At 51.1% G+C, this 115,901-nt stretch overlaps 11 protein-coding genes across 13 annotated transcripts; 3 read left to right on the top strand and 8 right to left on the bottom strand.

Moving 5' to 3' along the window:
* Window positions 1–1,510: 1,510 nt before the first annotated feature.
* Window positions 1,511–9,726, bottom strand: ARCN1 (archain 1 coat protein complex I subunit delta). Its single transcript, XM_021530059.2, has 10 exons — window positions 9,622–9,726; window positions 8,340–8,603; window positions 7,563–7,742; window positions 7,147–7,349; window positions 6,575–6,736; window positions 5,770–5,935; window positions 4,370–4,517; window positions 3,965–4,073; window positions 3,609–3,813; window positions 1,511–3,063 (listed from the first exon to the last, which is right to left on the bottom strand). The coding sequence occupies exons 1-10, from the start codon at window positions 9,622–9,624 to the stop codon at window positions 2,974–2,976; spliced, it is 1,530 nt and encodes a 509-aa protein (XP_021385734.1). The 5' UTR covers window positions 9,625–9,726; the 3' UTR covers window positions 1,511–2,973.
* A 69-nt stretch (window positions 9,727–9,795) lies between these two features.
* IFT46 (intraflagellar transport 46) lies at window positions 9,796–14,778 on the top strand. Its single transcript, XM_021530102.2, has 11 exons — window positions 9,796–9,854; window positions 10,399–10,536; window positions 11,192–11,328; window positions 11,970–12,044; window positions 12,143–12,236; window positions 12,549–12,677; window positions 13,057–13,178; window positions 13,249–13,315; window positions 13,564–13,624; window positions 13,902–13,987; window positions 14,343–14,778. Exons 1-11 carry the CDS (start codon window positions 9,810–9,812, stop codon window positions 14,436–14,438), a joined length of 1,050 nt encoding a protein of 349 aa, XP_021385777.2. The 5' UTR covers window positions 9,796–9,809; the 3' UTR covers window positions 14,439–14,778.
* Window positions 14,779–14,916: 138 nt separating this feature from the next.
* TMEM25 (transmembrane protein 25) lies at window positions 14,917–17,134 on the bottom strand. Its single transcript, XM_021530054.3, has 7 exons — window positions 17,034–17,134; window positions 16,821–16,927; window positions 16,459–16,737; window positions 15,955–16,224; window positions 15,597–15,881; window positions 15,409–15,495; window positions 14,917–15,311 (listed from the first exon to the last, which is right to left on the bottom strand). The coding sequence occupies exons 2-7, from the start codon at window positions 16,903–16,905 to the stop codon at window positions 15,238–15,240; spliced, it is 1,080 nt and encodes a 359-aa protein (XP_021385729.1). The 5' UTR covers window positions 16,906–16,927; window positions 17,034–17,134; the 3' UTR covers window positions 14,917–15,237.
* A 373-nt stretch (window positions 17,135–17,507) lies between these two features.
* TTC36 (tetratricopeptide repeat domain 36) lies at window positions 17,508–18,653 on the bottom strand. The gene is made up of 3 exons (XM_021530057.3): window positions 18,474–18,653; window positions 18,051–18,239; window positions 17,508–17,982 (listed from the first exon to the last, which is right to left on the bottom strand). Exons 1-3 carry the CDS (start codon window positions 18,580–18,582, stop codon window positions 17,714–17,716), a joined length of 567 nt encoding a protein of 188 aa, XP_021385732.1. The 5' UTR covers window positions 18,583–18,653; the 3' UTR covers window positions 17,508–17,713.
* Window positions 18,654–18,865: 212 nt separating this feature from the next.
* Window positions 18,866–60,528, bottom strand: KMT2A (lysine methyltransferase 2A). Its single transcript, XM_021530101.3, has 36 exons — window positions 60,190–60,528; window positions 52,271–52,340; window positions 48,573–51,238; window positions 47,130–47,307; window positions 46,535–46,769; window positions 45,439–45,503; window positions 44,548–44,919; window positions 43,872–43,945; window positions 43,130–43,258; window positions 42,161–42,274; window positions 40,880–41,026; window positions 40,532–40,627; window positions 39,624–39,744; window positions 38,651–38,764; window positions 38,130–38,314; window positions 37,380–37,553; window positions 36,464–36,574; window positions 36,154–36,227; window positions 35,481–35,674; window positions 35,070–35,176; window positions 34,789–34,926; window positions 34,130–34,288; window positions 33,734–33,851; window positions 33,576–33,654; window positions 33,167–33,327; window positions 32,332–32,517; window positions 27,433–31,729; window positions 27,041–27,121; window positions 26,468–26,532; window positions 25,932–26,102; window positions 25,344–25,418; window positions 24,898–25,072; window positions 24,402–24,509; window positions 23,894–23,977; window positions 23,386–23,515; window positions 18,866–23,031 (listed from the first exon to the last, which is right to left on the bottom strand). Exons 1-36 carry the CDS (start codon window positions 60,526–60,528, stop codon window positions 22,756–22,758), a joined length of 11,868 nt encoding a protein of 3,955 aa, XP_021385776.3. The 3' UTR covers window positions 18,866–22,755.
* Window positions 60,529–62,822: 2,294 nt separating this feature from the next.
* On the bottom strand, window positions 62,823–64,085 carry ATP5MG (ATP synthase membrane subunit g). Its single transcript, XM_021530131.3, has 3 exons — window positions 63,960–64,085; window positions 63,519–63,679; window positions 62,823–62,990 (listed from the first exon to the last, which is right to left on the bottom strand). The coding sequence occupies exons 1-3, from the start codon at window positions 64,021–64,023 to the stop codon at window positions 62,892–62,894; spliced, it is 324 nt and encodes a 107-aa protein (XP_021385806.2). The 5' UTR covers window positions 64,024–64,085; the 3' UTR covers window positions 62,823–62,891.
* Window positions 64,086–64,412: 327 nt separating this feature from the next.
* Window positions 64,413–74,331, bottom strand: UBE4A (ubiquitination factor E4A). Its single transcript, XM_021530052.3, has 19 exons — window positions 73,958–74,331; window positions 73,693–73,869; window positions 73,414–73,526; window positions 72,718–72,870; window positions 72,466–72,625; window positions 72,099–72,301; window positions 71,692–71,883; window positions 70,524–70,857; window positions 70,136–70,262; window positions 69,095–69,402; window positions 68,440–68,572; window positions 67,311–67,498; window positions 67,125–67,225; window positions 66,912–67,025; window positions 66,053–66,227; window positions 65,755–65,935; window positions 65,411–65,558; window positions 65,019–65,176; window positions 64,413–64,872 (listed from the first exon to the last, which is right to left on the bottom strand). Exons 1-19 carry the CDS (start codon window positions 74,079–74,081, stop codon window positions 64,731–64,733), a joined length of 3,231 nt encoding a protein of 1,076 aa, XP_021385727.2. The 5' UTR covers window positions 74,082–74,331; the 3' UTR covers window positions 64,413–64,730.
* Window positions 74,332–76,163: 1,832 nt separating this feature from the next.
* LOC110470457 (G protein-activated inward rectifier potassium channel 4) lies at window positions 76,164–78,951 on the bottom strand. The gene is made up of 4 exons (XM_021530100.3): window positions 78,841–78,951; window positions 77,980–78,188; window positions 76,718–77,885; window positions 76,164–76,507 (listed from the first exon to the last, which is right to left on the bottom strand). Exons 2-4 carry the CDS (start codon window positions 78,154–78,156, stop codon window positions 76,164–76,166), a joined length of 1,689 nt encoding a protein of 562 aa, XP_021385775.3. The 5' UTR covers window positions 78,157–78,188; window positions 78,841–78,951.
* Window positions 78,952–80,188: 1,237 nt separating this feature from the next.
* On the top strand, window positions 80,189–81,422 carry CLDN25 (claudin 25). The gene has a single exon (XM_021530130.3). The coding sequence runs from the start codon at window positions 80,351–80,353 to the stop codon at window positions 81,023–81,025; it is 675 nt and encodes a 224-aa protein (XP_021385805.1). The 5' UTR covers window positions 80,189–80,350; the 3' UTR covers window positions 81,026–81,422.
* Window positions 81,423–82,872: 1,450 nt separating this feature from the next.
* Window positions 82,873–104,800, bottom strand: USP28 (ubiquitin specific peptidase 28). Of its 3 annotated transcripts, none has more exons than XM_077788051.1 (26): window positions 104,735–104,800; window positions 101,444–101,521; window positions 101,049–101,181; window positions 100,436–100,547; window positions 100,078–100,240; window positions 99,056–99,142; window positions 98,520–98,657; window positions 98,023–98,096; window positions 97,460–97,536; window positions 97,194–97,342; window positions 95,056–95,183; window positions 94,792–94,887; window positions 94,246–94,425; window positions 93,333–93,547; window positions 93,026–93,096; window positions 92,493–92,721; window positions 90,920–91,123; window positions 90,247–90,386; window positions 89,871–90,056; window positions 88,853–88,948; window positions 87,826–88,004; window positions 87,655–87,733; window positions 87,252–87,331; window positions 86,154–86,277; window positions 85,452–85,650; window positions 82,873–84,149 (listed from the first exon to the last, which is right to left on the bottom strand). In XM_077788051.1, exons 1-26 carry the CDS (start codon window positions 104,774–104,776, stop codon window positions 83,974–83,976), a joined length of 3,435 nt encoding a protein of 1,144 aa, XP_077644177.1. In that variant the 5' UTR covers window positions 104,777–104,800; the 3' UTR covers window positions 82,873–83,973. The 3 variants fall into 3 exon arrangements, with proteins under 3 accessions (XP_077644177.1, XP_077644178.1, XP_021385721.2); XM_077788052.1 differs by having other exon boundaries at window positions 101,444–101,523; window positions 104,740–104,797; XM_021530046.3 differs by lacking the exon at window positions 104,735–104,800 and adding an exon at window positions 104,143–104,493.
* A 4,842-nt stretch (window positions 104,801–109,642) lies between these two features.
* On the top strand, window positions 109,643–114,801 carry LOC110470479 (5-hydroxytryptamine receptor 3A). The gene is made up of 9 exons (XM_077788053.1): window positions 109,643–109,809; window positions 111,655–111,818; window positions 111,954–111,998; window positions 112,334–112,443; window positions 112,994–113,163; window positions 113,359–113,519; window positions 113,753–113,963; window positions 114,096–114,329; window positions 114,503–114,801. The coding sequence occupies exons 1-9, from the start codon at window positions 109,743–109,745 to the stop codon at window positions 114,799–114,801; spliced, it is 1,461 nt and encodes a 486-aa protein (XP_077644179.1). The 5' UTR covers window positions 109,643–109,742.
* The last annotated feature ends 1,100 nt before the right edge of the window (window positions 114,802–115,901 follow it).

The raw sequence follows: 115,901 nt of genomic DNA, 5'->3' as shown, positions 1-115,901 counted from the left end.
GCCCTGCCTGCTGCGCCAGCACTCCCCCAGGTGAGCCAGCTCCAAGGGCCGGCGAAGCATACACAGACCCAAGCACTGCTGCGGCCCAAGCACTGACCCCCGCATCAGCACGTGCCTCCAGACACCACAGCACAGACACAAGCTCCAGACCCCTCACAAGACTGCACAATGGAGAATTGCTCCTCCAAATGCTCTCGTATCAAAATGACAATTTCTCACCTGCAGGCCAGAGGTTCAGCTCAGCAAGGAGCATTTGAAACTTCCACTGACGACATCTGGTGGACCATGACACAGGATGGGTTTGGTGGGTCTTGAATTCAACCCCGGCATGAACCCACCACCCAGCCCTTTATTAGCTGGGAAAGGGGTGGGGTGAACCTCACCTTTCCAAACCAGGCATTGATCACTCTCCTCTTTCTGGTTGCCACCAAGGATCCCTTGCCATGCAATACTGTGGTTCCCATTCCCCTGCATGGTGCCCTGCCCCTGCTGCCCCATGCATACCAACATATGCCACCCCACACCAAACACAGATGTATGAGGAATTATCAAAAAGTACCCAGCCATGCTGCCTTGCTGCTGCCTGTGGTGCTCAGCCAGGGGACCTGTGCCCTCTGCCTAATGCTCAGAGAGGGCTCGGGGCTGGCAGGGCAGCTAGAGGAATGGGAGAGACAGTGACCCTTCAGCACAACAGCTGGACCTTCTGGGATTGCCAGATTCCTCTGGCTTTCTGACAGCAGCTGAAGGGGCTGTGGCAAGAGTGTGGCAGGAAGCTGGAGTAAACAAGGTCCAGCCATGGACAGGAAGGATCCAGCAGGACCAGTACCGTTCCCAGGCTCCCCAAGAGGTGTCAGAGACAGCAGTGGTGGCCATGGGCCAAGCACTGTCTCCTCCTGTGACTGCCCATGAGCTGCATAAGGATCTGGGGACAGGAGAACCTTGTCTGGCTGCTTTCAGGGCTTCCCACACCAGCAAACCCACCACTGACGTGGACCACTGGATCCGGAACCAGCTCCCAGACCACCCACACACCACCAAAACATTGTGCAGTGATTGGTTTTATGGCTGACCATGTTTTTCCTACTTCCCTATCCCCTGCTCCTTCCTTGCACCCCCTCCTAAGGCACCCCAGGGAACCCAAAGATGTCCCACCCAGCCCCAACACGGGCCAAAGCAGCCGAGCTTTCTCTTGCCCCCACCTCCCAGAGCTGCCTCTGAAGCAGCAGGGAATCCTTGCATTACAGGACACGCTGACCCAGCCCCACAGGCTCCCCAAGGCAGCGGTCGCCTGGGGCACAAGCTGGGGGAGTGTCGCACCCCATGCCAGCGGTTGCTCACCTTCGCTCCCCCGGTCCGGCAGCCCTTCCCGTGCTCCGCCGCCGCTCCGCCGCCCAGCACCGCTGCCGGCCCCGCCGTGTCCCCGCCCCAGCCGGTGCCGGCACGTCCCGCCCCCGCCTGGCCGGGGCTGACCGGTCCCGGCTCCGGAAGGACCTCACGACCCCCAGCCAGCTCCTTTAACAGTACTTTATTTGATTAAAGACTCAGAATTCTGTGTACACTGGAATGTGCTCTATTCCCTAGGCCAGGATCATACAGGGTTACAAAAAGTGGGGACCTCGGCTCTGCTTAAATATCACCCTCCAATGAATGTAAGGAAAAAAAAAAAGCTCCTTGGATGCCTGAACTAACTTTGACTCGATTTTAAAAATCATACAGACAAGCAGCTCTGGAACAGGACTGCGTTAATGGGATTCATTGCCTACTTTGCTAGGGGAGAGAGCTTGCCCTCTCAGGACAGGACCAGAGTTGATTTCCTCTCAGGTGCTGCCAGCAGAGGAGAGACCACAAACTTCTTTGGCAGAGGACCCCAGGGGCCCATGACAGGCTGGCTGTCTCTCACAGAAAGTACACACACTTCTGGCCGTTGCCTTCCACCTGCACTCAGGCCCTCTGGCTGCAGAGGTGAGGTGTGCCCAGGGGAAGGTGACACTCATTACAGGCCCCAGCCATGCAGGTGAGATGAGTGTGAGGGGAGAACAGGTCTCTGAGATGAAGCAAATAAAACTAGTGAGGCAGCAGTAGGAGAAATGGCTCGGATCAGTCCCCACATTACCTGGAAACCAGCATTTCCTTCTCCCACACCTGCCAGTGCTGAACCAACACTGGTCTGAGACAGGCCAAGTAAGTCAACCAGGCTCCACAGCTACTTTCACCCAGGCAGACAAAGCCCTCAGCCACCCCAGACACCAAAACGGCCTTGCAAAGGATATACAGCTGGTTCTAACCAACCTAAACTTCTTCCAAAGCCTGGCCTGAAAACAGCTCTAGAAGACAGTGAGGACACAGTCCCCTTTGGATGCTCTCCCCGCTGCAGCAGGAACCAGACCACCTGGAGCTGGGCTGTTGCCACACAGCAGAGCTGGAGGAACAGCAGTAACTGTGTGGGGCAAAAGGACTGAACCCCTGGATTCCTCTCCCCCACTCTGTGCCCCTGCCATGATCCCCCCCACCTCTGAGGCAAACGTCAACTTGCTCAGCTTCCACCAGATGGAAGGGTCAGGACCTGCAGGTGGCCCCACACATGAGAACCAGAGGCCAAGGAGAAATTAAAATGGCAGCACCAACAACGGAACAGCACGTGATGCTTCAGGAAAGAATGATGTCTGGTCGGCTCTGGGCTGAGCTCCAAGCATCTCGGGGTGGGCGGGGGAAGCATGTCAAAGTCAGGCTCTTTGCGGAGATCTTGCTTTTCTGCCAGTCGGTAAAAATCTGCCAAAGAAATTTGTGGCCTTTCCCCCCATGAGCACGTCACTTCTCTGCAAAAAATGTCTGTGACCCCGCAACACTGTAGATGGCAGACAGAGCCACGCATCTTAGCAGAGGGGGCTGTGGCGTTCCCAACATTCAGAATAAACGTCAGCCTCGTTTTTTTAATTTAAAAATTTCTTCCATTGTGCGTCACCATGTCTGGCATTACAGGATTTCGTACTTGTCCACCAGGAAGGTGGTTTCAGTGGAAAACCTTACAGGGCTGTTCCCGTCTACCTGGGTCACTTTGGTAACCTGTGGAGACAACAGGCAACATTAGCTCAGAATTGAACATCACTCCCTTACTGCAGCGATGCCATGCTTCCCAACGCCATGAGAGCACAACCGACCTGCTACCCTTAAACCACAGCTCAGCCCCGAAACAAAGATCTTTGTTCCTAAGAAGCCTGAAAGAGTGTAGTGATTTTCTGTGGTAACTGTGTCTCCACTGAGGAGTGAAGCAGCAGCCACTAGCTACATTTCAGTGGAAACAGAGACCTGTATGCCAAGCAGTGTTTTGGCTACAAGGCTATGGATTTTCCAACAAAGTCTGAGGGGAATTAACGACTACTCAGAGACTTTAAGACACAACTGAAACTTCAGGCAAACTCCACAGTGTCAGCTGCCAGCGCTGTCTGCTGGTGCTCCTGAATCCAGCTGTCTCAGAGGCAGGTTAATGCCAACCCTTTAGCCATGGCCAGTGGGACAGCATGGTGCCCCTGCCACACGGCCAGTGTCAGCCAGCTGGGGACCGAGGCAAGGGTGACATCCCATCTGTGGAACACAAGCAGTGACCGTACCTGTATGTTGCAATAGTTCTTTTTGGAGACGAAGGAGACCTGCACCGGGAAGAAGTCGTTTGGCTGCCCTGCTATGCTGAACTCCAGGCTACCGCTCTTGTTTTTGGCATCTATCACTGGCAGGCACCACTCAAGGAGGTTTCTCCGGCTGTCGTGGCGATACTCACCATCAATCTCCCCAATCACTGGGGCACCAACACCAGACCTAGAGCAGGCAATGAGAAGTGACAGTAACTTCCCTGCACAGAGCTAAGGAAATGCTTCCAACACCCATTGGCTTGGCCAGATCCACAAAACAGGGAGGGGAAAGAGGTGATGGGACTCATTAGTGCTGCATGATAAGGAGCATGACTTACGGCAGGGGTATGGTGATGATCACATCATTCAGCTCTAGGCTCTCCTCTTGCAACTCATATTCAATGTTAACATCACAACTGTTCCCACTCTCTGATGGCCAGCAGTTAACTGAAGAAACAGAGACAGTATGTGAACTGTGGAACAGGCTTTCACAAGATGATGCACTTCAAAATGCCAGTGAAGTCACCCTCAAGCTGACTTTAAGAAAAGCTGTGTATTTTCCTTGAGGTGTTACAGAAAACACACACTGCCAAGGACAGGCACTATCCAACAGATAACACCTAGTATCTCCAAGGCCTCTCAACATGCCAGGCTCCAGGCAGCCCAACTGCTGCAAGGTGGCTACCAGGACCTCATGGACAATCACCAGCTTCTTCTGCCCAAGCCCCAAGACTTGCACTCACTTGTCAATGGAATGAAGGACTCTTCTGTGGTCTGCAACCTCCACTTCAACACACCCACATCACTATTAATAGGGAATGACTTCTCTGGGTTCTTCAAACCGATCTGTGACTCTGTAGTGAAGAGCTTCTTGTCCACATTTGGGTGAGTCTGAAAGAGGAACACATGCCCAGACTGTAGGTCTAAGGCCAGGGACAGAACTATACATAGTGCGGGTTCTACCAGGACAGGCCTACACACTCCAGTGTTTGCTTTGTCAAAACACACATCAGGTTATGTCTCCTCCTGGCTCAGAAGCCCATCTGAAGCACAACTGCTTATCAACCTGGGATTCCTTCCAGAAAATGCTAATCTGACAAGAAGGATCCCCACCACTTGTCTTTCTTACAAGCACCTGCATCAGATACTTAAGCAATGCAGGCTGGTATCTACAGAACAACGACAAGTCAAAGACCATCCTGAATGTTTACAGCAGACATTTCAAGAAAAATCAATCTAATGCTGTTGGGAAAAACAGCCTGACACCATAACACTACTGTCTCCCCTCAGCAACCTTAATGCACGTATATGTCAGTGGCCAAACTCCATTTAAACACTCTCTTCACAACCTCAGTGTGAGCAGCTTTTTAGAAGCAGAGGATTTTTGCAAGTCCCTGTTCAAGTTGCACTATAAAGACAGGAGTCAGCAAAGGGTTTGGTCTCATCTTCCACCTGAAGCACCACTGCCTGTGGTTGTGCTGTTAGTAACCCACTCATGGAATGCACTGGAAGGAAGCAGACTTGCAGACAGCGATGATCTACAGATGAGTCCCTAACAAGGAGCGAGCTAGAGCGTGCCAAAGCAGCACCACCTCCAGGGATCCATAAGGCCACATGAGGAGGGAGAAAGGGAAGGACCAACCTCCCAAGAACCTTCTGAGCTGCAAATGCTGACTGCCAACAAGTGCTTCAGCAAGCATCCCAGGTACAGCAGTGACAGGACAAGCAATCTCCCAGCTTCCAAGAGAATAAACTAATTCCCCTTTGGCACAGGAAATTTGTTAACCCATTTCTACTCCACAGCTGCAGCTGACATCACACAACAGGCACCGAGCAACACACCAGGCTGCTGCAAAGTCCACGTAAGGTCACCTGGCATGCCAAGGTGCACTGCTGGGCAGATAAGGCTCCAAGGGCAGGATGGGGACCAAGATTGCATTTCTCCTGTGAACTTCAATCCCTTGAACATGACTGGCCCTGCACTTCTGCTAATACCTGCACTGACTACTCCCATTTCCAATGATTTGCTGAGAAGGCTTAGATGAGAACACAGAAAAGCAACATACTTGAGTATTTCCATTCTTTTTCCCCTGGAAAGCAGCAGAAACATGTTCAACAGCACAGGACTCCAAACAGGCTTTACCTGTAGCTGCACTCCCCTCTTGTCTTCATTTTCTACATGCAGGCGAATCCGTGCAAACTTTTCATCAGAGATGTGCAGCATGATCATGCCATGAAGCTCCATGTTCTGCAACCCTCCGTCACGGCCACAAGTCAAGGAGATTTTCTCCTCTATTTTCATGTGCACGCTAGACAGACAGAGGAAAAAGCTCAAGTCCTACACTCTTGGTATCTCCCAGACAACAGAGAGATCTGTGAGGACAGGCTCTGTAAGGACAGGCTGTGTGTACTGAGCAGGGGCTCCCAAACAACAGCACAGCTGGTACAGCAGGGGCTAATACTGCTCTGACAGTGAACTCAGGGCCAGGAAGATCCCTGCATATGGATCTGCAAAGGATGCGAGTCCAGTTAAGTGGCAGTGATGCAGCATCTTGACAAGCTGGTCACTCAAATCCCCTCTGAATGCTGCAGCGCACAGCTCAGGGCATTAAGAGTTTCTCGATGGCTGTGTACAAAATGAACTGTGAAGGCCTCCATTCTGACCAGCAACAAGGCTCAGAAACTGAAAATGGCACAGAGAAAAAAGCACAGGAAAATTCCCAACCTCAGCTCAACAATGGATGGACAGCCCATTTTAGTTAAGAGGATGCCTAACCAAACTAGCTATCTGCTGTTTTGCTGACATGCTTTCCCAGATTTTGCCCAACTGTTATAATTAAAAGGTAAGAAAATACAGGAAAAAGCTGAAGAGCAGGGCAGCTCTCTCCCAAGGCCACACACAGGGAGAGCTGTGAGGAAACTGCTTCCGAAGCAAGGGCAGCACTCACCTCTCCATGTTAACGGGAGGAGCGAGAACTTTGGCTGCTTCTGCAGAACGCTTGCCTACAGAAGTCATGATATTTTCTCCTTCTGATTTCAGCTTGTCCACGAAGTTGTCCACCTCCTTCCCTTTAGCGCCGAGTTTCAAGGCTTTACTGGGACCTGAAGGCCTAAATAAAATGTGTAATAATCTCCAAGTCAGCTGACAGCAATGGGCTCCCCCTTTCCAGTTATCTTCAAATGCTGTAACTTGACCATCCCAACACCACAGCGCTCAAATCAGCAGCCTTTTTCGGGGAGAACATGCATGGAACTGATCGTTTTATGTGTAGGGTGCCAAGTTATAATTTAGATTCAGATATAGCTCCATGTATTACCGGGAGCTGGGACCTCTTTTTCTCACACAAAGTGAAAGCCCATTGTTCACCAAAGAATCCAAAGAGACTATGAGGTACTACTGTGGTATGCGGCACAAATGCTCCTCAATACTTACACAGATGAGGAACTCACGTTAGACCCTCCAGGCACATGGTTTGAGCCAACACTGACTCCAACATCTGCCACCTGCTGTCCCCCCTACCTGGCTGGAGCTGGTGCCACTTTGGGCTTCTCGGTCTCAATGATGGTCTCTGTGATCATTGCTGTCATGCCCCCCGACACGGCCGAGCTGCCAAAGCCCCCGAACCCTGGTGCCTTCTTGCCGTGTCTCTCTGCATCCCTCCTGGCCTGCTGCAGCTCCTTTGCTTTACGGCGCATCTCAGCTTTTGCTTCACGTTCCTGTGTCTGAAGGAAAAGAGAAGAGGCTGATGGAGCTTTGCAACCTGAGCAGGAACTAAGTGCAGTTGCCCAAAACCCCGGTCAAGAAAAAAGCATTTAGCCCTCACAAAAGCTAAATGATTGCACAACCCCACCAAGTGGAAGAACACCTCTGTACAGCAAAAGTGGTGTTTCTCAGACAGGGCACCTTATGTCAGGACTGTAGGTGTCCCTGCTCACCTCTCTGACTGCCCGAAACACCTTTTCCTCGTGTGAGTCCATCTCAGTGAAGGTCCGAATTTGTGCCAGATTTACATTCTCACGGTAGCCCAGGGCAACAATTTCATCAAAGGCAAAGATTAGGTCAAAGCAGTGTTCTGAGATCTCATTTTCTTCCAGAGCTCGACAATATTCAGGGATCTAGAAGGAGAGAACATTTTAAAGGAGTACCCACAAACAGTACTGTGTAGACACTTTTCTTTCTACCATCCCAGGGTCACAGCTGTGCCAGACCCAAGCCCAGCACAACTTTATACTGCTCATTGTACCATTACATTGTCAACAAACAAGACGAAGTTGTGCCACTGTTAGTTTTTCTAAATCAAAATCCACATATAACCGCTCAGCTTCCTCATAACACTAACTCAAAAGAACCCAACTGCATGCTGGGGCCAGTGAATTCCCTGAAAATCCTTTGGCTATGTGAAGACACAAACTTGCTGCTTCAGGATCCCTGCACAGCAGCGCTGCACTTGTAACACTGTACAAAGAACATTTAATGCTAAATTACAGTCAGCCCTTTGGTCTCATCAAGTGAGGTACAACTGATGATTATTTTTTTTAATGTGGAGTTCAAAAGTACCACCAAAATTTCAGAGCTTTCTGTCCAGTCAGGAAGGGAAGCTCTGGAGCACAGACCTACCAAGTGGAGGCACACAGTGGTCCTGCACCAGTTCAGAAATAGATCCCTCACAACAGAATTGCTCTGGGCTACCTCATGGAGTGACGAGTCCTTACCACTCTAGAAAAGAGTCTGAGTGTTTCCAGGTCTTCCAGGATGTTGCTGTTTTTGGTGGTAATCAGCACCATGTAGAGCTTCTCCATGGGCTGGTACACATATCGCACACTTTCTGTCTCCACAAATGTGTGCTGCTTCCCTGTGTTCATCAGCTTTGGGAATGCCGCCAGCAGCCCCTCGATGCGGGTGCGAGTCATCTCCACGAACTGCCGGGACACGATGGCCTTCCCTGCCTTCGTGCACACAGCGGCTGCCAACAGCACCTGGGGGAGACAGCGTGTCAGCACGGAAAGCATCTCCTCCCACCACACTCCACCTGCACACCCCTCCTTAAACAAGACCCTAACTCTTTCTCTGTGACCAGGGAATGAACTATGGCAAGAGCAGAGACATCTCTGCTTTTGCTTTCTCTCTCCATTTCACGTTCTGTCCCAACACAATCCTGACAGCTCTCCCTGCTTCTGTCAGGTCTGATCGTTCCCAATTTCACACGAACAGAGGTGTACAACCCCTGGGAGCGTTATGGGAGGCTCTGGGTTATCCATGAGTTTCCCACCAGGCTGTCCCAGCTTACAGCTCGGCACAGGAGCGCTGTGAAATGTAACATCTCTCTCCAGCGCCGCACGCTCAGCACCAGGCGAGCGAAGCCTTGCCACGACTCCCGGGCATCTCGCAGGCGTTATCACACCCACAGGGCAGCAAGGCACTCACCAGCGCACTTTCTCTAGCTCCCAGTCTGCCCAAACTTCCTCCCTGTATTTCTCTCTCACAGATGTTAATTCCTTTTGTCAGGATAATTCTGTTCGGCGCTTCGAACCTTTTAAATCCGCAACTGCTGTTCCTGACAGAAAGTATCCGAAACCCTCAAACGGGGCAGCGCTGACCCCTGCCGCACCTCGGGCACAGTTTAGCTCTGACGGAGCTGTGTGCGGTCGGTGAAACCCAAACACCGCCGCGATGGACAGACGGAGCCGGACCGGCCCCGAGACACGGGGTCCCACCAGCCCGCTTACACCCGAACGCAACTAGAGCGGGCAGGAAGCCGTGCTAAGGAGGCACCGTGGCTCCGGGTCACCAGAGAAAAAGCGCCGCGTCCGCGCCGCGTCCCCGCCGCCCCCGGGGCCCGGCCCGACGCGGGGCGGCGGCGCCGCGCTCCGTCCCAGCAGGCCGCGGGTCCAGCGCCGGCCCGCACACAGGCCAGGCGGCCGGGGCGAGCCCGAGGGCTGCCCCGGGGGCTGTGCCGAGTCCTGCGCTGCTCGCGGCGGACAGTCCTGCCCTTACCATAGCAGCGGCGGCGGCGGCGGGATCGGCGCTGGGCGCTCCGCTCCCTCCGGCTCCCGGGCGGCCCCGCAAGATGGCGGCGCCGCGCCACGTCCGCACCCGGAAGTGCCGTCACGGCGGGCGGGGCGGCCCCTCCCCGCCGCCAGGGGGCGCGCCCGGGCCGGGCCGCGCGGCGGGGCGGGGTCGCCATGGCGACGGCGGCGGCGGCGCGGCGGGACGCGCGGCGGGCCGAGGTGGGACAGGGGTGCGGGGGGACACACCGGGACACGGCGGGACACGGCGGGACACACCGGGACACGGGGTGCGGGGGGACACACCGGGACACGGCGGGACACGGCGGGACACACCGGGACACGGCGGGACACGGCGGGACACACCGGGACACGGGGTGCGGGAGGACACACCGGGACACGGGGATACGGAGGGACACGGCGGGACACGGGGTGCGGGGGGACACACCGGGACACAGCGGGACACACCGGGACACGGCGGGACACACCGGGACACGGGGTGCGGGGGGACACACCGGGACACGGGGTGCGGGGGGACACACCGGGACACGGGGATACGGAGGGACACACCGGGACACGGGGTGCGGGGGACACACCGGGACACGGGGTGCGGAGGGACACACCGAGACACACCGGGACACGGCGGGACACGGGGTGCGGTGGGAATCAACGGGACACGGCGTGCGGCGGGACACACCGGGACACACGCGTGGCCGGGCGCGGCCGCCCCGCCGCTCCCCGCCGCTGACTGTGCCTCCCGGCGCAGCCTCGCCCGGTGGAGAACCAGCCGTACGACGAGAGCCTGGAGCTGCCCGAGGCCGAGCCCGGGGCCCGCTCGCCGCGGGACTCCCGCGGGCCCGCGGGGTCCGGCGGAGCGGCCGAGCGCAGGAGCGGCGGGGGCAAGGTACGAGCGCAGCGGGCGGGGGCGGCCCGGTGAGATCCCGGTGAGATCCCGGTGAGAGCCCGGTGAGATCCCGGTGAGAGCCCAGTGAGATCCCGGTGAGATCCCGGTGAGATCCCGGTGAGGTCCTGGTGAGAGCCCGGTAAGATCCCAGTGAGATCCCGGTGAGATCCCGGTGAGGTCCCGGTGAGATCCCGGTGAGATCCCGGTGAGAGCCCGGTGAGAGCCCGGTGAGGTCCCGGTGAGAGCCCGGTGAGATCCCGGTGAGAGCCCGGTGAGGTCCCGGTGAGAGCCCGGTGAGAGCCCGGTGAGGTCCCGGTGAGAGCCCGGTGAGATCCCGGTGAGAGCCCGGTGAGGTCCCGGTGAGATCCCGGTGAGATCCCGGTGAGAGCCCGGTGAGATCCCGGTGAGAGCCCGGTGAGATCCCGGTGAGAGCCCGGTGAGAGCCCGGTGAGGTCCCGGTGAGAGCCCGGTGAGATCCCGGTGAGAGCCCGGTGAGGTCCCGGTGAGAGCCCGGTGAGATCCCGGTGAGATCCCGGTGAGGTCCCGGTGAGAGCCCGGTGAGATCCCGGTGAGGTCCCGGTGAGATCCCAGTGAGATCCCGGTGAGGTCCTGGTAAGAGCCCGGTGAGATCCCCTGAGACCCGGCTGTCGCCCAGGAGGACGCAGCGGCGCACCTTCCCGGCCCAGCCGCCTCCAGCGAGGATGAGGACGAGGACGATGAGGACTCGGAGGAAGATTCCTCGGAGAGCGACTCGGAGGAGGACTCGGAGGAGCACGGGGCCGCGCTGGAGGGGTGAGCGCTGCTCCTGACCAGAGGCTGCCGGGTGCCTCTCGGGCCCTGACAGCTCCGCCGGTTTTCCCGAGTCCCGCGAGGGTGAGCAGAGTCGTGGGCACTGGGACAGGCAGCTCCTGCCTCCTCGTCCCCCGTGCTGCAGGGTGGTGGTTCCTCCAGCTGGTGAACCAGTCCCGGGCTTGTTTGCTGTGCCCAGGAGAGGCACAGCTGGAGTGATCCAAGGTGTAAGCCAGGCTGGGCTGGCAGGAGAAGTCCAGAAAAGGGAAGGACCATCTCCAACATGTCACTCAGATCCTCATAATTCTTCTCCTTTTCCACTGTTTTCAGCTTCAAAGCTATTGCTGACCCCCTAATTGCTGTCCTATTGCTGCCCTTGTGCAGAGCACTTAGCCCCCTTTTGACAGCCCTCTGTGGGACTGTGATCTCAGACGTCCATTGCTCAGGTGCTTTTCTTGGCCAGCAGATCCAAAGCAAAATGGAGCCCAATAATGCTTTCCCTGTGCAAGAAGTGTTTTCCAGAGATGACTTACTGCCTGGTGCTTCAGCTTCCCACATGTATCTGCCCCAGCTGGGTCCTGATTTCTGTTGTACAGAACTTGCCACATGCTCATCTTCTCCCTCTACTCTCTTCCTTCTTTTAGTGACTTCAATCCAGCAGATTTTGACTACCTGCAAGTGTCTTCTGAAATCAAAGATCTCTTTGAATACATCAAGAGGTGAGAGGAAGGGTTTTAGCCTGCTCTTGGCTCTTCTTTGTGTCAATGATTGCAGTACAGTTTCTAGTCACCTATGCTGTGATGGTGTTTTCTTCCAGGTACACTCCCAAAACAATAGAGATTGAGCACAAGCTGCAGCCTTTTATTCCAGACTTTATTCCTGCTGTTGGAGACATTGATGCATTCTTAAAGGTATGGTTTCTTCAGGTTCCTCTCTCCATCCTGCCCCACAAACCAAAACAGAACTCAGGCTCAGAACAAGTAGGCAGCCAGGCCATGTAGCCTGGGGTCTGGTCTGTCGATGGGCAGAGACCTGATAAACTGCACTGGTGGTTTGGTCACCTCTCAAACAGCACTTGGGTAACTTGGGGGAAAGCCTGGCTTCTCCTCCTTTAGCACCGTGTGCTTTTCAGGCAGCACTGTACTTAGAATGCACATCTGAGAGAAGGCTCTGTACAAACCTGCCCTGGACTCCACAGAGAACAGGGCTCTGCTTTCCTGCAGGTTCCTCGTCCTGATGGCAAACCTGACAACCTTGGCCTGCTGGTCCTGGATGAGCCCTCAACCAAGCAGTCAGATCCCACTGTGCTCTCCCTTTGGCTGACAGAGAACTCCAAGCAGCACAACATCACAGTGAGTCAGGAGGGGGAGGTCACACTTGCTGCACATTTCCTGGAGTAAAACCGTGGCATTTTACTCTTACAACTGAGAAGTTGACTTTAAAGGCAGCAACCAGACCTTTTGCTGTAATCCATAGTTTTAAACTGCAGTGGATCTGAGCCTTGATCAAGTCAAGTCTTGATATGAACTCTGGGTCTGTTCACTTCAGGTGATGCTTTATTTCCTTTTGGCTGTTCATACCCAGTTTTAGTTGGCATTTTGGCTGCAGAAATTCATTGGTAAAGTGCAGCTGGGAAAGAGAGTAGGCCTGGTTCACCAGAAGTGAATGCAGCTTTTCCGAAAAGCCCCAAAACACCATGAAACACTTCCAGGTTTATATTTGTGTTTTTAGCAGCAAATAAAAGTGAAGAGTTTGGAGAATGCAGAAAAGAACCCTAAAGCCATTGAGAGCTGGATTGAAAGTATTAGTGAACTGCGTCGCTGCAAACCTCCTGCCACAGTCCATTACTCCAGGTGAGCCCTGATGTTGGCAGTGGAAGGTTGTGTTTGATCCTGAAGTTGATGTTCTTCTCTTCCCTGGCAGGCCAATGCCTGACATCGAGACCCTGATGCAGGAATGGTCACCAGAATTCGAGGAGCTCCTGGGAAAGGTAGATTGTCTGGGTGACCAGTAGTTAGCTCAGTGCTTGGTCTTAGAAACCCATCCCCCATGAAAGCTGGATGCCTGCCCCATCCCACAGCCCAGTCCTCTTGGGCTTGTTCCTCCTCACAACTGCGCCCTAGGCAGAAGTTGGGGGGCAGCCCAACGCTGGAGTTCCCAGCTGCTGCCCCAGTGGTCTCTGCATGCTCCCAGGCTCCTGCAGTCCGGGAGCAGATCTGACAGATCCGTCTGTTGCAGGTGGGTCTTCCGAGCGCAGAGATGAGCTGTGACCTTGCTGAGTACATCGACATGATCTGCGGTGAGCTGGGGAGGCTGTGCTGCTCACACCGTGTGATGCTGGCCTGGCACTCTCCCTGAAAGCCAGAGAGTTTTAGCTGCAGGCTCAGCCCCAAGCAGTCAGGATTATTCCTGCTGCTGCAGTGGGAGGTGGGCTCTTGTGCTACAGGGGTCTGCAGTCTTTGGTGCGTGGAGCCCCAGGTGATGGTGGGCAGTGGAGAATTCAGCCCCTCCTGACAATGCTCTGTGTGGGGCAGTGCAGACCAGGTGCCCTCACACGCTTCTGATCTCACCTGCAGCCATTCTGGACATCCCCGTGTACAAGAGCCGGATCCACCCTCTGCATGTCCTCTTCTCCCTCTTCTTGGAGTTCAAGAACTCGCAGGTATGCAGCTCCACCCAGGTGCTGCTCACCCAGCTAGCAGCACTGTGCAGCTGGTCCCTTCACATTTGGCTTTGTGCCGGCAATGGGAGTGTGCACAGGACTGGTGGGCCCCAGAGGACATGTTCTCAGCTGCTCCTCTCCCTGATGCCTCTGCCTGACACAGGGAGCTGGGCTGTGCTCTGGGCTGAGGTGCCGTGTTGTTCAACAGGCCAACACAAGCCAGAATGCATCTCCCTGGGCTGGCTGCTGGGCATACAACTCATGCAGAGCCCATGTGGCCGTCCCATTCAGATGTATGTGTGTGCTCTGAGCAGTGGGAGTCAAATCTTGCATGAGCATGTTCTTTTCCCTGCAGCACTTCAAGCCCCTGGCTGATGGGCAGAAGGGCAGGAGCCCACCATCCAACCCACCCTCACAAGCAACGGAGGCAGAGGTGTTGAGCTTTAATTGATCCTTCACGTTAAAGCCTCATCTCCTGGATCACTGTCTGACTGGACACTGAGGTGTACCCAGAGCAGCTGGGGAGATATCACACAGCAAATCAGAAGCCTCTCTGGTCTTAGAGAAATTGCTGGGCTGTTCTGTGTTAGGGAGTAGGGCTTGACTCACCATATTTGTTGCAGAAGCTGCCTAATGGCTCCATTTTTGACTTGTTCCCAAGGAGTTGAGCATTAAACCAGCCTTTCCAAGTGCCAGGCTTTCTGTGCCACAGGTGCTGCAGAGCAGAGGCTCCCTGAGCACACACTATAAGGGTTGGAGCAAACAGGAATAAATTCTACATTCAGACAAAACACTCAGATCTGCTCAGGGTGTTGCAAGCTCTGATCTGGAGATCTTGAATCTCTGCTCCTTATTATTGAACCCCCTTTCCTGATGAGACCTGTCCCTTAGCTCCTGTCAAGCAGAAATAACCTGTGCAGCACCACAGATGCTTAAATTCAGTTTATTGCTGTTGGGATGGCTCTTCTTAGCCCCTGCTCCACTGACCTCCCACCTGTCTGCCACAGCAGCAGGGACAGGGGCAAAGAGGATCATGCAGCAAGTCACAAACCTGCTAAAGCAAAGCTGGTGCTTGGCTTTACCAGAGGAGTCACAGTGCTAGAGCCTGGCTATAAACAGTTTTGATGCATTTTGATGCACAGAGCTGAGGCGGGTCAGCTGCTGCTTCCCATCACGGCCTTCCTGGCCCCCGCAGCCGCTTGGCTCCGGGGCTGTGCCGGGCAGCCCTGGCTCGCCAGCACCACTGCAGCTCACAGCCAGATCTCATCACTGCTCATGCTGGGCACTTTGTAGATGCGCCCAGATACTGGGAGCTGGACAAAACCTGCAAGACAAAGAACTCATTGCCTGTTGGGGCAGCCATGGAGCTCCATGTCCCACAACCCATCTTTTAGGGCTGCTTGCCCGCCTGTTCCCCTTACCAAGCTTGCTGAGGACCAGGGAGTTTTCCAGTCCCAGCAGGGCACTTTCTTCTCCCCTAGCACCAGCTCCTACATCCTTGGGGGAAGCTGCAGGGAGGCAAAGGAATAAGAGCCAGGACATCTATCCCGTGCCCAAGCAGGACCTGGGGCCCCACATGTCTCAGTGCACTGGCACATCGGGGTTTTACCTCCATCTTCCTGTGCAAGGTCACCGAGGCACAGGTTGGGTGGCAGGGACTGGGTCTGGCGGGGCAGACGTGTGCCCCGAGGCTGCGGGGGCTCAGAGCTGCTGCAATGGGAGCATCGGCTGGGTGGGCTGTTCCCTCCTGCTTGCCCTGGACCTTGCACAAGCTGGGGCAAGCGGCATGCCAGGCAGGCAGCACAGGAGCCCAGGCTGAGCAGGGCAGCTAGGGCCAGGGCTGCTCCAATGGCAACACCCAGGACAGGCAGCTCCACACGGGCATCCAGCAGACCTGCACCAGCAGTGCAGACCCCTCAGCACCCTTCCATGGGGCCATTGCACCATGCCCACCCCTCAACAGTTACCTGTGGGCAGGAGGGAGGCAGTGGTGATGCCCACACTGTTGGCTGCACTGATGGAGAGGTTTCCAGCGGTGCAGCTGAGATGGATGTGGAGTGAGTGGTTGGCACCCAGGAGGAGAAACTTGGAGGTGTTGGCCATCACATGCCCATCCTGGTCCACCCAGGTGATGCTGGCAGGTGGGTTGGCTTGCACCAGCACAAAGAGCACCAGGAGAAGGCCAGTGCTCTCAACCTGCTGGTAGTGGACATCTTCCTGCAGGATCTCTGGCTTATCTGTGTAAAAAACAGGCAGTGAGATGGGGAGGAGGGATGGGGACAACACAGCTAGGAGCAGGATTTGTCTCGCCTGGGTCCGGGAGCACTTGTTGACGTCTGCACAGGACTGACAAGATGCTGCCCAGCTATGGCTGTGATGGATGCAGGTTATGGTCCTGCCCGAGCTGGATGGGAGCCCCACACGTCCTCCCCACATCCCAGTCTGGAGCAGGCCAGCACCGAGGACCTTACACTGCACATTGAGAAGGATGGAGGTGTTGTAGGTCTCACTGGAGGTCGGGATGGTCAGGGAGCAGTTGAGCTCATGGTCAGAGCGCTGGCTGGTGAGGATGCTGGCAGTGTCTGTAGCTGAGAGGTTGACTTCCTGTTTCTGACCGTTGAGGTACCAGGCCAGTGTGGCACCGGGGACTGGCCGGGGAACCCAGCAGGTGAAGATACGACTCTCCCCCTCCTGCAGGGTGCACGCTGTGCGCGGCTGCCTGTCAGTGGTGGGGCCCAGCTCCTCCAGTGCTGCCAGAGAGCCCACCACACATCAGAGCTGTGGCAGGGGTCCTGCTCTGGGAGTCATGCACCGGACCCCACCACAGCCTCACCTGCTAAGCAGAGCGCCAGGAGGCTGAGCAGCAGTAGCAGCAGGAGGGCAAAGGCAGCCCCCGGCCAGCCGCTGGGACACCCCATGTTATATCAGCCGTGCTCAGCGCTAGGAGAGAGGCAGCTAGAGCAGGGACGTTAGCGCATCCACCACGCTGGGCCCCGGTGTTCCAGCACACAGCCGGGTCGGAGGATGTGGCCCAGCTGCACCTTACCTGCAGCATTGCTGCTTCTGTGTCCAGCCCGGTCTGCAGTGCGGCTCTGCGCCCGGGCCCCGGCACGCAGGGCAGTGCATGCGGCGCAGGGGCGGGCCCCGGCGCGGCTGCGAGCATCGATCATCCCTCCCTCCCGGCGGGGCTGCGAGCATCCCTCCCTCCCGGCGCGGCTGCGAGCATCGATCATCCCTCCCTCCCGGCGGGGCTGCGAGCATCCCTCCCTCCCGGCGCGGCTGCGAGCATCCCTCCCTCCCGGCGCCGCCTTCCCCGAGCGGCATCGCTGCGCGCAGCCGCGGGGCCAGGGCTGGCCAGAGACTGCCCGGCCGGGACAGGGGGTGCGCGGCCCTGTCCCTCCGAGCTCCCCTCTTCAAGGAAGAGGACCCTAACTTGCACCCACCGGGCCACCCATCTCAGCAGGGCTGCGCACGCTTGGGAATCACCACAATGCCTGCAATGTCGCAAGCAGAGCCCAGGTGCTGGGAACAGAGGGAGGTTTATTCGGGGTGGAGCAGAGCGAGACAAACACAGCAAGGTGCTTTGATGCTTTCCCGTCCCTGGCTGATAGCCGGGAGGAGGAACAAGAGCTCTGGCACCCGAGGTGGACCTTTTCTGACCACCAGGACAGGTCTGCCTGGGCCAGCTCAGGAGCACGGTTCTACCCAACCCTCTCGCTGCCCGTCTCAGTCGCTTCCAGCTCCATCAGGGTTGCGCAGCCGACCGAGCATCTCGCAGAGCATCTGGTTGCAGAGCGCGGAGTAGGGGTTGAGCAGCACGAGCTGCTGCCGGGCGAAGGCGCTGCCCAGGCGCGCTGCGCGCTCCAGGTCCCGCCGGGCATCCTCGTCCCGCGCCTGCAGCCGGCGGATGAGGCCGCGCTGCACGAAGCTCTGGCAGGCGGCACGCCCGCGGCCGCGGCTCAGGCGGATGGCAGCGTCCAGGTCCTGCAGGGCACCTGCCAAAGAGGGGAGGCATTGCTAGGGGCCGGGGTGCCGGGAGACCACCCGCACCTGCGCTGCTCACCTGCCACGTCTCCGCGCAAGCGGAGGGCTTGGGCTCGGTTGTTGTAGCCCGAGGCACGCTCAGGCAGCAGGCGAATGGCCTCACTGAACCGCTCCAGGGCCGTGCTTAGGTCTCCTGACTCAGCCGCAGAAACCCCCTGCAGCTCCAGCTCCCGGACTTGATCCAACAGCTCCGACGGAAAAGCTTCCACTATTGCAGTGAAAACGGGAATGGCTGGGAGGTGGAGGCACCAGGACGACCCACGGGGCCCAGTCCCACTGCCACTGTACACTGCCGTTCCGGAAGGGAACAGGGCAGGGTGCTGGTGTCCATCCTCAAGCAGGCACTGTTCCCAGCCTGCAGAGCCTCCTTCCCTGCCCACCTGCTCGCCCTATGCAGACCCTGATGGCAATTCCAGCAAGAACCTGGCACACCGTCACTTACCTTCGTCCTGGACATCCTCCTCCTCCTGATCCAACCCTGGGATATCCCCAAAAGGGGTGCTGGGGTTAAAGATGGTCTGCAGGACAGCCCTGTCGTTCGCTGTGGCCATGCTGCTGTGTCACTGCGGCCTGTGACAAGGCTGCAGGCACGAGCAGGCTGCCACAGCCCAGTTAATGTTCACCCTGCCTCGTCCTATGGCAGCCTGGGCTGAGGCCCCACCACCTGGCCGGTGCCCCCAGCAGCGACCCAAGGGGATCTGCACACGCGAGCCGAGGGCTCTTCACTGAACACCCTGTGCAGCCCTTGCTGCTGGCCAGGGGCTCCCACGCCTTGCAAGTATCCTGGAGAAGTAGCAGCTTCTCAGTTCTCAAGAAGAAATGGAGAGAGCCCTCTGCAGCAATAAACTTGACATGTTTATTAATTAAACTATCACTTAAATAAAAAAAAGTGCATAGAAAATAAACATGTTTAAAAACTCCTTTTTTTTTTTTTTACAACTATGTACACTTTTTATTTTTACATTCAGTCTTTTGCAGAGCTTTCAGCATTTTTTTAAACTATTAAAGTATTTCCTTCTTCCCTGTGGCAGGGAGTTAACACTGATGTACTTTAGACACATTTCCTCTTTTTTTTAAAAAACCCAAAAAACCAAAGCCAAAAATAACTAAAAAAACAAACAACCAGTAGATTGGAAGAACACAAGAAAAAAAAAAAGTTTTGTTATACATGATAAGTTGTCAAGAAATGTATTTCTAGAACATAACCTTGCCTTTGCAGAGCTTTTTTTTTTTCTTTTTTTTTTTTTTTTTTTTTGAAACAATTATTCACCTACCTGTAGTTACTAAAGAGACTGTAAGTTCAATAAAAGAAACACCACAAGTATAGTTCTCGGCTGATAGACGAAGCTACTGTACCTTGTTAAAAAGATACCAGGAAAGCACAGAGCACATTTTTCCCTATATGCAGGTGGTACCCCAACATTCATAACCAAAACGAGAGGAAGGAAAGGAAGAAACCAAGTTGTACAAGTACTGACTGTAACAAGAAGGGCCAAGAAAGGCCAAACCACCCGCTCCCTGCTTCTGGCCCTGGCTGCCAGTGGGGAATGAGCAGCAAGGCTTTCCTGGAGCTGTGAGCAACTGTAACACAATCCTTATCTATAGTGTTAAAGAGAATTAAAAGCCATGAACCGATACTGAACTAGGCTTCATTACACGGTGCATTACTATATTAGTTCCTATATATATTGTATTTATAGTTATAAAAAAATTTGCAAGTGTTGAGAGTGGACCAGTGTATGGGTGAATGGCATGATTCTGCACAGACCGTCCTGCTGAAGAACTTGGTATTGCTTTGAAATGAAAGAAAACCAGAAAAAAAAAAAAGATACCCAGCCCTTTGCAATGACCCGCTTCTCCTTTAAAAAAAAACATGTTGGCTTGTACAAAAAAAACCCAAAAACGCCCTAAGGTTCCTTTTTTAGTATTTTCAGATACTATGATCTGCGTCAGTCCTTATAAAATATACATTCATACATGGGGAGCCGGGTGCTCCTGGCCGCCCAGGCTGAGGGTGCCCCAGCCCTGCTGCCACTTGCCCCTCGAGCCCGGGCTGGCCGCGGCGGGTGCAGCTCCCTGGGGTACAGACAGTTTCACTGGCCACAACGGGAATAGCAGCAAAGCGGGCAGCCCGCTGGCTCGGCTGGTCCCGGCAGGAGGAGGTCACCTGGCACCTGGACCTTGGGGGACTCCTGAGGCACAGCGCTCCCCTCGACCCTCCTTCCCACTTCTGCCCATGGGGGGTGGCTCTGGGCAGAGCTTCCCAGTGGAACCTCCTCCCGCAGCCAGGAAATCGGGTAGCGCGGGGTGAGAAAGCTGAGCTCTGGGATAAATTCAGGGGCTTTGCCATGGCGAGGGCCATGCCCCCGCCCCGCCTCAGAAACGGAAGGAAAAGGGCCAAGAGCAGCTGTGCTCCGGGCCATGGGGCCCAGATCCCCTGGGTGGGCACTCTCTGGGCTCCTCAAAGTATGTGCGTTCCCAAACTGTCAGTGCATCAAATCATCTCAGTAACAAATGCAGCCTCAATGTGACTTTGCTTTCAACAGTTACCAACAAATTATCCTCACACAGTGCAATAACAAAAGGAAATCGGCAGGTTCTGAACCTCCGAGCGCTGCTTTTCCTTCCCAGGGCAGAAGAAGAAGTCTCAAGACCAGAGAGGTGAGGATGGGGGATGCCCCTCGGGGAGACCTGGGGAGTCAGCAGGCACTCCCGGTCCCTTCCCCAACTGCCAGCACTGGTTCAGAGCAGCCCTCGGATACCTCAGCTCTGGGAAGAGTGGCTCCTGTAACAACTGCAACCTCACCACCAGGAAAGCTTGGGAAAGCAAGGGCACTTTCTGCTTTCCCTTCTGCGCAGAAAAACCCACCTGCCTTTGAAGGACAGACTGTGCCAGGAGGTGTGTGTCTCAGACTGGCCTCCCAGCAAAGAGGTATGGAGGGTCAGCTCTCATCCTATCTTGCTTTTCCTTTTTAAACCCTTGCAGGATACCAGCACGGGCGAGGCAGAATCAGACTATCTGCCCGAGTCACACACTGTCCTCCCACAGAGCGAAACTCATACTGTGCTGGGCAGTTCTCCCTCCTGCCCCTGTCCTTATGGGCAAATACAGTTTGAGGTCCAGTCAACCCTCCCAGAGACAGTTACTGAAGTCAAAAAGGCAGAACAAGAGCAGAAAACAAAACTAAAGCAACCCCCCCACTGGAGAAAGGCTCAGACTGTGTCCAGCCAGGTATTTCCTAGAACCGTCCTATGAAAATAAAAAAATCATTAAAAAGAGATTCTCTTAAATTAGGATAATACCACTGTAAAAAGCCTCGTCATAAGTGCTTTCCCCTATGAAGTGCTTCTCATAGAAAAATATACAAAATATATTTACATTTATAAAACCTTAAATACTAAACTGTAAACAGAACAGAGCAGAATCCAATGTTGTCACTGTCAGGCTTGGGTCTCTCATTTGTCTCTCTCTGGTTTTGCTCTGGGGCAGACCCCACAGGGAGGAGGACTCACACTGCTCCAACCAGGACAGTGGTTTTCCCTCAACTTGCTCAGACCTGGCCTGGTTCCTCATCCACTGTGCCAATGCCTCATGCGTTTCCTATGCGTTTCGGGATGCTGGCGCTTGGCCTTGCCTCTGCAGAGAACTTTGGCTCCATTTTGGGGTCCTTCTGTGTCTTCTGGGGAACACAGCATGACTACACCCAGACGACCGACCATGACAGGCACCTGGCTGCAGGGCCACTCTCCTGCCTGTCCCCCACAGGCCTGGGACACTGCGGCACGGCAGAGCAGAGTGGGTGCCTCCACACCAGTCCTTCCCAGTCCTTCTGCTCTACAGCGGTGTGCGGCCAAGGCCGGGGCTGGCTCGCACTCCCCTTCTCTCTCTAGAGTCCAGTCCCTTGAGACACCGCCTGGAGCTCACTGGACAGAGGAGGAAGCCAGCTGCTGGAGACAGGACCCAGAGGACTACTTCCCTACCACATGGCCATGGAAGGAGTGTTGGTGAATGGGAGCCTTTGCTGGCAAAGATTTACAGTGCCCCAACTTTTGGCACAAGCCCAGTTTGCCAAAGAATGCCAGGAGTTCCCCTGCTCTCAAGCAGGGATTTCAGAGCAATGCGTCAGCCAAACTCTTCTTGTGTCTAGTTGTGGGCTGCTCCTTTCTGCTCTCCTCATGAGCAGCCAAGCCAGCCCCTCGCATACCTACTCCCACTCACACACAGTGTTTCGCAGACATGCAGTCCCAGGGGGCCGCTAGCGAGGCACAGACCTTCTCTCCAGGAGGCAAGCTCAAACACTGCGCAACCCAACCACTGACTCAGCCCTCGGAAGGAGAGCTCTGGTCAGGAGACAGTGAGGGACACGACCCACGACTGCTGCCCTGTGCCTGGGCCTGGCGCAACCTCCCCTCTCCTCTCCCACTCATTAGCCCCATGCTGAGAAACAAATATGGGGGCGGGGGGAGATGAGAATAGCAAAAACATAACCATGCTGAGGATCTTCTCCAGCCGCCCATGTCTCTCACAAGGGTGAGTGTGCACATGCGAGACATGAATATGTGGACTCGGACAAACACAGCTGCCAGTCTCAGGACCCTGAGCCCAGTCCATCTTCACTCCTGCTTCTGGCCTCTCTGTCCCGTCCTAGTGGCCGGGGAGGGGCTCACTCGAAGCTTTGGTTCACCCCAGGCCCTGCAGGGCTCGCTTGCAGCTGATGGAAGTTCTAGTTTAAAAACTTCCTGCACTTCTTGGCACCGCAGTTACAGGGCAGTTTGTTGCTGGCATCTTCAATGGGGAACTTATAGTCGTAAGTGAGCTCTTCCCCTCGGTAGATTTTGCGCATGGCAAAGATGACAATGTGTTTCTGGCCATCGATGTTGATGACCCGGGAGTAGCAGTTGGGCTCACAGGAGTGGTTGATGAAGCGGGCCGCGTTCCCATGCATGGTGGCATCCACCACCTCGGAGTCGTCAATGCGGAACATGTAGCACCCGATGCCCTGTGCAGGGAGGACAGAGGAGGGTTAGTGCAGGCAGGGCAGCACAGCCACCCCAGCAGACAGCCCAGCTCCGAGGGAGTGTCTGCAGCCTCTCTCCACTGGGCCTCACACACTCCTGCCTGAATCGTTTCATCCCCATGCTCACTGAGACTCATCTGAGACCCTGCCCAGACCACAAAACGGAAAGAGAAGTGCCTCTAAAGCTTCAGCTAGAATGAAAATAACCCAAGAAGTCAGTAAACACAATTTGAGATGTCCCCAACAGAATTTTCATGAAGGCCTGTCCTACCTTCACAGCCACTTTTCTAGCTCTCCCAAACTCTTTAAGAACATCTACAAAAGCCCAAAACTCACCTTACTGTCGTAGTATTTCTCTCGTTTGTCAGTGAGGATGGAGCGAATGACATTGCCTGAATATTCGATCACCATCTCACCTGCATCGATGTTCCTTTTGCAGAACAGACCCCGGCCATGGATAGGAGACCTAAAATGCAACAAGAAAAGAGAGTTATTTCAAACGAGACAAGCAAAGCTCAAGAACATCAGATTGCAAAGGTTGCAGAAAACAGGCTGTGACAAGGACCACTGTGGCACTGTTAACCCTTCTCTAAGGGAACATTAACAAGAACACCACCAGGTCACTCTGCCTACATCTAAGCTATTGCCAAGGTAAAGCCAGCAAGGAGCAAGTGGTCTGTGCTGAGGATTACTTTTCAAATACATAACTTGGGCAGAGAGAAGGAAGAGGGAAAAAAATCCGAAGCCTGCTTCTCCCCTCAGTTTTGCAGTCTGGCTTCACAGAAGGTTTCCAGATTTCACCTTCCTCTGTCCTATAGGCAATGGTAGCAGAGCAAAACTGTACCTGTAGACACCAACTGCCTCCTTGGAGGTCTTCTTCAAGTGCCGGAAGCGCATGGGCATTGGCAAATCCATGCTGGTTGCCCTCCTAGAACAAAGAGGCACTGCTAAGTGATGACCTGTATTTGAGACTCTGTGCCATGTATTATCTGGGGCACTTTTCAAGATGGAGTAATTTATACATTGTGACACTGCAGCCTACAAATAACACAATCAAAATAAATGCAGTGTTTTAATATATATATGTAAGAGAAAATTTCCTCCCTTCCCGCCTCAAATTCTCATCAGATTGTTTTCATCAGCAAGGAAAAGAAGCATTTGAAGGCAGATGAGTCACCTTTAGCTGTCACTTCTCTTGTTATTGCAGAAGTCACCTCTATGTCTGGCAGTGCTTGGCAGCTTTCAATGTTTAAATTCCCCACAAAGCTTGCAACCCTCAACTAAGCACGACCTGCTCATTTTAACACCCCAACACTATTCTCCCCTTTGAACCTTTAAGCCCTGCTGCATACCGGGCTGATTTCAGCTGCACTTCTTCTTCTTCCTCGTCATTTGGATTGTATTCTGGTGGCTGTCGGTGTTTAGACGCCAAGAAATTAAACATATCAAATGCAGATTTCCTGCAATTTAAAGAGACCAAAGGGAGTTTGTTTTACTAGCTGAAAATAAACGTGGTTGCCACAACAGTCTGACATGCTTACTGTCTCACACCTCCCCTACTCTGCCCTCCCTTAAAGCCCTGTGCATCAGGGCAGACAGAGCAGGTTCTGAGAACTTCCAGTAGCAGCCCCAGCAAGTAAAGCTTTGTTAAACCAAGCAAAGGGCCACAAAAGGGCACAGGAAAATGTTCAGATTTCAAAGATGCTGAATGGTTGATTTTCATGTGCCAGTTTTTAACATTTAACTGAGAGCTTTAGTGCTGCAGAGATTTGTTGTTCCTGCCCTGCCACAGCATTAGTTATAGAGCCAAAGGGCCGTTACCCCAACACTGACAAGGCTCACACTTGCCTCAGATGGACTTCGGCCCGAGCAGAGCCGTGTGGATTCAAAGGAGGTTCATTGGCCTCCTCTGGCTTGTGAAATCTGAACTTGTAGTTGTGGCAGTGCTTTGCTCCATACAGCTGCTCTATCAGGAACACAACAGTATCATGGATAATGCCCAACATCCTCAAACCGTTCACACCTGGAACAAGAAATAGAGCACAACAAACACTAATTATCAGTGCAAACGTGGAACAAGAAGATACAGCAGCTTGTCCCAAAGAGCTTGGACACCACACAGCTGTCATAGCAGCACTGTATTAGCTATTGTGTTCTATGTGAGAGTTTCTAATCCTCCCATTGGGAAGAAATGACCCTCCATAAAGCCTGCAGCAGGTTAACTGAACTATTAAGAGTCTAAGACCCTCACAGAAAGATCTGTCTGCTCTCCTGTGTTCAGCACAGGCTGTTACCTGCAAAGGACAGCTGCTTCAGGCGGGCGTTCGAACGGGCCTCTTGCACCTTGTCAGTCAGCGACTTCCAAGCATCTGCAGCACACATATGACAAATGGTGACAGGGTATCCAGGTGCTGGGATACTCATATTCAAATAAACTAATTGGAGAATATGATGTTTCCAACTTTCCACAGGCCATAAATTAAGGTCCTTGGATCCAATTGCTTTCGTCCTCTTGAAAATTCACATTTGCATAAGGCAGGGTGTTCAGCAATTGGTCTGGAGGAAAAGTCTGGACACCCAATACTCCAATGTGTTATCCACACTGCCTGTTTCTTGACAAACTATGGTCCAACATCATTGGTCAATTGATAAAACAAAATGGATCAGTGATATATATGTATATAATGGGTCACTGAATATATTATGTTGCAAAATAAAATAGTAATAGAATCCAGATATTATCAGGAACTAGGATTGTTCTAGAGCTGTAATCCATGAGATTTCTATTTTTTTATCTATAAATAAAGCAAATAAGAGGTCCTCAGAAGTATTAATTTTACTTCTAGTAAGGACAGCTAAAACCAACACTGCACGGTTCTCACCTTCAATGCTTTCTGCGCAGATCTGAAAACCATCATCACTAGAGATCTCAAAAACCAAACCTTTTTTTGGTTTCTTCTCACCAAGACACTCTTTCCTCTTTTGTTCTTGCTGAAGCCAAAACATAAGAGGGGAGCTGAAAGTGCTCTCTTCTTCCTCGAGAGCTTTTGAGCCTAGAAAAAGACAGAAGCCAGCTTGAAGATGACTTTACACCTGGTGCTCCACGACTGAAAGTAACTTATTGACTTGCTTTTTCACCAGCAAATCCAGCCAAGAAAAGAAATTCTACAGTGTTGCAGTAAGAGTGTGAAATCTCAAGTGCTGAAATTCTCACAAACTAAAGACAGAGACAAAACTATTTGTCCAAAATCTACAAATAGCAAACAAACTTTTCCTCCCCTTACAGCAAGGGTAACACAAGCTAACGGCTCTGATCCTTTACCAGACAGAATGACAAACACAAAAATCAGATCTGCAAATATCACTTTCCCAGTCCTGGAGAATTCTGAGACTAGGTGTTTTTGAAGAAGTGACATACCTGCATTTTCTTGCTCATTTATTGAGTTCTGTGTTGATTGAGGTTCTGGGACCACAGCTGGTTGCCTTGGGAGGGAAGGAGAAGAACATGGAGAAAAAATAGCTAACAACCTGCCTCATTTCCTCATCAACCCTGAGCAGTAGTCTTAGACAGATACAAGAATCTTTTTCCAGATCAAATGTTCTGAGATCAATTCAGTTGGAAATGAACAAACAAAAATATTCTGCTCAGTAGCATTTCAGTTTGCAGCCTCTATCCATCTGTGGGTAGCAGCCTAATTCCACACAGCCTGTGACCTGCTCTCTGTGTCAGCTCCACTCAGGAATAAGGTGCAGGCCAACACACCATCAGACACTGCTGAATGAACATCTCCTCAGCAGGCACTGAGCTTCCCAGAACTACATGCAGCTTAATGCAAAATGATTCCATATTGCATCAAATTGTGACTGTACATTCCCCACCAAATGCTCCCCAGGGATTTTAACTAGGAATGCCAGACTTCTTGCATTCTCTAAACAATGTCCTTTAGCTCAAGCGAGCAGAGCCACATAGAAAGGTCTGTTCAACCCTTACCCTGCAGACTGCCCATGTGGCTTCTGCAATGGCTGATCTATGCTGGCTGCATCCTGCACATCTGCCTTCACAGCAGGAGTCCTGGAAGAAAAAGATTTGGGAACATTCAAAGTATCTGCCAACCCATGTGTGCCATAAATGAGACTGGAAAGCAGGAATGGATCCATTGGGAGTTGCCAACACGGATTCAGCAGTTCTGCAGAATTACACAAGTAGCAACAACAGCTTGTAAGATACACAGAACCAGATCACGCTTCCAGCTCCGCATCAGAATCAAAAGTTGCACTTCACAATTTGCCTTGACTTGCACAACTTGCTGGAGAAACTAGTGCAAGATTCTCTCATACTGTTACAAAACCTCAGAGATGAGCAAAACCAAACTCTCCTCTTACCCTGTAACTGAGACCTGGGGTACAGCAACAGCCCCTTTTTCAGGAACGTGAGCTTCAGAAGAACCAGCCCATGCATGAGAAGTTTTGTGCTTCTTTCCATTCCCTTTGTCTAATAATGGCTGGATCCGTTTGACTTTTGGCTTAATTTTTGTGGCACCCAGTGCAGAGCTACTTGCAGACTGCTGACCAGGTGATGGGGAGCCTCCTGGAGATGCTGAGCTGGCATGCATCACTGATGAGGAAGCCTTGCTTTGTTCGAGTCCGGCATTGTTTGGAACATCGACCAGTTGTGGAAAGCTTGACAACTGCGTTGTTGCCGAAACTGTGCTAAGGTCCAGCTGGGAGGATGCAACCCCGGTTTTGTTGGCTAAAAGCTGTGTCATGTGCTGAAGCTGGTACGAGCCTTCTGGGTCAGCAGATGATGGAGCAACTGTCATGCCCATTGTCTGTGCTGAGGGTAGAACACATATGCTTGATGCAGCTGTCATGGCTGCCGTAGACGGAGTTTGAGATGCTCCCAGTTGTGAAAACATCCCAGAACTTGGTGGTAAAGTCATATGCTGCTCCTGAAGACCAAGGCTTTGCTGACTTGCTTTGATCAGAAGATTGCTTATTGAACCAAGGTCCCCCAATAATCCAGGGCTCGTTAATGTTACTGAACTTTGTCCCAAAACGTGACCAGGAACTGACCCACCAGTACTAGGGGCTGCTGTGGCCTGCATGGATACGACGTTCAGCACTGAGGAACTCGATGTTAGGCCTGATACAGGCCCTGCTGGGAGGTGACTGGCATCTGCACCAATAATGCTGGGAGATGTGCTGACTGCAGTAGTGGTCCCACCTTGTGGGAGCAAAGATGTTTGCTCAAAATACATGACCCCAGACTTTGACCTTTTGATAATATTGGGAACGGTTCTATGGGATGTTGAATTTGCAATGGTTCCCAAGTCCAGTGGGTGGTTAGAAATCTGGGAAGGAGCAAAATTTATTAAGGTCATGTTGGAGACCATATCAGAAGGAGCTATAGCAGAAGGGGTTCCAGAAGGAGCCAACTTCTTGTTCTTCCGTGACTGCAGACGAGATATGGGCCGTTTCTTGCCCAGGGCAGCAGCTGGTGTAGAAGCAGCAGTACCAAGGTCTGTCCTCTGACTAGCTTCAGACACTAAGAGCTGAGGATCAGGGGGTGGCTGCACTCCGATTAGAAGACCCGGTGAAGGACTGCTGATGTTTGGTGGGAAGCCTGTCTGAGCAGGTGTGGAGAAGGGATGTATATGCTGGTGATGGGACATGGGCAGTAGACCCTTACTTGTGGGAGGGAATAATGACTGAGACGGAGGCAAGCTTGGATTCAGTCCTGTGGTCAGCGTGAGCCCACTCCCCATGGGCCCCAGCACGGAAGTGTTGGTTTCCATCACACTCTGTGCAGAACTAACAGAAGGTGTTAACTGTATCTTTTGGGTGACACCGTTGGGAAGAGTTTGGAGGACGTACAGGGGCTGCATGTTTTGATTAACTACCAGAAGTTTTTCTGCGGCTGGCTTGAGGTGGGGTGGTGTTGTCTGCACCGCAGCGTTGGAGATTTGCGAGGGGCCAGGACTGTCAGTGGAGTTTGGCACATACTTCTGGCTCTGGAGGGGAACCGTGGGTGATACCGGCACCTGGATACCCGGAGTCCCACTGTTTCTTGTTAAATCTTGGTTGCTGCCATGCCCTTGCTCAACAGGCCCGCAGGCTGGGCTGGCTATATGCTCTGCATCTATGTGACCCTGGATGAAGTGATCAGGAGTCATGTGTCCTTCGGGGCTTGGGTCCACCCCTGGACTCAGGAGAGCTGCGTCACCTTCTCCTGAGGCAGATTTTTCTGTGACTGTCACTCTCTTCTCCCCAGACTCTGTGGAAGGCAAGGCAAGCATCGACCTCTCTCCTGAGGAGGAAAGTGAAGACTCCGAAATGACGGCAAGCCTGTTGTGATTTTGGCTGGGCACCGTAGGGCTGCGAGTGGTCAGAACAGAGAGATCAGAAGGAAGCTCCAGTGGCAATTCAAATTGCTCCTCTGCAGATATGGAGGAAGAGACACTGCTGTCCACTGGTTCGGCGGTGGGCAGCTGCTGGGAGAACACCTCAAACAAACCCATATCCTTGCCACGGTTGCTGTCAAGACCTAAACCTTCTCCAAGCGTTAGGAGTTCAGATGACGAGGACTCTGGACTTTCTCCCAAAGCCTGCATAGATGGTGTGTTCTTCAGCACAAAGTCCATGATGTCGGAAGGGAGTATGTTCCCACAGTCATCACTGTTGTTATTGTCAGAGTCAGATTTCAGAAGTTCTGTGTTGAAAGTGTCCAGTAAGTTCTTGTCAGCAGGTGTGCTTGCATGAGCCCTGCGGCCTGTTTCCAATGAGCTCAGCTGCACTTCCAGAGAGTCCTGACCCTGAGCTTTAACCCTGCTCACAGGGTGGCAGTTATCAATCTTGGGGTCAGTCTTGTGGATGGTGGAGCTCTTGGTGACTTGCACTTTCTCACCTGCTTCTTCAGTTCTATCCAGCTTTAAGTTCTCTGTCCCATTCTCTTTGCCACTCCTTTTAGTTACCTGGCTGACTTTTCTGGTAGTTGCTGTAACACTTGTATCACTTTCAGTTCCATCATCCACACCATCTAGCTGTGAGATTTTTGGAAGATCACACTGCTCCTCCTCTCTGAATAAGCTATGGGACGTGAGCCTCTCCTCTGCGTTTGAGGAAACCACCGTCCTTGTGAAATTGTAGTAGTATAAGTCATCCTCATCTGATGTGCTCAAGTCATCTGCTCCATCCACTTGTCCTTCTGCAGATCGCTTCCCTCGCTTCTTGCCAGTTGAGTTACTGTAGAAGGGAATGTCTTCTTCTCCATAGGACCTGACACCATACAGAGGAGTCAACCCAAAGAACATATTGGATCTGGCCCGAGCACTTCTCCTTGGATACCTCCGCTTGTATGAGCCTTCTTCTTGAGCTTTAGCACCATCCTGGAGCATCAAGCTGTTATCTTGAATGGCCAAATTTTCGTATGTGTTATTCTGAGATTCCTGTGTTGGTGGTTCATTTGGGCTTCCTTGAATTACAGGGTTCTCTTCTGGGCTTTCTGAAGCTGAGGAAGGCTCTGCCAAAGCAGCCAGGTCTGCCCCTGCAGACTGAGTTTCAGCATCACTTTCCTGCTGCACATTTTTAGACTCGTTTTCGCTTTCCATTTTGAGAGGAGTCAGAGTAACTTTAACGGTGCGTTTCCTGGGTGCCTGTGATTCCTTAGGGGCTGCTTCAACCTGCACTGCAGACCCTTTAGATGGTCCTTGTGAAGATGGAGACTTCTCACTAGCTTTTTCAGCAGGAATGTTATTACATATCCTCTGACTAATTTGTTCAGTTGCCAAACCCTGATTGCCAAAGTCTGGTTTCAGGTCATCACTGCCTACTGCTTGACTTGTCTCTGTAAGAGATTTCAGGGAATGCTTCTCTTTAAAACTGTCTTTCATTAACTTTTTGCCTTTATGACGTTTATCCCTGGGGGCAGTAACTACCTGCTCACTTGCTGCAGGAGATCTATTGTTTACTCCAGCAGCCTTCAAAGTTTTTGCATCCATCTCATCAACCACAGTTGTTTTCTCTGGCTGTAAAGGTTCCATGTGCTGATCTCTGTCTTTCCTTGGGCCTCTCTGATGCAAAGGTGGAAAGGGTATTGCTTCTTTGGAAGAAAATGATCCTGAACACTCCTGAAAGGCTCCTATTTTATTTATTTCTGTGCCTGATGAACTGGTTGGCTGAGTGGACACTTTGGAACTTCCTCCAGAAACAAAAGTATGAGACAAATAATCTGGGTCCTTTGAGGTTTTCATTTTCTCTCCCTTAGAAGGTGCACCTTTGGCTATTAAATCTGAACTGCTGGAATGTTTCCCTTCTGTAGACTGAGATGCATCCAGATGGTAAGTTTTATTTCCAGCTGTAGCCACTGTTTTCTGGGATCCTGAACTGGTAGAGCAACTTTGAACTGGAGCACTTGGAGGACCTGTGCTTACTGACCCCACAAAGCGGTCAGTACTTTTGACAGTAGGTTCATACTCTGAAGAGGCCCCCATGCTGGAAACTGAAGACACACTGTGCCTGGAGTAACTGCTCCCAGCTCGTGTAGGGGAAATCATCCGGAGTTTTGATTGCTGCTGTGACAAAGAAGAGGTGCTGTGTCTCCGAGAGCCAATGCTCTTAAGTCCCGAGGATAGCAAAGGATCTCCTACTGTCACTATTTCATGGGTCACTGGGGTAGGACTTCCTGAGAAACAAAGGCAAGAAAGACTGTCAGGTGATCTTAACCTTCACAAGGAATGCACATCCAATTCCTTCATATAAAACACAAGAAATTAAAACCCTGCAAAACTTTTCAGCCAAACAACACCAATACACAGTGTTTATACTTTAGATAAACGTTAAAAACCTGATACAAACTCGCTGAATTCTTGTTGAAGGTATCTTAGGATTTGGTATCTCAACTTTAGATCTGAATTTTCAACATCAGTTTGAAAGAAAACAACAGTCAAAAACAGCTGCTGAATTACAATATTAGATTTCTGATTCTCTCTGGAAAAATACTGAGATACTAAGTCCCTGACTGATATCACAGTATTTTTGTCTCACAACTACTATATCGTGCAAATCCTGCCTCTTCTTCATCCCAAGGGAATGTTTGTCTTAGCTGTACATTTCTCTGCAGGCCATCTCTACTGTGTATTGTTACAACTTTCTCTCCTCAACCTATTGCCATTTCACTGCTTTCTCTGTAACAGTAAACTAAACACCTCATTCTGAAAGAAGCCAAGAAAGACAGGAACTAAACAAAAAATATTACTACAATAAAATCAGCAGCATCAGAAATACCTGCAGAGGGTAATGGCCGCGAGCCAGGAGACCTCTGTGCGGATGGGTAACTTGGCACCCTGATCCTGGGACCCTTTGAGACCACTGGATAGCAACAGGAACTGGAGGTCTGAGAATGCAAGGGACGATCTGGTGATGGTGGGCTTACAATTTCAGGTGTATTTCGGATGTCTTTTGGTAGAATTTCTGTTGTTGTATAAAAGAGAAACAACAGTATAAGCCATCACTGAGCCCTAAAAGCTACAATCTGATAAAGTACATGTTACTATCACGTTCCACTTGGAGAATCAGGGTACTTGTTATATAAACACAAAGTCAAAGATCTGACATCACATAATGTCTGGTTTCTTCTCTTAAGAATATTTTCAAATACTTGTAGCAATTACTCATCTTACACATGGAATTTCACTATATATTTATAGAGTTTAAGATCCTACGTTAACAATGACATCAACTACAAACATTTTAAAAATCTTTCACAGCTGTACCCTTGGGTACAAGAAAGTAATTTGGAAATACAGAACCACGATATAACTATTCAACATTGTACTGAACAATACCCCATATCACAGACCAATACCAACACTCCAAACAAAGTCTGGAGTTCTATATCACTAGAAAATTCACTGAGCTGTAGACTAGAAACCATCCCTGCAGCAGTGTTTGTTTGGCTCAAGTTTTCAAAGCAGTACAACCAGGAGCTTAAAGTCTTGAGATGTTGTAATATGGAAGCCTGAATTGGATTCTAGTCCAAATTTAAGAGATTTGGTTTAATAGATGCACTATGACAAAACCATACAGAGAATAGACTTCTGTGAAGTCCTTAAAAGATTACCTGTAAGGGGAACTGGGCTATGGGCAATTGTTCTATTATCATCATGCTCTACAGTGCTGTTGATGTCAGGTTCTACCACTGGAGGTCGGCACTCCATGATCTTGCAGGTATACACACAGCGCTTCCGGGCATCTGTTGTGCTCCAGTACACCCTGGAGCACCTGGAAGATAATTCAAACAAACCAAATTTAATCAACAGTTGAGTAAACCTCATTTCTGTTTTAAATTTTCCCTTTCTCAAACCTACATTGGCCAAAGCCCTGCTGGCAGAACACACTACACACCCTTAATCAGAGATTCCTCAACAGTGTAGGAAAAACTACAGTCAATTTTCCCGTAAGTTACTTCAGTGTTTGTTTGACATGAAATATACTGAAAGATATCAAGTCTTGAAACAGCTTATACTCACTGATAGCCGATGGGAAACAACTTATCTTCACAGTCTGAGAGGTCATTCAGAATTCCTAAGCAGTCTATTGTCATTGAACCTGAGCAGAGAGAGGAACAGTTCTGTGAACCAGATTCCAGCACCAATGGTGGATCAAGTATCCAGAGACTACATCATACCTATCATCATGTGGATGTTCTCTGGTTCCAAGCCACTAAGAAATTTTCTTCTCAAACTGATCCCTTCAAAGTCCACAAAAACTCTCCTAAGAACTTCAAACCCATTCTCAGGAACCACCTGGAACAAGAACCAACAAAACTACTTGTTAATTAAAGGAACCACCACACGTACGCTACACAGTTTGTCCTATTTTGGTCCTTTGGTTTTTGAACTACCACACTGCACCACTTGCCAAACTTCCCCAGGCCACTTGTATTACTGACTTCTTTTTAAGAGCAATGTGGTCCAGTCCTTGTTAGCAAGAAACATATTCAACATAAACTTCTAAAAAGTGCACATAGTTACAGGCTCCCCCACCTTGAAAGAATGAGGCAGAGAGTGAAAAAGAATCTTACCTCTCCTTTGATCAAGTCACGATGCCTCTGGCAATAAACTTTCTTATCATCCAGAAAGACACAGTTCTTGACTCGTGAGCACATGAAATGATAGTTACTGGTGCAGGAAGTGAGGCAGCAGCCTACTGTGGCGCCTGACTTCTGGCAAAACTCACATCTCTGCAACAGCAAATAAGAAAAAATAATAATTTAATCTCTTCTAAAACCAGACCACCATTCCTGCTGTCAGCTGGGGTTTTTTGGCACAGACAGTTTAGAGTAATGCTTGATCTCCCACTTCATGGCTGCTCCATTTCACTACAATGACTCACACACACAAGCAAGAGACATGGAGGAGGAGGTGAGAGGAAGAATTCCTCACATGGAACAACTTTTTCATTTGTGGACTGGTTTTTCCAGGCCTTTCCTAGACGTTCTTGCTTGTGCTTCATATCCAATCCTCACATTTCCAAGCTTCACTTGGTCTCCACAATTAACTGAGCAAGGATAAAATAACTTTCCAAATATCTTCAGTCAGTTTATTATATATAGTGTTAAAAAATATTGCAAGGAAAGGACAGAGAAGAACAAATGCACACAAGCCATCTTTTAGCTGGGCTCCCATCTCGTGATTCTAAATCAGCATTAAATTTAACAAAGTGTTTTTTGCTTGCACCCACCAGCTGCTTTCCCCGGATAACAGCCATGTGCACATTTTTCAGAGAACCATCATCATCTTCAAACACTTCTGCTGACCACAAAGCACAGTTCACATGTGTCCATTCATTTTGGCCAATATAGAGAAGACGTCCAGCATCCTGAAGAACAGAAGGAAATGTTCTCTTCAGATATTCCAGAGGACAGAAAAATGCACAAAACCCATCGAGCATATCCACACTACCAAATCCACAGCACTGCTTAAATGGGCTCCTACAGAAAGGGGAATAGGGCAGATACTCACGTTAGCACTGTCATCACCGTATTTCAGGCACAACGCACACTGTCTGTTGTCTTCCACATCTGGAGGTGGGTTCAGTTCAGGACTATCCTCTCTGCTTCTGTCAGAGCCTTAAAAGAGAGAACAATATTTATTCTTGAAATTCAGGGTGGCAAAAATTCATCTGGGACAAATTATCAGTAAGTGAACACGGTAGAAGAGTTTTCAATAGCCAGCTTGGAAAGCAAAGCACATGTCAGCCTCTGCACTACCTTCATTCTAGGGGGAAAAGAGGTGGGTGCAAAAGCATTCTTGGGTCTAAGCTTGGCTCAGAAACATAACTTACTGCCTCTGAATGATTTCAGGTCACAGAAGTCTACAAGACAGCTTAATTTCTGGGTTTGGGACTGGCAGTCCTGACATCAGTTCTCTTACCGGAGATGGGAGGTGTAGGAGGATGTAGAGGAGTTGGTGAATCTGGCTCTCCAGGCCCTCTGAGTTTTGGAGCTGGAATGATTTTCTTCATCAGAGGGGGCTGTTCAGTGCGGTTGTTCTCTTCACGCTCCTGCCACTGAGCATAATTATGGTCGAGCGATGGGGGCAGCACCGCATTCGGCAACATACCACTGCTGAGATGCAGCAAGGAGTCAGTGTCACACCTGGCTGCACCAGAGGTTCTCATGCCCTGCCTATCTGAAATCCACCCCCCTGCAACAACTCCATTAATTACCTAAGCCCACACATACTCCCCACCGGTCACATTTTAAGGTTTGCCACGTGGCCGCCTGCTTCTCTGAAGGGAAACAGATGCAGGAGGGCTACCCCAAATGGAGTGTGGGAAGGAGAGGGAAGGAAGGTCAGGATTGACAAGCCAACACACAGTACACCTAGTTCTAATTAAGAAGTTTGGTTACTCTGCTTAAAACAAAGAAGTGTGTACAAAACATGAGAACGGGATTACTGCGTAACTTCTTAGGGAAAAAAAAAAAGGAAAAGAAAAAAGGAAAACCAGAAATCCCAACCCTGCACACAGGCTCTTTCAATACGTTTTGCTTGGCCAGCTGGCAAACGGCAGGGTGTCGCAGTTGGACAGAGAACAATTACTTACTTGCTTGTTACTTTATTTGGCTCCCAAAATCTGGACTTTTTTACACTGAACCATGGAAAAACACGCTCCATTTGCTAGAGGAAAATAACATCCCATTAGAAAAGTTAGACAACATACCAAAAAATTCAAAGATGTTCAGCCAAGATGCAGAACTAGTAACATTTCATTAACATTAACAACTCTGACAATGTATTATTTTATTCCTGGAAACACCCAAGCAAGGCTAAATGTGGTGGCCCTTTAGACTCCACCATCAACAAGCAGGGGGAGGATACCAAGCAGATTTCAAAGTAACTGTAGGCCAGCTCACCCGAATAAAGAAGGACTTGACCATGCTGTTTGCTTTCTTAATCTCTGGCTGCCCGCCATCGGCATTAATGGCTGCTTGAATTATCTTCACAATGTCATCACTAAAATCCAACTGTAAGAAATCCACAAAACTTCACATTAACAGGATTGTCTTTTGCACAGCTATACCACCCACTAATTTTTTAAGACAATGTTCAAGTGAACATTAAGATGACTGTAAGATTGAACCAGAGCATCAACTTAAAAGCAGAAAGGGAATTTGGCTGTGAAGAAGCAAGAAGACCACTAAATTTGTAAATTGGCTGGCACAGCTGCTACACCCACAACTGTTCACTTCAGTTGACTGCTGACTGGTTTTAAATCTGCTAAACTAGCTGTCTCACGAGGATTTGGTCAAAATTTGGCACCACAACATTTGCCAAGCACTTTGCAATATACAGTGCTCCTCAAGATTACAAATTCTCTAGGAAAAAAAAGGAAAAAAGGCTGCTCTATACAAAGAGAATTGATTTGGTCAACATTAGCATTTTTTGTAAATGACCCCTGAAGAGATCACCCCACCACCCATGAATCCTTAGCTTCCAGCTAACCAACTGCATCAGGGCTATTTGGCCAGGCCTTCAGCCAGAATTTTCATGTTCAGGATGACCTGAACTTAGCTACATAAATGTCTGACTATGAACAAACTGGGGTGTTACCAAGCATCACTGCTGGCTACAGAGAGCCCCACAAAAGCGTCAATTACTTGTGTCTGGACCAATATTAATCAGAGCCAGCCAGAACTATTTTTAACAGCATGATAACCTGCTTTCTTGTTCCTAAAGTAAAGGCTTAAGGTGCTCAGTTATGAACACCATATGTGATAAAGCAATTCACAGTGTCTAGTAATAGAGCAGAATATGACAACTTTGACATACCACAGAAGTGTAACTTCCTTGATCCATTTTTCTTTTCACTCCTTCCAGATCCAGAGGCTGCTGCTCCTCCTGTTTACTGACTTCTGTTAGGACAGGAGGATCGGGACCCTCAGGAGAGCTTCTGGATGGGATACTCTCTTCTGTCTCGGGATTTAAATCAGGTGGTTTTGCTGCCTGTGAACACCAGCAAGGAGACAGAGGGATGTTAACTACTGAAATGCAGCTGCTCCTGATGATACTCTCCCAAGACCATTTATTGGTCCAAAGACTCTCGCTAATGTGAAGGAAAGGAGACTTGAGTTCTGAATTTCTGTCCAAAACATAGAGGCAACAAAGAAAAGCTCTTAACCAGCTTTCTGCTGTAAGGTGCACAGCAGGATAGAACTATCAGGCATAAGGATCAAACTCATTGCTCAGAAATCTTATTTCTGAGTGCATATTTCAAGACAAAGATCCTGTTCTTCTGTCATAAAAGCATCTTCATCATCACAGAGCTAAATCCTCCAATTCCTTGAAGAATTTTGCCCTATTTTTCTTTCAGCTTCCAAGTTGTATCACAGATACCCACTTCTCTGCTTGCAAAGGAATCAACAAAAGAACAAAAATATAACTAAATCACAGCACATGTTACTCCAAGTATAATGCAGACGCTTCTGCAGTATGAGGCACAGCAACACCTCAAGAACTCAACTGAATGCCACGTATACTTTAAGCCAGAGTAACACCAACAGGGCACAGGCTCCAGCTTACCTGTCGATACCGCAGTAAGTGGCTGGTGGTTCTGGAATTCAACAGGGCTGTTAAAACCTGCTTCAAGGAAATCTGCAGCTCCTTTTCCAGTGCCAGGCGCCATTCTGCAGGATGCTGCTCTGTACAGTTAATGCAGGTGTATGCAACGCTCTCGGGCAAGTTGGACAGTATCTCATACATTTCATCTGGAGACAAAAGAAGACAAGATAACCATCTGAATTGCTTTACTGAAGGATACAGGAAAAATCCCTGCCCTGCACCTACTGCCTGAGACTTTTCATATAACAAAAGCCCCTTGTACAGCTAATTGAGGGACACTGCCCTTGAGGATCCTGTGCTTTCAGGATGTAATTGGTATTAGCACAGGTTTACCTGTTGTTACTTCACAGGCATTTTTCAGGTAGGTCACAACAGGCAAGTGTGTTAAAGTAACATTCTAGTAGAAAGGTCCAATACTTGATTGCTTTGGTCTAGTCACTGCCTCATGTTCTTCAGTACTGAGGGGATGAGGATTTCCTTACCAGAAAGGTTTTCACATTTGGAGTGGACCCAGCGGTCGCATTTCCCACACTGCATCATCTTGCTCTCATAGTCGTCATCATCGTAGCATTTGTCACAGAGAGGACAAAAATTTCCTGCAAACAAAATGGGATCTTATCAGAAGTCTGGGTGCCAAACACACCTTAAAGGCTGTGTGGTTACTTACTGAGGTGCTAAGAAAGCAGCTGCAAACACCCCTCCCAGTAAACTGCCAGCACAGTTCCCTCTACTGTTACAAGGCTACAAGAAATAACTTTGGAAGACCACCAAATACTTTAGAATTCCACGGCTGGACAGTCGTTGTTTGGGCACGGCGAGACTAACAAAATACTATATGCAAGAGCAAAATGAAAGGACAAAGATGACTAACAGGCAAGAAATTAGGTGGAACATTCAAGACTTTCTATCCTAAGGTTCTTCCTCAGAATACTCTCTGAGGTTCAAAGGCATCATGTACAGCAACTGACACAAGGAACAACCACTTTACCATAGAAATTTTGCTTTTAAATGGCTTTTACATCAGAAGTCTTTTAAAATGTCTTTTCTTCATCTGCTATTTGGAACCCTGGGCCAACAGATGTGTAATACTTCCTTTAGATGGCAGTGTTTACATGCTGAAAGCTCCAAACTCTGACAATAAAGTAGTGGTGACTTTGGTGAGCCACTGCACAATGTAAGATCCTGGCTCTGAACTGTTATGTGCACTTTCAGGCTCGACTACAACCAGCCTGCATTGCTACCCAGACCATGGCAGCTCCGGTGCTGTTATGGTTTGAAGCTGGCACAATGCCAGTGCTTTTATGAAAATGTAACTTTTTTATTGAATGTTGTGAATTCTTTTTCCGTGTCAGACCACAACAGGTGCCATCCTAGCCCTCTGCCCACTCACACTGGCTGGTTCAAACCCAAGCAGCTGAGGAAGCTCCTGCTGTAAAAAATCACAACTATATGTACCTTTAGCAAAGAGTTTGGCACAATCATGACACAGGGAGAAGTCATGAGACCACTGTGCATCCCATCCTTTGCCCGGTGTTGTTGATCCACAGCTCTTGCAGCGAACACATTTGGTACATATCTGGAAAAAGAATTCATTTGGCAAGAATTACTTGCTTTTATCTAGCAGTTTTTGTGCTTTCAACACATTTCATAATTTTTATTATTTCATAAGTGCAGAGTTTTAAATGCTGAAACTTTCACTGAAAAGAACCGAGCTCACCTCCTCCATAGTAAGATGGTGAGAATATAACAATAAAAAATACTAAACCAAATCACAGTATAGTTTTTTGTCCTTCATACTTGCACTGAAAAAAATATCACCTTTCCCTCACCTAAAACAGATGTAGTTGTGACATTTATTCTGATCTAAAATACATAGTCCTACTTTAACAGTTTTTAAACTCTGTACATTGTAGAAGGAAACACATACACAAGGTCTTAGTAAGAAATACACTACAGGCACTTGTTAGAACAAAACCTTGAAAGACACAAATTAGCAAATTAATCCAAATTGTTTCTCAATAAATTGTCTCTCAATAGTGGTATCAATGGGTTTGTTAACAAAGTAAATACTTCCATTTTAAAGACCTTCTTCCATGTTATAGGACTATGTCCAAAAAACTTACTGTGATCTTACGACTTACTACAACTAAAAAAAGGGGTAATCTCTCTAACAATTCTGCTTTCTCAGAGCATCTTATCTACCAGCCACCTCACTATTTCCAAATGTACCTTCTGATGCAATAGGCACCTTGCCTTGAAGAGATGAGGAAGCACATCAGACCAAGTCACCTGCAGAGCTCTGCTCCATGGCATTACCATTAGGTAATAAATGAATTATCCAAAAATAAATAAAAATCACTCACCCAAACTTTCTTCTTCTTGGTGGGTTTTGTTGGGTAGTTTGGGCCCAGGCACTCAGGGTGATAGCTGTTTCGGCACTTGTTACACTCCAGCAACTGCTACAGGAATAAGGGAAAAAACATTGGTACAGACACCCTGCAAAGGGATGCAGAATTCTGGACTTTGTCATTTTTTATTGGATCCCCCTTTCAGGTCACGAGAAAGGAGCTGCAATGGAGCAACTCAAGAGGCCTCCTCCCCAGCACACAGAGACTCTGCTCCTGGCACATGCTTGCTGGCCGACCTCTGGATCCAGAGGAGCCCTGGGAGCAGTGGGGGTGTTGCTGGGTCTCCCAGTGGTTTTGGGGTACCTTGGTGGCCTGGTGCTGTCTCCCACAGACATGGCAGAACTTGCAGCGACGGCAGCACCAGTTCTCCAGCTGATCTTCCTGGGGCCGCTCGCTCTCCTCCAGGCAGAACTTGTGGAAGGGCTCACAGCAGACCTGGCAATATACAAACTGCAAGGGGGGAGAGGCAGGTTTTAGCAAAGCAGAAACTGCTCCAAGTTCCCAAACCAGCCCGTTTGTGCTCCGAACTATTTTGAATTCTGCTTTACAACTGACAGAACAAGATTTTAGGAGGGAAACTCTGTATTTCAGGTAACCCAAACACCAACTGGACAACTCACAGCCTGTTGGGAGTCTGGTACCTGTTAACTAAGTGCTTTGAGCATTTATAAAGGCCTATAGGGCTCTTAGAACCTCTCCCCCTCACTTCCTCTCTGTACTACAAGCCAATTACACCAGAAGACACACTTGGTGCATGAAGTGGGGACATGCAGAGCAAAGAGAGTCTCTCTCCCTCCGTTCAGCCCACTTCGCCATACAAAGCTCTTCTAGTTTCTCTGTATCCTGTACAAGGTTGGTCATAGGAGAAAAACAATCACCCTCAGAGCACAGAAACAGCAAGCTCACAGGAGACATGGGAATAATTTGTCCCCTGGGGGCCCCTGACTAGGAACGGGATGTCTCCATGCCCCACAAGGCCTTGGTGGACCTCAAGTGCACTGATGTCCACATCCAGAACTTAACCCCCTTTTCCCCTGTCCACTCATCAGAACCCAGACCCTCCTAGAGCAATAGCACCCATGTCAGCTGGTCTGAAGATGCTGAGAAGGCACCTATCTAAACCAGGAAATGCACTTAACACATCTCAATCCAGCTCTTTAGGCAGCACCAGAACCTTTCCAGTTTCGAGAGCTGTAACAGTTTACAGCTCTTGGCAGGTATGGACACACCTGGAAAAGTCAAGGCTGACTAAAATCTGTTAGCACCATTGGGCAGTCTTTCTTATTTCAGGTTAAAAGAGAGCAAAATCATGCTTTACATCAGATGCTGAGTTCCCAAATTTAGAGATATGGGTGCTTTCAAATATGTTCAACTCATACAACTCCAAAAAAAGCACCACTGAGGTTTCCAAACTGATTTTAAATACCTTGCACTTTAGTATCTGGGACAAATTCTAGCAAGGACAGATTTACAGGTATTATTTTAATTTCTTCTGGATTAAAGTCATTATAATTTTTATTTATTTAGTTTTGTAACAATACAGTGCTGTAATTAAGTCATCAACAGCAGAACACAATGCTTTACCTCCACATGTCCACTGCTGGCACAGAGAAAACACACCACCCTGGGAGTAATAGGTACCGAGGTGACGATGCCTAACCCACCCATCTCCCAAACATTCTCCACTTCACAGTCCTCCTGAAAGTACAAAAGGACACATCACCATGCAGAACAAGGCAATACAACATCACTACAAAATGCTCAAGCCACTGTTCAGTTCTGGGCCTGTGATTAAGATGCCTCAAACTGAAATAATTTCAACATCTACCTCAGTCTACTTTACAGTGTATTCTGGGAGAGTCACACCTCGGCGCTGTTCCTGCCGAGAGCACTCAGTGGCATGCTAGAGCCTTCCTTCTAGGGAAAGCAAACCTAAGGAACAGGACAAGGCTTTTCACAATTGCACAAGTATTACTAGAAGTGAAATTTCAGAAGAATTATACTTTATTAAAGCTCCATATTTGTATAAAACACTTATGAGATCTCACTATGATCTCCAGTATCAACACTTATAGATGAACTGAAAAATTATTAGAAAAATATTTTATTATTATTTCAACACTGTTGTTCAGAAATGTACATGAATTATCATTTTAAAACCCCAGATATACCCCAGACGTTGTGAATTACAAGTTACTAACATTTTCCCCAAATCTTGTTGGCTCAAGTTGTGGTAAGCTTTTAAAGTTCCATCTTAATGGAATAATTCTTCATAAACCTCAAATTCTTCCTCATCCTCACACATTGACAGTTAAGGTTTTAAAGCTTTAAGTGTCTCTTCATCCAGTACTCTAATTATAAGGAAAAAAAAGGCATAACAAGCTTTTAAAAATCAACCAAGTGATTTGTCATGAAGCTCCTATTTTGGCAGTTCCCTTCGAAACGTACCGGACACACAAACTCAGCAGTTATTGCCAGCACTTTCAGGGGACTCTAGTTCCAGTGTCTGAAAGCCAGTGGACATTCAAATACTTAAAACATTTTGTCCTCTACCTTGAAATCCACTCGGATTCTGTGGACTCCATCTGTAGGTGGCTTTTGCTTGGAACTGCTGCCGTTAGTCAGAGTGCTGAGTAAGTTCAGTGTGCTGCTCTCTGGCTTGCTTAGAGGAGGGGGCTTTTCCTGGTCAAGCAAAGGAGCCTGCATTAATCCCAACTCTGGACATCAGAACTTAATCAGCAGTTACATCCAATACCACAAATAATTTACAGACAAACCCCCGAACCAGCACAAAATTAACAAGTATTACAAAGCTGCAAGGAAGTGACCATTCTACAAACCATTCCCTAAGAGCATTCCATACATAAGTACAGTCCTAATTCCATGTGCTTTACCATCACATTGTTCTTTCATCAAGGCATGGGTTGGTTGTGGATGCAGTGGGGCAACTCTGGGTATAAACAGGCTCTACTCACTTCTCCCTCAGGTTTACTTAAGACAGTTCTTTTTTTTTCCATGATTGAGCTATTTCTGAGACAAAAGTAGTTGTATTTTTTACAGAAAAGCTAGCCTCCACCCTCCAATACACAAATCTTAGATACCAAAGAAATATCTGAACTGAATCTTAGGCATAGGCTACGGTTTTTGCTATCCATATACTGCCACAAGGGAAAACCTAACATCCTTAAGAACCAAATAAAAAAATCTGCAAAGGCTTAAGCAATATGGTTCTAATTTCTAGACAGAAGTTTCAGGTGCTTGAGATTTTACTGACTGTATAAAAAACAGTATTCACCTTTTCTTTTGGTTTCTGTTTCACAGGGAAAGTTGGACGGGGAGCAATTTTTTTCTGTTTGCTTTGTTCTGTGCCTAGGAAGGGGGGGAAAAATTATGAGTATTTCAAGTAACTAACAGCCACCTGTAGAGAAGAAAAGGGAAAAAAATCAGCTGGGTAATGTGTGATGAGTTTTAAACTAGAACTTTTCCACCCTCTTCTGTGGCTGCACCTCCCCAGCTATGAGCAGTTTCTTTGAGGCACGACTAGAAGAAAAGCTTGCATTGCATACAATCTGGAGTATTGTGGCTGCAAAGCCACAGAAATCCCAGAGCTGCCTAGCTGGTGACTGTTCACACTGCTCTGCACTACATACAACAGTGGACTATACTTTTGTAGTAAAAGATTAGATCCTCCTGGTTTCACATTCAGAATGGGAAGTTGATAGACACAACAATTCTGAAAATACACCTCAAGACTGCCATGACTGTACAACTCAAGAGTCCCAACCAGGATAGCCATCTTTCTCCCTGCCCTAACATACACCGTGGCTCAACAAGGAAGCAAAATTTCCAAAATAATCTGCTGAGATTTCAACACACCATATAGCATTCATTTGGTTTAAAATGCACCAGCTATTAGCAGTATTGTTACTTAACATGACTCAAATGTATTGAGGATAAATAGTCCCATTTACCTATTTCTGGCTGGGGAGTCTGCTTTTTCTTGGGCTCAGAAGTGCTAAGTTTAGGTGCTTCTTTTTTCAAAGGTCCTGAGCTTGGTGGCTGAGGAGGAGGGAGCTGGACTGGCTGGGACATCTGCTTGCCAGTCTTTCTGGTACCAGATGCAGGGACCTGTTTAGGCTCTGACACAGGAGCGGAGGAATTTCCATCCTCATGCTTTTCCTCCACAGGCTTACGGGCAGGCTCATTGCTCTTCTTCCCAGAATTGTCTTCTCTTGGTACAACAGCCTGAGGAGCTTGTTTTTGTCCAGAGTCCAATTGGTTTTTTCCAGAATGGCTTTCTTTCTTCTCATTTGTCTTGGATTTCTTCTCCTTCTTTTTTGCAGCTAAGAAAAAGAAGCACAGATAAAGCAACACAAACAAAATAGTGTGACTTCAAATAATTTGCTGCTCTCTTAAAACAAGGATACAGACACTCTGATTCAGAACTTTATCATTCTGTCATACCAAAGAAAAATCTACTCAAAAAATAAATTTAGCTTGTACTTCAATCCATGTTCTCTCACACCCAGGGCCCCTATTTTGCAACAGCAATAAGCAACACTCTCCTGCAATAACACAGATTCAGAGCTGAGAGCAGACTTTGTGAGGAAGAAAAAGGAAGTAAAAGGAAGGAAACATACCAGTCCACTTAGCATGAGTCCAGTGCTGAAAGACACTGGCATGTACAATGTCTGTCAGTACTCACATCTCTCCTGCCCCCCGCACCTGCCACCAACAGTGCAGGCAGGTTGGCTCCCAGCTTTATAAGCTCAGTGTAGCTAAAACACCACCAGAGAGAGCAAAACCTGTGAAAAGAAAAACTTCTGTCTTGTCCTATACTCAAGGCAAGTCTTTTAGCCTACCTTTAGCTTGCTTCTGGAGATAAGCTTTTGAAGGCATCCACTGTAGATTCTGACATTTCCTCATTCTAAAAAGAAAGAACATGTCATGAAATCAGAACAAAGAGGAACATTAAGAGGACAGTCTGTAAATACTCAACATCAAAAACTGAAAATAACATTATCAATACATACACTACGTTTGTTCAGACAAAGTCAAGTACTCTTGGCATGGGACTGGATTAGGGGACCAAGACTTTTGCTAACTTTATTCAACTTTATTCCCTATTTATGTTATTCTTGGCATAAAATGTCTTCTGTAGGCTCGGCCAGGCTTTGTTTCTGCCTCCATTCCTGTAGCAGGCTCATGGCTCTGAAACCCAACTCAAAGCCTGGGCAAAGCTGCTGAGAGCAAGACTCCTTCCAGTCTGCAGAGTGTTCTCACACAGCAATTCTCAGAGCAAGGCTTATATATAGCTCTTATACCACAACAATCTACTGGTGCAACTTTAGCTGGTGCCCTTTCAGACAGTTTATCTAGTTCTGATAAAACAAATTTAATACCGCAATTAAAAAAAGAAAAATTTCAGTCTAAGTGATATGTATAAAAAATGACAGAAGAAATCATGGAAGAGTGGTATTTCTTAATGATATCCAGAGACACCTTTGATCCAGGCTTAGATCAACCCTAACCCTAACCCATAGATATACAAAGTGTGTAGATAAGCTAAGTAAACACCAGCTTGAAAACAAATGCAGTCCAGGAGAATAAGAGATAAATATTTATGTGCATATTGCCTTCCTTGCAAAATTCTGTACTGCCTAACAAAAGCCATAGCTCTTACACCAAACAATCCCAAATACTCTGGCACTTCCATCAAACTGAGCAGAATAAACTAGAAGAGAACTCCAGAGAAAGAATTCATAACTACTGCACCTTGAATTGTGGTCTTGACTCTCCAACTGTTTATAGCCCCTTGCTTTGATCAAGCTTCAGACCAGGTCAAGCTCAGTCCAAGCCCATGACACACAGCAAATCTGCTGCTCCTGGCCCAGAGCATGGGTACACTTATCCCGCTCAGAGCAGGGATTAGCTCAACAGTTTCTCAGACACACTTACTTGCAGCACTGCTTCTTTATATTGCGCCCACCAAACTTGGGTTTGTCTAGGCAGTTAGTGCAGACCCCACAGTCCTCTGGAACCTGGCAGCCTGAACACTGCCCGCAGCGCCTGGAGCGCCGGCCCTTCTTCACCGGAGGCTCTTGCTGTGCCTTGTTTCTGGTGACCGGCTTAATGGGCTTGATAGGTGGAGCAACAGGTTCAGCCTCTTCTGAGCCAGCTATCGATGACTTATCTACCAAAAGAACATTTCTAATGTGAATTTTCTGATGTCAAAGAATGATTCGGGAGTGTATAATTTAGCCCATGAAGGCTAAGTTCATCTGCAGAGCCACACAGATGCATGAGATTGTGTGCATACACATGTGTATGCACACACGCCCCTCGGCAGAACACAGGTTTGGTGCAAAACACACATATTTAACACAATTCCTAATAGCTTAAAGGATTAACCCTGCTTGAGTGGCACTGTAATAGAGCCCAGAGCTCTTTAACATACTTTCCCTTGTTAATCACTTTTAGTCCTCATTTAAAGCAGTCAACAGAAGCTGACTTTGTATGGACCCACCGATGAAAACTAGAAATCCTAACTCACCATCATTCCCCATGGAAGACAGTATCTTCTCCCGCTCTTCCCATGGTAAGGCACTCAGAGTGGGCATGTCATCAGGAAACACTGCTCGCTTGCGGCCCAGTGCAACAGCTGCTCTCCTGCAAACATGTTTTATTCGTGGTCCTCGCACTGATGTTTCTGATGAATCACTCTCTTGCCCCTAGATTTCAAAACATGAGAGCAGACAGTATTCCTAAGAAAGTTACCAAAATGAGACTGCGAAACATGTGATAGAGACTTCTAAGCAAATTGTATCCTAGCTTGCAGATTGTAAGAATCAGGATAAAAACAGACTTGGCCTTCTAAGCCTCAGTTATCCAAGGAAGAATAAATGCAAGAGAACAAGAGTTTTGACTCAACTGGAATTACAAGGTAAGTCTCCATCCACTACTGGAAAGCCAGTTTGCTCATGAAGCCACATTATCAAGACACTGACATTAAAAAAAATCAGAGTCCACTGGAATTGGAGAGCACTTGGTGCTGACTGATCCAGCAGAAGCCAGTAACAGATGAGGCTGTTTGAGAGCTTTGCAGTTGCTGATGCTTCAGATGAGGGACTTGGGTTCACTGAGATGCTAAACAAATTGAGCATTTTAGTGCAATTTTCCATGTTTTGGTAAGATTCTGGAATATCTCCCACTGAACAAACTATCCCAAATACGCAACTGTAGAATCTGGGCTTCTGCTACACCAGGCTGAGTTGTACAAGTGCATGGGCATCTTCAGTTCAGAAACAAACAGCTGCAGGCTTCTTGATTTGAAATACGTACTGGTGATTTTCAACACTAGTGCTGTTATAAAAAGTAGAAGTTTAAATAAGAAGTGTTCCCTGAAAACATATATCACCTCCCTTTCTGGCAGGTAAAGAGGACTGCAGAAAAGGGTGGTTTTGGGTGGGGAAGAGGGAAAAGAGCAAAGTGGTAGGAAGCAGTTCCCCAAATCAGATAGAAAATTCCAATAGATCTTCCTCCCTCCTATAAGTGAGAGATCACTGCATAAAGTTAAAAATAGAAAGATCAAGAAACAACTTTCCTTCAGAAGCCAACTTTATGCTCGATGTGGGCCCCCAAGAAACCTCGAGGCCAAGACAGACACTGCATTTTGCTGGAACTGCACTTTTTAGAGTGAGTATTACTCTAGATAATTGCTTTGCTCAGAGAAACCCAATAAGCAGCTATGCTGTATTGGTCTCCAAAATGCATGCAGCTCCCCTCTGAGCTGACTACACAGCAGCTCCCTCTTCCCCTCAGCATCTGCCCAGGGCTTCTTGTTTTTGGGTTGTTTGCCATCTGTTGCACTAACAGCTGCCTAACTTGGCACATTAATTCTCCAGGCTCAGTATACAAAAGCTCTTAAGTGACTTTCAGGACAAGTTCAAAGTAAGATGCGCTCTAGCAAAAAAAAACAACTTGAAAGAACAAGTACCTGTGCTTTTGGCTGATCTGTTTGTTTGAGGGACTTGCTCTTCTCAATCTTGTACAGCTGGGCTTTTGCCTTTTTCAGAAGACTGGCTACCCTCTTGTCAGTCATTGGCAGTTTGTCTGCTTGAGCCAACATAGAACTGATGGAGGAAGCAGAATGTTTAACAGTGCTTGATGAAGGAGCAGAAAGACGCAGAGCTTTTTCCTTCTCCAAAGATGGCACAGTGGGGCTGAGGTCCAGGTCTGATTTGTCCAGCCCCCCTCTACCTTTCTTGGATGTTTTGGTTTTGACAGCTGTCATATCTGCCAGAGCAGCAGTGGAAACATCTGCTGTGGTATCTACTGCTGTAGACTTCTTCCGCCCGGCAGTTTTTTTGGCAGATGATGTTGCTGCAGCATCTTCACTGACTTTTTCTTTGGGCATTTTACCTACAGGAAACAAGGCAGCGCTACTCTGTATTTCTGACCCTTTTCTCCTTTTCTCTTTCTTTGACTCCCGTTTGTTCTCCTTTTCTCTCTCTCTGTCTTTCTCTCTGCTCTTGTCCTTTTCCAGGCCTTTGTCAGCATCTTTATCTTTGGAGAGTTCTTCTACTGCCCTGTCCTTGTTTTTGCCTCTCTCTGTCTGGGGACTTGATGTGAACCAGGGGAAGAGAGGAGTTGGGCTACCAGATGAGAAAGGCTCTGCTGGAGCACTTGTCTGCTTCCTTGGTCTCTGGCTTCTTTCTGCTGATTCCCCAGCCTGCGATAGGGAATGGGAGGGAAAAGTAAAAGTTGAATTTAAGGCACTAGTGGCAAGAGAACTAACTGAAATACTAGTTAATGAGGAAGAGACAGAAGACTGAGGGGTGAGAGTTGTCAGGTCAGAGGTACTAAGCCTTCCGCTCCTCGTCCTCATGGAGTGCGAAGGAGATCTGGGCTCTGATCGGATGGGGCTGAACGCTTTCCTCTTCCGTCGCCGAGAGGACGTGCCTGTGGCAGAGGTCCCTGTGGTGGTGCGGCCGACTGACGAGGGCAAGGTTACAGACTCGAAGATCCGGGAGTGGGCCTCACTTGGCGTGAATCGTGGCGCTCGCAGCAGAGGACTTCTCTTGTGCATATCAAACCTGGCTCCAGAGTGAAGTGAAAAGAGGCGTGTGGGAGCTGTTGCACCTGGTGTTGAGAAGCCAGATGCAAAGCCAACATCCTCCGGTGTTAGCGGCGGGGGTCTGAAGTTATCAAATATCGGTTTCCGAATTAGACCCTCTTTGGCATATTTTGCTGATGAGAAGTACTGTGGCTCTGACCTGGAATGTTTCAGGGAGGTCCACCTAAATGTTGGCTCTCGCAGAATTGACTTTCGTTTCTCTTGCATCGGCGCAGCAGAAGCAGGAAGAAAGGGTGAGGCTAACGGTATGGTTGGAGGCATAAGCCAGGGGGTATGGTCTGAGATGCTCGAAGCAGGCTGCAGTGGTGGGGGGGGAGTGAGCAAAGGGGGAGGAGGAGAGGAGGAGGACTGCTGCTGAGGCATGCTTGGTAAGGCTGACAGCTTTTTTGCAGTCCTCTGGCCAAAACTTCTTTCTGTTATCGAAAACCTTCTATTTCTCCTATCACTGTTATCGTTTTCAGGGGATTGAGAAACAGGCAGGGGAGTGTGAACTTCTGGAGTATTGCTTCGCTCCTCAGAAAGCATCTGCATCTCCTCAGAAGCCTGGGAGTCTGTAGATGTATCCACGCTGGGGCTGCTGGACCGTGAGGAATCTGAAGACATCTGAGATGAATGTTGAGAAGCGGCGCTGGACTTTTCACTGGAGCCACAAGATGTAGTGCTGAACCTGCTGTTTGGTGTGGATTCTAGTCTGGATATTTTAATAGGAGGATCGTAGTCTTCATCCTCAATAAACCGTTTGGGTGTTTTGATAATCCGTGATGAGATTGCACTCACAACTGGCATGATGAACTGTCGAATATTTTTGAGCTGGGTTCTCCCCTTCCTGCCCTGCAGTTTGGCTGCTTCCTTCTCAATCTTTTTTTGTGCTCCCTTTTTAGCCCTCTGTAAGAGTTGCTTAGCAATTGCAGCATCCGTCCTTTTGGTGGAAGGTATAATCCTAACAGGCTTAATCCTGCGTGGACTCTGTCTGACAGCAGCCTTCTCTTCCTTCGTGAGAGGCGGTGTGCCATCCTTTTCTTTGCGAATCCTCTGGGGCTTCTCCAGCTGTGAGTTTATGACTAAAGTTGAGGAAGTCTTTAAACGTTCAGAGGACGGTGGCCTGCCTCTCCTGCGCACAATCTGAACGCTCTTCCTCCCAATCTGAAGTTTTGCCCCAGGCTTAAATTTAGATTTCAGTGGGGAAAGCTTACTAGTTCTTAATTTCTTGATTTTAGTTGCTTGCTGAAATGTAGTGGATGGTGATCTTTTGATTTTTTTCAGACTCTCTTTTTCTTCTTTGCTACCCTTCTGAATGTCTGATGTGTCCTTCTCCTGTGACAATTTGAACTTCACACTTGTAAGTGCTGGAGGTCTTCCTCGTCTTTTTTCCCCACTCTTTGACTCCTTCTTTTTTACTTTCTCCACGGATGTGGTTTCAGACTTGCTTGAAGGGGAACACACTGATGAAGAGTCTGACAGTACAGCTGAACTTCGGTCAGAACTGCTCCGGGGCCTCCCGCGAGGTTTCCGTGGACTAGATTTAACTGAGAGGGAAACAGAGAATGCAGGGAACATATTAAATTTCTCCAAGTGTGGGATGAGCATTACCCAGGTCACACAAGTATTTACTCAGTATTATTCATGCTGCCCATGCATTGCCAAAACATTTCAGATAATCAACAAATAAAAATAGTTTTAGCACTACACGTAGAGAATACCTTCCCAATAAACGTCTCTTCCAACATAAAATACCATGCAGATAACTTGTTTAAAAATGCAAGCTAGTCTTTTCCCAACAGTTAAATATGCAATTGCACAAACCCAGCACCAACCTCATGCTGGGAGGGAGCAATAATTCTCAAGGGCATATGCTACCTTTTAAAGACATTAATTTTTACATATTTTTTTAAGCAGCTCACAGCCAGTTAAAAGAAAAAGAAATCCTTCCTTCTGCACTGCTAAGGGAGAGGTCAAGAGAGCAAGAAGAACCTACGCAAGGCTGATACAAGACAATTTACTAAAAAACTGTTTTTAGCTTTGAAACACAGTTAATACTCAGCACTGACTTGGAGCCATCAAGCACAAGACTTGATCACCACCTTGACCAATGCATTTCACTGCACTCTCACCAAGTCCGACTATTTCAGTTCTGGACCTTCCCTTGCACTAGCAAGGTGCTCCACCACAGTTTGCTGCTGAAGCCAAGCTGAGCAGATGATTAGGGTGGAAGAGCAGAGTGCTCTGGTGACAACACAGGCAGTAATGACTGTACTGAAAAATACTAAAATAGTCAAACCAGTTTCAAACCCTTACTCTTTAAATAGCTGCCTGTCCAGAACACTGACATGAGGTTTCAAATAATTTTTTATCAGTATAACTATTTTACTCAAACTTTCCCTGCTCCTTTACAGATCAGACATAGAAAATCCAAAACTAACTGCACTGAATCTAAAGACTGCTGTGGCTTTTATGGTGGATGAGATTTGATGGAGCAAACAGGAGAGGCACAGCAAAATCATCATGAAAGAAAACAGCAATCACAAAAGTCAACACCCAATCCTGCACCTTCAACTTACCTGTGGGGGACCTGGTGGGACTTCGTACTTTGACTTCTTCATCTGAACCAAAACCTAAAAACTGTTCATCCTGCAATGAGAAAGCAGATGGAAGTTTGAGGGCATGGTTATTAATGCTGAAATGAACTCCACTGTGAATGAAGCACAAAAGGATTCTAGAGGATTTTCCTTCCCCAAAAAAGATACTGGCATTTGTTCTTCTAACAAAGAATTGCTAAAAAGGAAATACAATTTTTATATACACATACACAGCAACTACAGTTTACAACTACGGAGCAATCAAAAAGAGTTACAGGAAAACAAACTACAAATATATACAGAAACAAACCTTTAATGCTTAAAATCTGCTGCTCATATCAAACAACAACGCTTTCCTCATGTAAGTTATTATTCAAACCACCCTAAAAAAACACTCCAGCAAATGAAGTGTTTCTGCATATATGATTTTAGTACAAACATAGCCCAACTTCCTGCAAACTTACGTAAATCCTCTCTTTTTAATTCCCTTCAGACTTGGTCTTAAGGAGAGATGAAAACCTGATTTTTGCTGTGAAGCTCTTTCCTCTGAAAGAGGCAATGAGGTTAAAGGCTTGCTGTCCACAGTGAGGCAGGTGTAGCAGGAGTCTGTAGGTGTCAATCCAGTTCATCTGCCACTCAAATGTGTGGCATCTTTTGAACATATTTTTGTTTATATGTCATTCCACCTTTCCTAATCCATTTTCACCTCAAGTATTTAGTTGGCCAGTCTTAATTTTCCCATGAACTTTGGAAACAGAGATGCCACTTGTTGTTTATCCTATCAAAGCACTTCGCAATGTGGCTGCTAAACTTTAAGAAGGGCAGGCACTGCAAGAACAGTATCCTGCAAGTGAAAAGGGACAAGACTGAAAGAATAAGGCAAGCTGCACAAAGAAGTAACATAATTTCTTTGTGTTCTGCCTCATCCTTTTTACATGGAATTCCTACTTCATCTACTTACAGGGAAGATCAGGAAGAGCATCTCAGCTAGTGACACCACAGTCCAATAGACGAAAAGGAGCAAGGCTTTAGACCAAAGCATTTCTCAACATTTTCTGCTGGAGCAGGGGGTGGCCCTGCCCCTCCTCACATCCCTGCTGCCTATCTGCTCTTCGCACTTGCAGCAGAGATGACAAGAACACCAGAAAAAGCAATGATAAAGCAACATAAAAGAAATACAATGATGCCAGAAGACACTGCTTCTGCCTGAGACAACTTGCATCACACAGAACCTCTGAAGGCCATTCCCAGAAAGGGAGAAGCTACTGCTTCCAAACTTCAGTCCTGCAGCACTGCAACTGAGCAAGAGCAGCTGCGGGACTGCCCAGCTGCCCACTTGCAGCACTGCAGATGCAGGGGCAGAGCAGACACGCCTGCCTGCCGCTCCAGAGCACGTGGGCTACAGCAGGATGTAAACACACCGCCTTCATGGGTGTGGGCAGGGAACCAGGGAACGGGTCCCCAGCCCCGACAGAGGGAGAAGCTGCCAGTGGAGACAGAGGTGGGCTGAAACCCAGAGAAGGCACAGAGAAATAACAGATACCCAAGAACAGTCAGGTTTAGAAACGATGAGGGATCAGCTGCTCACCCTGAGCGATTTCCTGACTTACACTGGCCTCCAAGTTCCTGTGGCTACTACAGATGTTTTCTTCATTTTGTTATTCTGGGTCCTAAAGTCATTATTATTTTATCTCTGACTACTAAATCAGTACTTGCAATATTTTTGACAATCACCTGTCAATCCATTATAACTTTATTATTCTCAAACTGGTATCTGTTATCTTACTTTTACAATGTAAGATAAAGTAATGTTTGCAATATTAATAGTGACTAAATAAAATGTAATGTTTCCAACATTAATACTGGCTTTGGCCAATAGCCTGGGAATGATAATTTCTTCCATTTCTTACCAACCAGTCACCAGAAGCATCTACAGCAAAAAGGCTCCTTCCACAAAACAATCACTTTTGCTTCATTTACAACCACAAGTAGTCTGACCAATGTTACTTGTGCTTGTGTGTTTGGTGACATTCCTGAGTGTATTGGTGACCTCAGAATGGTCTCTATCACTGCCTGAGAAGGCAACCTGTGACCTGTCAGAGAAGATGAAGAAAACCACTAAGTATCACTCAGCATTTGCCAGGCTAAACGATACAGTTGGCCATCACATGCCAAAATGCAGCTTTGAGGCAAAATAGGCAGGAACAGCCTCCCTCCAGTTTTCCAGAAATGTCATGACAGATGGAGAGTGATTAAAAACCATGAAGATTTTGAACATGCCCTCATTTACCTGAAAAAGAATAATGCAATGCAAAAATGGCCACTCAGGATTATAAATTAAAGGATGAGGGAAGGCTTGCCTTGTGTCAGACATGAAGACTAACCAAGCAGGCATGGGATGATCTCTCTGTGGGCAGCACGTACATTTCCCATTCGAACATTACAGTATCCCAACTGGGTGCAACTTCAGAGTTGTGTGTAGATAAAGAAGGGCTTTTCCTTAAGTAACCCAACTACTAAAGAACAGAGAAGTTGCAAGCAAATCTTTATCACAACACTCTTGAACGATATTACTTTTCAAATAATTTCCAGTTAAAGATCTCACAGGAAAATCTACCTTCAAGGGAGAAACTATCCTGCAGGCACTAACTGATGTTCTGATATCTGTCTGAGGAATAACAGTATAAACCATACCACTATGGATCTGTGAAGTTGCATGGGCCTCTAAACCAGCAATTCAGCCACTCCAATCATCACCTGAAAAAGTTTATTTTACAACAGAGTCAACTGACCAATGCTCTCCTTCCCATTCCCCATCCTGGGTTTGGCCCAAGTTAGACAGCACCTCACTTTCTTGGAAAGGGATAAGCTATTTTTAGAAGCTCATTCAGATGCCTGCTTAGTGACTGCAGCACAACATCTACCAGACTCCTCTGCTTTCAGCAGAGTAAACACCCTTGGAGGCTGGCAGGTAGCAACCTTGAGACAAACACCGGGTGTTGGGAGCAGAGCAGATTCCACTGAGAGTTCAGCAAGATGCTTCCCAAGTCATTACTTGAGATGCAACTGCAACAACAAACAGCTGAGCATTTGGGGTGATCTTAGGCACCAACTCAGAGGAGGGGACATTCATGCTTCCACTGTTTAAATCAACTAAAGCTTTGACCAGGAGTGATGCACAGACTTTGCTGGGGCTTCACCTCGGAGCAGCACCGACCTACAGAGAATGTCTTGATAGCACAGAACAGCTCTTGGCCTGGTCACCTCCACAAGAGAACCCCCAAACTACACCTCAGGCATCGCCCATGGCAGTACAATGGTGATTAGGGCTGCAGCTTCCAGAGTCCACTTTAGTTTAGAATTAGAAAGAATATATTTCTCTTGATGGGGCTGAAGCTCAGGGTGGGTCTATCACAAGTGTGTTACTAAGAATACAGAACTGCTTTGCCAGAGTCCTGTTCCAACCTGGATGAGAAATTCTCATTTATGCTTTCCAATCTGAATATAGAGAAATGCTTGTTGGACCACCTGAAACACTGTCATTCTGGTCAGAATGAGCTTTCAATAATACCACTTCCAAGGAAGAGGGTCAGTCAAACCACTGCCTAGAAAGATGAAACTTGCAGATGGTGAGAGAAAAGCCCCACAGTTGCTATATGGATGCAAAAAAAAATCTTTTGTGGTGGTAAACTCATCTTTCGCTCTTAAACATATATTCCTAAAGAAACACTACTAAAGCCAAACTATGCTTTGTAGCTCAGCTTGGGGTGAACAGCTAACCCTGCTCTGGGAATTCTGTGGTATCCCCGAGAAGTGATGAACCACTGACTCGAGGAGTTACCCATTTCCTCCAGCACAGTGCTGTGAAATGTGAAGCTCAGCACTCAGGTGCCAATACAGAAGTGCAGGTCAAGCACTGCTGCAAGTCTGTCCCAGGAGCTTTCCAGCTGAAGGAAGTGCAATGTCCAAGAGCTCCTAGAACAAACTCACCAGTGCATGGCTGCTGCTCTGAAATTGCCTTACCTGCCCACTGCTGGTGCCAGTGGGATGAGCCACATCATCTTTCATTTGAAAAGTTTCCCAAATTCCTAACAAACTTCTCAAAAACTGCTCCTCTGCAGGTTTGGAGCACTGAACAAACTGACCAAACCACAAAAACAGAAACATTCTTTTATTTTCACACATCAGACAAAGCAGCACTCGAATGTTCAGGAAGGGAAAGTCCATGAAGGGGCCTCCACCTCTTGGGTCATGAGCTGCATCATCCTCACTCCCACATGTCTCATCAGACATCAATACCTACAGCAGTCCCCTCCCCATGCACATGCAGTGGGCACCTTACCTGTGACAAGAAAGGCTCTACACCTCCAACTCACACATTAAACACTCAAGCAGTCTGACAGCCTCCATTCAACCTAACACTACGTGAGGAAATTTTAAGGCAAATAGAAGAAATTAATCTGTACTTCCAGCTCAGGAATTACCCTGGTGGCAGTATGGAAGCTAATACTTACTCCCAGGACATGGATCTAGTACCATTTCCAAACATTCCTGGCACTAGTGAACATCCACAACTCCAACATTCACCTCATAAAACATTATGCCCCATGTATAATCACAGAAGTGCTACCAGGAACACCACCATCACCACCTCACCCAACTGCTCAACTTGAGCTTCTGCAACTTTCAGCCAATACAGATTTATGGAGGTAACTGCCACCATGTATCCAGCACACTCTCAACTTTTATGCCCCAAAGCTTCAATCCCCCTTCACAGATGGACAGGAAGCTCTAAACTGACAGGCAGAGCAGATATTTAACAACTATGTTTATGCTTCTTTTACACCAAATATTGACATAATGAACCAAGAAAATGCAACCATACTTTTCTTGTTCCTACAGTGCTACTCACACCAGCTGAAAGGTTAGTACACAATACAAATGCTACTGTTCAACCAGTTACAGCTCCACTGTGCAAAAAGTCCCCCAGCAATTCTTTTGGTGTTAAAATTGAGTATCAGAATGTGGCTCCTTTAATGTGAGCTGGTTTCGAGATAACTCAGTGCAACACTGAGCTGCAGCAGAAGACAGGTTTTGTACAAAGTGACCTGAATCTGAGGAGAATGCCCTGACACCCCAGAATTCAGGTATCTTTTAAATGAGAAGTACAGTTTGCTATGTACTATGAAACTGTCAAGGAGACAAGGGAAAGGCTGCATCTAATATTTGTTCTGAACATTACTCCTGCATCTAACTTGGTGGTAATACCCAATTTCAACAGGTACCTACACAAGTGCAGACAAGAATGAGGTAAAAAAAAAGTAAGCATGCAGAGCAGAAGTTGTAAATAAAAAGGTAACACATCTTCTTCCTCTGACTGCCACTGGCTCCTGACCTCCAAACAACTGCTCAGAGTTTATTCCTGATGAGGAATAATGGCAACTTGGTTGAATACTGTAACTGGCTTGGCTTAGGGAAGGACTCTCAACCTTGTGGAAAAGAACAGCATGAGGACCAGGCAGTTACTCAGAGGACATGGGGAGCCCCAGTGTGAAGGGGTCTTCTGGAAGCCCCCTTCTAGAAGAACACCTCCCCCAGAGCAGCTACCACATGGGTACCAGAAACTGCACCGTTCTTGCACTGCATACGGCTGCCCTCTCCTCTGGAGAGACCACAGGCAGCACCCATGTGCTGGCTTCCTACATGTGCCAGAGTTCTTTTCACACCCTCACCCCACCTCACAGAGAACTTGTACTTCAAGACAGAAAAAAGCAGCCTCTGGTGACTGTAATCTTCACTAGCACTATGACAAGTCCACAAGTCACCAGCCAGGAGAACTATGTCCTTTGATGCAAAAATGTTTTGTTTCTTGAGCATCACCAAAGGAGAGGAGCCAGCTGGGTTAGTTAACTCAATCTGAATGTTTGTGAGGATCTCTGAGTATGCCCAAGACTACCAGCATGCTGCAAATCCAGAGTGAGGGGAAACACCTGGGGTCTGCCCCTGCCTGGCTCATGGGGGGTCAGGCAAAACTGAACCGACAAACACCAAGCCACAAATCAGTGTTTATCATTACTTTCTACTATATGCAATGTTATTAGAGAAAAGCTATTAGCAGCTAAGTAGAAAAGTGATGTAATAAGTAAAATTCTTAAAATCCAGGAGACCCTGTGTTAATCAGCTGCCACACCTACAATGCATTCAAGCTATTTTACTTTAAAGCAAAAATACCCTTAAGGCTAAACTCAAAAAGATAAAGCAAAGATGTTTTAGGGATTTTTTGAGATGCAAAAATATACTTGAAGACAACTGGAATTAAATAAACCACAGCCCAATGTCATCTTAGAAAAAAAAAAAAAGGAAAAGGAAAAGAAACAAAGCAACTTGTCTCCCCCCATATGAAAAACCTCCTAGGTTATTAACTCTGTGGTCAGCTTGGTTAGCCAGATCTCAAGTAATTTCTATCCCTGAACTAGCACTGGTGAGATATTAACTGCTTCACAGAGGACTCCAAGAATTCTGTCAAGCCTTGTCTACTGCAAACAACGAAAAATAGAACTATCCCAAAGTGCACCCCCTGAGATGATGGTGTTACTGAGAGCAGTGCGACTCACACCCCAGAGTCTGCACAGGTGAGGGTAGGAGTGTCCCCATGTTCAGCTCTGCCCCTGCAAACACAACCCAGTTCCTGCAGCCACTCTACAGGCAAGGAACTCGTTCAGCTCAGCCATGAGCAAAGAGCTCCACTTTATGGCACCCAACAGAAAATGCCAAAACCAGAAAGACACAAGAAAACTGTATTTTCATGTGTGTTTTAATGAACTCTGCTACGGCCAGTGATGGGAAAGGAAACCAACTGGTCTTTATACAGACAAAATACAAAGATACATTCACCTACCCTACAGCTGACAACCTGCTTGGAGAAGAGGAGACAGAGCTGGCCGTTCAAAAATCGATAATAAAGCCCTTCTGGTACAAAAGACCCAGGGAATTCTCTTGCCGGCGCAAGGATGCCGCTAAGGAGCGATGCAAAACAACTGGGGGAAAGGAACGCTGCAGCTCGTAGTAACACACCCCCATCATGTCCTCCCTGCTCTGTCAATAGGTGGGTTGTTGTCGCACTCCCACTCCGGCTGCCTTAGAAAGGCTTAAAAAAAAACTGAAGGGAGGGAGAAGAGCAACTCAAAAAAATAAAAAATTAAAAAAAAAAAGAAAAAAAAAAGAAAAAAAAAAAAGAAAAAAAAAAGAAAAAAAGGAGAGCCAGCGCTCTTAGTACCGGCAAACGGCCTCTCGCAACGGGCCCGCCACCCCAAGCTCCGCCTGGGGCATCCACAGCGAAAGGGAGGAAGAGGAGGAGGAGGAGAAGGAGAAGGGGGAGGGCCGGTGCGCGACACCCACCGCCGGGCCCGCAGGAGGGGCCGGCAGCCCAGCCCCCTCAAGCCCCCGCGCCCGGGGAAGGACGCATCACCCCGCCGAGCATCCTCGGCACCGGGGCGCACCGGGAGGCGCCGGCCCCGTCCATCCTACCTCGCTGCCGGCGGCGGGGCGTGCGCACCGCATCCCGCCCCGCCGCGGGCGCGGGAGCGGCGGGAGACGGATAATGGAGGCGGCGGCAGGGAGGACGCACCGGCGGCAAGTCGCGTGCGCGGGGAGGGATCGGCACCGGGGACCGGCACCGAGTCCCGCCCGCCGGGTCCCGCCGCCGCCCCCGGCCCCCCCGGCGGGCGCGCCCTTTGTGCGGGGCGCGGGAGGTGTGTCCGGCGGCGGGCGGGCTGTGCGGCCGGGGCCGGCTGGGTGCGCCCGGCTGTGCTCGGGCCGCCGCCGCCGGGGCGCGGGGATGCTGCGCCCGGGACCCGCCCGCCCGCCGCGCCCCCCCGCCCCCGCCCCGCCGCCCCTCTCACCTCTCCGCTGCCCGCCTCGGTGCCGCAGGCCGCGCGGAACCGCCGCAGGTTGATGCCGATGGTGGCCGAGACCTGGAGCGCCGCGTCGAAGCCGGGACCGGCCGCGGCCGCGGGGCCGCCGGGGCCCGGCGCTGCCCCGCCTCCGCCGCTTCCCGCCGCCCCGCCGGAGCACGGGCCGCCGCGCTCGCCCTCGCCCGCCGTCGCCGGCGCCGCCGCAGGTTCGGCGGGCCGCAGGCTATGCACGGCCGGCACCCGTAGGCGGGACCCCCCCGGGCCCCGGCGGCCCCAGCCGCCGCTGCCGGGCCGGGCGGGGAAGCGCCACCGACCGCTGTGCGCCATCTTTACTGAGAGGCGACGAGCCAGAGAGCGGGGCCGGGCCGCACCCCGCGCCCTGCATAGCGCTTCGCCGGCCCGCGGAGGCGCTGCATAACAACGGCTGCCATGCAGGTTGTGGGGCTCCGCCATCCCGCCGCCCCGGCACATGAATAAGCTACGCTCGATCAGTGCCAGCCCGGCATAACGCTGGGCAATATGCAGGACCCCGGGCCCGAGCCCCAGTGCAGCCCCCCGTCCTGGATAGCGCAGCCTCGTGTCGCCGCGGCCCCTCATAACTCACATTGCTATACAGGTGCAGGGCTCCTCGCGAATTAGCCCTGGAATCTGCCTGGCGTATAAGCGGGCCGCAAGCAACCCTCATAACCCCGACGGTGATGCCGAGCGGAGCGGGAGCCCCGCGCCCCGGACCGCGCATACGGCATAGGCGGTGCTGCCGACCCCTGCATAGCGCCGGGCTGTATGCGGGGCGCGGGGCGCGGCCCCGGGCCCGGCATGGCGGAGCCCGCAGTCCCCCCCGAGACTCTGCGCTGCTCGGCCCGGGACGAGCCGGTCCCCGCGGGGGGACCGCGGCCCGAGCTGCGGTACCGAGCGCCCGCGGCTTCGCCCTACGCTTGCGGCCCGGGCCGTGCCCTGCCTGCGGCCCCGCGCCCTGCCGGTGCCGCCGCCGGGAGGGAGGCGGCGGCGACACCACCGGGCTGGCAACCCCGTCGCGCACGGCGCGGCGAGAGCAGGGTTAACATCCAACAAGTGCCCACCGTACTCTGTGAGAACAGCACTGCGAGCACACGGATAGGATGTAAATCCCTCCGCCTGGGGACGTGAAATAGCCATTTTCCTCCTAAATTCATCAGCTGAGGGCAGGGCAGGAGGCTGGTTGGGCAGGCAGACGCTGTTCTGGTGTTGGAGAGGACCAACAAGCTGCTGGAGCCCTTTCGGGTCACAGATGCTGCTTCTGCCCGGGGTTCTGCTGTGGGAGCGGGGCTGGGGGGACTTCTCCCAAGGATTTCCCGGGAGGAGAACTAAAATTAGATTGTTTCTCCCTCTCTAGGAACAGGAGCATTATTGAGCTCTCCCATGCTTTACTAGTGAAGCTTAATCCCATCCACCCACTGAAGCTTTTGCCAGGCCAGTGCTAGTGTGAGCTGCAGCCCCCTGAATGCCCTCTAGAACATGCTTTGAGAGGGGCATGCGCAGACAAGAACAAGTCAGAGAAGAGAAGCAGGTCTCGGAGCCAAATCAGACAGCCTCGCTCTCAGTGAGGTTCTCTTAGGTTCAGAATCCTCCTTCCAGTCAAGCTCACCCATTACATCCCATATGTGATCTCCCTCTCCTTGAGGAATATATCCTGCAGAATCTCACAACAGGGCCTGGCCCCTTCCCCTTGCTGTGTGAAAGGTTTGTGACGGCAGGAGCAAAAAGCTTGTGGGGAGGGGCAGTTTTGGGAGCCATCATTCACCCCTGCTCAGCCAGACCATTTGGCTGCAGCCCTGGTCAGGTTTGCTGGGGCTGAGCAGTCACGAAACTCTCCGCAGCACCAGGAGGGCTGTGCGAGGCAGGCATGGTGTCCTGGCCAGGCCTGTGGGAGAAGCAAGCACGGAACACAGGCTGGGCAGGGGGCTGGAGCGTCACTGGTGTGCACAACACCCAGAGGAGCAAAGGAGCAGCAAGACCACAACAGTATCAACACAGAGCAATACTGACTAAAACCATCTTGTAAGACAGTAAAAACAGGCTGCTATCTTCAGTAAACTTCAACAAATTATTTTCTGAACATGTCAGAGCACAGGGCACTCACCAGGTTTTGTAGAAAACCCTGCAAGAGCTGGCTGACACTGAGACAGCTCAACCTTTGGCCGGTGAGAGCTGAGGTGACACATGCAGCAAAGCTCTGCTTACACAGGCTTCCACTGCACCAGACACACACCAAACCAAAAGAGCCATGTTCCCTATGCAATAAACCATGGAAATTGCTTTTGATAGTGTAAAAAGTACTGGAATTTGCTTTTGGGTCTCACTAGCTGATGGGAACTGCATTCAGGAACAAATGGAATGTTTCCCCTTTGCAGTCTTGGTTTGATTTTGGGGCTCTCAGACCTCCTCTGGGGCCACCATCAGGACACAGTGAGCGTCCCAGAGCAAACACAGCTCTGGTGACCAAAAGTGATGTCACTGAAGCAGCTCTGGCACCCTTGGGCCTGGACCTTAGACCCCTCTTGAGGAGCCATCTCTGCCAGCATTGCTGCCAGGACAGGCTGGCACCTGTCAGAGTACCAGACAAGGATGACAACAACTCGATATAGGCTCCTAGTTTTATTGTTGCAGACCACATTACAGACCCAGCACCGTGACACTGCTGAGGTGAGTGTTCACACGTTGTACCCAATGAGGCCGCCCTTGCCGATGATCTCTCCAATGTAAAACCACATCAGCACCTCCGTGGCCACCAGGCCATTCCTCAGTGCGTCCTGAAAGGAAAAAGCCATTGGGTTAGATCCCACACTCCCGCAACAGCTCCTCCCTCACTCCCACTGCCACATCTATGCCCTCCAGAAAAACCCAGAAAAGGAGCAGGGTGTTTGCTGTGTTTGGCTACCCCTCAACATGTCCCATCACAGAAACGTTCTACAACATTAAGTACACTGTCAGCTGTTGATTGTGGCTTTTTGTAGGTCTTTCAGGATAATTTTTTAGCCCACACACGGGAAATACACTAATTTCAAGGCCAGTGGATGACACAGCTGATCCAGAAGGCTGGGCTCATTCAGCCACCTATGGATTCTCCCTTCCCTGGGAGCAGAGGGGAACAATCACAGCCTGGCCCAGGCAGGGAAGAATTAGAGCAAAGCCAATAAAACAAAACACTTTAAAGTCTGGGCCCCTGAATTCCATGAAAACACCTCCCACGCTTCCCGAGGCAGGAGCGGAGCATTGCTGGTGGCCGGGAAGCTCGCTGGCGCTGTCCCCGGCTGTGTCGCGTCCCGCCCCGCCGGTACCTTGACGGTGAGCTGCGCCAGGCGGCCGGTCTGGAACGCCCTGACCAGCCCCTTCATGCTGTCGATGGCCCGCGGAATCTCGGCAGGGCTCGGCGGGGCCAGCTCCACCTTGGCGTAGTACCAGAAGGTGGCCAGGCGCGGCTTCGAGTAGGTCACGGCGGCTGCGGAGCGGGACCGGAGCGGACGGTGTTGGCCCGGTGCTTCCCCAGCGGCGGGAGCCTGCCCGGGCCCAGCGCCGCTGCCCTCAGCCCTGCTCCCCATCCCCTCCGCTGCCTGCCCTCAGCCCAGCCGGTCCCAGCGCCGCCCGGCGCCTCCCTCACCGCCGAGCAGCTCGGGCCCGCGCTGCACCGGCCCCTGCGCGGCCCCGGCCCGCCGCCGCTGCCCTGCCCTGAGCCCAGCCCGTGCCCAGCCGGTGCCAGCGCCGCCCGGAGCCTCCCTCACCGCCGAGCAGCTCGGGCCCGCGCTGCACCAGCCGCTGCACCAGCCCCTGCGCCGCCCTGGACATGGCTGCGCGCTCAATGTCACCGCCGCGCCCGGCGCCGCCGCGGCCAGCCCGCGCGAGGACCCCAGGCCACGTGCGCGGGGCGGGGCCGGCCGGGGCCGCGGGTTCGAGACCCGCGCGGAGCCGGGGCCGCGCCCAGCGAGGCTTCCCACAGCTCCCGGTGCTGCCACAGCTCCACCACCGGCCCCGAGGTGATCTGTGTTTAATTTCCAACGCCCGCCATTCCCGACACGCACTAGGGAAGTAAACCGTGCTACCCTCGGCACACAGGAGATGGAAAAACGTCCCACTCCTGTTGGTCCTCCCCCTGTTGATCCCCCCAGCCCGCTCTGGGAGCAGCCGGAGGCATTGCTTTCACCAAGTGAAAGATGGTCACAGTTTAAACACAGAACCAGAGGGAGGCTTTCGCTGTTGCTGGAAAAGAAGGTGGCCAACACAAAGAGCAGGTAATACAGAGCCAGGGCACCATGTCATGAGGAGGCTGTGTTCTCCCGAGGCCAAAGCTGTAGTGCACTGGGAAGTCATAGTATTAAAGACAGAGTCTTGAAAGGAAAAGAGAGAACAAGAGTTGGCAGGGAAGGTCGGAGGAGAGACTCCAAAGGTGGTGGCAATGCACTAAATGTGGTCGTCATTAGGGTGGCAGCTCCAGCCATTACCCCTACATGGCTGTGATCTCGCCCATGACAGGTTTAATGATGAGATCCTGTCTTTCAGTTCAGTGTGTCCTCCAGCTCCTCCTCCTTCTGTTTTTTCCTCTCTGCAAGCCATCTCTGGATCTTCTCTTTTAGCTCTGTGTTTGGTCTGATCTGGTCCATAGTGAGGGGACTCCGATTGAAAGGATCTGTCTGATCGCTGAAATATAAAATAAAATATCAAGGATATTACTTGGACATTCCTGGTGCTAGAGATAAAAAAAAAAAAAAGAGAGAGACCAGGAAGAGTCATTGGATATGTGAAACAGATTCCCCAAAGTATCAAGGTATGAGGGCTGTGCACACCTGAGGAGGTGCCGGGCTATAGTCGATCGGTCCACAGTGACACGGGAGGAGGGCAGGATCACGGGGTCTGACATCAGAGTGCTCATGATTGGATCCAGGAACTCATCACAGGCATCTGCGTATGTCTCCTCTTCCTGCTGCTGCCGGTCTGCAAGAGACTAGGGAGCACAGGTGGCTTTGAGGGATTCGGCCCCCCTGTTCCTTAAAAACCAGGGAGCATTCACAGGTCTGTGCTGGCAGGGAACCCTCCCACTGCCCCACCTGCACCTTGTACGGAGCTCCATTCCTAGAAATCCAGCTCCACAGCAAAGGTGCAGCAACACACAGAGCGAAAAGGACACAGGGAACCAGCTCTATCTTTTTTCCTATGTTGAATTCCCTCCAGTGCTCACCTTGATCCTCTCAGCCAGGTTACTAAAAGACACTATCATGTTGCCAGGTTTGTTAATCTTCTTCAGAACCCGCACAGTCTGAGCAAAGAGCGTTGGTGAGTAGGACCGGCCGTCCTTGGGGACTGTGGCACAGAAGTTTTCTTCATCCCTGCGCCACAGGTTACGTGAGAGAAAGGTTTAAGAATCCCCATTTTTCAGGGCTGCAAAACAGTCCCCACAGCAGCCACATTCCCATAGCAAAGAACTCAAAGCTAAAGAAAAGCTCAAGTGCAACTAAGCATTTCTGCCCCAGTATCACCAAGACGGCTCCTGCCACCGACAAGCTCACTCCCCTTGTCACCTACCCAAGGTTTAGGTAGATAGTGCAGATGTCAGACACGAGCTGCTGTGGCTTGAAGTCAAACTCACTGAAATCCTTCACCTTCAAAGCTCCCATTTTAGGCCCAACCAGGTGCTGCAGGAAGTAGTTGAGCATGGAGATGATGCGCTCGGCAAGGAAAGGATGCACAAACAGGGACTTGATTTCTGGAAAGCAAAACAAGAGTTTGCAGATTCATAGCAATTCCATCCTCATCTGAGCACACTGAAATGAAGTTCCTGCCTGCTCCCTCCCTGGCAGGCAAGAGGGGCCATTTTCCCTACCTGAAGTCAGGAAAGCCAGAGTGCCAATGGTTTCATTGGACATGATGTTGTGGAAACGTGCCAGCTGACCAAACATCTGCAGGCTGGACTCCTTCTCACGGCGAGCCTCTGGGGACAGGCTGTCCCACTCGCCCCGGTCCTTCTCAATCTGCTGAATTTTGATCTTGCTGAGGTACTGCAAGACAGAACACATGGAGTGTTTGGCTGGGTGGTGACGCCAAGGAGGTCCAGAAACGCTCAAAACCAGTCAGGCAACATCCCTATCACCCATCTTATCTGCTGGCCTTCCAGCAATCAGCTCTCTGGCAGGTAATAGCTCCCCAAAATAGCCCTTTCTAGCAGCAACAGCAGCTCTGAAAGGAGTGGAGAGACATTTAACACACACCAGGGACATGAGAGCACCTGAAATTCCCTTGCAATCCCAAAGGAGAACTGCCTGGAGACAAAAGGCCTTTATTAGGACAAAACACTTGCAGAAAGACCAAGGGGATTTGAGAATAAAAACCCACAGTGATTGTTTAAAGCCTGAGTGTATCCAGATTGGGAACCGGCAGATTTCCCAGCGTGGTTTCTGTTGGATGTGAAAAAGCCCTTTTGCTCCTCTTAGTTCTGAGCTGCCTCCTGATCCCAACAGAAGGAAGGGTAACCCACAGACAGGGCCCCAGACCTTTCCTCTTGCCTTCACCCCTTCTCCCAGGGCATTGGCCACACCATCATGGGACTGTTTCCGGCATACTACTTACTGCAGAGACTTGCCAGGCAGGGCTAGGCAAGCTGCCCCTGTTCTGGAGGTCAGTATTGCACCAAGGAAGTGAGAACTTGTTTACCGGATTATGATGGAACATGAGCTCAGCCCTACCTGTATGGCTTCATCCAACAGGAAAATGGCATCGTTCATGAGCAGGTTAAGGAAGCGCAAGAAGAGAGGGGGATTCATTGCCTCCAGGTTCTCTGAGGCATAATCAGCCAGGGCCTGTGAAAAAAGGGAGAATAGGGAATTCTGCAGCACAGCCCCAAAGCCACATGCCCACTCATGTGAGTTGCACACTCGGACATGCACCTCTGGCCTCACCTTTATGCTGTCCCGGTAGGAATCAGTGTCCCACATGTACCTCAGGATGGGATACATGGGACGGCGGTAGTTGAACTTCTGTTCAAACTGGTGTGGGTCACCTGGGCACAAGCCAAAGAACCTTTCAAGTGGACAGTCCCCCACAGATGCTACACAGGAACACAACTCTTCCCTGGCTGCGCTTACCCGTAAACTCGATATCCACAAAGACTTTGATGAGTGCCTCGGCCAGGTGGGCAGCGTGTTGGTAAGAGCAGAACACTCGCTTGCGATGAAATACGCTCGAGACGAGTGGGCTCTGAGCCTGATCCAAGTGAGGCATCACAGCTTCCAACACTTCAGCCAGCTTGGCTCGCAGATGAGGATTTTTCATCCTGCAAGAGAAAACAAAGCAAATCCAGGATGGCATGTCCATGGTGCAGAATGGAGCTGCTCAGGAATCACTCCAGGATCCATGATTGAGTGCCAGATTGCTGCAGACCATCAGTAAAGCCAGCCCTGGGTCAGCACTCACTTGCACAGACTGCATGCCACAGTGGAATCTCAGGCAAAGGCCAGAGAGTGTGGGAACAGCCAAGCTGCTGCTCTCACCCCTCCTACAGCAGCTCTCCCACTCACAGCCCAATGCCTGCTTGTCAGCTGGAGCTCTCGAACAAACCCAGCTGTCCCAGCTGTTTTCCTACTGCCCACAGACCTGCTTCCTTTCTACCCTGCAAATCCAAGTGCTTTGCCTGCTGCATGTGCTGTCCAGCACCAAGCACTGAGGTCAGAGTATACCTCTGCTGCACTTGTGGGGCAGAAACCAAACCACCTACCCCAGGTGATGGTGTAGGGGACTGCCAGGAAGAACTCCCCACTCCACCTCCCAGGAACAGCAGGAACAATGAGAGTTGCCCACCATGGGAATACGAGTGTAAATGAATGAACAGCAGAATACAGAAAGCAGGGTGATGTCTTATCAGGAAGACTGATAGAACTACTCAGTTCTATTCCGTGGAAATCATAGAGACACTCCCAACAGATCAATCCCAGGAGCTCCCTTGAACAAGTACAAAATGGCTGTAGCTGAGAGGTTTCTGCATCATACAACCAAACACATATATTTAAGCACTAAATCCCATTTGAACCTTGCATGAAGCCTGTGGCCTCCAGGCAGGCCTTTATTCCCTTTGTGCCTCCTGCAGGCATATTTCAGCTGTTTCAAAAAGATCAAGCTGCTCGCAGCTGCATGAACCAAGCCTCAAGACAGCTCTGCAATTTCTGCTTGCTTGGTCACCCCGGGTGTTCTGCATCAAGGATCCAGGGCTGCACCTACCTATCCACATCACCCATGAAAACAGTAACAAAGTGAAGGATGTGCTCCAGGGAATCGGCAGAAGTCTCCAAGATGTCATCAGCAAAACGCCGCAGGAAAATGAAGAAGTCGCCCAAATTATCAGCAAAGAACTCTGCAAACAGAGATTGTAGCTAAGCTCCTCCCCAGGCAGCTTACCTTACCCTTTTCCAGCCTCCCATCCACTCTCCCCTCACCACCCTGATGCTGATGAAGTATTGGTAATTAACAAGCTCTATTAGAACCTGCCATGGAAAAGGATGCCCAGCCTGGTGGCATGAGTAACACCTGGGACTCACTTCCCTCTTCCCTCCCACAAGTCAGGTCACTTATGGGGTGAATCTGTCTGCTGATGATACACTTTTACACAACCCCCAAAGGTTGTGTAACAGGCCTCAGAAAAAAGAGTTTATGTATAGAGAAAACACTAAATAAATGTAGAATTTGTCACTTGCAAAGGAGTAGGACTTCTAAAAGGTCAGCAGCTTCACTATCCTAAGTATGGCCCCTCAAACAGCCCCAAATCTTCTAAGAGTGATCCTCTTCAGAGAGAATATTCTGCACAATGTCGGTGGTCAGGCAGCTCTCATGTAGGGTAGGTGCTGGCACAGACCCCTGGCAGCACCCGTGGCTTCACCTGGCACGTAGGCCAGCGCGCTGTGCTCCACCTCCGGCAGCGGGAAGCTCAGCTCCAGCGGCTCGGTCCCGCGGTTCCCCGCAGCCAGCTGCACCAGCAGCACTGCCATGGACACCTGCAGGTTCAGGCAGTTCTGCAGCATCTGTGGTTCTGTCATCGCTGTCTTGGTGGAGAGATAGATGGTCATCAGGCGCTCAAACTGCTCCCTGAGGCTGTCAGCAGCGGGGCTGGAGCTCTGCTGAGCTTCTCGCCATGCCACTTGCAGGCGGTGAAGGCTTTGGTTTATTTTTACCATCTGGTCGTGCAACCTGCCCAGAAAGGAGGTAAGGAGGGGCTGAGGAGACAGACAGACAGACATCCTGCCTCACCAATGCAGAACCAGGTGGGAGCTTCCAGCTGTTCTGTGCTGGTGGATTCACATAATTTCCTGTGGGTACCCTGTCTGGGGTTCCAAAAACGGGAAGCCTTGGGGAAAGGCTTGGCAGGACCCGGAAGGGCATGAGACCCTGTGAGGGACCATGGCACCTGCAGAGTGCTCCCTTGGGCCACTGAGGTCAGGGATCCAGCATGGCCCAGAGACGCTTCCAAGGTGATGCTTCAGTTTCCCAGCAACAAGCCACTTGCATAATAACTTTTCTGTCAATGTCTATATTTAGAGAATAAACCAGAAGGGGACTCTGCTTGGATCAGCCATGACCTCACAGTATCTAGGCAACGATTTGCAGAGGGAACTCGTGCAAAACAGTGTTTTAGTGTCCAGAAAATCCTCTCCTAGAAGCTGACAGCTACCCCACATTGCTGTTTCACACACAGCCCAGCTATCAGGGCATTTAGGTCACTCCCAGTGGGCAGGTGCTCTGCCACCTGGATGGGGCTCCTGCCCCAAGGAAAGGGGGGAATGGAGTAATCTACATATACCCAGCATTTGGCTATTGGTGTCTATAAATGACATGCATCTTCCAAAATTTCTTCCTGCAGTCAGTCAGGCTGAAGTTCAAGCATGTGCGTAGCTGCACATGGGTGGAAACTGAAAGCAAGTACCTGTGAAACCCCAAGTGCAGGGTATACTGCGTGAGCACCAGGTTTTCTGTCACCAGGTTGTAGCTGTTCGCAAACTGTGGCTCTTGCTCACTCAGAGCAGGGATCAAACATGTTTCTTTTTCCAAACCTGCAAGGAAAAGCATCTCTGCATCAGGTCCTACCTAGGTGAGGAGAGGGCTTGAGAGGGTCCCTCCTGAGGACACAAAAGGGCTCCTGGTGATACTGGCAGTGTTTTGTTTGTATTCAGCTCTCTTCTTGCTCCTCTCTAGTCAGACTTCTAGCTGTCCCCTAACCCTAATGGCATCCACTGAGAGGGCACTACTGGGTAAAGTGGGGACCTGAGGAGATCCCCTTTCCCATTCCCTCAGTTCCCAATGCTGAGGTGTACCTTTCATGTGTACGTTCTTGCTCCTCCTCTCCTCTTCGTTCAGCTCCTTCAGGGCACAGTAGGTAGGGTTGAAAGTTAGCAGCTTTGGAGATCTGGGTTTGCAGAAGGGCTGGCACAGCTTCAGGAGGGCAGCCCCCAGGTTAAGGAAGAAGGCATCTGAGGCATACATCTGGAAGAAAATCTCTGGCATCTGGTTAGCCCAAATTTTGGTGCGGCCCGCATTTGCATGGAGGCAGTTCCCCAGCCAGGAGAGGATCCTGTGCTTTGTCTCTGGTGACAACTGCAACAGGTTCTTCAGTATCTGGTAGATCTTCTCATGGAACTGGGCCATGAACTGTTACAGGAAACAGAACACAGCTGAATGAGTCCTTGGGGGTTGTTCTTTTGCCTCTCTGATATCATTGCTATCAGACCCTTTCCTGCTCCAGATCATGTCCTACTACTCAGGACACCCCGTGAATCACCCATCACACATAGGTATTACAACCAGGTCAGATCCTGGGGCTGGCAGCAAACAACAATTAGGTATGTCTTCAAAAGCACAGCTGAGACAATTTGTTCTCATACAAAGTAAATCCAAAATTCTTTGCCTATTTTTGGCAGCCTGATGGAGCCCCTGAGTGGGAAAGCCCCTCTCAGGGATGACCTCTGCACCCCAGTTCACTCCTGTATTTATATCCTGAATCCTCACACTTCACTCCTGACCTATTGGAACATTCCTAGTGGTATTCCTCTACGGAAAAAATTTACTTTCATAATGAGAGAGAATGTTGCCTGTCACTTTCTTAACTGGTGAATCAATTAGTACTTTAATTACAGGACAGATACTGAAAACTAGTCCCTGGTGATTTCAACACCTGAGGTAGATGATCTCCTCGGGTGAGGTAGCACCTCAAGTTCTGTGGTCTGTTCCACAGTACCACCCACCCTTTTTCCAAAAGCTCAGGCAACTTTGGTAAGGCACAAAGATTTGGGTTACAACCACGCAAGGCAGCTGGCAAAACTGTTCCCAAGCTCCAGCTGGAGAATTCAATGCAGTTTTGGGACATGCAAGCCATGCTATTCCTGAACCAGCAGTAGAACTCAAACCCTGATACCATGTTTTGAACCCTCAGGCAATGAGAGGCCACTAACACAGCAGGAAGCAGAATTGCCCCACTTCTCCCACCTGATGGATGTTGGATTCCTGCACTTTAATCTCCTGTGGGCTGGATCGGGATGGATTCAGAAAGTAGCCATGGTTCTCCACCACGCCAGGGGTCTTCAACAAGCAGGAGATATTTAAAACAGCTCCAAGCAAAGTCTTCTGGTACATCTGTCCATTGCTGGGATCCTTGGGCTGGATGTAGCCTGTAAAAATCTGGGAAGCACATCAGGACATGCTTACAATAATCCAAAATACCAGCAAACACCCTAACAAACTGATGGGTTTGTGGCAAGCTATGAGAAGGGAGAGGAGGGGGTATGACTACACACACTGGGCGCTGTTACACCACACTGCTGGTTTGACCTCTGCAAATCAGGTCTTGTAAATGTGCCCCTGCAAAGAGCTCCTGCCTATGCCAAGGTACCCACCTTTGCTATGTCCTTCTGCTTTGTGAAGTAGAGGAGCACATCAAGGTATGTGTACAGCAGGATCTGGCAGAGGTCCAGGTCCTTGATTCTCCCCAGCAGAATGTCAAACACAGGAACCATGACCTCCCCAAATGTGCGCACCTCCTCATCCATTGTTAAGGCTTCTATGACCTCCTCAAGGAACTCGGTCATGTCTTCAAACTCTGTCAGGAGATACAAGGTTGTTACTTAGAGTGCTCCAGGAGCCAAACCAACCCAGACACAACCCTCTCTTTTGGCAGCAAGGGGAGCCAAAGCTTCACCCAGCTCCACGATGCTGCAGGGCAGCCTCGCAGCACTGAGGCAGTGGCACAACCCTCTCACTTACGTGCCCCTCTCAGTGTCTCCAGCATCAGGTCCACCAGCTGCTCGTAGACGTTCTGGTTGACGTAGATCTCGGGGGTGAGGAGGACGGTGCGCGTGTTCGACACCGTCAGGTTGCGGCAGCGCACCGCGAAGGGCAGCAGATTCTCCGGGACCTTGGTGATCTGAGCAAGGAGAAGGAGGCAGCGCTGGGGCCCCGCTCAGCGCAGCTCGAGCCGGGTCACTGCAGGCTGGGTGCCGGAGCTGCCTCCCCCACCTCTTCCCGTGCCCTGCGGAAGCAGGCGTAGAGGTAGCGCAGGATCTGCCTCTCCCCGGCGTCGCGCTCAGCCGAGAGGTTCTGGCTGCTGGCGCAGGTCATGTGGATCAAGTGGCTCCCGGGCTCCGGCAGCAGCAGGCGGGTGAACAGGGCCTGGGCAGCGGCACAGACGGGTGCAGTGACAGCACAGAGCTGAGCCCTCCCCAGGAGGAGGCTCCACACCCCCCGGCTCACTGACTGCTGCTGGGAACAGCTCTCCCTGCCCCTCAGTAAGTAACAGTGCTGGAGTGAGAGCCCCCAGCTGCTTCTGGCCTAAGCAAATCCTCCAGTCCCCATGGAATAACAGTACCCCCACCAGCAACCATTTCCACTGAAGTCCTCAGCAGGAACGACTGACACAGCTGCCAATGAGGACAAGAGTGCGTGGACACTGCTGACTGAGTTCTCTGGTACTTCTTCCCTTTCCCACCCACACAGACCTGCAGGGCAGCAAACTCCTGCAGCTTCCCCAAATTCTTCACTTTTCTCAGCCTCATATCCCAAAAATCTCATGGACTTTTCCAACAAAATAGTAATAAGTGGCAGCTTTGTGCCAGGTTTTGGAAAAGGATTTGGGATACATCATATGTACATTTGAGGAAACAAACTGAATCCAGTGGCCGAAGTCTGCAGGTGGCCCCAGGCAGGTGTGCCTACCTGCTCCACGTTGTCCATGTCCAGCCAGTCCTGGTCATCCAGGTCTGCGGCCATTTCCTCCAGGTAGACACAGCGTGCCGGGATCCCATTCCCGCTCTTCATGCTGGGGTCACCTGCGAAGGGCAGAGGGACCTGTTCCACCTGCAGGCAGGACTGTCCCAGCACAGCCCCAGCTGCTGCCCCTGGCACTGTCCCCTCCCAGCTTCCCCCTGGGGTGTCAGACCCGGCACGCAGAGCTGCCCCAGCCTGGACCACCCTCCCGGGGGTTCCTGGGCTCACTGTTGTCCAGGGTGATGAGGAAGATCCTCTGGATCATGTGGTTGATGTTGAGCTGCTCGCAGAGCTCTCGCTGCGAGCGGAATGAGCGGCTGATCTCGGCCACCGAGTAGTCGCAGTCGTCCAGGCTCTCGGAGACGCTGTTGTCAGAGTCATCCTGGCTGATGGACGTCTCCTCGCCTGCAGGACAGAGCCCTCAGCGTCCGGGGTCGACCCCTGCCAAGCGGACCGCCTCGCCCCCTCCCCAGGCCGGCCTCGGCCTCCGCACCTGCCAGCTGCCGCAGCTGCTGCTGCTTCTGCACGGCGGCGAAGTGCTTGGCGGCAGCAACGGAGCCGAAGAGGGCGGCGAAGGGGTTGCTGGAGATGCTGTTGTTGTTCTCCTGGTCGGTCATCTCCCCTCAGGGCCGCGCCATACGGGAGAGCCGGGCCAAGGCTGCGGGGAAGGCGCGGCGGGCTCGTCCGGCTCGGTGCGGGGGCTCCGGTCCGGTCCCGTCCCGCTCGGTGCGGGGGCCCCGGTCTCGCTCCGCTCCCCTCCCGCTCGGTGCGGAGGCTCCGGTCCGCTCCCCTCCCGCTCGGTGCGGAGGTTCCGCTCCCCTCCGCTCCCACCTCGGCCGCCGGCGCCGCCGAGCTCTGCGCGTCACCGCGGCGCGCACAATCGACGTCACCGCGACGCGCCGGAACTGAACCACGGCAGGCGGAACTTAGGGAGCTCCAACGGGAGCGGCGGCAGCGACGCCTGGCGACCGGGACCGGGAACGACAGCTGCGGCCCCGAGGGGAGGGGAACGGGAACGGGAAATGGGGAATGGGAATGGGAATGGAAATGGGAACGGGAATGGGAATGGGAATGGGGATGGGAATGGGAATGAGAATGGGGAATGGGGAATGGGGATGGGAATGGGAACGGGAATGGGAATGGGAATGGGGATGAGAATGGGAAATGGGAATGGGGAATGGGGAATGGGGATGGGGAACGGGAATGGGAATGGGGAATGGGGATGGGGAACGGGAATGGGAATGGGAATGGGAATGGGAATGGGAATGGGAATGGGAACGGGAATGGGAATGGGAATGGGAATGGGAACGGGAATGGGAATGGGAATGGGAATGGGAATGGGAAATGGGAATGGGGAATGGGGATGGGAATGGGAATGGGAACGGGAATGGGAATGGGGATGAGAATGGGAAATGGGAATGGGGAATGGGGATGGGGAACGGGAATGGGAACGGGAACGGGAACGGGAATGGGAATGGGAATGGGGCACGGAATGGGAATGGGGATGGAAATGGGAATGGGGCAGGGACAGGGATAGGGAATGGGATAGGAATGGGACAAGGACAGGGAATGGGGCAGGGACAGGAATCCAGCCCAGCTCGGTGGGAGCCGAGCATGTCCCGTGTTGTGAATCCCGACCGTCTGTGCGATAACCAAGTTTGTGGTTTTTATGGGTCCAATGGCCTACATTTGAATATTAACGATATGTAAATCAACTGCTTAACAGGCAAATCACGATTTTATATTGAATCAATGTGCATATTTACCCTTATTAACTTTGCACCTACAGACACTTCTTTGCAGTTTTTTTTTTAACTTGTGCAGGGAGTTTTGTGTTTACAGGGAATTTGGGGCTGCAGGGTGTGGTGCAGGGACACTGATGTGTGTGTTTATATTACACCCCCATGCATCGCCTCTGTGCTGGGCTGACCTCGGCCCCAGGGCCTCCCAGCTGCTCCATCCCCTCCCTCGCACCCTTCTTGGTAGGGGAGATTTGAGGTGAGGTCAGAAAATAGCCTGCCAAGACTCTGTGAGGAGATACAAAGGCAGGCTGATAGAGGAACAGCAGAGGTGGACAAAAGGGGTTAAATCCCAAGGGTTGTTCTGCAACCCTCTGAGGCAAAGCTGCCTGGGGACTGCATGGAGGCTCCTCAGCCCAGCCAGACCCTGCATACACAGATTTTATTGGTTTGTTTTTCAATCCAGGCCCGTGGCAAGTGCTGCAGGTGACTCCAGTGATGTGATTCCTGTAACAAAATTAATTTAATTCCACTACACCGTGTCCAACCTCTCGCAGCACCAGCCCAGTGCAAGACCTCCATGCTGGGGGAGTCCTGGGGCTCTTTGTCAGACAGGGAGCGGGGCAGTTTGGGGTGTGGGGGGCACGGGGCCGTGTCAGGCTCCACGAGGTGGTGCAGCACGGAGCCCATGGCACTGAGGCCTCTGGGCTCTGCCTTTTCTTTGCCCAGCCCCCTGAGAGTTCCCCCAGAATAAACACGGCCGGTGGTCGGGTGGTTTGGTCATGAGCAGCCTTTACTCGCCCACTAGTTGCGCTTGGTATTCCTCGTTGCAAAAGAACAACTTGACAAAAAGAATGCCCTGGGGCTGCGCTGGGAATGGGGGTGAGGGCACAGGGGCTCAGCCCCACGGAGGAGGGTGGGCTATGGCACTGTTGGCGTGGGCACCACGGCCGGGGCAGCTCAGGCAGGGAATTCCCGCTCTGGAGGCTGGTCCCGGCCGCCCTCAGCCGCGCTGCCGGCGGCACCGATCCGCACCGGCGCGTCCTCGCCGGGCCCCGGCAGCGCGCAGGGCTGCAGCAGGTGGTCCCAGTAGAGGCTGAGCGTGGAGTGCTCCTGCTGCTCCAGCTCCCTCAGCTCCTGCAGCTCCTTGGCGCTGGCCGCTGGCGTCTGCACCTCAAAGGTCATCTCAAAGCGGCTGTAGTCCACCTGGAAGGCGCCTTTCTCCAGGGACATGCAGGGCTCAAAGCGGTATCCCCAGAGGATCTCGTCCTCTGTGTAGGAGGTGCGGGCTTGGCACGTCATTCCTGCAGCGAGACAATGGCTGAGCTGTGCCACAACGAGCCCTGCTGCCTGGCCAGGGGCTTCCAGCCCTGCAGCGCCCGTGGCCTGCTGGAGACAGTTTTGACCCCGAGCTTCTCTTGCTCAGATGCCACTCCCGGGCCCAGGTTTGCCCAGCATCTCCAGGACCCCAGGGGAACCCCCCCTCCCCACCCTGACCCCCTGAGACCACTTGCCTGTGGCTTCCACGATGCCCTCGAGGATGATGATGATTTCAAACTGCTCCCGGCGCAGTGACTCGGCAGACATGTCCCAGAAAGGGCTGTGATGGTTGATGACATGGCAGATGATCTGGGGCTCCACCAGGAACAGACGGTCTTCCCCTGTGTCATACCCCAGGTTCAGTTCCGACTGCTCCAGGGGGATGAACTCCCCCTCGGCCGTCTGACGGGACTTGATCAGCTTTGCCCGGATCTTGGCATCCACCATGTGGCTTTCCCGCAGGTCCCCCACGCGGAACATCAGGCACAGCTTCTCGTCCCGGAGGGAGATGACGCAGTTCTTGCTGAAGATGAGGGTCTGGGCACGCTTCTTGGGCCGGGAGATCTTAACGAACATGCAGCCAACCATCATGGCATCAATCATGGAGCCAACGATGGACTGTGCCATCAGCAGGATGACGCCCTCGGCACAGTTGGCCGTCACCATCCGAGTGCCGTAGCCGATGGTCCGCTGGCTTTCCACCGAGAGGAGCAAGGCGGACACAAAGCCATCCACGTTCTCAATGCACGCCTGCCACTCGGGATCGCCCTGGTGCCCAACGTCACCCCGCACCCAGGCATCCAAGAAGTAGATGAAGCCAAAGACCACCCAGGTGATGATGTAGCACATCATAAAGACGAAGAGGAACCAGCGGTACTTGAGGTCTACGATGGTGGTGAAGATGTCTGAGAGGAACCTCTTCTTGTCCTGGATGTTGCCCAGATTCACCTGGCACTTGCCCACTTTTGTCACGTAGCGCTGCCGCTGCCGTTTGCCGGCCTGGACCACGGGGCTGTCCTCCTCCAGCAGCTTGCAGCGCCGGCCCTGCAGCCCCTCCGGCGTGGGAATGGTGGAGCTGCGGGCGGAGGTCTTGCCGCGGGAGTTGGGGATGCTGGCCACGCTCAGCGGGTGCAGGCGGGCACCCGCCTCCAGCGGGGCAGGCGCTGGGCACCAGGACGGCCGCCCGCGGGGCTGCTGGGCGGCCAGGCTGCCGCGGCTCGGCGGCAGGGACGGCTCACCGGGGACAAAGCCGCTGTGGCGGGGCGCAGATGGGTAGTTTGGCATCGGGGCGCCTCTCTTGGCAGCGGCGGCTTTCTGCCCGCCGTCCTCCACCGGAGCGCCGGGGACGGCCGGGAGGTCGGGCTGCGGGGGGGGAAAGGAGCCCGTCGGTGAGAAATCGCCTCCGACAGCAACCGCGAGCCCGGCGGCGCCGAGGATGCCCCAGGGCGAGCCATACCTTCTGCGGGAAGGTGCCGTAGCGGCTGGTGTCGGCGGGTGGCCGGGGCAGGTAGGCCAGCATGTGCTTGGCCGTGGGGGTCTGCGCCGGGGGGATGGAGTTGCTGCGGCCGCGGGGCTCCGCCGGGGCCAGCCAGCCGCCCGCGCCGCCGCTGCTGCGAGCGTACGGGAGCACCATGGTGGGCTCAGCCCCGGGCGGGGCGCGACGGCCTGCCGTGGGGGAGACAGAGCGGGGAGTTACTCGGACACGGAAAGCAGCCTGGGGCTCTGGCCCCCCTCCGCACCCCCAGGGGCCAGGGTCCGGGGGGTCCCCCTTGCCCAGCAAGGCACGTCCCAGCTCCGGAGCTGTGCCGGGGTGCCCGCGGGCAGGCTCCAGATGGCTAAGCCCATTAAGGGCCATAATTGCATTGCAAGGCCGGGGAAGGAGGCGTTCGTCTCCGGTGAGAAGCAGCCTCGGCAGCCGGCAAGCTCCAGGTAAGCGCCTAAGGCACTGTAACACAGTTGTTCCAGGCCGTGGAGGTAGCTGCCGGTTCTCTAAGAAGCTCCGAGCAGAAATGGATGGCCCCTAGGTGCGGAGGAAGGAGAGCCTGTGAGACAGATGCAGACCCCACCGCCGGGCTCCTCAGGACACGCTGAGTCCAGCCGGTGCCCATGGGGAGATGTGGTGGGAGGTCACGGTCCTGGAAACGCAACCCGGAGCACAGCGGCCTGCGGGGATAGGGATGGGGATGGGGTGGGAGTGTTGGCACTCTGCCTCCGCCGAGCATCCCCTGCTGCCGCAGAGCAGCGGGACCATCAGAGGATGTCAGTCTCCGGACCAACCTCGCGGCTCCCCAGGCCCCTGGGCGCGGGGGACACCCACCTCATGTCCAGGCAGAGCGGCTGCCGGTCCGGCACACGTCGTTCTCGGCTTGTGGCTCCCGCTGCGCCCCGGCCACTGCCGGGCATCTTCCCACCGGTTGCGGACGGGAATCCTCTGCCCGGCTGTGCCACCGTGGCCGGTGGGAGGGAAAGAAGGACTGGGAGCTCGGCGGCGGCCGCCAATCCTGCTCCGGCGGCAGAAGGTCACCCGTTAATCTGTCTCAATGACAGGCACAATTACCTTGAGACGATTTAATCAGAAGGAGCAGGTGCCCCAATGGCTGGGGGAAGGAGCAGGAGGGGTTTCCCAGCGGATTTCCCTGCTCTTGCCCTTGGGATGATGCTTGCTGTCTGCTCTTAGGAACGGGATGGTCAGCAAGGGCTGGAAAACATCCCCTTTCTCCTGCCTGGTCTATGCTTCTACGTTGAGCGTGGTCCGTTCTCCCTCGCCCCCTCCTTGTGGGAGCCCCCTGCAAAGATCCTCCTGACGCTCACCAGGGCTGGACCCCGGGACCAGCAGGACTCAGTAATTTCCAGTCTGGCACCCGACACAGATAAGAAAGACGGCGGATGAAGGAGAGATTAGTCGCTAATCTCCCAGGGAAGATGAATCTGCAAGCTGGACCCCGCGGAGGCAATGCACGTGGGGGAGGATGGGAGCCGAGTGCCAACACAAATTTGGGGTTTTCCTGATGCTTCTTTTCATCCTTTTCGTAGAATCCCAGAACGGTTTGGGTTTGGGGAGGGTCTTAAAGATCAGTCCAGCTCCAACCCCGGGCCACAGGAACACCTTCCACTGGACCAAGCTGATGTACATGGGCTTTCACCAGCTTTGTGTTTGCACCAGCATATCTCCTATCAGGACAAGGGTTTCCTCACACACAAGCACCATGAGCCGCATCTGCTGGTGAAGTGCTGGGTGCAGGACAGGGGGATCAATGCCCACCTGTGAGAAGGGCCCATCTGAAACCTGCTTCCTCCCTTGAATATCCCCATTCTCAACGCAGCCCTCAAAGCTCCTTGGCATATTTAATTAATGACCGAATGAGGATCAAGGCCTCCAACAGAAACACGGACTCCTGAGCCTGATGCCGGCTCTCTGCTGCCTGCATCTTGTGCTGCGGCGCCAGCCGTGTCCCACCGAGGCTGGAACTGCTGCTGCCGAGAATCGCTTTCCCTGCCAAGGCTCTCTCCGGGGTGGCCAAGGCTCGGAGGATTTGCATGCTTCGGCTTAACCCTCCTGGGCACGGCGAGGCAGCGGCGGGACCCAGCCCGGAGTTACCGCGGGGATGCACGGCTTTTCCTGCTGAGCCGGGCTCTCCTTTTAGCGTGGAAAAACCAACAAGAGCTGAAAAACGACCGTGGCCACACCCCGGCGTTGGAGGAGCAGGCTTGAATTCGCCCCCCCGGGCGGAGACGCGGGCGGCGGCCGGGCGGACGCTGCCGCACAAGCGTTAATGCCCGCGGCCGCCGCGCAGGGCGGCTGATCCGCGCCCGAGGCTCGCCACAGCATGGCCGGGGGCTGGTGGGCAAGGGCGCAGGGCGGGGGGATGCTGCTGGCTCTCCTCGGATGGATCAGCTCCTGCGTCACCACCTTCGTGCCACTCTGGAAGAACCTCAACCTGGACCTGAACGAGCTGGAGGTCTGGAACATGGGGCTCTGGCAGGTCTGCATCACCCAGGAGGAGGGGGTGGTTGAATGCCAAGCCCACGGCTCCTTCCTGGCGCTGCCCCCCGAGCTGCGCATCTCTCGCCTCCTGATGTGCCTCTCCAACGGGCTGGGGCTGCTGGGCTGCCTCCTTGCTGCCCTGGGGCTGGAGGGCTGGAGAACCTGCGAGGACAAACCTGGGCGAAAGCGGCAGCTCCTGCTTGGCGGGGGAGCGATGCTTGGCATGGCAGGGATCACCACTCTGGTGCCAGTCTCCTGGGTTGCCTACAACACCGTCCTCGACTTCTGGGATGAGACTGTCCCTGACATCGTCCCCAGGTGGGAGTTTGGGGAGGCCACCTTCCTGGGGTGGTTTGCTGGAGCCTTCCTCGCCGCTGGCGGACTGCTCCTTGCCTGCAGCGCCCGCTTCACGAGCACCGCGACGCCGCTGGCCCCCACCTGCCGCCAGGCCCCCGCTGCACGAGGTCTGGCTGGGGGCCACCACCTGCACCCCAAAAATGCAGACTTGGTCATCTAGGGCCTCAGGGTGCTGTGCCCTGTGCACCTTGTGGCTCTTCCCCTGGCAGGGAGGGCTCCTGCTTGTTTCCCAGGATGATTTGCTAATCGCTACGGCAGCTCTGCAGGTTTCTCTCCTTCCTCTGCGTGTCTGCTTCACTTTTTTTCCAGTTAAGGAGCAGCAGATTTCCCCGCAGCACTCACCAAGCAAACATGGGAAGGCAACAAGCAGCGGGCAGCACTTTGTAATGCTGGTGACACCGTGGTACCATCACTGATGGGTGATACTGTTGGCACCCCTGGCGAATCCCCTGTAGCCAAGTCTGTTGTGCTAATGCTGTGCCCCAGTGCAGCAGCTCTTTCCTTGCATGTCTGTGTTGCTCTGATGTATTTGCAATAAATTATCATGTCCGTTGGCAGTGTCTGTGCTCTGAACATGCAGCTGTATCTTGGAGAGGTGGGATGCAGGACGGGACTGCAAGGGGCAGCACTGCTGCTGCAGCTATGGTTGGTCGGTCCAGAAAAGATTGGAGGAAAAGAGAGAAAAGAGAGAAAAAAGGGGGAAGGAGGAAAATGAGAGACAAAGCAGTACCAAGTTCTACTCCTGCTGCTGATGGCAGTGACCGCGTGCCCTGCAGGAGCTTCATCTTCTCATGGCTAAGATGATAAAGCCGATAAGTGCCACAGACCTTTGTGTCAGAAGTTCCTTGACTGCATCATTTACCTGTGTACAAGAGGCGAGAAAGGGTTTTTGCTGGTCTGAATTGTTCCTTCCACATTTTCCTGATTTAGCTGTAAAAATAAAGGTTGATTACACACCTCTGTGAACAAGAGCATGGACCATCAGGCTGGATTAGCACCCGGAGTCCTGACAGGGGCCTGCCCGCTGCTACGGCACTGGTTAAAAACCGAGTTCACCGCTGGTTTAATCCCTGCGGGCTCAAAGCCGTGGGCGCGTGACCCATCTCAAGGAAGGCCTGGCTGACAGCAGCATTCCTGGGGGAAGCAAAGTCCACTCCCTGTAAAGTCCCATTTTGAAACCTGCACTTTGCTCAGTTGAGGATCCAAAGGAGCGGATGGGCAAGGCAAGGGAACAGTGATGATCCCTGGGAGTTCTGATGCTGCAGGACAGGGGACAGAGCTGCTGGAACTGAGAGTGGAAGAGGCAGATGCTCAGTCCTCCTGAAAGAGAATCAAACAAGGTAGAACTGAGTGGGGTGTTCGTGGCCATCATCTCCCAGGGAGCTGCACTCCCTGCCCTAGGAGGGCTGAGCCACCCAGGGAGCAGAGAGAGGCTGTTTTGGCTGGAACTCTCCTGGGAAATGGGAAGACAGGACAGTGAGCAAAGGTTTCCAGCCTGGGAACACTCCTCCTGTCCAGCCCAGTCCAAATACCACAACGTCCCTGGCACCACTCTGCACTCCTGACACTCTTTGTTGGTTCCTTAAAGCAGGCTGCGGGCATGGGCTGGGGATTTCAGCTTCTGGCAGCAACACAAAGAACAGGGCAAAGCCACTGTTCTGCGAGTCAGAACAAACATACTCTCCTCTTCCCAAACCACATCCTACTGCTTGCAAGTGCACAAAAGCTGCCTGGCAATGCCAAGTGCTGGCTGGGAGGAGGTAGCATGCCTCCAGGTGGTTGATAGCATGGGGGTTCTGTTCAAGAGCTCCATGTTTCCATCATTGAAGGTCAAGCACCCTGAGCAGTGAGTTGAAGGCCTCATCCCACTGCTCTGTCACAACAATGGGGGAAACAAGCTGCAAAAGCAGCACTCTGGCACCGCAGCAGCCTGGTCCCTGAGGAGGCATGGGTTGCTGCTGGGACACTGGCAGCCAGAGTGCCTGTGGATAACGGTTACCAGCAGAGTGCAAGATTCTCCCACATGAGCATTTTATTCCTAAATACTGGGGAAAAATCCCTGGACAGGATGGTGGAACCACCTTGAAGACAGCTCTGCTAATGACAACACATTTTGTACAGGGGGAACCTTTAGGCAGAACCCTAGAGTGAAATAAAGACATGGAAGGAGCTTTTTCATTCTAACATAGAACAAATGCTTTTATTGCACTGTTAGAAAACTCTGCATAGTTCCAAAAAACAGGATCCCCGTCCACTAAGAACTTTTGGCTTACAGCAGCTCAAATGCAAGCACAGGGCGACTGCAAAAGGAAATGCCAACAGGGCACTTCATTAACAAAATCAACACAAAGGGCTGATTTGAGCCCTCACAGTAATCCAACCCTTACCCACCACCCAGGGGGAGAAGGAAGTTTGCCTTCTGGCCACAAGGGGAATATCCTTTGGGGTGATGTGATTGCCCTGAGCCAGTCAGCTCCTGCCAGGCACAAACCCACAGCCCCGTCCTGGCTCCTCACTGCCAGGATTTGCCTGTGCCTCTTCAAGGAAGGTTCCTGCTGTGGTTTCTGGTGCCAGCTGGAGTACAAAAGGCAAAAGGCTGCTTGACTTGACCACAACATGCAGCTGTGTGCATGACTGCCCACGCAGCAGAGCGCGAGGCACCGCTCCCTGCTGCCTCCTCCTCACTCAGCCCAGGCTCCTGCGAGCAGGAGTCTGGCTGGATTGGAACATGCAGCTTCTGGCAGTGGCCATTCAGGGAGCTGTGGAAGTGCCCGACAGCCAGCCACAGTGTGCAGTGCTGAGCAGAGTTGGGCTCCAGTGCCATCGTGGGCCCAGGGGCTGCATCTGGAAGGTTGCCAGCACAGAAGAACCTCTGGAGCCCCACGGTGCTGCTGGGGCCTGCGCCTTGCGCTGTAACAGTGGTCCAGGTCCTTCGTGGTACTGCCTTACGTTCTGCCTCAGAAGTGCAATACTGCTTTTTATCTGCTCATATTTACAAAGAACACAGCTTGGAATCCAAGCCGCCCCTGTCTGCCCACTGCAGCACTCCACGGAGAGGCCCTGGGCAGGCCGGCAGCGCGGCACGGCGGATGGCCTGCGGGCTGTGGGCTAGTTCACCGTCACGGCGGAGGCCCCGTGGATGGACTCCATCACGGCCGCAAAGCGGCTGCACAGGTCGTAAGGGGAGTTGGGTCGGATCTTCGGGGGCTCTTTCAGCACAATGACCTCAGTGGAGCCGTCCAGGAGCCGGGGCAGCAGCTCGCCCAGCTTCATCTGCAGCTTTGCTGTCAGGGGGAAAGGAGCAAACAGTCAGTGCCAGCAAACAGAGAGGGCTCCAGGCCCCGAGTGAAGGAGCTGTGATGCCTTTTGCAGACTCCCCTCCCTGCCCTGAGAGCTGCCCAGCCCATCAGCAGGGATGAGCAGTGGCTGCTGACGCACAGCAGGGCTCGCACCAGCCGCCAGCTTGCCTCTGCCTGCCTCCCCAGGGCTCTGTGAGGAAGGCTCCACTGCCACCTCCTGCCTGAGGACAGCCTCAGCTTCCTGCTGTCCCGGCTGTCAGTAACTGCATGCTTCAGGGTGACGCTCAAATATTGACTGTGCAATTGAGGAGAACGGAGCCTTCACATCCTACCCAGGCTCAGACAGGCCAGTTCAGCCCGTGCTGGGCTGGTACCGTCCACTCCCAGGGCAGGTCTGTGCCTGGATGCCACTGGAGGGCACGATACACCATGGCCACTACGGGGTGAAGAAGAGCAAGCAACACCTGAGCCAGCTCACACAGCCCAGGAGGGGTGAGCACTCAGCATCTGGTTCTTTAAAACCTTCTGTGTAAGCAAAGGCTGTCACACCCGCCCAGGAACTGAGATAAAATTATCCAATATTAATTTTTACAACTGTATTTTGAGAATAAACCTCTTTGTTTTTACATAATTTTCTTTTATCAAGTTCACCCTCTGCTAGTCATACCAACTCTGCAGGTACTCCCCAGACCCTCATGCACAGGTCAAGGCAAGTCAGGACCAATTTGTCTGAAGAGAAATGACCTAAGGGGAGTCGTGGAGGCTGACTCCAGAAGAAAATACAGAACAAGAACAGCTGCCCAGAACCAACATTCAACTCTACAGTGACAAACTCCTCTCCAGAAGGCAGAGAAGCCCCAAATCTGCTCTCCCATTCCATCTTCCATAACCTTGGCCTCTGATAACACCTGCTTCTCCCTCCTGAAGAGGAGCATGCCATGCCACCAAGCATGTCTGCATTCACCTGCCATTCCTGGGTACCTCCAGTCAAGGAGAAACCCTAACAGAAGACCCAAGCCCCTCAAGGGAACTCTAACCCATTCTTCGGACATCAACTGTCCCATTTTAGGGATGAGGGACCCTCTGCAGCTTATTTTAGTGCAAAAGATTAATTTATTCTGTAACATGATATAAGGGGTGATTCAAATACATTTCTCCTCCCACAATTAGAAGGGCCTTGATGGGCTGCAGTGCAGATACCAAGAATTTAATTTTAGATGGTCCTTGAATTTTTTCCCAGTTCAGATCCAGATACCACCCTGGCCATGAACAGCAGCCTTTTCCTACCATCCATGTCTTCTCGTCCCAAATAGGAGCACCAGCGGTTTCTCATGGTTTCGATGGCATCCAGGTCCTCTCGGGAGATCTCCAGGTTGTTCATGAGATGCATGCAGGGGATGATCAGCTCATTCAGGATGCTCACACCCTCTGACACATGAGCTTCTTCACAGCTGACAAAAAGAGAAGCTGCCACCTCGTTCAGCTTCTGGGGATGGAAGGAGAATTGGGAACAGAATTGTAAAGAACAAGCATGGTCCATGGATAACCATCCAGGAAAGACCCAGCCTGGGCCCTGCACTGGCAGACATGAAAAAAATAAGGACTAACGGCACCAGGTTCTGGTGGAACAGCCACTTTCAGTCATGGGAAATATACCATAGAAAACAAACTTGAAAACATATATATTCATACACATACATGCAATTTGCTGTATCTGTATCCAGAAAGAATACAGCTTATTTACAATTCTGGTTTGAAGATGGCAAGAACCAGATCTGCCTTTGCCTAGATTCCCTGGAACTTATGTGGCATGTTCTTTAACTAAATTATGATTATTATTAGCTTTCCATATTGCTGCTGGCACTCAGCAAGGGGCAGTCATGTCAACAGATATAACAGAAACACTTACACTGGTCCTGGCTACCCTGGTGCCCTGGCTGCTCCCTCCCCTCCTTTCCCAAAGTGAGTGCTGAGCTCCTCAATACAAACCAGGAGGCACTTCCTTCTGTACAAGGCGATCAGCGACTCGCTCACGCCTCGGTTGGTTCCCTTCAGCAGCAGTTTGGTGTTGCTTTCGTAGGCATAGACCAGGTAGGTGAGTGACTCTTGGTACCTGGAAGAAGAGGGTCAGCTCTGCAGGCCCTGGGCTCTGCCAGGGCCATGACTGCAGCCATTCCCTTGGCTCAGCTCAGGAAACCTTTCCTGCTGGGCCTGGCTGGAAGCATCAGGGAAAAGCTGCATTTCCTTGCCAAAGCACAAAAGAACAGATGCCCTATGACAAGCCATTCCTGCTCCTTTTTGCCCAGAATGCCAAACAAGTGTCTGGGCAGAGCCCCTTAAAACCAAGCTCATGTGCAGTGTATTTGTTCCGTGTTTGTTTTCTGGACTGCTCCAGGAACTGCACTATGAGGTACACCCCAAGAAGGGCAGAAGGCTGCGTATTTCAGTCCCTCACACATTTCAAGCATCAGGTGAGAAAACAGAACTGCAGGGATTAGGTCAGTTTGGGGGAATTCTAAGCTGCTCTTGTCATGTCTCATGTCAATTTGCCCACCTGACTTTGGTGGCTTGTCACTGTGAACCACCTCAGAATTCAGTTCTGTTTCCATCCAGGAATAATTTCTGAAAGCCTGCCCCATTTAAGGAAAATAAAGGTTCTAGAATGGTAAGGAGGAAACCAAGGGCCTTTGAGTCTAGAGGACTCAAAAGTGCACATTTACACAAAGTGTAACATCTATTTTGAGGCAGTTTCCTTTTAATACAGGAGTCCAAGGTGAAAAATCCCAAAGTGATGGTAATTGCTCCTGCATATCCATCTCTGGAAAACAGAATATGGAAGCTCTACTTCCCAAAGGGAAATCTTAGGGGAAACTCTCAGAAACTATCTGGTAGCCAGCCACAGCTCAGCTTCATATTTTTTAAACTGTTAACCAGGCTTGATTGTGGATTCAAGAAGAGCTATTAGCAGGTCAAAAAAACTCCCACTGGCCTCAAACATAGGACATTGTGGTTCAGAAAGAAAAATTTTTGTCACAGTGGCCTTTTAGCTATAACTTATCTTGTCCAAACACAATTAGAGGAACTTACTTTCTATTCTGGTAGAGTTCCAACCCCGTCAGCAGGTAAATGGACACCTTGCGAAAAAGGCTGTAGTCTTCGTGCCATCTCTGTGAGGAGGAGGAGGAAAGCAGATCATCAGCCTCATTTGGAACACTCACATGCATAGTCTGGGGTCCCCAATTCTACCCTCTGAAGTGTTAAACGTCTCTCGTGAGTGACACATAAATGAATTTAGCCAACACTCCTCCAAGCTCAGATTTCCATTGTATTTCTCCTCCCCAAGCAGCCTCCTGCAGACACTCACTGCCAACAGGCATGCAGTGACCACTGTGCTGGCCACAGAGCTCCAGGCTGTACTCCCCATTTCCCAGTGTGGACAGAGCCAGCCAGGACAGTGTGGAGGATCAGATGCAGCTCTCTGCTCCCTCACCTTGTACTCCTCCATGTCAACATCGTCAGGACCGATTTCGCTCAGCTTTGCCCGTGCCACCTTCATGATGCTGATGGACCTGCTCCATGTGAGCAGAAAGGAGAAAAATCATGACAGTGGCCTCGGCCACATCCAGTTAGAAAAGCCTACCCTGGAATCCTGGGCACTCACCGCTCGTCATAGCTGAGGTTTTTGTCTGCAAACTGCTCCAGGAGGGTCCGTTCCACCACCTGCTGTGGAGCGTTGTTCTGCAGGAAGTAGATGAGCACGTGCTGCAGCCGGGCATCGTTCTGGGGGGTTGGGGTCTCCTTGGAAAGCAGGTACAGCCGGGAGTACTCCTCATGGAATGCCTGCCAATGGAACACAGGTACTGACAGATCCACCTGTCTGCCCGTGGGAATGCCACAGCAGCCAACAGGAGCTCAAACCTGTCCTGTTGTTCGGAAGGACTCCTACGGTGACACCGAGCCTCCTCTGCTGGTGATGTCCCAGTGGTGAAAGGAAGCCCACCAACACCTCAGCTCTAAACCGATGGCCCCCACAGCCAGGCAAACCCCCACGTGTGAAGTGTGAGCACCCAAAAGTGCCAGGGTGTGTAAATGCCTTTGAGAGAGGGGGTGCAGCTATCTTAGACTGATTTGGTAACCCTCCAACAAGTGCCCAGTCTGCCAAAATCGACTGGGACACACCTCTACCTGCAGGAGGTGCAAGAGTATCTTGTGATTTATATTGCCATACATTACCAGCATGGATGATTCTTTCCATGTGGTATTTTTAGTTAAATCTACCTGCCTGTAAAATCTAACACCAGCTTCAGCATTCAGCAGTGGTTATGCTTTCAAACCTCTGCTCACATAGACATTTCTTGAGTACATCTTTGACAGCAGAGGTCACAAGTAAACTAGTAGGTTCCAGACCAAAAACCAAATTTTACAGCACTAAAAGAATAAGCAGAAAAAAGGAAAGTTTGTTTGTTTTGGCAGGAGGGTGTTCTCTTGCAAGCTCTAAAAATTGTTTTGAACCCACAGATATCTCACAGTAAGAGAGCAGGAACTGAAATACAGGGCAAAGGCCATTAACTAGGAGAAAAAGTGCACAAATTGTTCCCTTTAGATTCCTGATCTGTCAATGTAGCACATACTCCCTATTCTGGGAAAACAGATATCCATACTATTTGATTTAGCAAACAAATCAATACCTTAACAAGCCCTGCTTCAGACCCATCACGATCAAAGGTCTGGCGGGCTTTTGCAATAGCCAGGATGACACCTTGCATGGCTGGACTCAGCATCACCTACCACAAAAGCAGGAGAAGAGACACAAAGAGGAACAAGGAAAACAGTAACGGACAGGGAAAGAAGAGACAGCATAGTGAAGAATGGAAGAAACTTTCAAAAGGTAAGGTTTAAAGGAAATTGTATGAGTACAGGTGTGATAACTGGGGCTGTGATTTACTTGCATGCTACTGACTCTATCCATCACATGCACTTTACATGCTGGGCTTTTTTTAGGCATTTAAAGATCTCAAGGCTGGTCACTCCAAACTCTAAAATTTTTAAATTCAACAAGTGAGAAGGTAAAGCAGGCTGGCCAAGTCCCCACCATGTAGCACTCAATCTTCCTAAGACATGTAAAATGAATGCAGAACCTGTGGTGCAGCAGTTCCTCAAGCCAACATCACTCAAGAACATCTCAAACCTACTCAAGTAGTGACAGCCCCAGTGTTCGTGTGAAATCCAATTTGTGAAAGTGAGAGAACTTCCACAACACTGCTTAAGCATGAATGAGAGTGGTTAAAGTCAGACCCCAAAAAATAAAAAAAATCAATGGGCAGGGTATGTAAATTATGCTGTTGGGATTAAGATCTTTGACTGGGGACAAAATAGTAACTGAAGCCAGCAAAGAGACTTGTAAAGAAATTAACACAGGTAGGATCAATTTTGATATAGTTGTGCCAGGAAGAGGACTTACGACCAACATGCAGATTGACAAATTGATTGCTCTTACAGAGCTCCTTTTCTGATGACATTTAAAAATGGAATTATGGAATGATGTGGTCCCCCTTCCCTTCCACAGTAGGAAAACTAACTTTGTACAAGGCATTGCTCCTATGACAGACACTATGACACCCACCCTTAGGGCAGCTCAAAGCCAGCTAACTACAAAGTTACAGGCTAATAAGCAGCAGTAATTAACCCCTGCACTGGGATGTGTACCTCCTCATTATATCCATCTGCATCGGATCTAACAGGAATCTTCCCCACACTGGGGATTTCCACTTCAGAGACCTGTGAGCTAGTTTGGGCAGCAGCCTCTGCTTTCTGAGTGTCCTGGGGATGCTCTGCCTGAACTGTGGGGGATGTTTCTTCTGGATGGGCCTTCAGTGGCTCTACCTCCTTGCGCTGTGGCCGAGAAGAAAAAGAAGAAAAAGAGTAAGAAAATCCAAAGCAAAATACAGGAAAGCCAAAGGGGACCGAGCTAAACGTGGCACAGCTACAGAACTTCACAGAAAAGGGAAAAGCAAAGGTCTATCAAGAAGAATAGTATGTAGACAAGAAAGGATAGGTTCTTGGGCCAAGGCTGAGCTCCTACCTCGCACAGAGCTGCCTCGACACCGTTCTTCTCATAGGCATCGGCAGTGTTGGCAATGGCCTTGGCAGTCTGCTCCTTGGCAATCCTGGCATGCTCCGAGGACAGGGAGTGCACGCTCTGCTCACACACTGATGATTGCTCTGTCAGGACAGATGTGTGGTACTAGTGAGCAAGAGACGCAAGGTTTTTTTCTCTCTTGTTCCAAAATGTTTTGCAGCTTGTCCCTGCAGTTTTACACAGCTACTGCCTTCATCCCCGAGGGGAGGGCGCTTCACACGAGCGTGCCATACCCCTTCCCAGTGGGAAGGGCACATGGCATCAGGGATTGCCCAGTAACGCTTCCCACTCCAGAGAACAGCACTTGTCCACTCAATATTTATGAAAAAAAGAAAAAGCTGGAAATGAACTGATATTAGCCCATGATGATTAAGTGAATGGGACACAGCATTTCTGGGGACAGGCTTGGAAGGATGCACATGCAAAACCAGCAGAACAGCCTTCTGTACTGTCAGGGCAGAGCTGCCTTTGCTGTCAGGGCAGAGCTGCCTTTGCTGCCTCTTTCACGCCTGCTCCTGCATTCTGGCACATCTGTGCAAGGCTTCAACACAGCAGTACTGGTGAGCAGCTGCTGTTCCTGGTTCTGACATGGCTTGCAAATTCTGAGTGAGATTACCTGGTCCTGACTCAGAGGAGAGGTCCTGCAATTCAGAAGTAGGTGAAGGCTCCATTTGAGGAATCTTGCAAGATTGCTCCTCGTCCCACTCCTCTGCCTCCTGCTCCAGGCGCCAGTTGTCCTCCTGGATGTAGTGTCTCAGTTCTGGGGACAAAGCTTCCACTTCTTTCTGGAACTGTCTAGCCTCTGGGCTCTCATCCTCATCTGGAGGAAATGCAAGACTGGCATAAGGAAACACATTGTGCCAGGGCACCACCCTTAGGGACTAAACACACACACAGTATCATGGGCAGCCACAAGGAAATTGGCTGAGGGATAAAAGGGGAAAGAAGCCAGATTTTCTACTGGCTCTAATTTAAGGTGATCCAGAAGCAAAAATAAAGACAAATCTACAGAGTTATCTAAAACAAACCCCCATTTTGTTCTACTACTGGACAGCATTTACACAGAGCAATTCCAGAACCAGCGCCTGCTGATGCTGGTCAGACACATCCTGGTCCAAGGGCTCCAGTTCTACAGGGAACAGCACTGAACTGCCAACAGCTGGAAGGTTCACAGCTCAGCCAGAGACGACACACTTTCACCACTGTACAGCAGGTAAAGGTAAGGGCTGCATGGGGTCTATACCACAAGTATTGTGCTGATATTTCTTAGTGCTTTTTAGATCTACTTCAGTATTCACTTTTAAAACAGCACACAACCCAAGCAGCATCAGCTTCAGACAAGTCCTAAAATTTATCAAAAGCAAATTGCAACTTTCTACAGTAGATAGTTTTATGCATCCTTTTACAAAATACTTTAAAAAACAACAAAAAATTGCATTAAACAGGAGAAAAACCATCCCATGGGTTCATTTTAGAACTGTCATAAGAAAACAAAGAACAACCTCCAGATCCTCATCAGCCACATTTAGCAATGAACAGAATGTCAGCCCTCCATTGTTTCTTTTCACTTATTACATCAAAATGAGCCACGTGTGAAATTACTGGGTCCTTGTACAGCTGTTTGCCACGTCTAGAGCCATGTGCGCAGCAATTTCTCCACAAAGCACTGGCACTGCAAACACACTAAGTCTGAGCCACTCAGGTACCAATACCTCTGGGGTACAACAAAGAGTCCGTTTAGATTTAGTGTAACAGAATCATCAAAGACCAAGCAAATGAGTCAGGAAGTGTGATAAAAATGGGAGAGATAAAGTAGGAGATGTTTTACTCGCCCTGAGGAAACAAATGCTGCCATATCAACACTACAAAAAGTCAAAATTAAGAACACCAGCACTAGATGCATGTTAAATGTGACAAAATGGCAGCATCGGTCTATACACATGTAATTCATGCATGAGGTGCTGTTTCCAATCTCACTTGGATGCTTCTCCTGGCAGTTTTCAGCCCTGTCAAGGATTTAGAAATGAATCTAGCATGAAGCAGATTATTTCAATCCTATCTGAGGTGAAGTTTTGTGCTTTGTCAAAAGACAACTGTGCTGGAGAAGCTGAGGAACGTAACGACCCTGCAGGCCAGAGAGACACACCAGCACACAAAGATCTCATTAACCAGCAGTTGTGGCTCTGTACCTGCACCAACAGGGGACACCTGGTCACTGATGTACATCAGGCAGTAGGCACTGGCGTTCCTCAAGCCTCCGAAGGACTCTCGCTCCAGCTCTTCCCACGAGGACTCCGTCACTGAGATGTCATTGTATTTGAGCCATCTTTTCCGAGGCTGGTCATATATGAAGGCCCAGTAGTGCCCAGCATTTGCTTGCCCCTCATGGACCAGGACTGCATGCAAACGATAGGGAACCTGCAAAGTGACATGGACATCATTCAGGTGAGGGACTGATCCTGCCCAACCTCTGTACACAAACAGTGGCAATGTTTGTAGCTGTAGCATGGCACGAGAGTCGAGCAATTTGATAAAATTCTTACTATGCGAAAACTGACTTTTAAGGAAAGAAGAAACAAGGTTTTGTAAGTAAATCTTTCTCTGCTTCATCACTGTAAATTTAAAAATACAATGAAGGGGGCAATTTAAACCAACATGCACTAACAAAAAATGAGGATCAGCAAATAAATTAATATTTACATACTGAAGCTGCATTTCCTACCTGCTGGAGGAGAGGGTCACAGTACATTTGTTCAATGGATAGGTTGATTCTGGCAATAGACTCCTTCAGATCTGCCAAGAACATCAACAATGGGAGAAATACATATGAATTAATGACTACTCATCAGGCTATGCTCACTCCTTTCACTTCAAAGAGTTTGAGGCCATGCAGAGAATATCAGACTCAACACCAGAGCTCAGACAGGGACAGCATTATTTCTAGTTCAGGCTGTCTCCAGCAAAGTTGCAGAGGAGAAACCAGGCAGGCATTCAGGAGGAAAATCACTACAAATGCATTTGGGGCCAACCTTGCACATCTTGCTCGATCTCGTTTCTCCATCGCTGCAGACACGTCTGAACCAGGTTCAGCTCTTCCTTGGAGACCACGTGAGGAGCTGGACGTTCAGACAGTTCTGCTGGTGAAACAGGAGGCTGGAGCTCCATACTGGAGCTTTGCTGTGGTGAAGAATTTGCCACAAAGAAATCTTCATCTTCAGTCCTAGTATCAGTCCTTTCTTGTATGCTGTGGAGCAAAATCCAAGAATAGTGGGCAGGTTTTTTTATCTTTCTCTAGTTTTTCTTTTTTTGGAAAAGAATACAAAATAAACCAAACAAAAAATACTCCAGAGCTGGAGCAGGATTTCCTTTCCAGAGCAGTATAAAATGCAGGGAGAACAAGTACACTGAAATGTGCTTCTGCCTTCACAGTCCAAACTAAAATATAGGAAAAATACTAAGGAAAGGTCTTAGAGAACACTCTAAGCACAGATCCACAATGAGAAATGCTAAAATCTCCTTCCATTACTACTAAGAAAACGTGTGTGTTTACTCAACTTAATTTAGATTGTTAAACCAACCATGCTGGCCTGGGTTATAATAATCCAATATTGCTGTAATTTACTGGTCAATGAAGCAAAAGTACAAGTAGCCTAACCAAAAAGAGCATGTAATTTAGTTCTTAACTGCTGCTTAGGCAAGGAATATAGGGATGCTTTTGGACAAGGAGAAAGAACAGACCAAGATGCAGTGCTCTATTTACACCAACAGAATCAAACGACCAGCAAAGCAGTGACCCACTACTTGCACAAACATTTGCACATTACAGTATTGTGCTCACCACTGCCCAGATAAATAGCCCACTTTGGAATGCCACCCAGGACCATTTAGTTGGGAGGTGAAGTGGTGTCCTCCTGTGCATCCTTTTTATTTCTGTTTACTGACCCGTTTGGCTGTGAAAGCACGTCCAGAACATTAGGCGTGGCTTGGGAGTGCAGGAGTGGTGCTTGAGAGCTCTGAGCAGAGGAAACAGCCACAGCTGGCTTTGTAGCAATGAACTCCAGCACATACTGCAGCATGTCAGGCAGTGGAAAGCGGGCTGGGCCAGAGCCATATTCCATGTACCTATGGAAAAATGCAAGGTGTTGTATGAAGGAAGGAATGAGATGGGTTTAAGCCTGATGGGACAAGAGAAGAACAACTTTTTCTGTAATGTGCTACTGGGCTTCCTCACCTCCACTGCCAGTGCAGCTGACAGTGTCAACTCTGCTCTTTAAAGAATTTATGCCTATAACAGTATCAGTAAAATTTAGAAATGATTGAAGATATAGGTTTGTTTTCGAAAATACACTTCCTTCTCCCACATTTCAGAACAAGCATGTTGCTGTTTCTTCTTCCCCTACAAGTTTCTCTTCTATTAGAAAGTTCATTTAAAAGGATACACTTGCACTCTTCCAGAGGGCATAAAAATAAAACCAGCTGACTACTCACCTTTCCAGTTTCTGCTGCAGAGTCACCATTTTCTCCTTCAATCTCTTCATTTCCTCTCTTTTCATCTGAATAAGGTCTTTATTGCAGTATAGGTACCTAAACAGAAATACAGAGCCCCGTTTGCCAGGTGAGATTTGTTTACTTCTAACATCCACAATCTTCTGTAAATATTTTAGAATCTTTCCTTGCTCACCCAAGCAACCTTTTAAATTTCTTTATGACAAAGCAATAGCTTTAAACATACCGTACAAAAGGACAACTCACCTGTCCATATATATTGTCTGGGGAAACTCTAGCTTGGTGTGAATTTTCTCTGGCTGTCCTAGTGACTGATTGAACTCAAATCGGGAGAGTTCAAAGGTCAGAACTGGTGGGAGTTTTGTAAACCAGCGCTGTAACAAAAGCAGAAATGCCCCCAGAGGGAAATGTTTTAAGATGACTGCTAATGGCACATTTTATATTGATTCTATATGATTTTAGACTGATTTAAAAGTCTCTGTCTTTAAGCATGGAATTAGGTTTTGTTTGCAGAGTGAATAGTCAGAAAGCCAAATTTTACAAGTTAGTAATTTATGCTTCCATTTTACATTTTTACTTTGAAAAAGCCTCATAATTGCTCTCAACATTACTTGTCATTGCCTGATGCATCCAGCTTGATGGATTATTAAGTCCAGCACTGAATTTTACAAATTAGCTGAGGCTACACACAATCTGTACATCATCTAGGGGCCCCCAAGAGACTTCTTTTCTGAGGCAGATCACATGCAGTGATGAACAAACCAGGAGTCCTCCTGCAACACCAGAATCCTTATTCTCAGTCTACTTGTAAACTGCTTGATTTAGGGGATTCAGAGAACACCCCCAGCTACTTTCTGTAGCTTCACACACTATTTCAAACAGTTATGCTGAAAGAAAAATTCTCAGTTTAATTTACACTTCCTCTTGCTCTTCCTGGACTCACAACAACTTCCAGCATCCACTGCCAGAAATTTCCTTTACCTATTTTAGCATGGCACCACTCCCTTCATATTGCCCTCTGGATTCAGGATGACACACTAAGCTGGTTGTCCTTTGTGGGATTCATGTCAGATGTACTGCAACAACAAAACTCCTCCATACCAGAGCTTTCTAAGAAGCAGCCCGTATATCACAAAGGAGGAATGATTTATGCTCCCATAGTCTGGGAGGAGTTTCTGTTAATTCCACTGTTGCTCTGACTTTCAGCAACTTGCCTAGGTGCTCAAAAGACAAAATCACCTTATTCCCTATGTCCCCTATAATGCCACCCTTGACCCACCATATCCTATAAGTGATACTAAGATGCACAATTTTTCCAGTAAGGCTTCTCAGAAATTAAGGCAGAGCCTTTTCCTCCTACCTGTGCAGACAGAAGAATTAAAACAGATCCATGATGGGGCAAATTTCCCTTAATTTTGGGAAAGAATTTTGAGAAACTAAAAAAGTTTGGATTGAAACAAACCTGCCTGTTGAGCTCCAACGTGCCTTTGTCTCCAGTGCCAGGCAACACCAGCTGCACCCACATCCCTGTAAATGCACCTGAACTGCTTCAGGCAGAAACCAGGAAAACCCAGGACAAACATTTGAGTCCAGAGTCAGAACAGGGCTCCCCTGCTCAATACTTTTCTCCTTTGCTAGTTTAAACCACAGCAACACAATTTTCAGACATTCTCCTAGAGCTGAAATACTCTTGCCTGCCCTGCCTACACCAGATACGCTTGCCAATGTTGTTTCCCAGCCTTTCTCCAAGCTAACTTTTGCTGCACTTACACACACAGGATGCTGAATGCAATGGTGCTTCTCCACCTTGCTGCAACTAAGTTTTTCATGATTGGTTTGTGATTAGTGAGATTGAAAAAAAAAAAAAAAGAAATAAAATCATCACAGTAATAAAATAAGGGAGAAAGCAAGAAGAAAAACCCCAAACCATACACAATATAATAGGGAGAAAGAGACAAATTCCAAATGGCATACCATGGAGTTAAGCACTGTACTTTTACCCTCTGAAAATATGGAGGCAGTAGGTCTCCCCCTACTCAGGTACAGGTAGGCTTTAACAGAAAGAGAGAGACTTGATCACACTTGACTCAGAGGCAGACACTGACCTTTGCAATTTAAAATAGTCTCTGAACTGGTTATATAGGACATCACATCTTTATAAATCAGCAAAGACTTAGTGTCTAACCACACTTAGTGTCTGAGCACCTAGCACTAGCAGACATTTACATGAGATTCCAGGTAATGTTCCAGAAAATGTTTTGTATTCAATTCCTAGACAACACTCAGAGTTGCCATTTAAAATTATCGGAGTTGCCCTTCACTGTGTGTGCTGCACTTTTCTGCAGCAGGCAACCAAAGGCTCGACAAAAAAAGGTCAAACTAACCTCCTGTCCATACTTCACTGACTGAGATGCTGTTGCCTCATCCATCTCTCCCTCCACCATGGCTCCTTCCAAGCACTCATTCAAGTTCCGGTAACCATTTACCTGAAGGGGATACTGACCAAAGGTCTCAATCTTGGAAAAAGTGTTGCCTGGATGATGGAAACCATACAGAAACCATGAGCTAACTCAAGAGAACAAAAAATTCTGGTTAACTCCAAAACACTCAAAGGAGTTAAAAAGTTGAATCTACTAAAGCCTTAACTCACCCTTATGGACTCCCTCAGTCAGGAAAGTCCCGTAGAAGAGCTGCACCATTGGGTTTTCAGATTTGTCCCCAAGGCTCCTGTTTCAGAGAGCAAAAGCACACTTTCATTTGCAGCTGGAGGCTGCAAAAGAACCCCAAGTCATAATCTAAATTCTCTGCTTGGGGGCCTACAGGCAAAAGTACATTTTTCTGTCCAAGCACTAAATAAAGAGGAAGAGTCTCATTAATTTTCATGTTCCAAAGCACATGATAACACTTACACTGGCAAGAGTGGAAAAAAAAGGTAAAGGTGCCAGCTTGTGAAAGGAAGTTTCAAACTACCAGAGCTTTTCTGTTCACCAGGGCTGCAGAGCTCCCTCAAAAGCTCATTTACTCTGCAGGCAATATCAGCACTGAGTGAAGTCCCACACTCACCAACAGGAGATGCAGACACAACATTTCAAACTTAGTAAGCCACATCCACAGGAAACAAAGAACACTTACTTGCTCAAAATTTTCACATAAAGTCCTCTAATTTATTAAAACCCTCCTTAGGTCAAACTCCCGAGCCCACACAGAACTCACGTGACATTCACAGTGAGCTGGAATGCATCCTCCAGCCAGTCCAGTAGTTTGTGCGTAAATTCACTCACATCTTGCTAGAAGAGAGAAGAAAGTGGAGAGTCAATCGTGACACCCAACTCAAAGTGTTCTCCCAGCCTGCTGAATGCTGAACACAACCTGACTGGCACTGCTGCACCCACTCAGCTGAGCTACGTGAGACTGAAATGCTGTGCTGATTTAGGCTGATAATGAACTCGGCTTATCTGAACACTAGATCAGAGGAAATTATCGTGATCACTCCCTGACTACGCAGATGGCACTGGGTAGTGCCATGCTACACTGGCTGGTTAATTAGCATGCATGTACATTCTGCTCTAATGACACAGGGACAGCTGCTTGTCAGCTGACAAACATGGGAAAAGGCCTCTGAAAGTACCAGCAGGATGAGGCAAAATGGGGCTGCCGTGGCTGTGACTGCTGGTTTGAAGAGAGCAAAAGGCTTTTCAACATGGTTTTACCTGCGGTTGTTCAGATGATCTAAACACGTCCCTCAAGAGCGCCAGTGCTGCAGAAGGGTCTACGAACTTACGCCATGTCCCCAGCATTAATGCAAACAGATACTGAAGTTCTTGCATGAATGCAATATTTCTTTTTCCCTGCATTGCAAAAAGAAGAAAAGTCAAAGCCTTCCTGCAGCTCCAAAAAGGCATAATCTTAAAACGTAGTGCTACCGAACACAACACGCACATATCGTAAAAGGTACCAAACCAGCTCCACACTGGCTCAAATACCAGTTCTTCTACCATGCATGCAAGCCAACGAGTAATCTGGAGCTGCCAAAGACATTTTATAGGGCTCTAGAGGACAGAGGTACAAGAAGCAATCCTTTTTTTTTCCTATCCTGATTCTGTCTTTGAGAATTTCCTAAATTTATCTTAAATGTAGCCAGATGATTTTAAAGCCACATGTCTCAGATGGCCCCAAATTTTAAATCTGGTTAGAGAAAGAGCAGAATGCCACACCACAAAAGAGGGAAACTTGAATCAAAACTTACAGTGTGACTACGACAATTTTCAAGCACGTTCTGTGGGAGGGAGTACCCAAGGACCAGCCTCCGGAATTCTGGCAACTGAAACAGAGACTGAGAGGAGAGGTAAATCTTGGTGAGCACCTGCAAGGATTGGACTCTCTGCAATCTGATGCCCTGTTTTCACTCTGACTTGACAGTTTCTTTTACAAATTTCACATTCCCAATGGTCCTGTGTTACTGAATGCACATTTACAATGTGAACAGCCCCTTGCTGGACCAGCACAGAATCAGAATCATGGAATTAACTAGGCTGGAACAGACCTTTGAGATCATCAGCATGTTTATACCCACCCAAGGACAAAATCTCGTCCTGCCATTTCTAGGCTAGATATAAACCCTTTAGGAAAATCATTCTATTCTGCAAAGGCAGGCTCAGGAAAGCATCCAAGAACAAGCCATGGTGAGAAGAACCATTTGCACCTTTCTTACTTCCTCTCAGAGCTGGAAACAAATGATTAACATCTCTCTGCTGATGTGAAATGGTTAGGAGAGACAAATCTGCTCAGTTCCACTTACTATTGTCTCTTATTCAGGTCATTACTAATAATATATGCTGCCTAGTTGTTTATTTGTCCAAGCATCTATGCCAGTGTATTCCATTAACTGAAATATGATACACCATGTGTTACTGAGCCAACAATAATTGCAGTAAAATTAAATTATCAGTTCACTTTGCCAGGCAAGCTTCTATAATTTCAGCAGGCACTTGGCCATCGCTGCACAACTCTCTACATACAGACACACAGATTCTCTGTATCTGTACCTATTTTTAAGTAAAGCTGCTATTTTTACTATTTTTAAGTATTTAACTGCTCTTTGGCTCTTTCTGTACAGGCCCAGAACACATCACATAAACCCAGAAGTTTCTGTGTTTGAGCAGAGCCACATTCATTCACAGAACTGCTGCGCGTTTACTTCTGAAACATTCTGACTCCAAGACCATAGCAATTTTGATACTAGAAAAAGAGAACTTTTTTGCCCATTACCTGTATAACAGCACTAAACCAACATGTATTTCCTATATTTTTCATTCCAACAGGCCAGTCACCCGCTCTTCTCCAGTCATTCTGCTTGGAGGTCTCTCCCCAGGCTTCACAGCGTTTCCTTTTGGAGCGGTTTTTGTTTTCAGCAGAATAGGCGTCCTGTGGTCTGTCAAAAGGGATGAACACTGTGCTGTAAAACACCTCCCAAAGATTCACGAGAGCTACAGGAACCAAACTCCCCTCCAGCCAGCAGGCGTCCACCTGGCAGGCAATCCATGGTAGTTCTACAGTTACCAGCTTCAGAACCCACGTATGGTATCTGGGAAAACCAAAGTGGGGGTCCATTTAAAGCTCCACTGACCTTTCAGCTGCATCCCTTTCTGCAGCTAGAGCTTTTGGTGATTCCAGTGGTCTGACAGTGTTGGCTGTGTGGAGGTTGTCTTGGTTGTGAGGGGCAGCTGCAGCACCAACATCTAGAAGAAGAGGCAGCATTCTGATCAGTTTTCCACCAGCAGCAGCAAACATTCTCTTTAAGAGGAAATTCTAGAAAACATCATACTTCACAGATATGGCTCTTCAATCAATACAAGCAAAATTTTCTAGCTCAGGTTTTAAACAGAAATCCCTGTTCAGATCATGCCAGGCAACCTAGGAGGCACTGAGTGAGCTGGATGGGGAGCACAAAACAAAGTATGCAGCTGTCCACTACCCAGATTTCCTTACAGCCAAATTCAGAGCTTAAAGAAACAGTTAAGAGCTCCTGAAATAATGAGACAGGAACATCAGCTTTTTAACTGTGATGTGTCACCTTCAAACATTATTAAAACATTACTAAGTGATCAGTACTGGCAAAATATGCATGACAACAGAAGCTGGAGGGATGTAGTGCTGGCAGAAGCAGGGAGGATGGATACCTCCCCTCTGAGGTCACACAAACACACGAAGCTGTAGGGGTGAGCAGAGGTGAAGCTTACCCTGTGGGAGCTGTTTGCCCACCGTGCTCCCTTCCCAGGCAGACGGCTCTGCAGCAGCTGGGCTCTGCACAGGCTCCGGAGCAGGGTCCTCCGTCAGGAAGGTGACTGCTTCCATGAGATCTCCATCAGCAGCCTGGGAGAATGAGAGGGGAAAGCCAAGCACCAGTGAGGAGAACAGCAAAGGATTTACCCTTTGCCTCTCACACATCCAGGCTGATCCTGTATCACTCTCACAGGCCACACATGAACCATTTTAACAAGGACGAGCTCATCAGCAGCTGACAAACACACCAGCAAACACCTGTGTGCTATGCTGGGCAGGAGCCTGAACTTGCCTGACTTTCTGCACAAAATCAGAGCTCTCTTTCCCCAAAACAATGGCAATATACACAAACCTTTAGCGCAGCAAGCAGGAATGCTGAATCCTGAATTCCTGTGATCTCTTTCATCTGATTTAAGAGCACCTGGCAATCCTATGTGCAAGAAAGAAAGAAAGCTTATGTGAAAAGGTGACTAGGATGGACATCAAGCTGTTTCTGCAAGGCTTGCTGAGGGCCCAGAGAAGCACTGCTTCTTTCCTTCCTTTCTGCTGACAGACTGACACTCAAGCCCAGTCACGCTTGCTTAATGCAAATGGAAACATCAGCTTGAACATCACACTCAAGTTTTTTCCCTGCTAAATTCACAGACTAACATTCAACCCCTGGTATCCTCAGGAGAATGCAGGCAGGCCTGGGAGGACGGGCTGTGGGATGTGCAGCACCTGCGGTGGGAAGAGACTCCCCCACCCCCTGAGGCAGCGGCATGTGCAGCAGGACATATAAGGCGGCGCCTGCTCCCAGGGCACTGTCAGGAGCTATTTTCAGTGTGGTGGCACATGCCATTTGTGCGTGTCACTTCTTACTGACAATAAGGTGTCAGAGCAAGGGCCCAGGAGCCTGTTATTGCTCCTCCTTCCCACTCCACACAGACCACTTGAGGTTTGGTGAGACACTTGCTGCACAAGGCCCCATGCTATGGTTGGTTCAGCCACTTAAAACAATTGATTACAGAAACTCTCTTTACCAGACTTATAAAACCTTTGCAGCCTGGGCTTACCACAGGGTAGTCACTGCACATGGCAAGCACAAATAACCTCAGTCAATGACTACCAGGAGAGGCACCTCTCCACAAGGAGCCTCCACACCACCCCTGTTCATGGCTGCAGTTCAGCTGATGCTGCTGCCAATGGCTCGGTCTGGATGACAACTGAGATGCAGCTCCGTAACACTGGCATTGCATGGGCTATGGGAAAAACATTCCAGCAGGAACAACTGCTGGGTCTGTGTTGTATATCCTGATTTACAATGCTGTAGAAGATCCTGCAGTCAGCACAGCCCGATCAATCCCAGTTCCTCAAGATCACACTTTTAATTAAACTTAACCAGCAAAGCTGCAGGCAAATGAACTCAAGTTTCTACTTACTCTCACCAATGAGGAAAAAAATTAAGATGTTTCTAGGCCACTGGAGCACAAGTTCCATCCAGTGAGTAATAAGTCAACTACCTTTTTGAGCCCCCCACCCATACTGGATGATCATGGACGATACTCCACACGCCTGTGTCAGCTATTCAAACAAAAAACTCCTATTTTGGTGGCAATTCTCTTGTCAAGTTATTCACGGTAGTCCCATTTAAAACGCTACTTTTGCTCAAATTTTACAAGAAAGAGTAAATATATATGTCTGTGTAACCCCGCTCAACCTGTCCCACGTGCTCTTTTTATCCTGAGAAAAGTCAAGGCACACTGGAACACCTCAGAAGCCCCAGGAGGAGCTGCCTGATGAGGAGCCAAGGCTGAGAGGCTCGGGGCAGGCATACTCTCACAAAGGCAAACCACTTAAATCTTGTTGCTAATTTTGCTGCCTTAGCGCGTGCTGTGCGTTTCAGCTGACCCCACCTAATGCCGCAGGGCAGATTTTTCCAGTGGAGAAAAACCCCCACAAACACCCTCTGCTAATACACTGCACTTTAATAATGAAACCTGAGGCAGGACAGGGCATGATTTTCTGGGGTTTTTCTGCTACAGCAAACAGAGAACTCACAAAGGCTGCTATAAGCATAAAAGCCAATTATGATCCTCTGCTGTAAGTTACAATTTAATATTTCAATGATTTCTGTGTGCTTTTATTCAGCCTTTAAGGAAAGGTTTGTGCTAACAGCAGAGAGCTTATCCTGTACCACTTTTGAGTGGGTTATGGCTGCCTGGCAGCCCACAAAAGCCACCAGGAACCACTCTTTGTACAACCAATTTGTTAAGATTTTGGGGAGTGCGTGTGGTTTTGTTGCCATAACTAGTCTGGTTATTGCTTTCTGAGGCTACGCGCCATGGGGCTATAAAACAAGCTCTGTAGCTGGTAATTAACACCAGTGTGCTGCCACTGCTAACACACCCTGCACTTGCAAACCCAAACTGAACCAAAGCCCTACCTGCTGGAAAAATAACAACCCAAACCCAAATCCTATTAGTATTAAATTACAGCAATAAGAGATGAGTACAAAACCAAGAGGCTGAGAGGAAGGAGGGTACTAGAGATAAAATTACAAGGTCAGCCAGGAATGATGGAATAGAAAGGTTTTGCTGTTTTCCCTGCTCTGAGGTGACTCACCACTCTCAGAACTTTTGTTTTGATGAGAAACTGTGAACAGGGAAAGAAGCAAGTGCAGTGCAAGAGTTCAAGGGGGTTCCAGACATAACCGCACACGAAGAGGAGGAAGGTTGCAGCACAGAAGAAGCACACAGAGCCTGGCCTTCAGCCTCTGCTCCTCAACCATACTTTTTATCGTGGAGGAGAATAGATATGCAGAGGGCTGGAAACCCACAGGCGGCAGCAGGAACAAAGCCCACGTTCCTGGCCCAGGCTTTCACAAACCAATATCCGTCACAACAAGAAGCAGCAGGCAGCAACCTCGTCCTGCATTAACGTGCACAAGATGCACACAGCAGGCACTGTCTGGTCACCATCCCCGCAAGCCCGGGGCACGGTTGCTGCACTAATGCCACTTCTAAACCAAAGGGCTGATACCCTCATGCCATCCCACCCTGTAACTCTGACCTCTCTGAAACGCATCTCTTGGGTCCTAAGAGCACCGAGATGCTACAGGACAGTGCAGACCCCTGTGTCTGGGATAGTCTGGGCTTCAGTCCCCTGAGCACTGACAGAGCCTCGCGTCTGGGTCCGGGTCCGGGTCCCTTCAGAGATAATTTGCGCAGAGCCCTGAAGTTTGGGAGCAAGCGTTTTCGTTAACTTGCCCCAGGAGATGCTGCTGGGCGGCGGGGCCGGAACGTGCGCTCCTGCTCCCGGCGGAGGAGCGGGGTGTGCGAGCGCCCGCCCGAGCCCTTTCCCGTGGTACCGGCGCCCCGCGCGCGGAGCCCGTTATTCCCAACGAAACACGCGCGGACGGCAGCGCTGCCCGACGGGACGGGCTCCGGGAGCGCGCGGGGCGGCCCCGAGCGGCGGCAGCTCGGGGCTCAGCGGGGCCGCAGCCAGGGGAGGGTCGGAGCGGCCGCGGCCCCGGCCCCGGCCCCGGCCCCGCGCGGGGTCGCGCCCCCGTCCCCCGGCGGGCTCGCCCCGCCGCTCCCCCGCCCCGGCACCCCCGCTGGCCCCGGCGCCTCCCCCGGCGCCCCGGGCTCGCCCCGCCGCTCACCTCGCCGCCGCCGCCGCCCCGGGCCCGCAGCTCGGCCGTCATGGGGCCGCCGGCAGCGGCGCCGTCCCGCACGGCGCACGCGCGGCCGCGCTCCGGTTCCGGCCGCGCCGCCCGTGGGGCCGGGCCCGGCCGTGTGCGCGTCCGTGCGTCCGGCCGTGTGTCCGTGTGTCCGTGTGTCCGGCCGTGTGTCCGTGTGTCCGTGTGTCCGTCCGTGTGTCCGTGTGTCCGTCCGTGTGTCCGTGTGTCCGTGTGTCCGGCCGTGTGTCCGTGTGTCCGTGTGTCCGTGTGTCCGGCCGTGTGTCCGTGTGTCCGTGTGTCCGGCCGTGTGTCCGTGTGTCCGTCCGTGTGTCCGTGTGTCCGTCCGTGTGTCCGTGTGTCCGTGTGTCCGTCCGTGTGTCCGTGTGCGCGTCCGTGTGTCCGTGTGTCCGGCCGTGTGTCCGTGTGTCCGTCCGCGTGTCCGTGTGTCCGTCCGTGTGTCCGTGTGCGCGTCCGTGTGTCCGTGTGTCCGGCCGTGTGTCCGGCCGTGCCCGTCCCTGTGTCCGTGTGTCCGTCCATGTGCCCGGCAATGTTTCCCCCCGAGAAGCCTCCGATCTTCGCCCCGGCCCCGAGCCCGTTCTCCCCTGTGTCCTCCCTGCCCTGCAGCCGGGAACACCGGCCCGGCCGGCGCTCTGCCCTGCCCGTGCCCCTCTATACCAATAAAAGTGATTTTCTTTTAATTCCAGCAGTAATAAACTCCCTCCCCTGTTGTGGTCCTGCGTCTGGCACGTGTCTGCCTGTGCTGGCCCGGCGCTGCCCCGCGGGAAGCTGCGAGCCGGGCTAAAGGAGGATGCCCGAGGGGACTGGGATGCGCCCCAGGGGAAAACCGCGAGGAAAGGGTTCAACGGGGGCCTGCACCTGCTCTCTGCTCCATCCAAACCCATGCTTTTTTGGGCCTGGGTGAATCAGCAGGAAATAGGCAGTTCTCAGGTTTGCTGTGGCAAAGCACTGTGTTCTCGGCACAGCCCGGATTCTACATTTCTCTTAACACAACAATACTGAAATGGAGATGTCCCAGCAAGGGGCCCCCGGGGGCTGTGCAGGCCCCAGGTGTATCTGTGCAGACCCCGCTGTCAGCAGTGCAGCCACTGGACCTGCTGATGGGATGTGGCTCAGGCACCTGGGCAGCTTGGCTCGCCCTGATGAGCTCAGCTCTCTTGGGGGAAACTGGTGAAAAGCTGCCCTCCTGCATCATCAGGATGTGTCAGTTGAAATCGTCAGCCTGGCTTTGTCCCCGCTGGGCACTGAAGCTCCTGCAACACTGATGGCATTGGCATTTCCAGTGGAGCTGTGGCACTGCATGAGGAAGGGGATAGTAGGGTCAGACAGTGCCACTGCCGTACCCTGGTTGCCAATTCTCCCGTGAAAATGCCCTTTCCCAGCTGGGTGGGCATTTCCTACACCTGGATTTGTCCTGGGCAGTCCTTGCCTTTTGTTTTGGGAGAGGTGTGGGACCTCAGTGTGGACTGTTCTGAGATTGTCTGGGTTTCCTGGTTCTCACAGATACTCCAGATGAGGAATTCGGGAGGCAAGAGGGAGGAGGTAGCAGTGTAGCTTAGCTAAGATAAAACTGAGGAAGCTGGTGTTGGCCAATTTCCCCGATGTGCAGAGGAAAAACAAGACAACCAGTGATCTTTAAATGCAACAAAGAAATTCCACTCATTTTGGGAGCCTGCCAGGCTATTAATGGTGAGAGATAAGAAGGTAGTGCTGGGCTCTGATTTTCACTCTGGGACCCTCATGCACTGTGGAGGGAATGGTGCTCTACCCAAACTTTGTTGCTTAGGTAAGGGTCCCCAGGATTTTCCTACTTTAAAAAAACTATTAACCATAAAAATTCTGAATGTCCCTGTCACAAAGATACTCAGACCCGTATTTTTAGCTCTAGGTTTGTCCAGGCTGTGTTTAATGCTTAGCAGCCTGATTAATGCTGTGATAATTAACTAGGGTGTAGAACAATTTGTTTGCAGCATTAAGTGCAGTCACAGCACTGTTACATCCAAGATAATTTACTACGGGGGAGATTGTACACTGTCAGACAGAGCAAGCTGCAGACATGCCCTCTCCTTCCACATCCTGAGATGGTGCTCAGCCTGTGACGCATAGCTGCTGTCCCACTCAGTTCTCAGACCTCCTTCATTAACAGCAATGGGCTCCAAATACCTCCATGTACTTATTATTATCTGGCTTTAGTGGTAATGAAACAGTGGCAGAATATTGCAAACATCTGAAGGGTGTCTAATGAAAGAGAGGACTTGAAAAGAAAGTGCTCCTATCCCTTCTCTGGGGGATTTAAAAGCATTGGGTTTCTTCACTGGGGTGAGGATGGGCTTGGTAGCTGGAATGGGCAATTTTTGGCTTCTCCAAGAGCCATGCAGTTTTCACCATGGGACAAAGCTACCAGCATCCCTAAGTTAAATTAAATTAGCCAAAGGCACCAGACTGAGCAGCTGTTCATGGCATTTGGTCTGTGCTTCGGTCTCGGAGCTGCACAAGGTGAGTGCCAGAGAAGAGATCCTGTGAGTCCCCTCCGCAGTGCGCCAGGGATGCAAGCAAGCCCAGCGCCCCTCGAGCAGGGCTCTGCGGGAGCGGGGCTGCTGTGAGCCCGGCCGTGCCCGTGCCGGCAGCCCTGCCTGCCTGCGGTGCTCATTTCATGTCTCGCAGCGTTAAATCACAGCAGACATGCAATTCGGGGAGCGTGAGGCTCCGTAATGGGCGGCCTCGGGCGCGTGATGGGGCCGGGGCCATCAGGCAGCTGTGCTGCCAGGGCTCCTTACTGATGCTTTATTGTTTTTGACGCTCCAAACGCGCTCTGAAAGGCGAGCGCTGGCAGCTGGAGGAGAGCTGCTTCCCTCTTCTGCCCGCTCCACACCGGCAAGCACCACAACTGAGGCCTCCTCCCTGTTCCCACTGCGGTCCCCAGCCTGGCTATAACACCCATCCTGCACAGAGCCCAGCCGTGCTCCTGCCACAGCTCCACCGCCCCCAGCACGTTCCATGGCATGGGGTGGGAGCTGCCAAAGGACTACAGTGCACAATGCTGCTCACCCGGGCTTGGGATGAGGTCAGGTTGGGGTGAGGAGGGAATGCAGAGCATCACTTGTGCTATCATACACTGGGGATCTTGCGCTTGTGCCCCTGTGCTCCCCCCAGCCTCTGAGATTGCTGCTCTGGGCTAAATACCTGCTTGCCCAGCCAGGGAATTGGCTTGCAGCGTGGCTGCTCCAGGAGAGAGATCTGAGTGCCCATCCCTCCCAGTGCAGAGATGCTGCCATGCCTGGCTGCAGCGGAGCCTGGACAGGATGCAGGACTGAGCTGTGGGAAGCCCCAGGCGCTGAGCACTTCGATTCCCAGAAAAGCAATTACCATGCAGCAGATTACAGGGCTAATAAAATCCCATTATGCTATTTCAGAAAGTAAATCTGATCTGGGCACTGCCGATTGATATCAGTCCCACAAAATGTCCCGCAAGAGCCCCCTGCGTGCGCGCGTAACACGAGCCTACAGTAGATCACGCTAATTAGATATCCAATAACAGGAGGGCTGATAGGAACTACATTAAAATCTCTTTAAGATGAAGATGTAAAACCCAAGGGAGAAAATTCAGAGTTAATGATGCTGCAGCAGAGGCTCCACTGGAGCAGTCCACGCCCCCTTGGCCTCATCCTGCCGGCTGCAGACGCAGAGGGGGCAGAGCAGGGCACAGTCCCCAGCACCACGGTGGCGCTGACCGTGATTTTCATTACCCAGATTCAATAAGGGGAGAGCGCTACGAGCTGCTGGCGCTCCCTGGGAGGTGACTTGCCAGCCACTAGCGGAGCCGAGAAATCAAATTAGCCCCAGCTCTGCTCCCGCTCTCTCCCTGACACTGCTGTTGGCAGCCAACGGGGAGTTCATCAGGGCCCCGCACTAATTCTTATCTCGTTTAAGTGACTCCATGCCGGCATCTGATGCAATTTGCTATACGCCACTGCCGCAGGCTTTGGTCCCTGGCCGCTGCTTCCCCAGGATTTCCGGCAGCTGGAAGCTTTGTTGGGGCATAGGCACCTGCAACACACACAAGCACAGTGTAGACGTACAGGAATAGAGATTATAGAGACTTAGGGTGGAGGGGAAGCCCCCCTGCCAGGCAGAGGGACACTGCCCGGCCCAAGGCTATGATGCTGTGACATGGAGGGATGGATGCACACCCTGAGCAGGGCACCCACGCATGGGTGGACACCGAGTGCCTTTTGATTCTCAGTAATACCTGACCAGGCTTTGCTTCTAGTCTCGTTTGCCCCAAGGCGTTAAATATTTTGGGAAACTGAAACCAGTAGGAAGAACTTTTTTTGTTTGCTGAAATTTACAACAAATGAAAATTTCTGCGGTGAAAATGGATTCCAGTGTAGGTGCAGGTCGGAGGGGTTGGGGAAAGCTGCAGCCCCAGGCAGGGTTGCCAAGGGCTGCCTGCACATCCTCCCACCTGCGACTGTCAGAGCCACTGTTGGTGGGACAGACCCAGCTGCCGCAGGGTGTGGAAGGGAGCCCGGTACATCCAGAGCTCCCCTCTCCCCTGCTGGTGGAAACCCACCCTGTGTCATGGCTTATCCCTGGGCAGGCTCCCCTCTCCTGCCTCTCAGAGAGCGTTCTCCGTCTTTCCAACTGCTGAGGATCTCCTGCCTCAGCCCTGGCACCTGCCCTCTCCCCGCATCGTGCCCCCCACTGCACACGATGCTCGTACCCCAAAACCCGCTTTGCCACAGGCAGAGGACGGGGAAGCTCTTTGGAAGCTGGGCGGGGGTTGGGGGGACAGCTGGGTGGGTCCCACTCACATCCTCCCAGACTGAAACTTGATGCAGCGGGAGAGGCTGATCGCGAGATTAACTGGGCGTTCTCAAAAACCCGACGGCGGGGGGAAGCCGTCCGAGTGCCGCCTGCCTCCCTGCTCCGCTCAGTCCGCCGAGCAGACGGCGGTGCAGCCAGCGGATCCATGGTGCCCACGGCTCTCGGGGCGCTCCTGGCCCTGCTGCCGCTGGCCTCGACGCTGCAGAGCCCAGGTAAGGTGAGGGACCCGTGGGCAGGGCTGGGGAGCCGAGGCGGAGCGGGGTGCTCCTGGCACGGAGCAGCGCCTTCCCAGAGCCTGAGCCGTGCTGAGCGCCAGGCAAAGGCTGCTCTGCAGGGAAACCTTCGTGCTGTTGGGAAGTGACTTACCTGGGAGAGGCTGGAGCATGGCAGAGCTCTGGTGCAGAGCCTGGAGGCTCATCCTGCCTGGGTAATGCTGGCAGCAAGGCAATGGAGCCTTAGAACCCAGCTCTACTCTGTGGCGTCTTGAGCTGTGCCGAAAACCAGCCCTGGGGACAGAGAGAGACATGGGGGTCTCCTGCCTGCACTCCACTGCCTGAGAGATGCTGCCTGAGCCCCCTCTCTGATGAAGGACTTTCTCCAATATAATGTTTAGTTCCTCATAACCTAGAGTTGGGTTTTGGGCATGATGCTGTGCCTATAGTTTCTAATTGCAGCTCTGCACAGTGCAAAATTGACAGCCAACATATTTCCTTGTTATTCCATTATTATTTTCTCATCTAACATTCCTGGGAAATAGTACAAAAATCCTTGAGCTGTTTTGCACCAGCCCAGCTGAAAGTGTTCAGCAGGCTGTTGACTCAAATCTCTGGATAGGTCATGTAGCTCCTGTCACCCAACTCCCAAGCCTGATCCCACTGTTAGCACATTTAAGGTGGCAGGAAAGGAGCAGGAACAGTAATACACTCACCCTGGCAATGCTGGCCAGGAGGCAGGAAGGGCTGTGCAGACAGATCCCCATGTATTAGGGCTGTGCCAGGATTGTGCCGAGTTGCACCAGGTGAGTTGCTGGCATAACCTTGACACAGATTTGGGCTGGGCAGGCCAGTGTGGTGTCTGGAGCAGAGGCAAAGAGCATCTGAGGTGAACCCAGCCCAGTTCTCCCTCTGCAAAGCCATTTCCCTGCTGCCAAAGCATCCTGATGCAGATATGGGTGGCATGGATGTGAGGAGAAGGTGGTGCTAGGAGGCGTGCAAGCGTGGGCCAGCTGCCACCAGCTGCAGCAGGAAAGGTCACTTGGCCCAAGCTGTGGCAATGGCAGCAGCTGTATTCCTCCCCTCACCCTATTTTTTTTTTTTTTTTTTTAGCTTAAAGTACAGATTAAAATTCCCTTCCAGTAGCTTTTCCCAAGTTCACATAGATCTATTGTAATTAGTCTCTTCCGTTATGCTAGAATTGGACTCTGGGGCTGGGTGTGCTACAGAGCACAGCCACAAGTGTAGCACTGCTGCCCTGGCCCAGCCGTGGCGTTCCAGGTGCCTGGCAGTGAGGAGTGAGGACATGGTGCTGAAAGAAATTTGCCCTTGCTTGATGCTGCTGGCACCAGTGAAGGGACTGTTTTCATGGGAAGCAAACACCAAGATACCTAATAAATGAATTTAGCATCCTGCTTCATCTCTAACCTTCACCGTCTCCACCTTCTGAGCACAGAAATGCCCCTGGAGGGAGTGAATGGTATGAAACTCTCCCAAGGGCAGTGTGTCCCTCGTGGTTCCCCACTGCCACTATCCTGACACTTGTCCAGAGAGGTGAAGGCTGGCAGCTGTGCCCTCCGAGGCTGGGGAAGGTCACAGCACTGATGACCTGCACAGCACAGGATATCACTAACACATTAGGTGATGGTTCTGTTGTCCAGGTTTGTTTCCCATCAGGATGCTCCTATTTAAGTTGAATGGGAATCCCCAAGTGGTAGGTGAGGGCAGGCAGCTGGCAGCATCCCTCAGCCCATGGCCCACGCCAGGGTGATGGCAGCCACTGCCGCGGTGCGAGCACCTCCCTCACTCCCCCTCACTCGCTCCCTTTCTCCCTCTGCTGAGCAGGTGCCCAGCGCGGGGGCCGGGTGCCGGAGCCCTCCGAGCCCGCCCTGCGCCGCCTGTCCCACCACCTCCTGGCCCACTACCAGAAGGGCGCCCGGCCCGTGCGGGACTGGCGAACGACCACTAACGTGGCCATCGACCTCATGGTCTATGCCATCCTCAGCGTGGTGAGTCCTCTGCTCCCATTCTGCGTGTGGCCTCAGCGGGGGAATGGTGCCTGGCATGCAACATCCTGCCAGCGTGCTCTGCCCATCTTCCGCAGTGTCCATGCCCCTGTTCTGACACTGTTCTCATCTTCACAGGATGAGAAGAACCAGGTGCTGACCACCTACATCTGGTACAGGCAGGTGGGTAGCCACAAAACCTTGCCCCTTCCTTGCTGGCCCCCCCTGGGGCCAAGCACCCCCAAGCCCCCATGTTCTCCTGTGAGAGCAGTGTGCAGAGCTGCAGGAGAGCAGTGGGGGGAAACACATCCTGGGGACTGGTGAGACCTCTGTAGCACATGAACCTCAAGGCTCAGTTTTCATGCTCCCTGTTTTGCACTGCTGGGTGTTGTGCAAGTTGAAGGATAAGTCTTCCCTCCCTCCTATGGCTGGGAAGCTTGCTTGGTGCTAGGCTGGGGTCTGTGTGCTGGCAGAGTGGAAGGACCTCAGCCACCAAGTCCCCTCTCCATTGTCCCCAGCACTGGACAGATGAGTTCCTCAAGTGGGACCCAGCTCGCTTCGACAACCTGACGCAGATCTCCCTCCCTGTGGAGAGCATCTGGGTGCCCGACATCCTCATCAATGAGTTGTGAGTGCAGCCAAAGTCTGGAGGGCGATGGGCTGGGCCTGCAACTCCGCACCCACCATGGGCACGTACTGTCCCATGCTTTGTATTCCTGGCACAGAGCTGGCAGCCTCCCCACATCGGGGAGCTGCAGATGGGGATTGGCTCTGCAGTTGGGCCATTTCCAATGCTGGCTAACCACAACCGTGGGTAATTACCCTCACTGTGCTAGGGGTGAGATCCAGATATCAGGAGGAAGGCTTTGTGAAGACAGTACAATGCCAGGGCAGCTGCAGAGCTGCTGGCCCTTCCCGTGGAGCTATCTGGTGTCCTTCCCACTCCGTGGGGATTTAAGGTGCTCCCAGTGCCTCCTGAGGGCTCTGGGAGAAGGCAGCAGTCTGGGCAGTGCAGAGGTGATGTGAGGCAGAAATGCCTGCAAGGGTATTACCAAAAAAGCAGAACAGGAGGCAAATCCCTGGCTCGTGGGCAGTTCTCCCCTTAAATGCTACTTGGGAGAAGGAACCCCTACCCAGAGTGCTCTCCAGCCCACATCTCTGTCCCTCATGTCCCTCAGTGTGGATGTTGGAAAGTCCCCACACGTCCCCTACGTTTACGTCAGCCATCACGGGGAGGTGCAGAACCTCAAACCCATCCAGGTGATGACTGCCTGCAGCCTGGACATCTACAACTTCCCCTTCGACGTCCAGAACTGCTCTCTCACCTTCACCAGCTGGCTGCACCACAGTGAGTGCCGGGCCGCCCCGGGGCCCCGCGGGAGCGGGCAGGGGCTCTGCCGGGCCGGAGCTCCGTGCAGAAGGCAACTCGTCCCTCTAGATGGCCCCAGCGGATCGGGGAAGCGTGCAGGGAGGGCAGGCACGCTGCGGAGAGCCGGCGCTTTGGGCGGGGTACCCCCAGCTCTCACCTCTCCTCCGCCCCCAGTTCGTGACATCAACCTCTCGCTGTGGCGTCAGCCGGAGCTCGTCAAGTTCGACCGAAGTGTCTTCATGAACCAGGGCGAGTGGGAGCTGCTCTACGTCCTCACCCACTTCCAGGAGTTCAGCGTCAAGAGCAGTGACAGCTACGCCGAGATGAAGTTCTATGTAAGAGCCTTTGGCCACTGCCTTTCTCGGGGATGTGGCACGAGGGAAGGGACCCCCTCCCTGTCCGTGCTCTGTGCTGCAGCTCCTGCCTGCAGGTGGGAGGCCCCTGCTTAGAGCCCTTCCTCTGGCTCACCTTAGTGCCCCCCGCCATCCTCACCTGCCTTGGCAAAGACTCACACCAGCTGAAGGCCTCATTTCAACCCTTCACAGCCTTTTCTGCCTCTGTCCTGCAGGTAGTCATCCGGAGACGCCCCCTCTTCTACACCGTCAGCCTGCTGCTCCCCAGCATCTTCCTGATGCTTATGGACATCGTGGGTTTCTACCTACCTCCCCACAGTGGTGAGAGGGTCTCTTTCAAGATCACTCTCCTGCTGGGCTACTCGGTTTTCCTCATTATTGTATCCGACACGTTGCCAGCTACTGCCGTCGGCACGCCATTGATAGGTATGGTGGTTCTCCTGTCCAGCTGTCACGGCAGTCGTGGGCAGAGACCACAGGGCCCTGAGGGTTGAGCAGGGACGATTTGCTCTGTGCACGAGCCTTTGCAGGTCACTCACCTCACTGATGCCTCTACAGGCATCTACTTTGTGGTGTGCATGGCACTGCTCGTCATCAGCCTGACAGAGACCATCCTGATTGTGCGCCTGGTGCACAAGCAAGACCTGCAACCCCATGTCCCTAAGTGGGTGAAACACCTGCTGCTGGAAAGAGCCACCATCCTCCTCTGTATCCGGGACAGGAAGAAATTCAGCCAAAGCAGGATGCAAAACTTGGACACCTCCAGGCAGGTGGAGAACAATGACAGCACAGGTAAGGGTTGCACAGAGAGGGCCTGTGGGGACGGAAGGAATCTAGGTGCTCTGTAGCCATCTACACCTACATAGCCATTCTTTGTATGGTGAACTGGGTGCCTAGCTCACCCTCACAAATCCCAGTTCCCTGTCTAAATAGGTTTTTCACATTTGCTTCTCTTGATCCCTCAGCCAAACCAATCCCCCATGTCTGTGAGGGCCCCCGGGACTGCGGGGCAGTGGGGAGCACAAGGTCTGCACTGGCCTTTGCTGGCCAGACAGAGGGCTCAGCAGCACTGCAGGAGATCCTGTGTGAGACCACAGCTATCCGCCAGCTCCTGGAAAAACGTGAGGAATTCCGCGAGGCCGCCCGTGAGTGGCTGCAAGTGGGCTACGTGTTGGATGTCCTGCTGTTCCGGGTGTACTTGGCAGCCGTTCTGGCTTACAGCATCACACTGGGCACCCTCTGGTCGGTGTGGAGGGATGCCTGAGCAGTGCCCGTTGTTCGGGGCGGGACATGGGGGACCTCACTCCGGCGGGTTCTCCCCAGCTCTGGGACTCTCCAGTGTCTGTCGACCCCGCGGGCGCATCCCTCACGTCCCTCAGCTCCGCAGCGGGAAGGCGGAGCTGAGCAGGAGCCCCCAGGACCCCATGACCCTGCCCAAACCTCTCTCCACGCTTCCCCTGCCAACTCCGGGAGCGCCCCCGGCCCGGCCCGGCCACGGCCGCGGCTTCAGCACCGTGGACAGCGGCTCCGCGCCCGGCCCGGCCGCCTCCCGCCCCGGGGTGCCCCGGCACCGGCTGGGTCCCCGCTGCCCCGGGGGATCCGCACCGCCCCGGGGTGCCCCGGCACCGGCTGGGTCCCCGCTGCCCCGGGGGATCCGCACCGCCCCGGGGTGCCCCGGCACCGGCTGGGTCCCCGCTGCCCCGGGGGATCCGCACCGCCCCGGGGTGCCCCGGCACCGGCTGGGTCCCCGCTGCCCCGGGGGATCCGCACCGCCCCGGGGTGCCCCGGCACCGGCTGGGTCCCCGCTGCCTCGGGGGATCCGCACCGCCCTGGGGTCCTGCTGTCCTCGGCTCCCCTACCCCTTGTCCCGGCTGCTGCCCTTATATCCTGCCCGGGCCCCCGGGCACGCTTGCCCAGCAGATCCCTACCGTGCTTGTGCTCAGCAGTTTCAGCAAAGCCGGAGAGACCCGGGTCCGGCCGGGGCCAAACCGGGATGGCAACGGGACTGACTCCGTGGGCACGCGGTACTGGGCAGGATTGCCACCACAGCTGCAGTAGGTGCCCAGCTCCCGCTGTCATCTGCCCCTGCAAGGGCAGATGCACAAGAAGAAAAGAGCAAAGTGCTGCAGATGCCATAAGGGCCCATTCTAGGAGCATCTCTGCATATGCAGGTGATGGGGGTGGGCTGACACCACCTGGCTCTCATACATCTGCCCTCAAACCCACCAGCCCCAGAGAAAGACTCCCACTCACGGTCTCAGAGCCATCACCTGCAGGAAAACTTACCTCTGAGTGACGGGGGCTGAGGACGGGTGGAGCGGGCTCCTGCCAGCACTGGCCCGCACTAATGCGCTGATGGTCTGT

This window comes from Lonchura striata, chromosome 23, assembly GCF_046129695.1.
Source record: "Lonchura striata isolate bLonStr1 chromosome 23, bLonStr1.mat, whole genome shotgun sequence".
NCBI classification, from domain to species: Eukaryota; Metazoa; Chordata; class Aves; order Passeriformes; family Estrildidae; genus Lonchura; species Lonchura striata.
The sequence above is the reverse complement of the archived record's forward strand: the minus strand, read 5'-3'. Positions and strand labels throughout refer to the sequence as shown.

Bases quoted from the DNA above. Each gene is read 5' to 3' on its own strand.
- ARCN1 (XM_021530059.2), bottom strand. The intron at 7,743-8,339 runs GTAAGGACTCGT...CTCTCCTTCTAG, and splicing joins TCAGACTCTTTTCTAGAGTG to ATCCCTGAATATTGTCGAGC. The intron at 3,814-3,964 runs GTAAGTCATGCT...TGCCTGCTCTAG, and splicing joins ATCATCACCATACCCCTGCC to GTCTGGTGTTGGTGCCCCAG.
- IFT46 (XM_021530102.2), top strand. From the start codon at position 9,810: ATGGCGACGGCGGCGGCGGCGCGGCGGGACGCGCGGCGGGCCGAG. The intron at 11,329-11,969 runs GTGAGCGCTGCT...TCCTTCTTTTAG, and splicing joins CACGGGGCCGCGCTGGAGGG to TGACTTCAATCCAGCAGATT. The intron at 12,678-13,056 runs GTGAGTCAGGAG...TTGTGTTTTTAG, and splicing joins CCAAGCAGCACAACATCACA to CAGCAAATAAAAGTGAAGAG.
- TMEM25 (XM_021530054.3), bottom strand. From the start codon at position 16,905: ATGGGGTGTCCCAGCGGCTGGCCGGGGGCTGCCTTTGCCCTCCTGCTG. The intron at 16,738-16,820 runs GTGAGGCTGTGG...GCTCTCTGGCAG, and splicing joins CCTGGCGCTCTGCTTAGCAG to CACTGGAGGAGCTGGGCCCC. The intron at 15,312-15,408 runs GTAAGGGGAACA...TTTGTCTTGCAG, and splicing joins CCTGGTCCTCAGCAAGCTTG to GTTTTGTCCAGCTCCCAGTA.
- TTC36 (XM_021530057.3), bottom strand. From the start codon at position 18,582: ATGGCCACAGCGAACGACAGGGCTGTCCTGCAGACCATCTTTAACCCC. The intron at 18,240-18,473 runs GTAAGTGACGGT...TCACTGCAATAG, and splicing joins GGAGGATGTCCAGGACGAAG to TGGAAGCTTTTCCGTCGGAG. The intron at 17,983-18,050 runs GTGAGCAGCGCA...CCTCTTTGGCAG, and splicing joins CTTGCGCGGAGACGTGGCAG to GTGCCCTGCAGGACCTGGAC.
- KMT2A (XM_021530101.3), bottom strand. From the start codon at position 60,528: ATGGCGCACAGCGGTCGGTGGCGCTTCCCCGCCCGGCCCGGCAGCGGC. The intron at 38,765-39,623 runs GTACATATAGTT...TTTTGTTTGCAG, and splicing joins TGCCAAACTCTTTGCTAAAG to GAAATTTTTGTCCTCTCTGT. The intron at 27,122-27,432 runs GTAAGAGGAGAG...TTTTTCTTCCAG, and splicing joins CCCCAGGTCTCAGTTACAGG to GACTCCTGCTGTGAAGGCAG.
- ATP5MG (XM_021530131.3), bottom strand. From the start codon at position 64,023: ATGTCCAGGGCGGCGCAGGGGCTGGTGCAGCGGCTGGTGCAGCGCGGG. The intron at 63,680-63,959 runs GTGAGGGAGGCT...CCCGCTCCGCAG, and splicing joins CGGGCCCGAGCTGCTCGGCG to CCGCCGTGACCTACTCGAAG. The intron at 62,991-63,518 runs GTACCGGCGGGG...TTTTCCTTTCAG, and splicing joins TGGCGCAGCTCACCGTCAAG to GACGCACTGAGGAATGGCCT.
- UBE4A (XM_021530052.3), bottom strand. From the start codon at position 74,081: ATGACCGACCAGGAGAACAACAACAGCATCTCCAGCAACCCCTTCGCC. The intron at 72,626-72,717 runs GTGGGGGAGGCA...CTCCTTGCTCAG, and splicing joins TCCGCAGGGCACGGGAAGAG to ATCACCAAGGTCCCGGAGAA. The intron at 64,873-65,018 runs GTGTGCACAGCC...TTTATATTTCAG, and splicing joins ATAGCCCGGCACCTCCTCAG to CGATCAGACAGATCCTTTCA.
- LOC110470457 (XM_021530100.3), bottom strand. From the start codon at position 78,156: ATGGTGCTCCCGTACGCTCGCAGCAGCGGCGGCGCGGGCGGCTGGCTG. The intron at 77,886-77,979 runs GTATGGCTCGCC...CCCCCCCCGCAG, and splicing joins ACGGCACCTTCCCGCAGAAG to CCCGACCTCCCGGCCGTCCC. The intron at 76,508-76,717 runs GCAAGTGGTCTC...GTCTCGCTGCAG, and splicing joins GGGCATCGTGGAAGCCACAG to GAATGACGTGCCAAGCCCGC.
- CLDN25 (XM_021530130.3), top strand. From the start codon at position 80,351: ATGGCCGGGGGCTGGTGGGCAAGGGCGCAGGGCGGGGGGATGCTGCTG.
- USP28 (XM_077788051.1), bottom strand. From the start codon at position 104,776: ATGACGGCCGAGCTGCGGGCCCGGGGCGGCGGCGGCGGCGAG. The intron at 100,548-101,048 runs GTAAGCTTCACC...CTCTTCTTCTAG, and splicing joins GGGCAAACAGCTCCCACAGG to ATGTTGGTGCTGCAGCTGCC. The intron at 97,537-98,022 runs GTGAGTTCTGTG...TCTCTGAAACAG, and splicing joins CAGCTCACTGTGAATGTCAC to GAGCCTTGGGGACAAATCTG.
- LOC110470479 (XM_077788053.1), top strand. From the start codon at position 109,743: ATGGTGCCCACGGCTCTCGGGGCGCTCCTGGCCCTGCTGCCGCTGGCC. The intron at 113,520-113,752 runs GTAAGAGCCTTT...TCTGTCCTGCAG, and splicing joins ACGCCGAGATGAAGTTCTAT to GTAGTCATCCGGAGACGCCC. The intron at 113,964-114,095 runs GTATGGTGGTTC...ATGCCTCTACAG, and splicing joins CGTCGGCACGCCATTGATAG to GCATCTACTTTGTGGTGTGC.